Source organism: Panthera pardus, unplaced genomic scaffold (genome assembly GCF_024362965.1).
Source record: "Panthera pardus isolate Hobbes unplaced genomic scaffold, ASM2436296v1 HiC_scaffold_12, whole genome shotgun sequence".
In the NCBI taxonomy this organism is placed as follows: Eukaryota; Metazoa; Chordata; class Mammalia; order Carnivora; family Felidae; genus Panthera; species Panthera pardus.
The window spans coordinates 8,109,729-8,215,858 of record NW_026526677.1 but is presented as its reverse complement, the minus strand read 5'-3'; the positions used below and the strand labels follow the sequence as shown (position 1 = coordinate 8,215,858).

Genomic DNA, 106,130 nt, shown 5'->3' with positions numbered 1-106,130 from the left:
CTAGCAACTGCTGCTTGTGTTTAAATTAATACTGTATTTATTAAACTTATAAATTAAAAAAAGAACTCGTTTTTCTTAAACAGCCAAGTGCAACTTGCAAATCTAGTTTTCTATTTATAAATCTACTAATTTTTGTATAAAAATAAGAACAATTACTTTCACTTATTCTTTGATGAATATTTAATTAACTCATAGGTTCAACAGATTAATTTCTAAAAATGCACACCAATTACAAACTTAGGTAATTAAATTCCCTAATAGATTTTAAACCACATTTTACAGAGATAAAACAGCTGATCTTCTCAAACTCAACAGAGGAGACCTACCCATCTAACAGGGATATATATAAGTATTTCAAACAAGGATGCTTTCTTTCTTTTTTGTTCTTTTTTCTTTAATGTTTATGTATCTATTTTGAGAGAGAGAGAGAGAGAGAGAGAGACAGAGAGAGAATCCCAAGCAGGCTCTGTGTTGTCAGCAAAGAGCCGGTCTCAGGGCTCAATCTCAGGAACCCTGGGATCATGAGCTGAGCTGAAATCAAGTGTCAGACACTTAACCAACTGAGCCACCCAGGTGCCCCTTTTGTTCTTTTTTCTTTACACACTGAGAGGGGCTGTGGGATGAGGGCACTCTGTCCCTCCCCGCACCTTACTCTGCCCTCCCCAGCCAAACATATTTTTTTCTAATCAGTTACACAGTTCCTATATACTAATAGATTACGCTTGTAAATATCATAAATCAATTATCTTAAATGTTCAAATGCTGTTTATAAACTTAGATCCTTTTGTACGGTGTCAGTTATCCATTGCTGTATAATAAACTAGTGAAAACTTACTGGCTTAAAATGATCGCCAGGGCGGGGTGCCTGGGTAGCTCAGTGGGTTGAGCGTCCGACTTCAGCTCAGGTCATGATCTCCCAGTCCCGTGAGTTCAAACCCCGTGTGAAGCTCTGTGCTGACAGCTCAGAGCCTGGAGCCTGCTTCGGATTCTGTGTCTCCCTCTGTCTCTGCCCCTCCCCCACTTGTGCTCCCTCTCAAAAATAAATAAGCATTAAAAAAATAAATAAATGTAAGCCGATTTGACAACAAATTATATTCATAAAAAAATAAAACGAATAAAGAAACTTAAAAAAATATGGAAATCCCCCCCACCAAATATATAAATTAATTAATAATAATAATAATAATAATAATAACAACCAGGGCATAGAGTCAGCAGTTTGGTCTGGGATAAGCTGGAAGGTTCATCTGCTGGACTTGCCTGGGTCACTCTTGTGGCTTCAGGCCTGTGACAACCTAACTGGGGCGGGGGGTCCTAGGATGGCCTCACTCCCATGCTGGCAGTTGGTGCTGGCTATCAGCCAGGCCCCTTGGTTCTGCCCCACAGGCCTCTTATCCTCCAATCGGCTACACAGGGGCAGCTTCACGGCATGCTGGTCTCAAGGACATGCTCCAAGAGGGTGACCACAGACGCTGCAATGCCTCTTAAGGCCTGACCGGGAAATCACACTACATCACTTCCACCACGTTCTCTTGTTTGATGTGGGTCACAAGCCCAGCCGAGATTCGAAGACATGAAAAAAGAGACACAATCTCTCTCTTTTTTTCATATTTGTTTATTTTCGAGAGAGAGAGAGACAGAGCACAAATGGGGGAGGGGCAGAGAGAGAGGGAGACGCAGAATCCAAAGCAGGCTCCGGGCTGTCAGCACAGCACCCGATGCAGGGCTCGAACCCACAGGCCACAAGATCATGACCTGAGCCAAAGTCAGATGCTTAACCGACCGAGCCACCCAGGAGCCCCGAGGCGTGACAGCTTAATTGGGAGGAACAGCTGAATCTCCTTGCAAAAGCAGGCGTACGGGGATGGGAGGAATTATTACGGCCATTTGATCTAATTAAAACCACAAATCAGGGGCACCTGGCTGGCTCAGTCGGTAGAGTATTCGACGCTCCATCTTGGGGTCATGAGTTCGAGCCCCACGTTGGGTGCAGAGAGTACTTAAAAAAAAAAAACACCTCACAAATCAAATGGGACCGATTGACTTAAGTGTCTCAAAACCTTAAATAAACACTCCGATATTGGCACGATGTAACCAAACTTATTCCTAAACTTATCCCTTGGTATTCCTGAATACCAAGATTCTGGGTTTGCTTTGCCGGCTTCCAGCCTCTCAGGGTTTGCTGAGCCACCAGAAGAACAGATTCCCCATGACAGCAGGGCTGAAGGCACAGGGGAATCCGGGACCGCAATATAGTGAGGGTTTCCTGCTACTAGTCTGAAATTTAAGAGCAGAGCAGGACCCAGGTCTAAAGGGACCCCCAAGCCCATTCCTCTCTCCAGGAGCTTACCTGTACAGCCCAGTGCGTCCCTCTTTCCTGACAGTCCCTCAGGTTTCAACTGGACCCCACTTTTACCAGGTTGCCTTCCTTCTTTTTACCGCTTCAACGCAGGTGGGGGAGCCCCTGTGCCTCCCAGGTCCCCCTAATATCTTCACTGTGTGATCCCAGTTTTGTGCCTCCCTCCATCCAGGTTGTAATGCTGTCTTCGTATTTTACTTTATCACCTGTCTATGTTCCATTGTACTGCCTGTGTCATTGGCCAGTATTGCACAGTCATTATAATGGGAGGCGTCAAAGGGAAGACTGGATTATGAGGTTCTAAGTGTCCGGCTTGGGTAACTATAAATCACGGGCCTGGACGGCAGAGGGCGCCCCTCCCCGATTCCTCTGGGGCGGGTCTGTCATCTGGAGAGGGTTGCAGGCTTTAGCTGTCCCCCACCCCCTCAGACTTCAGAGAAGGCCTGGGAAGAATGTGGATGCCGAGGGGACCCTTAGCTTGAAGTGTACAAAAACGTCGACTAGTAATGTGGGGCTCAAACCCACAACCTGGAGAGTCGCAGGCTCCACCATGGACTGAGTCGGCCAGGCGCCCCAACTGTAACAAATTTAAACAACACAATGGAAAGCAAAGGCCCCATGGGGCGCCTGGGTGGCTCAGTGGGTTAAGTGGCTGACTTCGGCTCAGGGGTTCACAAGTTTGAGCCCAGCATCAGGCTCTGTGCTGACAGCTCAGAGTCTGGAGCCTGCTTCAGATTCTGTGTCTCTCGCTCTCTCTCAAAAATAAATTTAAAAATGTTAAAACATTTTTATTTAAAATTTTTTAATGTTTATTTTTGAGAGAGAGAGAGAGAGAGCGAGCATGAGCGGGGGAGGGGCAGAGAGCGAGGGAGACCCAGAATCAGAAGCGGGTTCCAGGCTCCGAGCCGTCAGCACAGAGCCCGACGCGGGGCTCGAACTCACAGACCGTGAGATCATGACCTGAGCCGAAGCCGGACGCTCAACCGTCTGAGCCACCCAGGCGCCCCAAAACGTTTTTAGAAACAAAAATCAGGCTGTTAGGGTGAGCCGTAACCCAATCTGAGTAGTGTCCTTGTAAGAAGGGGGAAGTTGGACACGTGGAGACACACGGAGGAAAGACCATGTGAGGTCACAGTGAGAAGGCAGCCATCTGCAAGCCAAGGAGAGAGGCCTCAGAGGAAACCAGATCTGCCAACACCTTGATCTCAGACTTCCAGAACTGTGAGAAAATAAATTTCTGTTGTTGAAGCCCCCAAAAGCTGTGGTATTTATTTACGACAGCCCTGGCCGACTAAATACAGCCCCCTCTCCCCATCCCAATCCACAGAGGTATGTATCAATTTTGGTAGCTAGGTAACCTTCTAGTCTCTTTCCACACATTTATAATCGCATGGGAAGATATATACGCACAAATTTCTTTCTTTTCTACTTCTTTTTCTTTCTTTCTTTCTTTCTTTCTTTCTTTCTTTCTTTCTTTCTTTTTTTCTTTTTTTTTTTTTTTACAAAAATAGGATTTGGCCACACACACTGTTCCACAACTAACTTTCTTCATTCCACAGTACATCATGGGCATGTTTCCATATCAGTAGCTCCGCAAGCATTCTCTTTTAAAATGTTTATTTATGTTTTGAGAGAGAGAGACACAGAGCACAAGTGGGGTAGGTGCAGAGGGAGAGGGGGACACAGAATCCGAAGCAGGCTCCAGGCTCTGAGCTGTCAGCACAGAGGCCGACGTGGGGCTCGAACTCACAGACTGCAAGATCATGACCCGAGCTGAAGTCACATGCTTAACGGACTGAGCCATCTAGGCGCCCCCGAGCATTCTTTTTAATGCTCACAAATATTCCATTCTCTGGGGCAGCATCCTGTTTTCTTTCTCTTTCTTCTTTCTTTCTCTTTCTCTCTCTCTTTCTTCCTTTCTTTCTCTTCCTTCTTTCTTTCCTTTCCTTTCCTTCTCCCTCTCCCTCTCCCTCTCCCGTTCCTTCTCCTTCTCTTTCTCCTTAGCTCAAACAACAGAGGTTTCTTTTCTCACAGTCGTGGAGGCTGAGAATCCTCGAGTAGGGTGCCAGCATGGCTCAGGTTCTGGTGAGGACACTCCACATGGCTTACAGATGGCGGCCTTCTTGCTTGGCCTGCTGGCTTGTCCTTACATGGCAGAGACACAGAAAAGAAGCCCTCCAGGGTTTCGTGTTATGAAGGCACGAATCCCATCACGAGGGCCACCTTCCAAAGCCTCTGCCTCCAGGATCATGACAGTGAGGGGTGAGGGTTTCCGCATAGGAATCTGGGGCACACAATTCCGTCCCGAGCAAGAGGCAGCATCCCAGCATCCTCCACGGATGCACATGGTTTCCATCCCTTTGGCTGTCACAAACGGGGCTGTGATATACACCCTTGTGCCACCAGGCTGGGCTTACCTGTGGGATAAATTCCTAAGGGTGGAATTGCCTTTTTATTTTGAACTGATGTTGCTAAGTGTACCTTCCCACCGGCCGGATACGAGCGGGCCCGTTTCCCCACACTGGCTATCTCCACCACTTGGTAGCTCTCGAGAAACTGGTGGTGGAAAGGAGACGGTGAGCTTGTGACATCTGGTTCTGCGGGGAACCAACCATTTGGTCCAGAGGATAAGCAGAATCGGGAGTGAAGAAGTCCAGGGGGAAGAAAAAAAAAAAAACATCAGAGAGCCCCTCTCGGAAAGGCCAAGGGACCCACAGTGGGAGCCAAAGGGTGACAGGTTTCGTTCGCTCATTTGCCACGTGCTTACCAGTGTGCACAACGTCCCAGGCCCCAGCTTCGCCCAGCAGCGAACAGATCACCGGCCCTGCCCTCCTGGAAGCAACGTCTAGTGCAGGAGACACAAAGTAACCGAGTCAGCTAGTACAAGTCATTTCAGGCAGCGCTTGGAGCTGCCGAGAGAGAAACAGAGAGAGAGAGAGACAGTTCAAAGAGCGGAAAAGGGCCAGAGAGGCCGGAGCCTGTGGAGGTGAGGGGAAAGGGGGAGGACCGAGTGCCACGTGGGGTGTAGGTTCCACACACTGGGACACCTCTGGAGGGTGTATTGGTCAAGGTTGAGGACCAGCTGACTTTTTTTAATTAAAAACATTTTTTTTAATGTTTATTTTTGAGAGACAGAGAGACTGAGCATGAGCTGGGGAGGAGGAGAGAGGGAGAGGGAGACACAGAATCCGAGGCAGGCTCCAGGCTCTGAGCTGTCAGCACACAGCCCGATGCGGGGCTCGAACTCACGGACCGTGAGATCATGACCTGAGCCGAAGTCGGACGCCCAACCGACTGAGCCACCCAGCGTCCCCAGGACCAGCTGCTTTTTAAGGGTGCCCCTCGGCAGCCTGAGAGACAATGGCACTGGGACAAGGAGTTGGGACAGAGCTGGAGAGAAGTGCGCGGAACAGGCACGGCTCTGTATCAGCAGGATTTCTAGCATCAGCAGAAAAGAAGGAAGCAGAGAAACAGCCCTTGGGGGGCGGGGGGGACCCTTCTGGTTATGTATTGTTGTGTGACAAACTACCTTAAGCTACTCTGGTTTGACGGCGGGAAACAACAGCCATTTGATTGAATCTCGTGATCTGTGGGTTAGGGCTCAGCTAGGGGATTCTTCTGTTCCAAGCGGCCTCGCTGGGGACACTGTGTGGTACTCAGCAGGAGATGCCGCCGGGCTGGAGGGTCCCATATGGCTTCCCTCTCATACCTGGGCTGGGATGGCTGAACAGCTGGGGCCTTCCGTGTGGCTAGCTTGGGGTCCCTTAGCCAATCAACCATGGCAGCCTTGGGGCAGTCAGACTTCTGACATGGGCAGCACAGGGGCTCCAAGAGGGAGTGTCCCAAAAGACAGGAGGAGGAAGCTGGCAGTTTTATAAGGCTTGGAACCCGCCGCAGTGACACTTCCGGTGTATTCTATCGGTCAAAGTGATTGCAGAGGCCACCGAATTCAAGGGACATGGACCCCCTTTCAACGGAGGGAGGTATCCGTGAACTTGCACTGTCCTTATGTCCCAGGATGCTCCTTCACAGCCTTCTCTTAGTGTTGCCTGTCATATTATGTGCCCTGATCGATTTATTATTAATTAATTTTTTGAGAGACAGAGAGCAAACAGAGGAGGGGCAGAGAGGGAGAGAGACAGACAGACAGAGAGACAGAGAATCCAAAGCAGGCTCTGCACCATCACCACGGAGCCCGACGTGGGGCCTGAACTCACGAACCGCGAGATCATGACCTGAGTTGAAATCAAGAGTCAGACGCTTAACCCCCTGAGCCACCCAGGCGCCCCACCCCCTGATCAATTTACATCTGCTTGCCGTGTAGCAGGCTTCACTCTCGAGTTTCAACCAAGCTCAGTCGTGCAAGAAATATGTCTTGTGTTTCCTTGGGTAAGACTTTCTCAGCCTCAGTTCACTCGGGACCACGTAGTTGCAGGGAGCCGGCCTGTGCACGGTAGGATGTTCGGCAGCATCCCTGGCCTCCACGTTGCGACAATCACAAATGTCTCCAGGGATACCTGGGTGGCTCAGTGGGTTAAGCATCTGACTCTTAACTTTGGTTCAGGTCACGATCGCGGGGTTTGTGAGTTCGAGCCCCGTGCTGGGCTCTGTGCTGACAGCATGGAACCTGCTTAGGATTCTCTCTCTCTCCCTCTCTCTCTGCCCCTCCCCTGCTTGCACGCGCTTTCTCTCTAAATAAATAAATAAACTTAAAAAAAAATTTTTTTTTTTTTTAAATGTCTCCAGACATTGCCAAATGTCCTCTGGGGGCAAAATCGGCCAGGTTGAGAACCTGAACCTTGGGACCAACCCATTCTGACTCCAGCTCCCTACCCAGCCCCCTCCCTACCCAGCTTGTGAGGAAACATTACCCCAGTTACCACAAGGATTCTCGTCCGGGGGATCTCGGGTTGCGGGGGCAGAGTGTGTGGCACCCTAACCCTTAGGAAGAGCTCCAGTCCACTACCACGGCTGTTGTCAGTGTCCTCATTGGGCTCACCTCCGTGGTTCCCTGAATCCAAAGAAGCTCTCCTCCCACCCCCCAACCCAACCCTGTACCTCGCAGAGGATACGGCCTGTGAGCACAGGCCCTCTCACATGACGTCCTGCAAAGCTGTCCCCTCTGACTCTGGTCACCCGCCGGCTCAAAGTTCCCCAATCAAAGCTAGAAGATGGCTGGAGAGTCTGTGGGTCTACGCCCAGCTGACGGAGTTTGCTGACAGACCGGACGTGGTTGTGGAAGACAGGGGTGAAGGACACCTCCAGAGTTTTCAGCGTGAACCAGTCCAAGAATAAGGAGGACATTGATGGGAAGGAAGTCAAGGGAGGAACGATTTGGGGGGAGAATATCGGGAGCTCCGATTTGAACACGTCGGGAAGTCCATTAGCCACCAAGTGGAGACATTAAGGAGACAGCGGGGTGGACAAGCCTAGAACTTGGGAGCAAGATCTGGGCTGAAGATAGACTCGTGGGAGCCATCTGAGATGGGATTTCTAGCTACAAGACTGACTGAGATTACCCTGGGAGGGAACGTCAGTGGTGAGGTCCCAGGCTCGGCTCTGGGGCTCTCATACGAATAATTATCAGATAATAATTACCATCATTTTATTCTTTGAAGCATCTGGCACGCTGCCTGGCTCCGTAGACAAGTTCACTGAATGCAACAGAATGCTGTGGCACGTTACTTCCCCCCCCCACACTTTCCCTGCTCCTCGGGATCTAGATTCTACCTCAGCGGGAGAGCAGGGAGTTAGAATCGCTCGGTTAAGTGCGCATGAAAATATTCTTTAGGCATTTTTCAGAATCCAGAATGGAACTCTGCTCTCGCTTGCTTGCAGAAGGAAAATCAGGCTGTCTTAAATTCCCACTCCAAAGTGGAAGTTCTTACCAAAACAAAATTCCACGTTCCACAGACCCCGAGAGTTCTGAGCTGCAACGATTCCCTAACCCACATGCTCTGGGGTTTGCTGGGCTCCAGCTCGTTTTCCTTCTTCTGATAGAGGGAGAATTTTTAATTTGGGGGGGGGGGGGGCGGCGGTGCTGTTCTGCAGAGAATTTGGTCACGCACGTTTACTCCTTCGGTCTCTCATTCGCTCCAGGATCTACGACCTCAGAATCGACTCCAAAGACAGGCTTCGGCATCTTGCTCCCCACCCTGGAGAGCAGAAAGCACCAAAATAGCAGCATGAATCACTCGGAAACTGTCATGTAATGCACGGGCCAGGACACCTTCTGCGGCACAGCTTCTGCTTGTGTGCCAGGAATCTGGGGAAGGGGACCCTGGCGGGCTGCATCACCGCCTCCCCGTCCCACTTGAGAGCGCTCTGAATCTACAAAGAGATTTGAAGAAGCCCAGGTCGGTAAAAAATGTTAAGAGCTGACATTTTTTAACATTCAGGAGTGACTCTACCATGACCTGGGATCAACTTAAGCTTTAGGGTCCTCTCTTCACGGCCCTTCCGATCTGTATTTTTGTCTTCTCAAAGGCGGCTTTCAAAATTTTGTTTTGGGTCTGACAAGACTTGAGTGTGGATTATTTTGTCCTGTCCTCGGAGTAACCTTAGGAAGTCCTCGGAACTTCATCATCTCCATTTACAGGCAAGGACACTAGAGCATAGAAAAAGCCTTCTTTGGGTCCCTTGAAAATTTCAAACTTGTTTTAACCTCAGGGCCTTTGCACCTGCTGTTGTCCTGTCTGGAACTCTGTTCCTGGCTGGCTTCTCATCACTCCAGGTCCAAGGGGCCTTCACTACTAACCACCTGCCTCTAGGAGCTCCTTCCTTCCCTGCTTCCCTGGTTACTCTCTATCCCTTATCTTTTGCTATTTTTATAGCACTCGTCACTCTTCAGTTATCTTCATTTCTACATTTGTTCGTAACAAATGCATATAGTGCTTGCTCTTTAGGCAGGCAACGTTCTAAGTGCTTTACAAATATCAAACAATTTGGGCGCCTGGGTAGCTCAGTGGGTTGGGCATCGGGCTCTTGATTTCGGCTGACGTCACGATTCCCTGGTTCGTGGGTTCAAGCCCTGCATCAGGCTCCACCGCTCCCACCGTCAGATTCTCTCTCTGCGCCTACCCCACTTGCACGCGCAGGTTCTCTCTCAAAATAAACATTTTTTTAAAAAAATCAAACAACTTGATCTTCACAACTCTGACGTTAAAACTTTTTCGGGGCTTCCAGGCGTGCATTCGACTCTTGATTTGGGCTAAGGTCGTGATCCCAGAATCATGGGACCAAGCCCCGTGTCGGGCTCCGCACTGAGCGTGGAGCCTGCTTAAGATTCTCTCTCTCTCAAAAACAAAACACTTTTTCATCCGTATTTTAAAATAGAAGCAACGGAAACACAGGGAGGCTAAGCAGGATGCTTGAAGTCACGCAGATGAGTTGACTAGCAGCTCTCTCTCCGGCTAGAAGACACCACCCACCCCAACAGAAGCCGCGTCTGTGAGGCCCTGCCTCCGGAGTAGCGTGCCGCCCGTAACAGGACCATGGAGACGTCAGTGGTGACGAGACCGGGTTATGCAGAGGGAGGAATGGGAAAGAAGCCTGGAGAACAGCTGTGGGGGGAGGCAGCAGTGGGCTCAGCAAGAGTGCGGTGGTCTGCAGACATTGCCAAGGACCAGTGAAAGATCTCGTGGACGGGGGTAGTTAGCAGACGAGTTAAGAGAGGCCCAAAGCCTCGGAATCACCTGCCTCCTTCATGCCCCGCGTCCGAGGCACGAACAGATCCTGTTGGCTCCTCCAGAAGTTGGATTCCCAACTTTTCCCACCCCTCCTCCGCTCCCACTGTGGCCCACGGCACCGTCGCCGCTCCCCTGGAATACCGCAGTGGTCTCCTAAGAGGTCACCTACGCTGCAGCCAGAGTCCCGATCCGTCAGATCACGTCACTTTTCTGTTGGAAACGTGCTGGCATGAACACAATGGCCTCTCACCCTGGCAGGACCCGGCCCTTGCTTCCTCTTGCCCCAGCTCTCCCACTTCCTCCCTGCTCCCACCATTCTGGCCACCTCAGTACAGCTTCCATCCCAGGGCCTTTGCATGTGTTGTTGCCTCGGACTGCAAGGTTCTTCTTCAGATTTTCCATTAGACTCACTCCCTTACTTCCTCAGGCCTTTTCTCAAATATGACCTTCTCACTGAGGCTTGTGTCCTGGCCAGGTTTTTAAGAATGTAACACCGTCACCCTCACCTAACACTCCTTAACCCATTCCCTGCTTCATTTTTGTCCACTACACTTAAGCAGATATGCCCTAGAAACTTTTTAGGTGCATCTCCCTCACCAGAATGAGTGCCACAGGGGGTGCCTGGGTGGCTCAGTGGGCTAAGCGTCTGACCGGCTCCGGGCACGATCTCACAGCTTGTGGGTTTGAGCCCCGCGTCGGGCTCTGTGCTGACAGCTCAGACAGAGCTTGGAGGCTTCTTTGGATTCTGTCTCTCTCTCCACCCCTCTCCTGCTCTCTCTCAAAAAGAAATGAAGACATTAAAAACAATTCTGGAAGGAGTGCCACAAGAACAGCGATTTTTGTCAGCTTTCTTTACCGCATTTTCTCCAGCGGACCATCGCACCTGACACATTCAAGGATATTCGATGGGTTGATGAACACCTACTATGTACCAGACCCTGTGCAAAAACGGACACACGTATGGTCCACAGTGAAAGCGAGTGAGAGTGGGCAGAAATTAGTCTACTTGTTGGAGGCGGACTGTTAAGGAACCTTGACAGCCCATCTCGGCCCTGCAGGGCGCGGGAATCAACCCGGCAGAGTTGGTGGAAGGGGGAACCCAGCAGAGGGAACCGTTTGCAGGCAGGCTCGGAGTGAAGGAGCCCACCTAGTCTAACCAACGGAGATGTCAGGGGGCCGGAGTCTGGTGCTGAAAATGGGAGGGCAGGGAAGGAGGCGGCCAAAGCAGGCCTGCCAGGTCACACAGGCCCTGAGCCCCAGTCTAAAGCCTCCAAGAGTTTCAAGCCAGGGGTGTGGATCTGCAGTGACCTTGGCTGCAAGGTTAAGAACGGACCAGAGACAGCTGGGATGAAAGAGGAAGCTGTGGAGACAAGCCATTGCCATAGAGGGGACACTTGAAACCCTGGGCAGGGACGGCGCTGGGGACGGAAGGGGGGATACAAGGACACAGCAGGCCCCAAGACCTTCATCCAAGCCTTCTGCAGACCTGTCGTGCGGCTTCTTTGTTCCGTGAAGCACACGCCGGCCCAGGAGGAAAAACCAGCTTCTCTCCTCCACGCTCTAAACCCTTTGGCTGCCCCGGGTGCTCTCGCACGTTGCCCTGCCTCTCGGCTGCAAAAGGCCCTCCCGGGGCCGCCACCGCCCGCCAGTAGGTGACCGAGCGCGTCACTGACGTCATTGGTCCCTCCCCTCCACCCCCCATCCTCAAATAATGGCTCCCTTCACCGAGCGGTAAAGAAATTACTGCATGAACGGGACACCTCCCACGGCCCCGCACTGTCCGACCCGTTAACACGAGGGGATCCAGCGAGTCCCCCCGGCCTCCCCAGGGTGAGACCCCGGGTCCGTCCCACCCAAGTCCCAGCTCCTTCGGTGTTTTCGACCCTTCGGCTACTAACGGCGGGATCTGGGCACGGCCCGGGAGCTCTCCCGAGGTCGACCCAGACGTCGCCCCCACCGGCCGGGACCCGGGGGCTCTGCGTCGCCGGGGAGCAGCGGGTCGCCTGGGCCGGACTCGCAGTCCACGGAGCCGGGAAGCGGCGCGGAGACCACCCCCGCTCCCCCCAGGCCGCCAGAGCCACCGCGGCAGAGAACCGCGGGGTCCTGAGATTCCCATAAACCCCTGCAGAGGTGAAACCCCGCCTTTTGAAGGGAAGCCGTTTAAGCCTATCACCGCAGAGTGTCGGCAACTCTCCGCCCAATCGACTTTTTTTTTTTTTTTTAACCTGAAGGAGGTTCCCTCACGGAGTCCGTCAGCCCAATGGGAGAGGTGGAAATTTCCAGAAAGAACAGGACCAATGGGCGCGGCCAGCGCGGCCACGATTGGCGGGCCAAGCGACCAATCCCCGTCGCAGAAGGGCGCCCCTCCCTCCAATCGTGGAGCCTGGGGTGGGCGGGGCTTGTCGGGAAGAGTCCAATCCGGAGGCGCGGGGGAGGCAGGGCTGAGGGCTTACTCTCAGGCGTCCAATGATAGAGAAGCAAAGATGATGGGCCAGACTTCAAGCCAATAGTAGGGAAGGATAGAAAGCCCCCTCGGGGAGCGCGACCAGTGAGCAGGCGAGGAAGGGGCGGGATCCGGGGGTCCCGGCAGCTTCTAGTAGGTTCCAGAAGGCGGCGCGTGCGGTTGGGAACGCGGAGCGGACGGAGTCGATTCAACGGGGTTCCGGGCCGGGCTATGGAGCAGGTGAAGGGGGAGGGGCGGGCCGAGGCCCCGGGGCCACTCGGGGACAGGCCGAGGCCGGGCCGCGAGTGGAGGAGCGGCGGCGGGGCGGGCGCTAATCGAGGCGGTCGGGGCGGCGGCCTGGGGCCGGGCGAGCAGCTGGGGAGGCGAGGGCGTGAGGGCCGCGGCCCACCGGGCGGGAGGTGAGCAGTGTAGCCAGGCCCGGGCCGCAGGGGACGCGGGGTCCACTCAGCGCCCGTCGCCTGCCGGCTCGGCGAGGAGGACCGGGGGACGGCGACAGTCCGGCTCTAAGTCGGGCCCGCGGCGGGAAGAGAGGCCGTGGCTGGGCCCCGGAGGCCTCCCGGGAGGTGGCCCTGGACTGAGCCGGCGGCGGAGTGGGGGGGGTGGGGGGGTGGGTAGGGCGGCGCTGGGAGGGATGGAGGTGGGCGGGGGGCTTCGGAACCGGCGGGAGGGACCGGGTCCACACCAGGGAATGCGCCACCCGGGAGAGCGGGGATTGCCGACGGAGAAGCCACCCGGACTTGGTCACAGTTAACTTGGAGGGATGCAGGGAGCGGGGACGGAAATACACTGGAAGTAGCCAGGTAGCACATCCTACTTTCCTGCATCTGGAAAGGCCGGGATGGAAGAGCGTTGATGGAAGGTTTGAAGAGTAAGCGGGCCGATTTATCTGCCTGGTGCAGGAAAGGGACGGTGCGGCGAAAGTCCGTAGAACCAGTCCAGGTCTAGCAGCGTCTTGCAGAGAGATATGAGGCTCCTCCCGTTCTTTTTTTTTCTGTTTTGGGGTGTGTGTGTGATTCGAGAGTAGCTGAAGGCTGATCTTTCTGGAGAGTTGGTTTCTGGTTACCCAAGGAGGAATTGGTCGCTGTAGAAAATGTCGTGTAGTAGGCTGTGTAGATTAAGCAGCCAGAAGTAAGTTATTTGTCTCGGCTCATTTTTAGGGGACCGAGTTTGCAACCGCTGCTGGTTGCTTGTCGGTGGCTTAATTGTATCCTCCGCAGCCCGCAGGTTGTGAAAAGCCTGGAGAGATTTTTATTCAGTCGGAAACTTTGTCAGTGGAAGCGTAACGATGAACCAGATCTGGAGCCTGTTTGGTAAATTAAGAAAGAGTGGAAGTGGAGGGGTTAAAAAGTTTTTGCTCACTTGGGATAGTAAAGTTGCACCTGGGATTAAACAGACTGAGGTACGGACAAGAAAATGAGTTCTGGAATGAGAAGCACATCGCTCTTCAATGGAAGGGGTTTGTCCCTCAGTTATCAAAATAGGAAAAAAAAAAAAAACTTTTTAAAATCGCACCACCCGTTGTAGATAGAGTAGATGGAGCTAAAACACATACGTGGGGGCAGACAGTGAATGAACGAGTGAAGTCGGGACGGCAACTTGGTGATTGTGGTGCAGGCAGCCTGGCGGTTTACCTCTGTGTGTCAGGACCTGCTCTCCTGGGCCGGTTGGACATGCGACGCCTCTGCCTTTGGTTTTCATCTCCAGCTTGGAGATCTGAATTTCAGTTTTAGGAAATAATCCAAGGTGGAGGGATTGGAGTGTCCAGTTTTTCATGTTTTGATGTTTTAAGCTTCGCGCTTTTCAGATAAATCCCAGGGTAATTAATACACCTTTTACCCGAGACCCAGTGTAGACCTGCAACCGTGTAGCGCGTTTATTTAGCATGATGGCATTTGCCATCATGTGCCTGGTGTGCTGGTATTTTCTATCCTACTTGATCTTTTAAAGTGCTGGTCACCACCTGCAGGCTTGATTTCCTGACCTACTGCTGGTCAGCGCTCCGTGTGGAAACGGGGGTTTTGTGGGAGAGACAAGAAGTCCACGGCGCCGTTCTCAGCTGCCGCTTGTTCTCAGCTGCCGCTTGATACTAGTTTTTTAAGTTTTTGCTTTCTGGTCTCCTTCCCGGGTTCGAAGGTTTTTATCCCTTGCTAGATTTGGCCCTGTTTGCCGGGCTTTTTCTTTTTCAAGGCCGCCTCTCCCACATCCCTGGTTGATGGAGGGAAGTTCCCAACTGGTTTGCCCCGAGGCTCCAGAAGTGTTTCCCTTAACACTTCTTTCTTGCATCAGTCCGTGCCGGCTCCCAGCTGGATGATCGATCTGGAGAGAGAATGGTGTTAGGAGAAGCCCTATAATCAGGACCACGTTCTGAACGTTGGAGAGGGTAGGGGATTAAACCACAAGTAGGTTGTTATTATCTTGCGTATCTTTTATAGTAATAATTACACGCGGCAAAGACTGACCTGGGGAGTTAGCTCTACCACGTTGTGATGGGTGACCCCACCTGGGCACGGAAATAGATTCTTCCTGATTGCGGGTAAGCATCTTGAGGCTCCCAAGAAGCCATCGCGAAGCCTTCAGGTCGCTCGCTGGGGGGCCTGTGTCCCTGCCCACTCCTGCTCCTCCCTTCGCCGTGGTCTCTTCCGCGAGGAGTGACCGACTAGGCCACTAGGCCTGTGTTCGGTTTACCGTTTGGGCTCCTTGGCGTTCTCGTGGCCAGTGAATTTCTTTTTCCACGAAAGGAGCTCTTGAGTGTGTTCTAGAGTGGCTTCGTCAGCCCCAGGTGGAGGCTTGGAGAAAACAGTGGCTGCCGCGCGTTCCTCCGAACTGGAGCCAGCGGAGAGCGAGGTGTCAGCCTGCTTTTCCTGGTTACTTACTTTTCTTGTTGGCCCCACCCGAAGGTGTGGGAGATGGCAAATGAATTCACGCACGCTTTCTTTCTCTCGGTGTGTAAAGTAACTTTTTTGTTGACAACCGAAGTATGAGTGTCGCTTAAAAAATTGGGACCGGATGGGGCGCCTGGGTGGCTCAGTCGGTTGAGCGTCCGACTTCAGCTCGGGTCACGATCTCGCGGTCCGTGAGTTCGAGCCCCGCATCGGGCTCTGGGCTGACGGCTCGGAGCCTGGAGCCTGCTTCCGGTTCTGTGTCTCCCTCTTTCTCTGCCCCTCCCCCGTTCATGCTATGTCTCTCTCTGTCTCAAAAATAAACAAACATTAAAAAAATTTTAAAAAAAAAAATTGGGACCGGTGCACCTGGGTGGCTCAGTCGGTTGAGGGTCCGACTTCGGCTCAAGTCATGATCTTGCAGTCCGTGAGTTCAAGCCCCACATCGGGCTCACTGCTGTCAGCATGGAGCCTGCTTCGGGTCCTCTGCCCCTCTCCCGCTTGCGCACGCACGTTGTCTCAAGAACTAGGAAAAACGTGGAAAAACAGCGCGTTACGGAAGAAACTACATGGGTTCCTTTTTTTCCTCAGGTGAACGAGCTGAAAGAGAAGGGCAATAAGGCCCTGAGTGCCGGCAACATCGATGATGCGTTGCGGTGCTACTCTGAGGCCATCAAGTTGGATCCCCAGAACCACGTGCTCTACAGCAATCGCTCAGCGGCCTACGCCAAGAAAGGTGACTACCAGAAGGCTTATGAGGATGGGTGCAGAACCGTGGACCTGAAGCCCGACTGGGGCAAGGTAAGCCGTGGGCGGACTGGGGCTCTTGACGCTTCCCAGGAATGCCTCCTTGCCGTGCCGTTTTCGAATACTGGGCCCTCCCGACCCGGCTGGCCGCCCGTCCCGGTAGGCTGCGTGGCGTATCGCCCCTCCGCTGTCCTCCCGGTCGGAGGATGCTCCTCGGAGTCGTGGCACTTGTCGCGTCCGAGGTGCCGTCGGTTGTGAAGGCAGGGCTGATCTCTGGCGCTGCTGAGAAAGAAAATGCCACCGGAGGAGCGGACGACCCCGGGTCGGAAGATGAATCGAGGTGGGGCGGGTGAGCGTCTTTGAGAGGTGGCCGGATCCTTACGGTTTTCAGTCTTGGCGTCACGTGCTTCTCCTCCTGTTTTCCTTCGGCCTTCACGTGAATATCCATTTTGTCCCAGGGAGCGTAAAATAGCTTCTTTGGAGTTCGTCTTCTGGACTTCCAGGTGTTCTTTATTTTGTCGTGTTCTTTCTTTTTGGTTTAAGGGCTATTCGCGAAAAGCAGCAGCTCTTGAGTTCTTAAACCGATTTGAAGAAGCCAAGAGGACCTATGAAGAGGGTTTAAAACATGAAGCAAATAATCCTCAGCTCAAAGAGGGCTTACAGAATATGGAGGCCCGGTTGGCAGGTAGGCCCCAGTACACTGTTGGTTTCTTTCTTTCTTTCTTTTTGTCTGTCTTTCTTTCTGTCTTTCTTTGTTTCTTTCTTTCTTTGTTTCTTTCTTTCTTTCAATGGGACTAACTTCAGGGCACCTGGGCGGCCCAGTTAAACGTCTGACTCTCAGGGGCGCCTGGGTGGCTCAGTTGAGTTGTCCGACTTCGGCTTGGGTCATGATCTTGAGGTTTGTGGTTCAAGCCCCGTGGCAGGCCCTGTGCTGACAGCTCGGAGCCTGGAGCCTGCTTTGGATTCTGTGTCTCCTCTGTGTGTGTGTGTGTCTCTCTCTCTCTCTCTCTCTCTCTCTCTCTCTCTCTCTCATGTTCATGCTCTCTCTCTGTCTCTCGATTATAAGTAAATGCTAAAAAAAAAAAAAAAAGTCCAACTCTTGATCTCCACTCAGGTCGTGGTCTCACGGTTTGTAGGTTTGAGCCCGGTGTTGGGTTTCTGCATGGGCAGCATGGAGCCTGCTGGGGATATTCATTCATTCTCTCTCTCCCTCTCTCCCCCTCCCTCCCTCTCTCCCCCTCCCTCCCTCTCTCCCCCCTCTCTCTCCCCCTCTCTCTCCCCCTCTCTCTCCCCCCCTCTCTCTCTCCCCCTCTCTCTCTCCCCCTCTCTCTCTCCCCCTCTCTCTCTCCCCCTCTCTCTCTCCCCCTCTCTCTCTCCCCCTCTCTCTCTCCCCCTCTCTCTCTCCCCCTCTCTCTCTCCCCCTCTCTCTCTCCCCCTCTCTCTCTCCCCCTCTCTCTCTCCCCCTCTCTCTCTCCCCCTCTCTCTCTCCCCCTCTCTCTCTCCCCCTCTCTCTCTCCCCCTCTCCCTCTCCCCCTCTCCCTCTCTCTCTCCCCCTCTCTCTCCCCCCTCCCCCCTCCCCCCTCTCCCCTCCCCCCTCTCCCCCCCTCCCCCCCTCCCCCCTCTCCCCCCTCTCCCCCCTCTCCCCCCTCTCCCCCCTCTCTCCCTCTCTCCCTCTCTCCCTCTCTCCCTCTCCCTCCCCCAGCTCGCTCTCTGTCTCAGAAACAAAACACACCTTTTTTTTTTTTTTTTTTCCCTTCATGTTTACTTTTTGAGAGAGAGGGAGACACAGAATCCAAAGCAGGCTCCAGGTTCTGAGCTGTCAGCACAGAGCCCAATGTGGGGCTCAAACCCACGAACCGTGGGATCGCAACCTGAGCCGAAGCTGGATGCTTAACCGACCGAGCCACCCAGGCGCCCCAAAACACACCTTGAAATTTTTTTAATGGGATTAACTTTGAGGCTCCCTCCAAATGTCTGGTGGGCTAGGGGGCATAAAACTCAAGCGAACTGACTTCTCATCATGTGCTTTCCTTTGTTCGGAACAGAGAGGAAGTTCATGAACCCTTTCAACATGCCCAATCTGTACCAGAAGTTGGAGAGCGACCCCAGGACGAGGACACTGCTCGCTGATCCTACCTACCGGGAACTGATAGAACAACTGAGAAGCAAACCGTCCGACCTGGGCACGTAAGTTGGGGCAGCACCGTTGTCTCTGGAAATGGGTGTGAACGTGGTACTTCTTTTCTGGGATCCTGTGTGTGTGTGTGTGTAGAGGTGTTCCTCAGACAGCAGGGTTTCTGCCTTCGTTTTTCTCCAGTGAGCGGTAGGTATTTGTTGGTTTGTCTTTCTGGAAAGGGTTAAAGAGGACACGTGTCGGAATAATTTGGAATCTTCATTCCTAACCTTCAAGTGCCTCTCTGCTGCTCTCCCATAATTCTGATCTGGCGCCAAGTCTATCCTTTCCATACATATCAGACGCTGTCTCCTGGGATGTCGCAGTGAAGGTCATGGTGGAAGAGTGTGTCAGGCGTAAAGACGCGTCTCTTAGTCATCCTGGTATTCGTGACTCTGAATCTCTGAGTCCCGAGATCCCGTCCCTCTTTGTGTCTCCTGGCTTCGAGAAGTAAATTTGACATCTGTTAGCTCATCGGGAATGGATTTTTGAAGGGTCGAGTATTCCCCGGTGGTACCTCATGGCTGGTGCAGAATCTTGCAGTTTTTTCTGTGGGTGAACAGCTCTCTGACACGGTAATCTGAGGTTTAGTGGCAAATGTGGGTTTAAGCTCCGTTGTGGACAGGGCTGCCTGGGTGACTCAGTCAGGCGTCTGACTTGACTCCAGCTCAGGTACGTGATCCCGGCATTGTGCTTCGAGCCCCGCCTCGGGCTCTGTGCTGAAGGGCGCGGAGCCTGCTTGGGTTTTTCTCTCCCTGTGTGTCTCTCCCTGCACACACCCGTGCGCCTTCTGTCTCTCTCTTTCGAATAAACTTAAAAAGAAAATCACTTTCCAAAGGAGTGATGAGAGTTATTCCACTGAATTCTTATTTGAAAACCTAATACTAAAATCAGTTGTGAGGAGAAATAATAAATCATCGTGCTTTGCTTTTCTTTTCTCTTTTTTTTTAAACCACTGCTAGGAAACTGCAGGATCCCCGGATCATGACGACGCTCAGCGTCCTGCTGGGGGTCGACCTGGGCAGCATGGATGAGGACGAGGAAGTGGCCGCGCCGCCTCCGCCGCCGCCTCCCAAGAAGGACACCAAGCCAGAGCCGATGGAAGAAGATCTTCCAGAGAATAAGAAGCAGGTCTCGTTTTTCCTCCTTCCTCTCGCACGTTTCGGACAGCGTTGTCCGCAGGACGTCCGGGACGCGGGGGCGGCTGTCGTCGTTGAGCGCTGGGTCGCTGTTTTCCGTCGGAGCGGTCGGCGTGTGAAACGCTTCCTTTTCCGAGCGATTTCACAAGAACGGCGCGCGTGGGACCTGTGGCTGCGCGAGCTGCCCTTCCGAGGTCCCCGGAGCTGCGCCCTTGCCACCAGCGTGGGTGTGGGTCAGGGCAAGCCGGGCAGGTTCTGGGTGACCCTTGTCCTTGCCGTGACCCAGAAGGATGTCGTCTACCGCGCGTCCTCAGGCATCTGTTTTCTGGTTGGACGTGGCGTGTAGTTGAAAGTTGTCTACTTAGCGACACTGGCTTCCAGAGCGGGAGGCGTGTGCTTCGGTGACTTTATTTCCTTTCTCATCAGGAACAACAGATTGTTGCCAAATTAAGCGCTTTCACATGAGTAAGCGTCGGTTGTTCGGGGTGTCTCGAAGTTGGAAGCTGGCCCTGTGGTGTGGGCGGTGAAGCGCCGTGCTGAGACTCGTGCCCTGGGGACAGACCCTTGTCAGCATCCCCGACCCCTCCCTCTGCCGCTCTGACCACAGAGCCCCCGAGGTGGCCGCCTCACAGAAACCGGACTTGCCACGGCCTCCCGTGGTCAAACCGGGTAGAAAACTGCTGTTCTCTCCCAACTTGCTTCAGGTCGGAGGGATTTTCTCTCCCCTGAAAAAGCCCTTTATTTTCTGACCAAGTCCAGGAGAGTAGATAGAAAAGGGGGAGTTTTCGAGGAGGCAGAGGTGAGACCTTAGCATCCCATTCTTTTTCTTTTTTTTTTTTTTAACGTTTATTATTGAGAGACAGGGAGACACAGAATCCGAAGCAGGCTCCAGGCTCTGAGCTGTCAGCACAGAGCCCCACGCGGGGCTCGAACTCACAAACTGCGAGATCATGACCTGAGCCACCCAAGCACCCCATTAGCGTCCCGTTCTAACAGCCCTCTGCCTTTAATCCTGCAGCTGGCTGAGAAGTGGCCGCAGCGCGGGGACCGTGCTCCCGCACGCAAGGCTAGTCGTGCGCGCTGCTCGGCCCGTGACGGGTCGCAAGCTCTTTGCCGCCTCCGTTCGGTTTGCTCAGTGCTCCTTCCACACCTCATCTAGGCGCTGAAAGAAAAAGAGTTGGGGAACGAGGCCTACAAGAAGAAAGACTTTGACACGGCCTTGAAGCACTACGATAGAGCCAAGGACCTGGACCCCACCAACATGACTTACATGACCAATCAAGCAGGTGAGGCCCAGGCCGTGGGGTGACTTCGTTGTCCTCGGGCGGTCCCGGGGAGGGACACGGGTTGACTCTTCGTTAACCATCCTGCCCGGCAGCCGTGTACTTCGAGAAGGGCGACTACAGTAAATGCCGGGAGCTCTGTGAGAAGGCCATCGAAGTGGGGCGAGAAAACCGAGAAGACTATCGACAGATTGCCAAGTACGCGCGACCTTCGGCGGTACCTCGAGTGGGGTGGAGGGGTCGATGTCCAAGACCTAAGTTTTCCTGCGTGGGGAGGAGGGTGGCTGGCCACACAGCCTGCTCTGTAAGCCGTGGGCTGGACAGGAGGCCACGGGCGTCCAGACAAGAGGTGTTTGGAGGGTGTGGTGTCCGAGCGGGGTGGGGGCGGGGGGGCTTCTCTCCAGGAGCTGCCCTTGTCTCTGCTTTGCTCTCAGCACATTCCTTTTCTGCTTGTTTCGTTAGAGCTTATGCTCGAATTGGCAACTCGTACTTCAAAGAGGAAAAGTATAAGGACGCCATCCATTTCTACAACAAGTCTTTGGCAGAGCACCGAACCCCGGATGTGCTCAAGAAATGCCAACAGGTGGGTAGGGAAAGAATACGTGTCCTGGTGTTTCTTAACTTATCCACTGTAGCATTACGTTTAATAATGAACCGTTAAGATTTTTTTTTAAGTCGCGTCTTTGGTCATTTTATACCTCGTCCTTATCACTTGACAACATGTAAGGAATAACCGCGATTTTTTTGCTCTCCTTTTTGTCGGCCAAGATCGTAACCTTTTACTGGAGGTCAGTGCAGTTAGGGTTATTATTGTGACTTAGGATTTATTTTTTATTTTACACAACCAAAGCGCCGTGTTATCATGCCAGTTGTCCTAAATTATGGAGTGGGGTCGATTTTTATTCACAGAAAGACGGGTCAGAAAGTGAATTGTGCTGTTAACACATGCCTCATATTCACATCCTCGTATTCACGCTTAATCTTGTACCAAGCATATGTCAGTACTGCTCATCGGTTCACTGTGTGTTTTCATGATGAGGAAGGTGTAATTCTTTTGTTTTTAAGTAAGTAAGCTCTTTACCTAACCTGGGCTCGGACTCCCAGCCCCAAGATGATGAAGAGTTGCGTGCTCTGAACAAAAACTAAAATGTTGCTGACAGTACTTTCTGAAAATCAAAATCTGAATCAGACCCTTATTTTAGTCCAATGTTTAGGTTTACAACAGTGTAAATGATTACTCCGAGGATTATTTTTTCTTAGGCGGAGAAAATTCTGAAGGAGCAAGAGCGGCTGGCCTACATAAACCCCGACCTGGCCTTGGAGGAAAAGAACAAAGGCAACGAATGTTTTCAGAAAGGTATGTTACAGGGGCGCCTGAGTGACTCAGTCGGTTAAGCGTCCCACTTTGGCTTAGGTCATGATCTCACAGTCCATGAGTTCAAGCCCCGCGTCAGGCTCTCTGCCCCTTCCCACTGGCGCTCTGTCACTGTGCAAAAATAAACAATAAAGGTACATTCCAGCTCAGGTGACAGAGCTTCTGGATGAGTGATGAGTGATGCAGACGTGTTCTCTGTGCCTTGGCGGGCTGCAAGCTAAATGCCCTCGGTGGGGGAGGAGGGTGGCTTTTTGCTTTCTAAAAAAAGTTTCTTCTTTCCTTACCCAGGGGATTATCCCCAGGCCATGAAGCATTACACGGAAGCCATCAAACGGAACCCAAAAGATGCCAAATTGTACAGCAATCGAGCCGCCTGCTACACCAAACTCCTGGAGTTTCAGCTGGCGCTCAAGGTGGGCACATCGGGGAGTGTGCAGTGCCTGTTACGGCAGCGAATCTGTGCGTGAGGAACGTTGTTTTTTCTCTTTTCGCGTCGTCAACGTCTTTTTGATGTTCTTACTTTGATCTTAGAGTCAGAGGGATGGTGCCGTGCGTGTGAGGTTTGTAAAATGCAGGACGTATGCTGGCTCAGTCCTGGCCCATCAGTAGTTAGTGTGGTTGGGAATATTTGGAAACGTGGATCCGTTTCCGTCTTCGCCGACGATGGATTCTTTTTCTTCCCCATCGCTTCCCCTCCCCCCTCTCCCCCCCCTTTTTTTTTTTTTTTTAACACTTTACATGTTCAGTTCATTGGGGTCAAGTTCATTCCCATTGTTGTGCACCCATCACCGCCTTCCTCATCGAGAACCTTTCCATCTTCCCAAACTGAAAGTGCACCCTTTGAACACTAACTCCCACTCCCCCGACCCCTGGCGGCTACCGTTCCGCTCTCTGGCTCTCTGAACGTGACCCCTCTAGGGACCTCCTGTAAGTAGAACCATCCAGTATTTGTTCTTTCGTGTGTGGCTCATTTCCCTGAGCGTCGTGCTGTAGCAGGTGTCCGTGTTTCCTTCCTCCTGAAGGCTGAGTACTGTTACCTCGCACAGGTACCCCGCTTTCTGATCTTCTAGGCATCCTCTCCCAGCGGTGGTGCTGCATCCTGGGGCAGCACAGTGTCTGTCTGCCTGTAACTATGTGTGCGTTTATACTGAAGAACCGTGGCATCGTTTCCCGCAGAAGCTTCGCCATGTTTGGTCCTTTTTTGATTAGCTCCCTTAGCAGCTCTGCTGTTCTCGGGCATATTGAGTATGGTCTCGCGTGATCATGTCGACGCTGGGAAGGAAATCTTCGTGGCTCTCTTGAACATGACCTGCTCTGTGCCTCTGTTAGCGATTTCTAAACTGTTCTCTAGATGCCTTTGAATGTTTTTTGTGTTTATTTTTGCAAGAGACGGTGCGCGAGCAGGGGAGGGGCAGAGAGAAAAGAGACACAGAATCCGAAGTGGGCCCCAAGCTCCGAGCTGTGAGCACAGAGCCCGACGCGGGGCTTGAACTCACAGACCGCGAGATCATGACCTCTGAGCCAACTAAGGAGGCCCAACCAACGGAGCCACCCAGGCCCCCTCCTCCTTTTTTTTTAAGTGTTTATTTTTGAGAGAGACGAGTGTGAGTGGGGGAGGGGCAGAGAGAGGGAGGCTGGACGATTTTTAAAGTGTGGTCCATCCCCGGACCATCTGGGAAGGTGACAAAACGTGACCCATCTAGAGACACACGGGTTTTGTTTTTTGAGGCCACTAACTTCTGGGCCTGTGCCTGGCTTCGAAAGGTCACCCGTGTGGGTACAAGGGCAACGTCAAAAACAGGTTGGTTTGCGAAGTGCAGAACCTCGGCGGTTGCCTGTGAGGAAGAGCACGTCCTCCCCCAGCTACACAAAGGGGAGCAGTGAACGGAACCATTTCTGATCTAGCTTTTGGCTGGAATAGTTGCAAGCGGGCCGGGGTGTTGAAACTCTACCGCATTGCATTCTTTTCGCTGGGATTTTCCACCTTGTGGGTACTTCAGACAGAAATAGCCAGACCGTCTGTGTGCCCTCCACCTCTTTTGGCAAGAAGTAGGGATGCGTTTTTGTGGAACCATCTGCGAAAAGAAGTAGGCTAGGTTTTGGCACTCTGCGCTCCTGAGTGCTTTTCCTGAAAGGATTCTTCCCTTCCAGTCACAGTGTCAGTCGCACCGCCTGGTCGTGGAATGGAGGCCCGAGGGCCATCTGCTGCGGTCCTCTGCTCAGATTTCCCCCCAAATCCCCTTGAAAGCTGCCCGTGTCCAGGTTGTGTGTTTCCTCTGGTCGTCACGTCCTTTTCAGTTCCTCAAACGAGAACTTTGCCCACTTTTTGCATTATTTCCCATAACCTCAGCCTTTTGAAGAGTCTAGGCCACTCGCCTTAGGTGGGGTCGGCGGTCCATAGTGTGGAATGGCCGTCCCTCGTGGTTCTGCTTGACTTGCTCTCCCGGCCGCCTCGGCCGGGCCGTCTGTGGAACGGCCCAGGCGCCCGGGTTAACAGAAGTGCCGGATGCGAAAGAACACTGTGGTGGGGCCAGGCGAAGAGTTCTGTTGATCGTTCTGCTTTCGAGTCGTTTATCTGAAGGAATGAGCCTAATTGTCTCCTTTCCTCTCCTGCCCAGGACTGTGAGGAATGCATCCAGCTAGAGCCGACCTTCAGTAAGTGCTTTCCCGCTCCCTCTCCGTCCCTGGACGTGGCCCAGAGAGCGAGAGAGGGGCCGAGAGAGGGGCCTGCGGCAGGAGCTAGCGGCGCCAGCGGGGTGGGGGGAAGGAGGTTGGTGTTCGCGCGACAGGGTGGGAGCGGTGCCCCTTGGAGCCGCGTTCCGGAAAACGCCTCACCGCTCCCGTCTCTGTCCGCAGTCAAGGGGTACACGCGGAAAGCGGCTGCCCTGGAAGCGATGAAGGACTACACGAAAGCCATGGACGTCTACCAGAAGGCCTTAGATCTGGACTCCAACTGTAAGGTGAGGCTGCCTCTGGCCTCCGGGGGTCGGGGGGAGTCTCTCCCCTGCCTCCGGTCCTCCTCCGGGTCGTCTCGGTGCTTCTTCGCCGACTCTTTCCTCTTGCCCGCTTCTCTCTGACTTCCCACTTCTCCGTTCCCTGTGTTTGGGCCGAAACGGTGACCCGGTTAGTGCTAACGCCCTCCCCTGTTGGCTTTGCTGGGATGCAGGAGGCGGCAGACGGGTACCAGCGCTGTATGATGGCCCAGTACAACCGGCACGACAGCCCCGAGGACGTGAAGCGACGGGCCATGGCCGACCCCGAGGTGCAGCAGATCATGAGTGACCCGGCCATGCGGCTCATCCTGGAACAGATGCAGAAGGACCCCCAGGCGCTCAGCGAGTAAGTAGAGGGGGGCGGAGGTGGCCCCGGGGGACGAGGTGGAGAGAGGTGCGGCCGCACAAGGTGGGTAGGGATGTGATCGGTCCGGGCGAGCGGCCGCCGTGTGTTCTCTTCCGTCGAGAAGGCGGCGGGGCCGTTGGCAGGGAGCCCAAAGGGCCTCCTTGCTGCGTCGGCCGCGGTAGCTGGAGCCGCCTGGCGGGAAGACGGGGCGGCCTCGGCTGAAAGCTGTGTCCGTGGGCTCCTGCCGGGCGGGGCCCGGGCCTTCACAGAACGGTGCTCTCCGGAGACCCTTCACCCGCCTCCTGTCGGCGCCTTTCGGGGGGGTCGCGTGGGGGTGGCTTCGAGAGCAGAAAGCCCTTTTCAGGTCAAGTCTCATTTCACCTAACTTGGCTTTTTTTTCCCCATCAGACACTTAAAGAATCCTGTAATAGCACAGAAGATCCAGAAGCTGATGGATGTGGGTCTGATCGCAATTCGGTGATGACTTCCTCATCATCCCCTTCCCTTCGCCCTCGTGTGGAAAGAGGAGCCGGGACCGCGGCCAGCCGCGCCGAGCAGAGGGGAGAGCAGGGGAGAGCGAACGACTTCTGTCTCTATATTTATATAGACCCACGTGGAAGACACAGAGACTCGTACTCAAGTTACTCGCACCGCCGCTGCCTCTGGGCCCTCCCAGCACACGCATGGTCTCTTCTGCCGCCCTCGGGTTCCGTGTTCCCTTCCCCGCCCTCAGTCGCTGTCTCGGCTGCTCTCCCATAGTTGGTTATTTTTTATTTGGGGCAGTGGGCACGTACGGGGAGGGGAGGGTGTTCTTCCCGACCTCAGCTCCCAACTGTCTTCACGTTGTTAACTCCACGTGCCCTTCTCCAATAAAACAAGCCAGTCGGGCGTGGTTATACGTTGTTATGTCCTTGTAATTTTGTTTTGCTAAATGACTTTGAGGCCGAGGTCCCGCAGGGTTCCCACCTGGAGTGCGGGAGAGGTGGGAGTGTGAGTTGACTGGGGACCAGAGCCTCTTTGTAATGGGGCTGCCCTGGGTGACCTCCGTGCTTCGGTCACTAGGTGGCGCTGTCGCCCCACGCCAGCTGAAAGGGTTGGGGGGTGGGGTGCTTCCCTATCCAGAAGGGCACCAAACTCCAGAGGTTCGGGTAATTTCCTGTGCTGTTTGGCTCTTCACCCTCTAATCTCCGCCAGAAACCAGCTGGATGGAGAGAACACCGGCTCCCGGGCAAGAGCAAAAAATGTTTCCCGGTATGAGAGTCTTTGGACCACCTTCTTGGGAGACCCAATCTGTCAGCTGCTCTGTGTTTGCGTTTTGAGAGAACTCCCCGCTCTCGCTTCTGGCTCTTTGCTCAGAGGAGGCCCCCGTGCACCTTTCTCCAGATCGGGTTTCATCCCGCACCAGCCACTTCCGCCGTGCTGCCTCAAGTTCAACCCCAGTGAGATCAAAATCCTCCCGATGTGCCCGCTGGGGATACCGCATCCACCCCGGCCTGCTGTCAGTTGGCCCCGCTGTCACGAAAAACAGCGATGACGTTGCTGAGGCAGCCAGTGATTGGAAGGGCCTGAGGAGGACAGTAAAACTGTTGGGGACAGGCCCCTGATCCAGGGCGTACCTTCTGCCGCTGCCCTGATCAGAGCCCCCAGGGAACTGCCAGGAGACCAGGAAGACCTGAAGCATAGTCAGAATACTCACTTTCAATGAGCTTGTCAACAGTGCCCAGCATACGGCACCAGCCTTTACCTAGAGAACTCAATGGAACCGTTGAGATCCTGGAGACTGCCCCGTGGGAGCGGCCATGTCGAGGGCCTCGTGACACCATAGATGACGTCAGCAGGGGTGGGATGCCCAGCTAGTTGAGAACTACGAAGGAAGATCCTTCAATAAAGGATCATTTGGCAACCACACACACAAAAAAGACCTCACTGCTCTCAACCAAACTTCGAGTAGGCTTTTCATTCCACTTGAACGTGATTGCAGCAAACTCTAAAACCTTGGACTAGGGTGGGAGTGAAACTTCCTCATTTGCTCCAACGGAGCAGCTTTCTGAGCTAGGAAGCTGCTGAGGCCAGCAGCCGGCTGCACTTCCTGCTGCCTTGACTTTGCATACACTGGCCTTCCCCTGGGAATCTCCGGCAGGCCCCCTCCTCCATCTGGGTGGCAAGTTCAGAAGGGCCTCCTCTCCGCGGGCGCCCTGCTGCACTCCGGCGCTACTGACCAGAGGCTCTGTTCCCTCCGGCCCCAAACCCATTCTCTCCAGAAAGGCTCCATTCCTGCCAGGAGCCAGCAGTGAGCACAAGGCCTAAAGCTTACATCCCGTGTCCGACTTTGGCTCAGGTCGTGATCTCGCGGTTCGTGGGTTCGAGCCCCGCGTCGGGCTGTGTGCTGACAGCTCAGAGCCTAGAGCCTGCTTCGGATTCTGTGTCTCCTCCTCTCTCTCTTCCTCCCCTACTCACGCTCTGTCTCTCAAAAATAAAGATTAAAAAAGAGAAAAAAGCTTACATCCCAGTGCAGATGATGGGACCCTCCAAGGTCACATCTGAGTAGGGGCCTGACAGGAGGGACCCTTGGGGGTTACTGATCAAGCGCGTCACATGTGGAGGGACAGAGTGGAGGTGGGGTGGGGAGGTGGTGAATGACCAGGGACCAGTTTCTCTTCAGCCATTCCCCTGCACAGCTCTGAGGTTTACATGTTTAAAAACAGGCTCTTAGGGGGGGCCCAGAAAAGAAAGTTGTTTCCCCCCTCGGGGTCTTCTTCAAGGGTCTGTGGTGATAAGGGACCTCTAGGGCTTGAACTTGCTTGACCTCCCAGGTTCCTAAATAACCCGGATCCGATCCTTTCAATGGCATGACTTTCTCTCTTGACAGCCCGGTGGTGTTTCATGGCCCAAAGGCCGCCACTTTGTGACAGGCTGGAGATGGGAGATGGCTTCCTACAGGGGACGGTTCGTGCAGGAAGCAGGAGTTGGTGGCTTTTCTGGTTTGAACCGAGCTTCCCTCCAGATGAGGGACACTTCGCGGTGGCGGGGGGGGGGGGGGGGCAGGGGGCACGGGCCCATTCCTTCCTTGCTTCCTGTGCACACTGGGAACAAAGGTGGGGCCCCAACTGGAACCCTCCGCATGTTGGCAACTCGCTTCCTGCACCCAGCGCCAGCCCGCCCTGGGGAGGGGCTGAGCCCGCCCCACTCCTGATAAGGAGGTGCAAGGGGCTGCCCTCTGAAGGAAGCTCCAGAGAGAGAGAAGAGGGGGAAGGAAGCACTCACTGATCTGCAGGTGTTTAGACTGAGGCCGGGAGTGGGCGGTACTCCAGCCCCCACACCTGCAGCCCCCAAACCCTAACAGGCAAGGTAAGTGGGGCGGCGGCTGAAGGCCCAGGGACCCTTTCCTTCACCCTCCTATGGCCCCTCTGCCCACATGCCTCTCTCCACGGGGCACTCTGGACTTTCCACCACCCTAAAGAGGCCGTGGCTGGTTTGGGTTGTTTGGATCTGAGCTTTGGGCCAGGATTGGACGTATCTCCCGACCTGGGTCCACAACTCTCTCCAGGGTGGGCAGCTGCCACCCCTCCAGGGTGGGCTTGGGGGGCAAAATGGGAGCCGGGGAAGCAGAGAGGGGTTGTGCCGGGCGCTGGCTTCAAGCTGAGTGATCTTGGGTGAGCCCCCTTCTTACTTTTACCCGGACTCAGTCTTCCCATCTGGAAGGTGGGAGCGGGTCGGACAACACCAATTCAGTTAAACCACCGGTAATGGCGAGGGGGCCTGAGGCTTGCCTGCAACAAATTGGCACCCGTGTCTTCGACCCGTGATGCTGCCATGACATACTGGCCGCCTGTCCAGGTCACCACGGGGCCCCCCGGACTTGAACACGGGCAGCCTAGCAGGCCCCGGCACCCTGCCCACGTTGCCTCCTTCCCACCCTCTGTAGAGTCGCCGCAGCCATGGCGGGAATGAAGACGGCCACCGGCGACTACATCGACTCATCCTGGGAGCTGCGGGTGTTTGTGGGAGAGGAGGACCCGGAGGCCGAGTCGGTCACCCTCCGGGTCACGGGGGAGTCGCACATCGGCGGGGTGCTCCTGAAGATCGTGGAGGAGATTAGTGAGTGAACCGCTGCCCCCGCTGCTGACCTCAGCACCATGGGGCGGCTATAACTGGGTCCCTGGGCACTTCCGGGCCATCTGACTGTGCAGCTCTCGATAACCCTGCCGCAGTGACTCAGGCACCACCTTAATCATCTGGTTCCAAAAAAGACATTTCCCCAACTTCCCCTCCCTCCCGCGGTCTCCCTCCCTTCCTCCCACCCTAGCTGGTTCTGCTAAGTCCCCAGGGAGCAGACCTGGCCCCAGTCCGTTCGCCCACTCCTAGGGGCAAGAGGGGCCTTGCCCGGGCCGAGGCAGAGGTGCCATTCAGGGTCTGAGGGGAGACCAGGCCCGCTCTCATACCCTCTCTGCAGGGCGGAAGCCCTCAGCAGGCTGGTGACAGGCCTGGCCTGGGTGGGAAGGCCCTGCCCCCACAGGAAGTTACAGCACAGCAGCCTGTGGTACCAGGCAGGCGTGGAGAGGAGCGGGGCTAGTGACATGGGGGCTTCTCGTCCCCTTCCCCTGTTGGGGAGAGGGGCTGCCCCTTCCTGGGCGGGCAGCAGGCACACCCCCAAAAGGCAGAGCGGGAAGGCAGGCCCATGATCGTTTCAGCCAGGAGGCCTCTGGGGCCTGGGCCACCTGCGGGTAGTAGCGGGGGGAGCAGGCAGGCTTCCTCAGACCCAGCCACCCCATCACGTGCAGCCTGGGAGGCAGATTAGTTGGCTTGTGGACGGACGGGCCCCCCGCCCCGGGGACAGCCTGGCCACAAGGCTGAGGTAGCGGGGGGCTTCCAACAGGCAGCACCCAGGAGGCTGTGAAAGCAGAAGTGGGGAACAGAGGGTCCCTCAGGAGACTGGGTGTCAGACCAAGAGGCCGCCGGGCCCAGGCTGAGCCAAAGCAGAGGGGGCGAAGAGACGGGGCCCCAAGGGAAGACCTGGTCGGCTTCCTGGCGGGGCACGCGAGCATTGCAAGAGGCCTAAACGAGTCAGTCAGACAGACGGACAGGCAGACCTGATCCCTCCACCCACTGCTGGGCCCACCGGGGAAAATCCCTTCGGCTCCTGTCCCCCGCAACGGGGACATTGTCCCCACCCCTCCTAATCCTGCTCATTCCTTAGTGTATCAATGTCTTACTGGGGCTCAGTCCAGCCAAACCCCGTGCCACCTGGAGTGTGGCCCGGCAGGTGAGACGGACCCCACAGCCGCCAGGACGGGGAGAGACAGACGGCACAGGGGCTGGAGCCAGGACAGGAAGACTCCCCAGGAGAGTCCCGACAGGGGGCCCATCACCGGGAGGGCAAGGAGTGATGTTGGAGCGTGGGGGTGTTCCGAACTGGGGCCTCCAGGCCAGGGAGGACGCCCGGAGCGTGACCAGAAGAGACTGGGGTGGTCGCCGGTAGGAGTTTGGACTACCCCGGAGGTGGAAAGTGGCCACCGAAGGGCCTTTCAGTGGCTAAGGCTCACACGTGGACAGGCCCCTCAGGTAGGGGGTGGGCTGGAGGCAGGGAGACAAGGCCTCTTACCGTGGGCAGTGAGCACGGGCAGGAGGGTGAGACTGGCATCGATTAAATGCGGAGGCTAAAAGTGAAAGAGACAGAGCTGAGGCCTGGCAGGGAGGTCCTGTCACCCGTGCTGAGAAGTCAGCAAGCGGGGAGAAGAGCCTCTGTCCAGCTTCAGGCAGAGTGAGTTTCACCCACCACGAGTGCTTCGGAGTCGCCGCATTTCTGCCCCAGAGGCAGGCGCATGGCCTGGTGAACAAGTTTCTGGAGGGGCCGAAGCCGGTGGGCGTGTGGGTTTCTGGCCTGGGGCGCGGGGCAGGGCCTGACCCCGAGGTGCCGTGCGTTTGGGGATCGGAGCAGGAAGACGAAGCTGTGGACTAGACGAGCCCTGGGAAGAGGCCGTGGTCGGGGAAGGACGGGGACCTGGAGCAGGGAAGGACGGGGGGGCAGGCCGGGATAAAAGGGCCAAGGAGGACAAAACACGAACCAAAGGCAAGAGGAGATGGGGGAGTGGGTGCCACAAAGCCAAGAACAGAGCGAGAGCAGAGGCTCAAGCGTCTTGAGAGGTGGGCCAGATGGAGCCAGAGAATCTCTTGCATTTAAGCAGCTCTGTGACACTAAGGAGGGAACTGGAGGGAGGGCAGGGGCCAGCACGGGTGGAGAGGGAGACCTGCGCCGCTGGTGAGGAAGGACTGGGCACGTTCTAGAGGGCTGGGCCCATCCCCTGTGGTCACCACACCTCAGCTCGCCGTCCTGGAGGGAGACGCGTCCCCTGTCACCAGCAGCAGCGCGAGAGAAGTCTTCACATTTCTGACCGTATCCTCCCTCGTCGGCATTCACGTGCCTGCGTCAAACGTCACAGACGCCGCGCAGACGTCATTCGGTGCCCACATCTCACGAACTAGAAAACTGCGGCCCAGAGAGGTTAAGGCCTCGGCCAAGGTCACAGAGCTCGTAACCAAGAAATGTTTCCGGAGTGCCCGCTGCCGCGTGCCGGGCACGGTCCCAGGCTCCCAACAGGGCCTCTGCCTCCTGGGTTCCCAGGAAGGCCGGGGAGGTGCTGGATGGGGGGTGGGGGAGCCCAGTGGGCTGGAGGCACTAAGATCGGGGCACCTGGATCTGGGTTGGGGGGCTTCCCCTGGGAAGTGAGGTCGCGACTGAGCCCGGAGAAATGAGCAGGGTCAGCCAGCAAAGAGCTATTCCGCTGTGACCTCAGTCCCAGGCCCGCCCTTGCCTTGGGCCGGGGAGGGACCGCGCTTGTGCTCGGCGCCCGGCGCCTCCGTGGCTGATGCACGTCCCCTTCCCCCGTGCCACCACAGAGCGCAAGCAGGACTGGTCAGACCACGCCATTTGGTGGGAACAGAAAAAACAGTGGCTGCTGCAGACCCACTGGACGCTGGACAAGTACGGTATCCTGGCTGATGCCCGCCTCTTCTTCGGACCCCAGCACCAGCCCATCATCCTGCGGCTGCCCAATCGCCGCGCCGTGCGCCTCCGGGCCAGCTTCTCCCAGCCCCTCTTCCAGGCGGTGGCTGCCATCTGCCGCCTCCTCAGTGAGTCCCCTGCTGCTTCCCCACCCCCCACCCCCATCCTCCACCCTGCAAGGTCCCGCGAGGGGCCAGGTCTCCCTGCTTTACAAGGCCCAGTCACTGTCACCTTGTCCTTACGGTCCTGTTCCCTATCCCGCCTGCAGGGCCGTGACCTGCCCCAAAGTACCCAGGAGAGGAGCGGGAGGTCACGGGGCAGGTCCCGGGCCCCTGCTGAGGTCCCAGCTCCCCTCAGGTATCCGGCATCCTGAGGAACTGTCTCTGCTCCGGGCTCCTGAGAAGAAGGAGAAGAAGAAGAAGGAGAAGGAGCCGGAAGAGGAGTTGTATGACCTGACCAAGGTCGTCCTGGCTGGGGGTGAGCACAGACAGGCGGGGCAGGCGGGGGGCTGGGCACCGGCGCCGGGGCCCCTGAGGCCTGTTTGACCCCGACCTGCCCTCCAGGCGTGGCACCTGCGTTGTTCCGGGGGATGCCAGCCCACTTCTCAGACAGTGCGCAGACCGAGGCCTGCTATCACATGCTGAGCCGGCCGCAGCCACCGCCGGACCCCCTCGTGCTGCAGCGCCTGCCTCGGCCCAGCTCCCTGTTGGACAAGACCCAGCTCCACAGCAGGTGCACGGCTGGCCGGGTCTGCGCCCCGGAGCCATGTCCCCTTGTGTCCGGGCTCCCACCTCCAGGTCCATGCCCTCCCCTGTATCCTTACCCCAAATCCATACCTCCTGTCTCCGGGCCTTTCTTATATGCGTGCTTGCCCCCAAGCCCCCTGCCCAGCCCCCACCACGCCCCGGAACCTTTCCTGTCTCAGCCCTGACCTCTGCCCTGTGCTGTGGGCCAGGTGGCTGGACTCGTCGCGGTGCCTCATGCAGCAGGGTGTCAAGGCGGGGGACATGCTCTGGCTTCGCTTTAAGTACTACAGCTTTTTCGACCTGGATCCCAAGGTGAGCTGGGTCTGGGGGTGGGGGGGCTGGGTCGATGAGACATGCGGATTTAGGGTCGGGGGTCTGGGCTCGGGGAACGCGAGAGACTCCGAGGGCGTCTGCTGATCCACACTCCTGTTTATTAGTTCCGCCGACAAGGTGCTGAGCCGGGACCGACGTCAGGCCTGTCTCTCAGGGGGCTGTCAGGCAGGTAGTGACCGCAGAGCAGTGTAGACAGCGGCGAGTGCCCCCAGCAGCCTGCTCCGGTGGCAGATACCTGGCACCTGGACTCAGAGAAGGCTTCCTGGCAGCGGTGACGCTGTAGGTTTGGGTGGGCAGGGGCGAGGCTTGGCGGGCAGGGGCTGCGTGTGTCTCCCCCTCCCTGCCCGCCGTCCCCACCGGCGATCGACGGGCTCCATGCGTCCCTCTCAAAAACTGCCAGGCCCCCACACGTGCTCCCTTACCTGTGACCCCTTCTCTTGCCCCCCCCCGCCCTTTACTGCCCAACTTCTAAATGCTGTTTTCAGTGTCCTTGCTCCCCGGACTCCTGCCTCCTGGTTCCAAGTCTTTCCTATGGGTGCTCCTGGACTCCCTCTCTCTCCTCAGCCAAATCTGTCCTAGCGTCTTCTGTCCCCATCCACACAGTGGAAGCACACCTGCTGTTTGTCCGCTGCTCACTGAGAGCTGGGGCGAGGCGAGCGGGGGGGTGGGGGGGTGTCTCCAGATATCCTGTCCGGGTTCCCCCGGTCTCCTCCTGTCCCCGCAGCCTCTGGGGGTCAGCAAGCCCAGAAACTCACTCCTCAGCCATCCTTAACCCCCTTTGCCCATTACAGCTCACAAGTGCGTCATGTCCAGCATAGACATTGTCCCCTGAGCTCTAGACTCAAGTGTCCAGGCGGCCCTGCTCTGCTCACAGACCTGCCTGAACAAAGTCCTGATTCCCAGCCTGCCCGGGACATCCTCCCACCTTTCATGGAGTCGTTACGCAAGGCCGCACTTACACCATTCTGGATCCTTCCCTTTCCCTCCCTCCCACCTCATCCATCTTTGCGTCCCCGTTCACCAGTCCCTTGAATGAAAACCCCAAACCACCTACTTTTCGTCTGTGTCACGTGGGTTGGCGCACTCCCCACCCTCCGCACCGCACCTAGAATGAGCATACCCTAGGGGTCAACTCACTCCTATGGCCGCTTACTGCCCCCCCCGCTGCCCAGCCCCCAGGCCATTGCCTGATCTGGTCCCTGCGCACCTATCTGTCCCCCTTCCTCCCCTCTACACTCAGCCCCTCCCTCTCCTGGGGATTTGTTGTTGTTTCCTTCTGTTTCTCCTGCCTTCCTTTCCTTGAGTGGTTTCCATGATTCCATTTTATCTCCTTTATATTAGTTTATTTAGCTATACTTAAAAACTTTTTTTTTTTTAAGTTTATTTATTTTGAGAGACAGATAGAGAGTGAGCAGGAAAGGGCAGGGAGAGAGAAAGAGAGAGAATCCCAAGGAGGCTCCATGCTGTCAGTGTGGAGCCTGACCCTGGGCTCGAACTCACAAACCGTGAGATCATGACCTGAGCCGAAACCAAGAGTCGGACGCTTAACTGACTGAGCCACGCAGGCGCCGCCCCACCCCCGCCAAAAATTTTTTGAGTGGTTGCTTTAGGGGTTATAGTACACATACACTATTACCATCCAATAATATTCTACCACTTCTGCACGGGAACCTGACAACAGGACGGTTGTATGTCCCCTCCCAGCCTCTATATTCTCGTTATCACATTCTTGGATTCTGCTTGTGTCAAAGCCTGCAAGACATTGCCATTCTTGTCGTTGCTGTCATTATGACGGCTGTGTCGAGAAATAATCCACATACCATATCATTGGTCCATTCAGAGTGTATAACCCAATGGTTTCTGGTACATTCACAGAGCTGGGCAGCCATCAGCACATTTTGTAACATTTTCATCACCTCCTCCAAAATCATCCCCATCAGCAGTCCCTCCCGTTTATTCCTCAAGCCCCAGGCAACTCCTAGTCTCCCTTCTGTGTCTCTAGATTTGCCCTTTGCGGACGTTTCGTATAAATAAGATCTCACAGTGTGTGGCTTTTTGTGACTGGCTTCTTTCCGTTGGCATCGTGGTTTCATGTTTTAGCGTGTTTCGCTGTTTTATTCCTTTTTATTGCAAAATGGTATTTAAAAAAAAAACAACAACTGTAGTGTTCATTTTTGAGAGAGAGAGAGAGAGAGCGCACATGAGCAGGGAGGGGCAGAGAGAGAGGGAGACACAGAATCCGAAGCAGGCTCCAGGCTCCGAGCTGTCAGCACAGAGCCCGACGCGGGGCTCAGACTCACGAGCTGTGAGATCGTGACCTGCGCTGAGGTCAGAGGCTTAAGCGACAGAGCCACCCAGGCGCCCCGCAAAATGGCATTTCGTTGCGTGGGTGTGCCACATTTTATTTATCCATTCAGCAATCACAAGATGTTTCATTTCCCCCCGCCCACATGTTGGCTATTAACAAATGATGCTTCCGTGAATATCCACGTACAGGTTTTTTTGAGCGGTCGTATCTCTTCATTTCTCTTGGGTGTACATCTAGGAGTAGAACGGTTGAGTGGCCATCACTATTATTTTTTACTTTAACCAGTCAGTCCTTTTTTGTGAAACTTTGTGTTTTGTGATAGCTGGAGATCCCCCCAGGCAGGTTGGGAGAAATGATACACAGAGGGGCGCCTGCCTGGCTCAGCTGGTGGGGCGTGTGATTCGTGATCTCGGGGTTGTGAGTTCGCACCCCCCCCCGTTGGATGTAGAGGTTACTGAAAAAGAAAATATTAGGGGTGCCTGGGTGGCTCAGTTGGTTGGGCATCCAACTCTTGATATCGGCTCTCTCAAAAGAAATACACTTTTGAACATAAATAAATAAAATAAAATAAAATCTTAAAACAAAAAAAAACAAAAAAGAATCCCCGAGATCCTAGATACCTAGGTACCCTTTCCCCAGTGTCTACGGACAGTATCAAAACCGGGATGTTGACATCAGAATAATCAAGATTCATTTCCGTCAGCCAACTGTCCTGTAAAGACATTTTTAAAAATATAACAGTCTTTTATTTCTGCCCCCACATTCACCGTTCCCTGTCTCTTTATTCCTGTGCATAGATACAGATTTCCAGCTGGTATCATTTTCTGTCCGCCCGAAGGACTTCCTTGAACATTTCTTGTGGTGCTTGATCTAGTGGTGATGATTCTTTCTCAGCTTTTGTATGTCTGAATAACTCGTTATTTTGCCTTTGATTGTGAGAGCTCGGTGTAGAGTCCTTGGTTGACAGTTTTGTTACTTAACGGCACTCTGAAGAAATGTCCCCACACCGTCCTGTGGCTTGCGTGGCTCCCAGCAGGGTCCCCTGTCATTCTTTATTCATGTGTATGTAATGTGTCTTTTCTCCTGACTACTTTTATGATTTCTGAATCACTGCCTTAAAACAACGTGATTATCATGTGCCTTGGTTCCCTTCAGGTTTCTCATGCGTGGGGTTCAGTGAGCTTCTTGTATCTGTGAGTTGACAGTTTGTGTCAAATTTGAAAAATTATATATATATATATATATATATATATATTTTTTTTTTAAACATTTATTCATCTTTGAGAGACAGAGAGAGACAGAGCATCAGCAGGGGAGGGGCAGAGAGAGGGAGACATAGAATCGGAAGCAGGCTCCAGGCTCCGAGCTGTCAGCACAGAGCCCGACGCGGGGCTCGAACTCACAAACTGTGAGATCATGACCTCAGCCGAAGTCGGATGCTCAACTGACTGAGCCACCCAGGCACCCCAAATTTGAAAAATTTTGCAGAGATTTCTTCCTGCCCCCTCTCTTGATGAGATTCTAACTATATAAACTATTGGACTACTTAGGATTGTTCCACAGCCCACTGATGCCCTGTTCGTTTTTTTTTTAGATGTCTCTTCAAGTCTTATTTTTTAAAAAAAATTTTAATGTTTCTTTATTTTTGAGAGAGAGAGACAGAGAGAGAGAGACAGAGCACAAGCAGGGGAGGGGCAGAGAGAGAGGGAGACACAGAATCCGAAGCAGGCTCCAGGCTCCGAGCTGTCAGCACAGAGCCCGATGTGGGGCTCAAACTCACGAATCATGAGATCGTGACCTGAGTCGAAGTCGGACGCTTATGGGACTGAGCCACACAGGCACCCCGCCCCCCCAGCCTTACTTTTCTGTGCTGCATTTTGTGTAGGTCTCTTGCTCTTTTTTTTTTTTTTTAATGTTTATTTATTTATTTTGAGAGAGCGAGAGAGGCAGAGAGAGAGGGAAAGGGAAAATCCCAAGCAGACTCCACTCTGTCAGAGCAGAGCCCGATGTGGGGCTTGAACTCATGAACTGTGAGATCATGACCTGAGCAGAAATCGAGTTGGCCACTTAACCAACTGAGACACTCAAGCACCCTCTTGCTATATGTTCAAGTTTACTAATCTTTTCTTCTGCCACATCTAATCTGCCGTGGATTTCATGCCTAGAAGTTTAATTGTGACCTTATTTTAATAGTTTCCGTGTCTCTCCTTAACATGCTCCTGTTTTTCTCTACCTCCTTCAACACACGTGATATATTTATAATAACTTTTCCTGATTGTTACCTACTCATTCTATCATCTGTCTCATTTCTGGATCTGTTTCTATGGACTCCTCATTATGAGTTGTATTTTTCCGCTTGTTTTCATCCCTGGTCATTTTTTTTTTTTTAATGTTTATTTATTTTGGAGAGAGAGAGAGAGAGAGAGAGAGTGAGGAGAGGAGGGGCAGAGAGAGAGAGAGAGACCCAGAATCCTTAGCAGGCTCCAGGCTCTGAACCGTCAGCACAGAGCCCCGATGCGGGGCTTGAACTCACAAACCGCGAGATCGTGACCTGAGCCGAAGTCGGCTGCTTAACCGACGGAGCCACCCAGGCGCCCCGCCTGGTCATTTTTTATTTGATGCCAGACAATGCAATCTTTTTATGTTCTTGGGTGCTAGATTTTTTTTTTTTTTTTGTAGTCCTTTAACTATTTTTAAACTTTGTTTAGGGATGAAGTTAAACTACTTGGAGACAGTTCAATCCTTCCAAGGCTTGCTTTGAATATTAATTAGACAGGACAAAAGCAGCCGCTCATCTAGGGCTAATTTACCCCATTACTGAGACAATTGCCTTCTGAGAACTCTTCCCAATGTGCCATGCATCATGAGGTTTCTCTAATCTGGCTTTTGGGGAGCGTGAACCGTTTCCCCCCGTAGGTTACTGCTGGCAAATGTTCCACCTGGCTCCTTTCAAATGTTTCTTTTCCCATCAGCTTTGGGTAATTTCCTTCCACACATACGTCGATCAGTGCTTAGCTGAAGACTCAGGAGGAGCCCTCTGCTGCTCTCCGGAGCTTTCTCTCTGGGCAGCTCTCTCCTCTCCAGTCCTCTGTCCTGTGAAATCCAGCTGCCGTGAACTCACCAAATGCTCAACTCCATTTCTTCAGCTCGGGAAATAGGCTGGGCTCTCTCTGGGCAGTAAGCAATCTGGGGCAATCTTAGGATTCGCTGTGTTTGTTTCCCTTCCGTCAGGACCACTGTTCTGTGTGGTCTCTTGTCCAACATCTAAAATCCAGCGACGGGTCTTTGTTGTTCTCTTTGTTTTTATTTTTTTCGAGACTGTATTTGTAAGTAATCTCCACATGCCTCGCGGGGCTTGAACTCACAACCCCGAGATCAAGAGTCATATGCTTTGCCAATGAGCCAGCCAGGCGCCCCTGTTCTCGTTTGTTTTTAAAACAAAAGTTTAAAAACAACATTTTCTTATAGTGCACAATTGTTATATTTTATTTTCTTATTTTTCTATTAATTGTGCACAGTTAGAAGAGAGACCCCCTCCCCACATGGCTCTCTGGATATTCTCTACGTGGCTGTGGCTTCTCCTTTGGGGTGGATCACGTTAGGTAATCAGTCAGCGTCATTGTTCCCTTGGAACCGTAGAGTGGGATCCTTGCACAGCTGCTGTCCTTGGACTGCCCTTGTCTATTTCCTGGGAATTCCTCTACTGGACTTCTTGGTTCCTGAATCTTCTGTGTTCCTCTGTTGACTCGTTCCTTCATTTTTTTTTTTTAATGTTTTATTTATTGTTGAGAGAGACAGAGACAGAGACACAGAATCCAAAGCAGGCTCCAGGCTCTGAACTGTCAGCACAGAGCCCGACGTGGGGCTCGAACTCACGAACCACGAGATCATGACCTGAGCTAAGGTCGGATGCTTAACCGACGGAGCCACCCAGGCGCCCCTCACTCATCATTCTGAATGAAACATATGTTTCAGCAGCTTCCCCTAACCTGATAAAGGCATTGAAATCCTGCATGTCTGAAAAGTTCACTACTCTGCCCTCACGTGCGTGATAGTTTAGCCAGGTGTAGAATTCTAGGTTGGAAACATTCCTCTGCCACATCTGAAGCCACCTTCCCCTCGTCCTTCTGGTTCTCGGTGTTACTATTGTGGAGTCTAGTGCCATTTTTATTTTTAGTCCTTTCGTATGAGACCTTTTTATTTTTTCTTGGACGGGGAGGGGAGGTACCAGAAGCTTTTAGATCTTCTCTTTATCTCATGATGCTTTGAAATCTCTCAATACTATGTCCTAGTAAGGATCTATCTTTGTTGACTGACCTGCACACTTGTGGAGCCCTTTCAAGTCAGAAACCTGAGTCTTTCAGTTCTGGAGAAATACCCTAAATAATCTCAATCATTTCCTCCCCGCCAGTTTTCTGTTCCTTTCTGCTGGAACTCAGTCGATATTAGACCCCCTGGATTGATTCTTCAAAGAAAACAACGTAGACATTTATCGTGTCTTTCTCATTTTTTAAGGTTCTTTCTTTCTTTCTTTCTTTCTTTCTTTCTTTCTTTCTTTCTTTCTTAAATGTTTATTTTTGAGAGAGAAAGAGACAAAGCATGAGCGGGGGAGAGACAGAGAGAGAGAGAGAGAGAGGGAGTCATAGAATCTGAAGCAGGCTCCAGGCTCTGAGCTGTCAGCACAGAGCCCGACACGGGGCTTGAACCCACGAACCGTGAGATCCTGACCCAAGCCAAAGTCAAATGCTTAACCGACCGAGCCACCCAGGTGCCCCTAAGATTTTTTATTTTTAAGTAATCTCTACACCCACTGTGGGGCTCAAGCTCACAATCCCGAGATCAAGAGTCGCACACTCTACCAACTGAGCCTGTCAGGCGCCCCTTGTTCTTTTTTTTTTTTTTTTCAATGTTTATTTATTTTTGGGACAGAGAGAGACAGAGCATGAACGGGGGAGGGACAGAGAGAGAGGGAGACACAGAATCGGAAACAGGCTCCAGGCTCTGAGCCATCAGCCCAGAGCCCGACACGGGGCTCGAACTCACGGACCGCGAGATCGTGACCTGGCCGAAGTCAGACGCTTAACCGACTGCGCCACCCAGGCGCCCCAGTTGTTCTTTGTCATTTCTAAGTTTGTTGCCTTTTTGTTTTACTTTCTGGACAGTGCTTTGACTTATCTTTCAAATGATGTGTTGAATTTTTAATTTCTGCAACTACCCTTTTACGTTCTAAGAGCTCTTGTCTTCTGAGTGTTCCTTTGTAAAGTTTTTTTGTTTTTGTTTTAGTATAACATGCTTTTAGAGCAATGTACAAATGTATCCAACACATCAAGCAACAGGACTTTACCAGCCCCCAGAAGCCTCCTTCCTACCACTTCCAGGCAGTATCTTCCATGGCTGGGGCGGCACTAAGATTAATCCTAACACGATAGATGGTTTTGACTGTGTTGAAATCTACATCAATGAAATCACGCAGTTGTCTGGCTGTTGCCACTCAGCATTATGTTTGTATGATTCACATGCTTGTATGTTACACATAGTTGTAGCCTATTCTCTCTCATTGGTGTGCGACGTTCCTTTATGTCAATATACCCCAATTCACTGTCCGTTCTACTGCTGATGGGCATTGCACAATCTCCAGATTGAGACGATTACGAATAAGGATGCTACGAACATTCCTGTAATGTCTTCCGGTGAACATGGGCACACATTTCTGCACACATTTCTCAGCAGGTGCATGAGAATGTCCCTTGTTCCACAACCTTACTGGCACTTGGTATTTCCTCTCTTTTTTTTGTGGTAACCATTCTGGTAGGTGTGTAATGGCCCCTTGTATGGTTTTTTTGCTTATTTGTTGTTGTTTTTTTAACAGCTTTACTTAGCTGTAACTTACATGCCAACAAAATCACTCAGTGTAAGCATGCAGTTCGATTTATCTTTAGCAAATTTACACAGTTGTGCAGCCATCACCACAATCAAGTTCTGAGGGAGGTATTTCATCACCCCAGAAATTTCTCTAGTGCTATTTGTAGTAACTGCCCCTCCCACACCCAACCCCAGACAACCACTATGTGCTTACTATGTGACTTTAATTCACATTTCCCTGATGACTAATCAGGTGGAGCCCTTTTTCATATGGCTACTAGCCATTTGGATATCCTCTTTTGTCAAGTTTCTGTTCAACTTTTCTTTTTTTTTTGGACAACTTAAGAAAATTTTTTTTTTTATGTTTATTTATTTTTGAGACAGAGAGAAACAGAGCATGAATGGGGGAGGGGCAGAGAGAGAGGGAGACACAGAATCGGAAGCAGGCTCCAGGCTCTGAGCTGTCAGCACAGAGCCCGACGTGGGGCTCGAACTCACAAACCGTGAGATCATAACCTGAGCCGAGGTCGGATGCTTAACAGACTGAGCCACCCAGGCGCCCTTTTTTGACAACTTTTAATATTGAATTGCTTATCTTTCCTATTGCTTTATAGGAGGTCTTTATATATTCTGTACATGAGTAATACTTTGTCAGATAAGTATATTGTGACTGTGTCTTCCCACCCCGTGCTTTGCCTTTTCATTCTCTTGATGGTTTATTTTGATAAAAAGACCTTCCTAATTTTAATATAATCTGCCTTCTATTTTCAAATATTTTTTTTTTCTTTTATGATTGATATCTTTTGTGTCCTGTTTAAGAAATCTTTTTTGGGGGGGGGGGCAGTGTGCCTGGGTGGCTCAGTCGGTTGAGCGACCGACTTCGGCTCAGGTCATGATCTTACGGTTTGTGAGATCTCTCTCTCTGCCCCTCCCCTACTCATGCTCTGTCTCTTTCTGTCTCAAAAATAAATAAACATTAAAAAAAAAGAATATATATTTTTTTAATTCCAAGATCACAAAGATGTAGTCCTATTTTTCTCTAAAAGCTTTATTGGGTTTGTTTTGTTTTGTTTTGTTTTGTTTTTTTAATGTTTATTTATTTTTGAGACAGAGAGAGACAGAGCATGAACGGGGGAGGGGCAGAGAGAGAGGGAGACACAGAATCGGAAGCAGGCTCCAGGCTCTGAGCCATCAGCCCAGAGCCTGACGCGGGGCTCGAACCCACAGACCGCGAGATCGTGACCTGAGCTGAAGTCGGACGCTCAACCGACTGAGCCACCCAGGCGCCCCAAAGCTTTATTGTTTTAACTTTAGTATTTAGATCTGCAGTCCAGCTGGAGAGACAAATTGACCAATGGAACCACAGAGAGTCAGAGAGAGACCCATATGTTTATATTCCCCTGACTTAGAACAAAGGGGACCCCAGGGTCACTGGGAACGGATAAATGAATCAATAAATGATACTGGGTCCATTGGATACCTATATATGTATTTTTAATGTTTATTTATTTTAAGAGGGAGTGAGGGAGTGAGCATGAGCAGGGGTGGGGCAGAGAGAGAGAGAAAGAGAATCTCAAGCAGGCTCCACATCCAATGCTGAGCCCAACACAGGTCTCGATCTCATGACCACTAGATCACGACCTGAGCTGAAATCTAGAGTCAGATGCTTAACCGACTGAGTCACCCAGGCGCCCCAGGGTACCCATGTTAAAAACAAACAAACAAACAAACAAACAAACAAACATCCACATACAAATACCAATTCCAGCTGGATTGCAGTCTGAATTACTAAACCTTTATAATTATGCTCCTTTTAAACACAGCATCCTGTCCTTGTTTTAGGAGCGCAGCATTTTGTCTTTCTAAGGATTTGGACTGGTTGAAGTTTTCTTCTGCTCCCTACTGATTTCATTTCCTCTAAGCTCTTTCTCTGCTGTTCATCTTGGTCCCTGTGGTTGACGTCAGCAGCTTCCCTTACACGCGGGTGATCCCTGCCTGCCCTTTCGTGGTGAGAGGCAAGGCTCCGGGAAGCCCCTGAAAACCCTGAGCCGGTGAATAGAGCTTGGCACTCTGGGGGCTTCCTGGGGGCGCTGGGGTAAGGATGCCGTTTTTTGTAAGGGGTTTCTCTTTGGCTCGTCAGTTTCTCAGCCGTGAACCCTCTGATCTCCCGACTGGGAACAGAAGGCTCACTGCCAATGTCTTAGGCGACCGTGGGACTTGGGGGAGTCTCACCTTTCAGAACGTCAACTTTCTTCATCTGTTTCGAGCACAGTGCCGTCCCTCGCCCAGCTGTGCCTAGACTGTCTCTGGCTCACCATCGCCAGAGCGTAAATCTCTCCTCTGCCAGGTGCCTGGCTGTCACTGGGCTGCAGGGAGTGGGGGCACTGGCTCCTTTGAGACCCCTTCTGCCGTCCTCACGGCAGCCCACCCTCACCTCTCGGCCGGAGGATCCCGGTGGGGAACCTGCCAGGGGCCGCCACGTGCCCTGGATGCCTCTGTCCGGATCTGTGTTCTTTTTGCTGTTTGTTTTCTGCCTATTTTCAGAACTCATTAGTGCCTCCACCGCAGAACAGGAGAGGGGAGACGGGTTAGCAATCCCGGCTCTCTCTCTCCCCGTAACTCAGTTCCCGTTCCCGTTTCTGCTTTCCATCTTCCAAAATGTCATCCGCGTGCCTCACCTGCAAGGATTCCCGCTCCCTTCGTCCCTTTGGGTTGACCCTTTTTACGCTCTTGCTGTCAGTTGTGCGGGTTGCAGGGGGACCATGGGCTTGGTCTTCTGACCCGTGAGCTTTGCAGTCCCTGTTCCTTCTTTCTGGAGGGTTCTTCCTATCACTATTCCCGTCAGTGGCCCGTGGCCATCCTTCAGGCCGCAGGGCAGTCCGACATCTCCTCAAGGACAACTCCCCTGAATGCTTCCTCACGAGGAGCTCCATGCATCCCAGTTCCATCCTCTGTCATCGCCATCGTCCTCGTGGTGCCCCTTGTCCAAGGGCACGAGTGAAAGGCCCCACGGAAGCTACTTCCTTGATTGCTTTTATCGAAGTCTTGAATCACCTTACTCATTCATTGATTGGTTTACTCGGTCCCCCTTCTGCCCCCACAGGCACGCAGTAGACACGCAGTCGACGTTGGTCCGGGAAGCTTTTTTTTTTTTTTAATTTTTTTTAAATGTTTATTTATTTTTGAGACAGAGAGAGACAGAGCATGAACGGGAGAGGGTCAGAGAGAGAGGGAGACACAGAATCTGAAGCAGGCCCCAGGCTCCGAGCTGTCAGCACAGAGCCCCGACGCGGGGCTCGAACTCACGGACCGTGAGATCATGACCTGAGCCGAAGTCGGACGCTTAACCGACTGAGCCACCCAGGCGCCCCTGGTCCGGGAAGCTTTACAGAGAGATCGGTGCCCACTTGCCCGGGCAGGCCATACGGCTGGAGTTGGGGGTCTGCTGCCCGTGTGGGGCTGCTAGGCGAACTTGGCACTGTGCAGGGGGCAGGGCTGGAGGCTGAGGCTCAAGGGGTCGGGGCGCACAGGGTGCCGGGGGCACTTGGCACCTGACCAACCCAGCCTCCCCCACCCCTGCCGCAGACGGACCCGGTGCGGCTGACCCAGCTGTACGAGCAGGCGCGGTGGGACCTGCTGTTGGAGGAGACCGACTGCACCGAGGAGGAGATGATGGTGTTTGCAGCCCTGCAGGTGCCCGGCGGGCCAGGGGACCTGGGGGGCCGGGGCGCGGGCCAGACCCAGGGCAGGGAGGGTCTTCCGGGGTGGGGCCCCGTCTTCGGGACGCCCCGCTTAGGGCCCTGCGGGCTCCTGGGCTGCCCACCCAGCCCCTCCCTGGCCATGTGCCCCACCCAGTACCACATCAACAAGCTGTCCCAGAGTGGGGAGGCGGGCGAACCCGCCGCCGCAGACCCCGGGCTGGACGACCTGGACGCGGCCCTGAACAACCTGGAGGTGAAGCTGGAGGGGTCGGCGCCCACAGACGTGCTGGTGAGGAGGAGCCCGGGTCGGGCTGGGCGTCGGGGTCAGGGTCGCGTGCGGAGACCTGGCCCTCCTCTGACTCCTCGTCCCCCCCCCAGGACAACCTCACCACCATCCCAGAGCTCAAGGACCATCTCCGGATCTTCCGGTGAGTTCGGGCCCAGGGTCGGCAGCGCCGCTGGAGGGGGCCCAGTGTGGAGACGGAGCACACAGCCTGTCACACACCTGCCTCACCCTCAGGCCCCGGAAGCTGACCCTAAAAGGGTACCAGCCAGCACTGGGTGGTGTTCAAGGAGACCACGCTGTCCTACTACAAGAGCCAGGAGGAGGCCCCGGGGGACCCCATTCAGCAGCTCAACCTCAAGGGTGAGTGAGGGGCCGCCGGGCCAGGACGGGGACAAGGGCAGGAGCTGGCTGGGGGCCCACCTGGCCCACCTCAGTTTCCCCCTCGGGGTAGAGGGAAGATACCTCTGTCCTGAGGCACTGTGCTGGGCCGGCATTCTCCCAGGGACCTCTCAGGCAGGGCCCCCCCCCAACCCAGCCTCCTACCCACCCCTTCGTCTCCCTCTAGGCTGTGAGGTAGTCCCCGATGTCAATGTCTCCGGCCAGAAGTTCTGCATCAAACTCCTAGTACCCTCCCCCGAGGGCATGAGTGAGATCCACGTGAGGTGCCAGGATGTAAGTGAGGGCCGGGCAGGGGTCAGCGCTGGGCCGAAGCCGGAGTGGGGCCAGGGACAGGGCCGGGGTGGGGGTGGGGGGGCCGAACCAGAGCCCGGCGAGCCCCTCACCACCCTCCCCTGTTCCTCGCACCCCAGGAGAAGCAGTACGCCCACTGGATGGCCGGCTGCCGACTGGCCTCTAAGGGTCGCACCATGGCAGACAGCAGCTACGCCAGCGAGGTGCAGGCCATTCTGGCCTTCCTCAGCCTGCAGCGGACGGGTGGCGGGGGCTCAGGCAACCACCCCCAGGGCCCTGACGCCTCTGCCGAGGGCCTCAACCCCTACGGGCCTTGTTGCCCCACGCTTCCAGCGGAAGTTCAAGGCCAAGCAGGTGCCAAAGGAAGTGGGTGGGGGGAATGACCACGGCTTTTACCTGGCCACCCTTGGCCCCTGGATCTCCACACAGCCTTCCTCTAGAAAGCCACGTGCTCACTCGTTCCTTCTCCTACCCTTGTCCTTGAGACGGAGCATGCTGGTCCCCACCCCCTGGGAGGGGTCACGGCCCGGCTGCCCGAGTCCACCTCAGGGCCTGGCTCAGCAACCGTCTGCTGAGTGGTGCGAGGGCGCCCAGTGGAGGCCCCGCGCTGGGCCCCGCCCCTGCTCAGGCTCAGCATCCGATCTCCCTGATGGGGACAGGCGGGGGGTCTCAGGGACTTCGGGGCCGCCCCTCACCAACGTGGTCCCGCAGCTCACCCCACGGATCCTGGAAGCCCACCAGAACGTGGCCCAACTTTCGCTGTCCGAGGCCCAGCTGCGCTTCATCCAGGCCTGGCAGTCCCTGCCTGACTTTGGCATCTCCTATGTCGTGGTCAGGTACGGGCCCCGCCCCAGCCCCCCTCTGCCCTCCCCTCCTGCCTGGAGAGGGGCACCCCCGAAGCCTCCCTTCCTGCTCTGTGCGGGCGCCCCCGCAGCAGACACCAGAGCAAGAGACCAGGCCAGGAGGGCAGGAGTCCCAGCTCCTGTCCCAGCTCTGCCGCAGCCCGGTCCCTCTCGAGGCCGCGGTCCGCTGCTATGACACGGAGTGCCCTCTGCCCGCTTTCCCAGCCTGCAGAGACAGCCAGGCAACAGATGACGACGGTACCCACAAAAGTCGTTACCGAAAGGCCTGGACACTTTGCCTGATGCCGCCAAGAATGCTAGTGTAACGATTAGATCAGTTAACCCTCGTCTTCCAGAAGAGGAACTCGAGGCTCAGAGAACCTAAATGACAGGAGCACAGCGTGCTCCGGAGCACGGCACCGGGCTATCTGGGGGGGCCCTGGGGCCCGTGCAGGGCAGGGCTCTTGCTCACACTCTGTCCTCCCCGGGGAACTAGGTTCAAGGGCAGCAGGAAGGATGAGATCCTGGGCATCGCCAACAACAGACTGATCCGCATCGACTTGGCCGTGGGCGACGTGGTCAAGACCTGGCGCTTCAGCAACATGCGCCAGTGGAACGTCAACTGGGACATCCGGCAGGTGGGCCAGGAGTGAGGACGGGGCGGAAGCAGGGCGCGGCCAGGGTGGGGCCAGACCGCAGCGGCCAGGCCAGACCCAGCCAGGGCAGGACCGGGGCTGCTCTCTTATCCCACCCCCACCAGCCCCTCTGACCGCTCACTCTGCAGGTCGCCATCGAGTTTGACGAGCACATCAACGTGGCTTTCAGCTGCGTGTCTGCCAGCTGCCGCATTGTGCACGAGTACATCGGGGGCTACATTTTCCTGTCGACAAGGGAGCGGGCCCGCGGGGAAGAACTGGACGAGGACCTCTTCCTGCAGCTCACAGGAGGCCACGAGGCCTTCTGAGGCCTGTCTTATTGTCCCCACTTTGCTCACTACCTGCTCTGGCCACTCCTAAGCCCACACCCTCTCCAGACAGGCACTGAGCTGGGCACGCTCCCCTGCTGTCAGCTGGCTTCGTGCAGACCGGGGACCTAACTGGACCAGACTCTGCCATCCCCCGGGGGCTAGAGAGAGGGTGGGCTATGAGCTCGTACGATGCCCACCCTCTCCTTGTCCGAGTGGCCGAGACCGACACCCCCGACCTAGCTGTAGTCCTGAGCACATCAAGAAGCCCGGCTGTAGCTACAGGATAATTCATGGTTTCCAACTGGAATTTCTGTTTTGTCATCTTTCTACATTCCCTTTTTTTTTTTTTTTTTTAAATAAATATTTTATTGTTGGGTCATCCTTTTTCCTCTGGCGCTGTGCTTGGGGCCACGCTGACGCTCGGTCTCTTCATCACCAGCCAAGGACAGGGACTTTCCTGAGAGAGACAAGAGTTGGTGAGGGAAAGGGAGACCTCAGTCAGCCTGGGGCTGGGAGCTGGCAAAGAGGAGAGGGCAGAGGGCACAGGAGGGCGTAGAGGTGGTGGTTCTCACGGGTAGGGCGTAGCTGCAGGGCCTCCTTGAAGTACTTGGGAAGCAGGAAGCCATCGGCGTTCCCCGGAGTCAGGATCACTCCGTTGGCAGAGAGGAAGAAGGGGACCCCGTCTGCAGACAAGGCCGGAGATGTGACTCATGCCTTCTCTGAAGTCCTAGGGCAGTCCCTGCTGGGTCAAGACTCACCTGCCAGGGCCAGGGGCCCATCGATGAACACGGCCACTTCGCAATTTGGCCGAATGCCTGTGGAGACAACTGGAGCTGGGACCTGGGGCGCTCGGGGTGGCAGTCTCCAAACTTGGGCAGGCTCAGTGGGAGGTCCCGGGCTCGGTAAGGGGAAGGGGCTACTGCACCATGCAGAGTATATAGTGGCCTCGGACAAGAGGAGCTATGCCTGGAGGTAGCTTGATCCTTGGGAGAGGGACCCGATGGGAGAAAGGTGGGTGGGAGTAGCTGGGGAGGGGCACTGACCACTGATGACACCGGGGTCCCCAGGCAGTCCTGGGGCCAGGTGGATATGTGTCCTTCCCCGGCAGGACAGGCCCTTGAGCAGGATGGAAGGCCAGTGCCGCCAGAATGTGCCATGGACGAGCGTCAGGGGCAGGGCCTGGGGGGTCTCCAGGGGCATCAGCTCCAACTCAGGTACCTGGGACGAGTCGGGGAATAGACAGCAGTGAGACCCCCTCACAGGCAGGGGTCCCACCTGGCTCTCCCACGTGTCCCCTTAGCCCCCACCTGCAGGGAGTGACCCTGATTGGCCCGGATGAGAGGGCCAGTGCTGGGGTCCCCTGGCTGCAGGGCGAACCGCTGCTTCTGGTTCGTGTCCACCACGCGCCGAACATCCTCAGCTGAGAAGCCGCAGAACTGGGGCAGCTGGAGGAGGGCATCCAGGGGCACGAAGCCATCTGCAGACAGGCAGGGTGCTCAGGCCTGGGTCAAAGTTAAGAGGGGGAACTCCAGGCAACCAGAACAGAGCCTGGGCCTGGGGGGGTGGTCCACAGGGGCTCATCCATGTGACCTTCTGGCGCAGATAGGGAAACTGAGGCCCGGCCAGCAAGATTTGCCCAAGGTCACACTGTGTCCGCCACGGGGAAAAGGAGCCGCCGCGCTCCAGGTTCGCGGGTCTGCCCCGCAAAGCGGGCCTGAGGAGGGGGCCGGGCGTTCAGGCTAACGGGGCGGAAGCTTCTGAGCAGGCCAAGACAGAGCTGGGAGGAGGAAGACAGAGACTAGCAGGCTCACCAACTCCGGTGGTGGCCCAGCAGCCGACCCTGAGGGCCCCGGAGCAGGGAGCGGCCAATGAGAAGCCGAGGACGAAGGGGGCAGGCGCTTCCGCTTCAGGCGAAGGGGCGGCCCTTTCTGGGCCTCAGTTTCCTCCACTTACATGGGAATGGGATCTGCCTCATGGAGGGTCACAAAGATAAAGTGACCCTTTTTAGCATAGTACCCTTCCCAGAGTGGGTACTCAATAAACACCAGTTACTTCAATACCCCCCAGTGCCCACTCCTGGGGTAAGTGTTTATTGGGCCACTGCACCACAGGTATCACCCAGGCATGGCCTGGACAGAGGGTCCTCTCCCAGTTTGCTCCAGACATGATATTGGGCTCTGGGCCTCGGGGTTCCCTGAAAATGGAGAGGATGTGCCCTCTGTACCGTCCCCATAGGGCCATGGGGTAGGACAGCCACAGATAGGCTCATACCGCTCCCTCCCTCCAACCACTCCTCACCCCAGTCTTTAAGACTCTCACTTACCAGCCCTCATGGGAAGCCCCAGCTTCAGGGCCCCGTGACGCAGAGCGTAGGACAAAGCCTTGGACAGTTGCACATCTCGGTCCTGTAAGAGCCCAGAGGTGGCCCCTGGTCCCTGTAGTGCTCCTGCCCTGCTGCCCACCCTGAACTCTGAGTGACCCGCTGCAGAGGGAGACCAGAGGGAGAGGAATCCCTGTGCTCTCTGGGAAGAGTATGACCCATCAGCGCTCACTCCCATCCCCCCAGCATATTCCAAGGAGCCAGGGCTGAGTCCCTCCTCCTTTACCCTCCCACCAAGAAAGGGGGCGGGGTGGGGTGGTGAGGGTGGAGGGGGGCGCACCTGTTCCCGGGGTCTGTGAGCCCTTCTACCCCTGGGTCCTGCAGCTTCCTGCCTCCTTCCTCCAGGGGAGTTCATGGCTAAGACCTGCTGGGTACAGTGATAATGTGGGGACTGTGTTAAGGACCCTTTCATGTCCCCACCCTGCCCAGCAAGTCACAAAGCCTCAGGATGTGAGAGCTGGGACGGGGACATTCAGCTCATTAAATTCACTTCCCCACCCCCAACTCCCTCCTGCAAATAGGGAAACTGAGGCCCGGCAAGCAAGATTTGCCCAAGGTCACACTGTGTCCGCCAAGGATCCCGGGGGGAAAGGAGCCGCCGCGCTCCAGGTTCGCGGGTCTGCCCCGCAAAGCGGGCCTGAGGAGGGGGCCGGGCGTTCAGGCTAACGGGGCGGAAGCTTCTGAGCAGGCCAAGACAGAGCTGGGAGGAGGAAGACAGAGACTAGCAGCCTCACCAACTCCGGTGGTGGCCGAGCTGTCGACCCCGAGAGCCCCGGGCGCAGGGAGCGGCCAATGAGAAGCCGAGGAAGAAGGGGGCGGGCACTTCCGCTTCAGGCGAAGGGGAGGAGCCTGCGGGCCGCGTCGGCCGGTGAGTGCCGGCTGGACGTTTGAGCTTCCGGACCCCGGAAGGGGGTCCCGGCGCATCAGAGATTGAAGGCAGGATCCTGGGTTTGGGAGAAATGGGCATAAAGGGGTGGCTGGACCCAGGACCTCGGGGTGGTTGTGATGCGCGTGAGTCCCAGGGATGTCTGGCTGCAGGGACCTCCGGGCTCTTAGGATAAGACACTTTACTGCCCAGGGAGTGGTCAAGGGGGTACAGAAGGGCTGGGGGTACACCTCGGGAGGTCTGTGGCAGAGGGGGCCAGCTGCCGGGGCCAAGGGTCTCTGTGGGGCTCTCAGGGTGACAAGCCCGGCTGTGTCCTCCCCCCAGAGCTGCCCCGTCCGGGACTATGGACCCTGAAGTGTCCCCTGCTGCTGCAGTGCCCCCCAGGTGGGCTGCCGGAGGAGCAGGTGCAGGCTGAGCTGAGCCCAGACTATGACCGTCGCCCACTACCAGGAGGGGACAAGGCCATCGCTGCCATCTGGGAGAGCCGGCTGCAGGCTCAGCCCTGGCTCTTTGACGCCCCCAAGTTCCGCCTGCACTCAGCCATCCTGGCACCCACTGGCTCACAGGGACCACAGCTGCTCCTGCGCCTGGGCCTTACTTCCTACCGAGACTTCCTGGGCACCAACTGGGCCAGCTCAGCTGCCTGGCTGCGACAGCAGGGGGCCACTGACTGGGGTGACAAGCAGGCCTACCTGGCAGACCCGCTGGGGGTTGGCGCCACACTGGCCACTGCAGATAACTTCCTGGTCTTCCTGCGTCGCTCTCGGCAGGTGGCCGAGGCACCTGGACTGGTGGACGTGCCTGGTGGGCACGCTGAGCCTCAGGTGAGATGCCAGCCTGGGTGCAAAGGCACAAAGACTCAGTTCACCTTTGTTTTCTTCATCCCTTAACTAGTGCTTCTCTGAAAGTCTGCTCAGGGCAGCACCTCAGCCTCCCCACTGACCCTTATCCCAGGCCTGTGGGAAGCTAGGGAATGATGGGGAGGGGTGGGGGCTGGGGGGCAGAGGACCTAGCTGGATTTCTGGTTTTCCATCTGGAAAAGGTGGCCCGAGTCGGGGGTCACCAAGACTCCAACTCTGTGCCTAACCAGCGCCCTCAGGGCCAGCAATATGTGGGGAGGCAGGCTGGGAAGAGATGGGGATAGGGGCTGAGCCTGACCTCTCCCAGGCCCTGTGCCCTGGTGACAGCCCCCTGCACAAAGACCTCCCTGGGGAGCTGGTGGTGCACGAACTCTTCTCCAGTGGTTCTCCAGGAGATCTGTGATGAGGTGAGTGAGGAGGGGTGGCCCCGGCAGGTGGGCAAGAAGGGAGGGGGTAGAACATACCAGAATTCCACAGGTGTGGCTGGCGGGAGGGTCTGCAGGCATCTGGCATTGAAGGAAAGAGCTTGGCTTTGCAGCTAGACACAAGTGGAGTGGAATTCTAGCCCTCGTTTCTGCGTGCCTCAGAGCTCTTCCCCTTTACAAGGAGAACAACGATAAATGTCTTGCCCTATTTCCACCCACCACCCCGTTTGTTGAAGGAGAGGAGTAAATGAGAGTCCCGGTCACAATGAACTTGCCTTGGGTGGCCTTGAGCGGTTGGTTGTTCAATATCTCAGGTTCTGCTTTCCCATCTGTAACATGAACATGCCCGGCCTCTGACATTCTGTGATTCTGGGCACTTGAACTGCAAGCTGTAAAATGCTGTGCAAGGGTAACGTTCTCCCTTGAGAGGGGCAGGATGGGGACACTGGGCACTGACTGGTGGACCCCCCTGCCCCAGGGTGAATGTGCCCGCTGCACACCCTGAGCCAGCCACGGCTATTGGGCATTGCCCGCAATGAGACCAGTGCCGGCCGTGCCAGTGCCGAGTTCTACGTCCAGTGAGTGAGCTCTGGGGTGCAGGGTCCTGGGTCCTGGGGTAGGTGGGTGGCTGAGGGGAATGGCTGAGGCACGCTGGGGTTCCACAAGGACCCGCCGGGGTCTGGGCACTCCCCAAGCCACTCTCATGTCCTTGTGCAGGTGCAGCCTGACTTCTGAGCAGGTGAAGAAACACTATGTAAGTGGGGGAGCTGAGGCCCACGAATCTACAGGAGTCATCTTTGTGGAAACACAGGTGTGAAGGAGCAAGATGTATCTTGCTTGGACAAGCTGCTGGTGTTGGGGCTTGTGTAGGCCTGGTGATCCATGGCTGTCTCCCCCCGGGGGCTGGGTCAGATGAAGCCGCCAAATCTTAGAGCTTTCCTCCAGGGCCACAAGACTTCACTGGGGATGCCCTCAGCCCAAGAGAGGTCCAGGAACGTCTTCAGCCTCCTTATCGTGTCCTCCCTAGGGACGGTGAAGTGCAGAGGGTTCTGAGGCTCAGGGAACACTGGGCACGGCCCCTGCAAGAGACCGGAGGGCTGGACGTAAGGGGCGTCTTACTTTCTCCCCACAGAGCGTGCGGAGGTTGCAGGAGACCGAAATGTGGGCTGAGCTCTGCCCCTCGGCCAAAGGCGCTATTTTCCTCTACAACCAGGTCCAGGAAGTCCCACCTGAGTCGCCCTAGTCCCCAGCCCTATCACAACTTGAAAGACAATAAAGGACTTTATTCTTGATCCCATCGGCATCTGCTGTTTTCATGAGACAGGGAAGGGGCGCTGGGAGAGATCTGGGTGTGCGAGAGAGACGGGGCGAGTGTCCTGGGGGGGAAAACAAAAACAAAGAAACCCAGCCTCAGTTTTTGCCGTCTGCGAAACTGCGATGAGGGCCATGCCTCCTTGCCCAAGGCTGTGGTGAGGGTCCGGGTCTGCTATAGCTGCTTTATAAAGGACACCTCGCTGCAGAGCAGAGTAACAGGTATGTTCCCGGGGCGAAGCCACAAAAGCGGGGCGGACAGCCTCACTGAGGACCGCAACGCCGGCGTCTTTCCGCGGGGTCCGCGGGCCTCGACCTCGTTGGGTGGGCCCGAGGCGCCAAAGGCCAATGGGCGTGCGGGGGTGGGGCCTTCCGAAGCAGTCCGGGCCTTCCGGCTTGGTGGGCGTGGCCCTGGTGTCTAGGCCAATGAGAACGTGGAGGTGGAGCCTGAATAGGCGCAGAGACGGCCGTGGCCGCGAAATCCGTGAGCGCAGCGGAGGCGGGGCTTGGCGTGGCCCCTCCTTCACCTCCTCCCGCCAGGGTGGTGGGGAGGAGGGGCTTCCGCGTCCGGGACTGCTTGTCCCGGACGCCGAGACCAGTGTGGGGGAGGGCCCAGGACGCGCCGGTCAGAAGCAGGGACAGATTCAGGACACTGGGTCTGGTCCTGAGTAAAGGAGGCCCCACTGCCCCTGGGTCTCCCAAGCCTGCTTCAGTTTGCCTTCGCAAGTAAACGGGCTGGGACCCTCCACTTTGGCCCCGGGAGTACTTGACGTCTGGTCCCATCCTGGTCTCAATGCACTGCTCTTTGTGGCCCTCGTTTCACCAGCCGTCTGCCTGTCGCCATGCTGTCCCTGTGCCTGTGCCGGTTATGGCCCCGCAGCCCTCCCACCCGCTCTTCTCAGCGGCCACCGGGCAGCGGTGAGTCGGGGGCCGGGGGGCATGGCCCCCGTCACCCAGTGGGTTGAGGAAGGCCTGCCCAGTTCTAGGCTTGGACCTGGGTACTACGATAGTTGTGATCTCTCTACTTGCTGTCAGGTGCTGTACGGGCTTGTTTCAGGTAACTTTCACCTTCACTACTGAGGACACAAGATCAAAGATTAAGGGACAATCCCTCAGATCATACAGCGAGTTAAGTGGCAAAAAGTGGAATTTGAGTCCCAGCCAGGCTCAGTGCTCTTTTCACAACTCTAGTGGTCAAGCATCACTGGGCATAACTCACTTGGGGGCTTGGGGGCGGGGATGGGGGCGTTTTACAAAAATACAGATTTCTGGGCCCTGTTCTGGGGATTCTGATCTGCAGGAATTAAGTGGAGGCTGAAGGATCTGTTTTTTGTGTGTTTTTTTTTTAATATATTGTTTTTAACAGTTTATTCCCCTTTTGAGAGTCAGAGTGCAAGCAGAGCAGGGGCAGAGAGAGAGGGAGACACAGAATCCGAAACAGGCTCCAGGCTCTGAGCTGTCAGCACAGACCCCGACGCGGGGCTCGAACTCACGAACCATGAGATCATGACCTGAGCCGAAGTCGGACGCTCAACTGACGAAGCCATCCAGGCGCCCCTGGAATCTGTTTTTTTTAAACAGGCTTTCTGGGTGGTTCTGAGCCAAGGGATCTGAGGGCTACCCTATGAGATGTTCTGATCTGCACCATGCCTGAAGTGTTCAAAAAGGGAGGGATGATTTGGAGATAGATCTCCCTTGGCAGCAGCCTCAGCTTTCTCACCTCCTGGTTACTGACTTGAAGAGTGTGGCCCAGTAGGGCTGAGAGGCGGAGGAGAGGAATATTCTCTGTGTTTCCACAGCCCCTGCAGTTTTTGGCCTATCTCCACAGGTCTGGCCCCAGGAACTACTATGAACTGTTAGGGGTGCATCCCAGTGCCAGCACTGAAGAAGTTAAACGAGCTTTCTTCTCCAAGTCCAAAGAGGTACCAGTGGCCCTAGGTGGGGAGGAGGGGGTATAAGTCTGAGCCAGATAGGGTACACTTCACATTCCCAGGAATGGTGCTGAGTGGCTCACTCTGGATGGTGCCACGTTCCCTTGGCATGTATAGAGAGCGAGAGATGCCCCAAGGGCAGAGGTTAGGCCCGTTGGGAGGAAAGGTTGGGGGTAGGAGCCAGGGGTTGTGTGTGATGGGCTGGGCTTGTTTCTTTTGACCTGCCTGCTCTAGAGAAAGCTTGGACCAGGGAATATTGCTAGAGCCAGGCAGCTGGGGGGGGAGGGCTTGAACAAGGGGAGGGGGCAGGAGTCTGTGCTTCCTGACTCTCTGGCCTTCTGGACGGGTGGGCAGCCCTGAGAGTGAGGGTTACTGTCCAGGCAGGGCCTCTGGGAATGATCTGAGCCTTTGTGGGTGGACATGGTGGGGACGGGTTCTGTGAAGGGACGTGGAAAAAGACCTGAAGGGAGTCCTGCCCCACCCCAGCTGCACCCTGACCGGGACCCCGGGAACCCGGCCCTGCATAGCCGCTTTGTGGAGCTGAGCGAAGCATACCGAGTGCTCAGCCGGGAGGAGAGCCGCCTCAGCTATGATCGCCAGCTCTGCTCAGCCACTTCTCCAAAGTCTCCAGGAAGAACAGCCCGTCCTGGGTCTGCTCAAGCACACAGGTACAGTCGTCCTGCCCCTGGCCTCGTCCCCCACCCCCCGCCCCCCCCCGTCTCCCAGGGAGCCTCATCCCCACCTTGTCCTTTCTTCTCCCTCCCAGCAGCTCCTGGGAATCCCCCAATGCCCAATACTGGGCCCAGTTTCACAGTGTGAGGCCTCAGCGACCGGAGTCGAGGCAGCAGCAGCACAAACACAACCAGCGGGTGCTGGGGTACTGCCTCCTGATCATGTTGGCGGGCATGGGCCTGCACTATGCTGCTTTCAGGTGCATCCCTGCCTTCTCCCTGGGGTGATGGGCAGAGGGCGGAGGGCCGGGGAAGCCCAGTGTGGTCAGCCACGCAAGCCCCCCACCCCCGTGGCCTGCACTTCTGTGCCTCTCCAGCTAAGAATTGCCCGAGACAGGTCTCCGGGGCCTCTCCTTACTTGGCAAAGGCAGCTCTACGCTCGCTGAAGGCGAACGTTGTCATTTTCAGAGTTTTGTGATTTGAATGTAAATCTTTGATGCCGGCTGCCAGGGTGTGCTGGGGCCAACCAAAATCGTGCACCCGAAGGAAATGCATTGGAACGGGGCCTCACCAGCCACTGTCCTCCCTTGTGTGGCAATCGGCTGTCTCCCTGCCACTTTTATGCATGGCACGGACACTGAGGTTCTACGACCAAGATACCTAAAGGCTGGTGCCCACTGCCTAGTTCAGTGATGGGAGTTAGGTGTAACGCTCTTTCTAGTCTCCTGTGAGGAACACCCTGGTGTTTGGAGCTGCTGTCACCACCTTCAACAGGACAGCCAGGGACCTGGGTCACCAGTGGTCCCTGGATAAGCCCCGGCCCTTCGGTGCCCCTCTCCCCGCCTAGCACAGGCAGTTAGGCAGAGGTCCTCACAGATGGAAAACTTTGAGACCCTAGAGTGGCGTGGCGGGTGTGGGGGTGGGGTGGGTCTCGGGGACAGCAGGGATTGGGAAACCCAGGGTTAATTGCAACCCCCTTGCAGGAAGCTGGAGCAGATCCACCGCAGCTTCATGGATGAAAAGGATCGGATCATCACAGCCATCTACAATGACACACGGGCCCGGGCCAGGTCCGTCCCTGCTCTGTCCTGCCTTCTCTTTATTGTCCTGCCCTCACCCTCCGGGATCCTCTGTCCTGACCACCCAGGTGCTCTCTCCCGCAGGGCCAACAGAGCCAAGCTCCAGGAGCGAGTGCAGAGGCAGCAGCTGCAGCCCCGACCTGGAGGCCCAGAGATCCCAGAGATCGTGCCTCCGGGCACAGGCCCCGGCCCCGGAGCGGCCCGCTAGGACGGGGCCTGCTCTGTGTTGTTACCTCCTTGCTACCCCGGGGGACTCCCACTCCCCAAAACGCGTGCAATAAAATGATTCTCAAAGCTCATGTCCAGCTCCTTGCTTCAGGCCCAGCGCCCCCATCCCGGGCCTCGCCGGGTGGGAGGGGGGGGGGGAAAGGAGGGGTGGACAGCACCCCGCCCTCCGGGTCCTGGCGGCTGCGACCCGGGAGCCCGGCCCCCTGGGCGGCGCGTCCCCTTTCCCCTGCTGTGGCGGGAGGGGGGGGGGGGGGGTGTGGAGGGGGCGGGCCCCGGCGGCGGCCTCGCCCCCCCCCGCCCCCGCCCCGCCCCCGCCCCGCGGCCGGGTGGGGAGCGCGTGTCTGGGTCACATGAGCCGCCCGCCCGCCAGCCCGGGCCCGGCCCCCCGCCGCCCCCGCCGTCCCCGCCGCCGCCCGCCACCACCGGCCGCCCGCCCGCCCGGCTCCTCCGGCCTCCGCTGCTGCGCTGCGCTGCGCTGCCTGCGCTCAGGGCTCGGGAGGGGGCCGCGGAGGAGCCGCCCCCCGCGCCCGGCCCCCGCCCGCCGCGCCCGGGCCCGCGCCATGGGGCTCTGGCTGCCGCCGCCCCCTGCGCCGCCGGGCTAGGGCGATGCGGGCGCCCCCGGCGCGCGGCCCCCGCGGGCACCATGAGCCCCCTGCTCCGCCGCCTGCTGCTCGCCGCGCTCCTGCAGCTGGCCCCCGCCCAGGTACGTGCGTCCCCGACATCCCGCCCGCCCGCCCGCCGTGCCCTCTCTCAAGGTTGGCGGAAGTGGGGAGACGCGGAGCGGCCTCGGCCTCGGGGATCCGCGGGGTCGGGCTGAGGACCGGGGCGTGGCGGGAATCTGGCCAGGGCATCCCCCGGGAGGAGTCCCTGCCCGCCAGCCCGCCAGCCCGCCAGCCCAGCCCCGGGCCACTCCCCTGCCCCACCCCGTCCCCGGGCTCGACCGGGGGCGGAGCCGCTCGGTCCCCGCAGGACTCGGTTGGGCGCCCACTGTGCCCCCTCCTGACCTGAGGCCTCCGAATCCGTCGGGCCCCAGGCTTGGAGATTCGACGTCGCCGCCGCCACCGGCAGAGTGCGCCTGGCGGGTCGTGGCCAGGGCAGGTCCCAGGTGGCCAGGAGAGGGACAGGTAAAGCTAGAGTGACCCCAGGAGCAGAGCAATCGGGGAAAAATGTCCTAGAGGAGTTGAAGCCTTTAGACTGCAAGGGCAGACCCCTGGGAACAGCGACAGGGCTAGCCCTTCCTAGAGAGCACTTTTGAGTTCAGTTCTCTTCTCTCCTACAGGGCCCTGTGTCCCAGCCTGATACCCCCGGCCACCAGAAGAAAGGTAATGGCAACAATAACCGCGCTAGCCATCATCAACAGGGTTTGCTCATCATCTTGTGTAATCACGGCCACGCTCTAAGATGCAAACTTTTTTATTCTGCCCATTTTACAGAAGAGAAAATTGAGGCAGTGGGGTTCCTGGGTTCCTGGGCAGGGGAAGACAGGTTTTGAGGGCAGAGAGGGAGCTAGTGGAGGGTGGCTGGGACGAAGGAATCAGGGAGAACAGCTGCAGGGTACAGGAGATAGGGGAACCCGGGAGCGGCTACAGGAAACCCAGTGGGGGCTTAACACTTACGCTTCTGCCCCCAGTGGTGTCATGGATAGACGTGTATGCCCGTGCCACCTGCCAGCCCCGGGAGGTGGTGGTGCCCCTGACCGTGGAGCTCATGGGCACCGTGGCCAAGCAGCTGGTGCCCAGCTGTGTGACCGTGCAGCGCTGTGGTGGCTGCTGCCCTGACGACGGCCTGGAGTGCGTGCCCACAGGGCAGCACCAAGTCCGAATGCAGGTACTGGGGCCGGTGGGGCGTGCCCAGCTGGGGTGGATGCTGGGGCTCCGGGGGGTGGTGGTGGGAGGAATGGCCAGAGCCTTGGCTGGGCAAGCTGTTCCTCCAGCCCACGGAGCATTCCCTTCCTCTGTATCTCTCATGATCTCTCACACCGTGCGTCCCCTATCTCTGGAGTACAGATACTCATGATCCGTTACCCGAGCAGTCAGCTGGGCGAGATGTCCCTGGAAGAACACAGCCAGTGTGAATGCAGGTGCCAGCCGGGCCCCGCTTCTGAGCTCCCAGAGACCAGGCTTGGGGGGTGCTGGGCATGGGGGTACACCACAGTGGAGGCCAGGTTTCCAAGACCGGAACTGGGTTAGGCCTGGGATCTGGGGTAAGAGCAGGATGCTCGGCTCTTCTGATTCTCTTCCTCTTCCTCGTCTCTGTCTGTCCCTCTTACTTTTCAGACCAAAAAAGAGGGAGAGTGCTGTGAAGCCAGACAGGTGAGTCTCACGGGCTCTTGCCGAGGTGGGGTTGGAGCCCAAACCCCACACCCAGGATGTAACGTGTGGATGGGGCAGGGGGTGTATGAGTGTGCCGGGAGGCTGCAGTCCCGCCCCCTCTTTCTCCCCCCACTGTGTCCCCCTCTCCCCTTTTCCTCTGCTCCCCGAGTCTGTGTGCTCCGATCCAACCCCAGCTCCCGGGAAGACTTTTCCTTCCCGCCCCAGACATGTTGCTTCTCCTCCTAGGGCTTCCACTCCCCACCACCGTCCCCAGCCCCGCTCTGTTCCGGGCTGGGACTCTGCCCCCGGAGCACCCTCCCCAGCTGACATCACCCATCCCACTCCAGCCCCAGGCCCCTCTGCCCACGCTGCACCCAGCGCCGCCAGCGCCCTGACCCCCGGACCTGCCGCTGCCGCTGCCGACGCCGCAGCTTCCTCCGTTGCCAAGGGCGGGGCTTAGAGCTCAACCCAGACACCTGCAGGTGAGGACTGGTGGGGTCGTGTTTGTTTGGGGAGGCATCAAGGCCCTTGGAGCAGGTCCAAGGTGAGCCTGCCAGTGGGAGAAGAGCCAGGGGAGAGGAAACTATTGAGTGTGTTGAACAAATATTGACCAAGGCTCACGTTCTAAATGTGGGAGTCAGACGTCAGGATTTGTGACGCCAGCAGAGGAGGTCAAGGGCTGAGGTAAGGGGCACCTGACGCGGAGTTTGAGCGGTCAGAGATGCCCTGGAGGAGGTCACATCTGCAGTCAAAGTGGGAGGGATCGCCTTCCAATTTGCAAAGCTCTGGGCCTTGCTCAAAGCCCCCGTGGTAGACATGTGTGCCCTCCTCGTGGGCTCTGAGAGGCCAGGGGACAGAGTGGAACCCTTGTCCACCCTTGTCTGAGACGCTGCTCACCACTCCTCCCTTCCGCAGCTAGGCCACGGGGTGACCTCGTGTGGGCTTGCCAGGAGTGTTAGGAGAGAATGGGGTTCACAGAAGGTAACAGGAGGGTGGACCTAGGGAGCAGGGGCTGAGCTGTGCCCGCACGAACAGAACCCTTCCTCCCTTCCTCAGGTGCCGGAAGCTGCGAAGGTGACACGTTGCCTTTCAGACTCAGCAGGGCCACTTGCCTCACAGGCCACGTCCCACAGGAGGACAACAGGGCAACGTGTTTAAGAAGTGCCCAGTCCCCAGACCTCAGTGTGGGCAGAAAGCGCTCCCCGGACCTGGGCCTCTCAGAGGACTTTCCAGCCGTCCCTGGTCTCTCCCAAGGCCACCCTCCAACAGGGTGGGCAGCCGGACGAGGAGACGTGTCGGCAGCACCAGGGGTCATGGACTAACTCGGGAGAGAAGGGGTCCCGTCTCGATTTTCAACCACCACGTGCAAGCGAGCGTCTTCACAGCTGGCCCCACTGTCCCCTCCCCGAGGCGCCAATCCTCTGCAGATACTGGGGACTTGGGCTGCGGTGTTAAGAACTGTGACCCCCAACCCTGATAAAAGAGATGGACGGATCTGTCTGTCCCTGCCTGTGTCCTTGTTTGCCACTGTCCAGGCTGGGCGATTCAGGCACTCTGTATCGCGCTACGTCCTAGACCCCCGAGCCTGTCTTACTCCCTCGTTGTGTAGATGGAGGCCGTGAGGCCCCAGGTCCCCCATCAGGTAGAGCCAGAACTGTGCAGTCTTCCCAATCCTGTTACATCCAGGCCCTGCCCCTCCCCTGCTCATCACAAAAGCTCCTTTCTGGAAGGAGACGGTCTGTTATGGCCAGTGACCTTGAGGTGGGACCCAGATCCGCTGAATGATCTTGGCTGTCGCTGCCCCCCTCTTTCTGCGCCTCAGTTTCCACAGGCGCCTATGGAGGGAACGGACGACTGCTATGGTCCCAGCCCTTGGGCTCCAGGAATGTGTCTTCACTTGATAGAAAAACCCGTCTTCTCTGCCAGGCGGCTCTCTGTTTTTGTTGCTCTGTATTTAAGCTACTTCCTTCAGCTTCACTCTAAAGCCACGCACCTGCCCTGTCCCCACCTCCTTGAAAGGGAACTACCAAAGGGCTGTGGCTGGTGGGCTTGGTGTGGGAGACACGTTCCCTCACCCCAACCAGTTTCCCCCCACCCTCAGCAGCCCCTGCTTGGGATTCTCCTGACCTTTGTCTGACCCAGCCTAAGCTCAGTGCCCAGCCTTCTCCCCGCAGCCTCCAGGGCCCCTGGGGTGGGCCACAGGCCATCTTTGGGTATCCATGCTTTGCCTTGCTGAGGCAGGACATTCGAGGACAGAGGTTCACCCGAGGCAGAACGCAGCTACCCAAACGGAGGCCTTCTCGGAGGTGTTAGATTGGAGGGCACGGTAGTGATCTTGCTGGGCCCTGGGCAGGGGTGGGGTTAAACCAGAAGAGACCATTCCTGACGGTGATTACCAATTTCCAATCATTCTTCTCAGCTGTGCTGTCGCTGACCATGCCATTGCTCCATTCAAGTGAGACAGATGAGGGTCAGGGGACACCAGAACTCCCACCCCTCCCCCGGCCCACTTAAGTGCTGGGCACACACAAGCCTTCGCGCGCACCCCTCGCTTGGTCCTTCATTCTAAGGTCAGCGCTGCTAATGATCTTTCTCTTTCAATTAAGGAAATAGGCTCAGAAAGGCTGATTGACCTGGAGATCTGACCCCCAAGTCTATCTCTAACCCTCAAGTTTACCTCCCAACTACAAGTTCGTTACTTCCACTGACAGATGTTTTCGGCGCGCTGCTGAGTGCCGGGGCACCTGAAAATACCAGTGTGGGTGGGGAATGGGCCCAGCCGGACCACTGCCGTCAGGACTCGGGGGTCAACGTGCGGCAGGCAGAGGCAGGCCCGGATGCTGGCGCGGCGAAAAGGGCGCGCATCGGCTGTGGGCCAGGGCCTGGTGGAGCACGTCACGGCGCACTCCTACAGTGGCCCTGCCACGTGGGTGTTGACAAGCCCACCTTACAGGGCCTTCCAGATCCTACCAGGCCACAGCTCAAGGTCACACTGCCAACGAAGCGCACAGCCCAAACTCAAACTCAAGTCTGAGGCCCAGGCTCTTCCCACTGGAGCCCGTGGACCCTGAGGAGGCCCAGGGTCAAGCGAGAGCCTGGGGGCGAGATAAAATGGCGTCTCGAGACCCCCTCCGGGAACCCGCGTTGGCCTGACCTTAATTTCACCTCGGCCGGAAGTGCCGAAAGCACTTTAGGAAGTCACTTTCACCTAACCTTACCGGCTACAGAGCCACCGGAAGTAGCGCGTGGTCACGTGTCGGCGCGGGGGCGGAGCAGGGGGAAAGGCCGCTCCGCCCCGCGCGCGGCAGCGGGCTTCGCACAGTCCAATGAGGGCGGGCGGCGTGGCCCGGCCTGGTGGCGACGATGACGCGCCTGCGCACAGGCGGCAGCACGACTGGGGTTGACTCCGGGGGCGCGGCGAGGAGGTGAGCGGGGGCCACAGCCCGGGCTGGGGGGAGCCGGGGTGCACGGGGGCAGGCTGGATCAGGCCGGGCAGGAGCGGGCCGGGGCTGCGAGTGTCAACGAGGGATAGGTCAGGGGGAAATTGGGGGGTGGGGTCGGAGCTGTCTGGGGATGCCGCAGGGGGAGGGTTTTCACGCCGCACGGGGCGGAGCCCCGGGAGTCGGGGCGGGACGTGGGACGGAGACGGGTGGAACCTCTGAGCTGGTGCCAGTAGAAGGCAGGGCTCCGGGACTGGGGACGGAGCTAGGACAGGTGGGGGGCGGAGCCTGGTCCCTGGAGGAGGAGCTGGAACAGGCGGAAGGCGGAGCCTCGGGTTTGGAGACCGAAGGGGACGGAGCCCAGGCACTGGGGGCGGGCCTTCAGTCGGTGAGTGGCGTGGCTACAGTTCAGGAAAGAGGGTCTAGTTCTATCGAGGGCGGGGCTCCAGGGCAAGGGGCGGAACTACGTCCGCTAAAGGGTGGGGTCAAGGAGCAAAGCGAAGGCGTAGGCCCAGGTAATGGCCCGGGGCGTCCACGCGGGGGCGGTCTCCGCGGGGGCCGGGCCTGGGGACGCGGTAGGCCGAGAACTCCCCCGGGAGAGGTGGTGTGGGTGGAGCGGGCTCGGCGGCCACCAGACACGGGGCCGGTCTGGGTACCCCGCAGGCCCCCGAGGGCTCAGAGCTGGGGCGGCGCCCCGGGCGGAGGCACAGGCCCGGCCTGGGGGGTGCCTCCGGAGGATCGGGGCTCCCCGGAGCCACCCAGCGGCGATGTGTGGGTGCCTCGGGGCAGGCCCCCTGCAGCGGCCTCAGAGGTGTGGGTGTGCTGGGCGGGGGGCAACTGGGTGTGGCGTGAATGGGATCGCTCCGTCGAGGCAACTGCTGGGCAGCCAGATAAGGTCTGGACTTTGCGTAAAGGGACGGGCGGGAATTGAAGAGTGGAGCTGGGGACCGGGAGGGAAGGAAGGGCTGGGGGTGAGCAAAGGGGCGGGGCCCTGGCTGCTGTGGCCTCCCCTGACCCCCTCCCCCCGCTGCTGGGGTCCTCGGGCAAGCCCCCTTCTCACTGGACTGGTAAGTGTGTCTGCGGAGCCCGGGGGAGGGGGTGGTGACCCGGGACAAGGGGATCCCCGTGGGCAGGCAAGGTACGGTGGGGGTGGAATCCTCCTGGTACCTGCCCATATTCCATGCCCTCCCTGCCCTCCCCCCCGGTCGGTTGGTCGGGGTCTGTCCCCGCAGAGACATGAGGCTGAGCTGGGTCCTGACAGTATTGTCCATCTGCCTGAGTGCCCTGGCCACTGCCGCGGGGGCCGAGGGCAAACGGAAGCTGCAGATCGGGGTCAAGAAGCGGGTAGACCACTGTCCCATCAAGTCGCGCAAGGGGGACGTCCTGCACATGCACTACACGGTGGGTGAGGGAGTGGAACATTGGGGTGGGTGGGGCTTCTGGGGACCTGAAAGGACTTGGAAGCCAGATTGCTCAGCCAAGGAGGTGGGTGACCGTGGGCAAGTCCTGTCTCCTTTTTACATTAGTTTCTATAGCTCTTCTCTGCTGTTGACTGTCTGATCCCCAGCTTGGCACCAGCAAGCAGTGACGATGTACTGCGAGCTGCCCAAGGTTCTGTCCCCTTCTAGGATTATGGCTGCCAATGGGGAGCCAGCTTGGGGATAGCTGCTGGGTGGGGAGGTGTGTCCGAGTGGAGCCTCCTCTTCACTGGCCTTCCCATGGTCCCACAGGGGAAGCTGGAAGATGGGACGGAATTTGACAGCAGCCTGCCCCAGAACCAGCCCTTTGTCTTCTCCCTGGGCACAGGCCAGGTCATCAAGGGCTGGGACCAGGGGCTGCTGGGGTGAGTCAGGGGGCCATGGCTGTGGTTGAGGAGGTTGATTGTGGGAGGCAAGCCCCAGGGATGGGGTGGGGGGCAGGGGGCCTGGGTGCTTGCCATGCGCTGAACAGGTGTTGTCCTGCAGGATGTGTGAGGGAGAAAAACGGAAGCTGGTGATCCCATCAGAGTTGGGTAAGAGGCCTTTTCCTGAGCCTGGATAGGGGAGTTGGGGGGGTGTGTCTGGGGAAGGGTGAAGACTGGTTTGCCGCTGCATTGGTCTCTGTCCCGTCCGCTCATTATGCGTCTTCCAAGTCTAGCTGTATCCGGTAGTGAGAACCGGGCAAGACCCTTAGGGCACTTGGTTCTGGCACCCGCCCTCTGCCCTCTACTGGGCCTTTTGTAGCCCCTTGCTGTCTCCATTTCTGGCTTTCTTGTTGCGATGGGCAGAGGCCTGGCTTCAGCCTGAATGTCTGCAGAACACCTCTGTCTCTCTCTCTCTGCCCGGTCACAGCTCACTTTTTCTTTCTGCATCTTTGACAGGGTATGGAGAGCGGGGAGCTCCCCCAAAGATTCCAGGTAAGATGCCTTCCTGCCCCCATCTCCTGCCCACCATCTCTTCTTCCTGTGGCCCTGGTTCTCACTCTGTCCTCATTTCTCCCCTGCAGGTGGTGCAACCCTCGTGTTTGAGGTGGAGCTGCTCAAAATCGAGCGACGTTCAGAACTGTAGCCAAACTGGGGAGGGGCAGTGGAGAGGCCCCCATCAGGGACCAGACTGTTGAAAGAAAGAAAGAAAGAAAAAAAAAAAAATCCCTTAAAGCCCATGAAGTGAGCCTGTGTTTGTTTGTGGGCCCAGAGAGACTTAGAAGCCACATCTTCAACTTCAGCCTACCCTCTCCCTTGGTACCCCCCCACGCCTCTTCTTTATTGGCTGCAGGACCTGGGTGTAGACTCAGTGGCGGGGGGATCGTGAGGGCCAGGCCCTAGGTGGGACGGTGGTCCTTGCCCAGAGGGAAAAGGAGTGTTCCTAACTGCCAGCAGCGACACCGCTCCCCCCACTCCAGCTCCCCAGCCACTTGGAGCTCATGGTGTGGGAGCCGGCACTGGGCTATCGTCATGGCTACGTGGCCCTCAGGAAGGCCTGCAGTCACCTGGGGAGAAGCTGCACCGACAGCAGTTGTAGAGGAGTGTGTCCCCCCTAAAAGAGACCAGCTGAGCCCGTTAGCTGCACCAAAGGCATATCCTAGCTTTATTAAAGGGCCGCGCCGCAGAATCAATATAAAAACACAAAAAGTCCCATCAGTTTAATAACAATAAAAAACCCCAAAATGGAAAACTGAGGGGGCAGGGAAGAGGCCCCTGGGCCAGGGGCACGGGGAGCCCTGCTCATGGCGCCAGGCCTGGCCGCAGGGCCCCCCGGTATTGCTGTTGCTACGAGGTCGGGGGGCAGCGATTGTCCTGTGGGAGCCACCATTCATGTGGGTCGAGGACCCTTACTTCTTCTGGGGTGTGCTCAGCTTCTGCATGCCCCGGATCTTGTCCAGCAGGCCAGAGATGAAGGCCTGGACAGGAGGGAAGACATCAGGGAGGCCAGACCCCAAGATGACAGAAGCCCAGGCTCCTCTCACCCCAGCCTCTGGGACAGCCACGTACTTACCTCGGTGGGTTTGTAACAGTCAACCAGCAGCTCCTGGGAGGGCATGGGGGGACAAGTATAGCTGTGAGTTCTAAGGAACAGGGGCCTAGAGCTCACCTGTACCTATTTCCAAGGGACTGGGGCCACCCCCGAGGCACAGGCGATACCACAGCGACTCAACAGCTAGACGAGCACCATTAGCCCCATTTGACGGAAGCAGAAGCTGAGGCCCAACATCTCAAGGGCTGGCTGACTAAAACCAAAGAAGGCCTAAATTTAGAGCTTCGCTTACCCAAGGGGCCATGCGTCCAGGCAGCTCTCTATTCCCTGATCTCCCTACTCGGCCCTGATGCCTCCCGGCCCCTCTCTCACCTTGACCCTGGCAGCCCGGGTATCATCACTTTCCATGTCCAGGAGTTCATCCACATCAATCTCCAACTCTGGTATTTCCTCTTCCTGGGGTGGGGGTGGGGGAGGAGGGAGAGACAAGGGCCTGAGTCGGGAGAGAGGGTGTGAGAGGGGCTCCGGCTGAGGCCCCTGCCTTACCGCAGAATGAGCCAGGCTTCTTTGCCCAGCAGACAGCAGCAGCTGTCTGAGGAAGAAAACAGATCAGGCCTGTGCCAAGGCAAAATGCCCGATGGCGGGGGGGAGCTTCCTGTCCCTGCCAGTTGGGCACCCTGGGTGCCAAACAGGGCCAGACAGCAAAGGCTTGGGGACCCTGGGCTGAGAACCCTGCAGCTGTGTTGTCCCAACTTCCGGGCTCCATCTCAATCAGTGCACAGGTGGGGCCATCTGTCCCAACTCATCACAGCCCCTTCCCCTCCCCCAAACACCTGTCACAGCTTCCCAGGAGTGGGGAGGAAGTAAAGGGTGAGGGGTCATGGGGAAGGACCCAGGGCTGGTAATGGGGAAACAAAGAGCCCATACTTTGCTGAGGGAGGGGGTGCCTGCCACCCCTCCCCCCACCCAGGAAGCGTCTACCCAGTCTGGAGCCAGCTGCATTCCAGGGCTGGTCTAGGGTAGGCAGCACAGGGCAAGCCCACTCCTCCACCCTGCCCCCCAGGGGCCTGAGTCACCATTTGAGCAAGGAAGGAGTCATGGGGTGGAGAACCAAAACCCAGAGGACAGGCTAGCCTGCCCCTACACCAAAATGGAGCTGCAGGCTAGCCCATTAGAACAGCCCAGACCCTTTACAACCCCACCAGGCTTGCGCCTTTTAACCAGTTTAGGCTACGAAGCACTAGGTAGATCACCTTACCACCACCGCCAGCCCAGACTAGCCTCTTGCCTCCTGCCCATGGCCCAGGCTATCCCTTGAGGCTTCTTGAGGACCCCAAGCTTGACCAGAGTAGTGACATGAGGGAGTCATGAGGGAAAAGATAGGAGTGACCTAAGGTCAGACAAGAAAGAGCATACACTGGGGGCGGGGAGTATAGAAAGGGAGGGGAGCGCGCGGAAGCGGAGCGCCCATTGACTCCGGGTGACAGGCAGGCGCAAGGCGGGGTTCCCAAGCAGTCCGACTAGGGAACGATTTTAGGGTGTCGGCGCAGAGTAAGGGACACACCTGGCAGTCGTAGAGGCGAGTGAGCTGCTCCAAGATCCACTCCTCCAGGTTGAGGCGCTTCCGTAGCTCCTTGCGGTCGTACTTGACCGTGACCTTCCCTTGGCGCCTCACTGGGCCCTCGTCGTCCGCGCCGCCTGGGCCCTCGCCTGCAGCCCCAGGGGGGCTCTGAAAGTAGACGCGGGGCCCTGGGCCACCACTGCCCGGCCCAGGGGCCGGGGCTGCCAACGCCGCGCCCCCCGCGGGGCCGCTGTCCGCCATGGCGGCCGCCGGGGCCACGTGCGCGCGTCGGGCCCCTCCCTGCGCCGCCGCCTCCGGGACGCCCGCCGGCTGGCTCCGGGCCGCTGGCTCGGGTTAACTCGCGGGCTGGGCTCCGCGCTGCTCCGCGGCTAGGGCGGCGGCGGGGGCGCCCGGGGGCAGCTGCAGCATGCGGAGCCCCCGGGCCTGGCCTGGCCGCGCCCCGCCCCCTCCCCGCCGATCCGCCCGCCCTTTGTCCCCCGCGGCCGCCGCCCGAGCCGCCGCCGCCGCCGCAGCCGCCGCCGCCGCCGAAGCCGCTTTCTCTGTCTCACTCGCTTCCCCGCCCCCCGACCACACCCCCTTAAAGGGCCAGTCCCGCTGCAGGCCCCTCACTCCCACCCCGCCCCCGGGCAGGGGCTAGGGGAGGGTCTAGTCGTCAGGGGTTTGGGCCTGGCTGTCCGCTATCCCTTTTAACCTTTCTGCCTCAAACCCAGGCGTTCTAAGTGCCCGGTACCAGGATTTGCGCTCCCGCCGGGACCCTAGTGTTCTGTCCTCACTGACGCAAAAACAGGGGCCATCTGGGAATGGAGGGGAGTGGGCACAATGCGCAGGGCGGGGGTCTGGAGAGGAGACGTGGGAGCCCCCGTCGTCTAGGTCCTCAGGTCCTTGGCCAGCGGAAGGCAAGCAACGTTCTCCGCGTAGACCGACACGTGGCCCAGGCTCGCAGGAGTGGAGGGGTGGAGAAGGCGGACAGGAGCTGCCCAGGTCCCCGGACACCCTACTCGGCGAGGTCCCGCACCACCCATGGTGGAGGCCCAGATTAGGGGTGAACGGAGCCGGCTCAACTGCCTGAAGGGCTAGACCCTAGGCTGCCACCGCCCACCGGCCAAGATGGCGGTGGGGAACGGGATTATGGGAAATGTAGTTCTCAGGGCCTGGCCGTGCCTGACCGCCCCTCCCCCTCGGCGGAGCCAGGGAGGGGAAGCGCAGAACTTGTTTGGGGCGCCCTCGTTCGGCGGCTCCGACAGGGCGCGGCCCTTCGCACCCCGCAACCTCCATGTGTACAAAGAGGAAACGCAGGAGTAAAGGGCTGGGAAATAGGGGAGCCGGCACTCCCGATAATAAAGATAAGAATGACGACCCATAAAAAGCGTTCCTCACAGTCGGTTCCACACAGTCGGTTCCAGCCAGAGTCGGTTCCGCCTCATTCTCCCTCCCACAGATCCTCCGCCCTGCCGCTCTTCTGTCCTTCAGATCTCACAGGCGCCTTAGCTGGCCTACCTCTCTCAAACAGATGGTGTATCTCATGCCGGCACCCTTTGAGTTCTGTATCTTTGAATAGTCTTTCTCTTATGTGATCGCTGTCTCCCATGGGGCCAAGCTCTGTGTGGCCCTTGTTTACTGTTGATGCCCAAAGCACAGGGACCGGCTGGGCTTCAGAATCACGCAGATGGGGCAAATGACCCGATTCTTGCTGAGCTCCCGGTGACAGAGCCAGACTTGTAACTATTGGCTGAATAAATGACCGAGTGAAAGAATGAATGGCTTCCTCTGTATCTAGCATTTCCTCAGAAGGTTAAGCTTATTTATTTTGAGAGAGAGCGCGTGAGCAGGGGAGGGGCAGAGAGAGAGAGAGACACAGACAGACACACACACACACACACACACACACACACACACACACACACACACGGAGAGAGGGAGACAGAGAATCTCAAGCAGGCTCCATGTCGTTAGTGTGGAGCCCGAGGTGGGGTTTGATCCCAAGACTGTGAGATCACAACCTGAGCCGATGTCAAGATGCTTAACTGGCTGAGCCACCCAGGTGCTCCGTCAGAAGGTTAACTAAGAAAATATGTGGAAGTTTCAATGACTGTATCACAGAGGTTGACCAACACAGCTAGAGAGGGAGCTCAGGCCCCCTGTCACAAGGTCTCTACTTATCCCCCTACCCCCAGATACCACTCAGCAAGGTTGTACAGCTCCTCCGAGATGCTTCCATTGATAGCAGGCTCGCCCTTCGCAGTCCCAGACTGAGTCTCAGGATCTGGGGGGCAGTCAGTGTTTCTGTCCCAGCCTCTCACAGACACTTTCTCTCTGGATGCCACAGAAGCCCTCTGTAGCAGGCAGGGTTCAGAGAAGCTGAGAGTGGCCCGGGGTCACACAGCCGGTGCTGCAGCCAAACTCAAGCCCAGAACGTTGTTAGGCTTACCGTGTAGTTGAGAAAAAGAGACAATGAACCCAGAGGCTGGGGATGGTGTGTGTGTGTGTGTGTGTGTGTGTGTGTGTGTGTGTGTGTGTGTGTGTGTGCTGGGGGGAATAGCAAGGTGGGCTTCTCCTTGAGGGCCCTGGGTTTGAGGGCAGGCTCACAGGGCTCATTCCAGGGCAGGTAGAATGGGCTCACCTCCCTCCCCAGCCCTTGTCCTGGCCTTATCCTCCCTTCATCCAGCCTGGAGAGCTGGCGGAGGGCTAACCCTTACCCTTGCAGATTAGGCAGGACCCAGCCTTTCCACCAGGAGCCCCATCCCTGGCCCGGCCTCTGGCTCTGAGCCAATTTACCCAAGTCCAAGTTCCCCACCACACCCCACCTCACCCTACCAGGGCCGGTCTGCTCTTTCTGAACTAGAGCATTGATTCAGGCCTTAGGGGTGCTCAGAGTTACGAGTGGGGATATGCGGACCATAACTTGCTGTGGCAGTGGAGCCTACAGTCCATAAAGATCTGGGTACCAGCCCCAGCTCTGCCTCCTAGAGGCTGTGACCCTGAGTGATGACTCTCCTATCCCTCCTCCCCTGAGGGAGGCCTCCTGTCATGTCCAAATTTCACGGTACCCCTGGGGGTTCTCTGGGCAGGGTGGGGAGGAGCTGACAATGCTCTTCCCAACTCTCCCTCTCTCTACTTTCTTTTTTTTTTTTTTTCCCTCTCTCTACTTTCTATGACATATCTACCATGTTCAGTCCTTCCCCATGGCCACCTATCCTGAGAACGGTCAGTGCAGAGGTGGAAGCTGGGCTGCCCTGCACAGAACCTGGCAGTGGAAGAAGCGGGTTCAAATCTGCGCTCTGCCCAGCACGCTGAGAGGCCACGGGCAAGTAAGTCACTTACCGGCTCTGAGCCTCTTCAAGGGGGCTGATTCTACCAACCTCCGGTGGTTGGGGGCTGAGAGCTCAGCGCTGAAGGCCCACATCTCAGCCCTTGCTCTCCTGCCTGAATCCTCCCGGGACTGGAGTATGCTGCTCCTCCTTATCCTGCCAGCCTCAGACTGTGGCCTCCCCAGCCCCCACCCCCCCCCTCCGGCCACCAGAGTGCAGCTAAGGCTCCTTCAGTGCCTCCTTGGACCAGAAGCCCTGGAGAGGGTCCCGTGGGCCACAACCGCTCCCTTAATCGAGGGTAGAGGCGGAAAGACTGCCTTCCTTCCGCCATTACTGCTTGCCGAGAAACCCTATTACCATCACCAGGACTGGAAGAAAGTGTCCAGGAGGAAGGAGTCCTTTAATGGGGCTGCCCTAGCCTCGGGAGACATGACGGTGGTGGGGGGAGAGAGGAGAGGCTCAGGCCTGGGAAACAGGTTCCCATCCTGTTTTCCAAGGAGCCGCTGCCCAGCATTTCTCCGAAGTATCCCTGCCCAAGGCCTAGGACCCACAGCTCGGGCCCCTACGCTCAGGGCCTGCCTTTAGGCCCTGCTAGCCCTGCCATTGGCCGGCAGGCCCCCTGCCCCAGGGCTGATCTGTGCCCTCTCCTCTTCCTCCCTGATGCCCCCACGGTCTGCTAGCCACTCCTCAGATGTCCAGCGGCCTGTGGCTCGGGGTCATTTTGTACCCATTTGCTTATTCATCCTCTGACAACCTCCAGCTTCTGGGCAAGGTGACCGAGGCACAGAAGGGCTGAGTTTTGTTGGTAGACTTGAACCTAAGCCTGTGGGAACAAAGGCCACTCTCCACCCTGCAGGGCTCTGTCCAGTGAGAGCCAGTGATCTCCGGATCTCTGAAGGGTATGACCCTGCTGCTCTTGTGAGAGAGGACAAGAGGATCACAAGTCCTGTCCTCCTTTCTTGGTCTCCTGAAGGGCAAGGAGTGGAAGCAGGATGAGCCAGCCTTCAAGTCAGAGGGCTCAAATCCTCCTACAAAGCTGTGTGACCTTGGGCAAGTCTCTTCCCCTCTCTGGGCCTCAAATGGAGATAATAATCACACCCCACAGGGCCTCTACCAAAGGCAGGGAGATTCGTTAGGTTAGAGTTGGTGTCCAACAAGGTGGGGATTTGGGGAATGGCCAGTGCCAGGCAGGGCTCCCCTTGGAGGCCTGAGAGCCTGGGGCGAAGGGGCCTGCAGGGCCCGCTCCTCCTTGACTGCCCCCTCCTCCCCTAGAACCAGCTCCAGTCTCTTTCTGGGTTTCTAGGTGACTTGGCTGGCCCCTCTGGATGAGTTCTACTTTAAACCTACTGCTGCTACTGCCTCTGTATTGGGGGGGCTCCCACAGGGGCCCCCAGGCAGGAGCCCCCCCAGCCAAGCCCTGCGGGAGGGGCTGCAGCCCCCACCTATCCTGGTGCCCATGCGCCTTCCCCCCTCCCATCTCTGGAGCGCAGATTTCAGGGCACCTGCTGTAGGCCAGGCACTGCGGAGCCCCTCCTCAACCCCCCTTGTTCGTGGACACCCACGAGGCTTCTGAACCCTTTGGGCAAGCGACCAGTTGTCTCCTTCACAGTGTTCCGTAGGAAGTCCAACGGGCTCCAGGTTCCGTCATGGGGGTCTGCAGAACGAAGGCGCTATTCTAGGGCTCACTCTGGAAGGCCGGGATGCTTAGGTCCTTAAAGGAGGCGGCAGGCGCCCGGCCTCCCCGGGCTAGGGACGGGGGAGGGGCGCCAGCCGGCAGGAGGCCCATTAGCTGGCTAAGTGCTCCCAGGGAGGGGGAGACCAAGCTGCAGCAGGGGTGGGGGGGGGGGGGGGGTGAGGCGAAGTGAGGGCAGAGGGGGTGGGGTGGGAGTGGCTTTTCCTGCATTCAGCTAAGTGCTGCTGGAGTGTGATGGGGGCAAGGCGCCCCAGGCCCAAGTCTGGCCCTCCAGTAGTACCCTCGTCCCCGCCCCTCCGAAACCTTAGCGGGCTGAACCCTCTCGGTCTTCAGTACCGCCCTCTACACCCAGTCTCTCTGGCTGTACCCCTAACAATCGCCCCGGCGCCAAGCGCTCTCCTCCAACCCCAAGCAAGTCCAGAAGAGCACCCCCGGCGAAGTGCCGGGGTCCAGGTATGTCCCTGCCCCATCCCCCCTGGCTGCAGTCGCCGCCCCGACCGCCAGGGGGAGCCGCGGACGCGGGGCGGGCGGGCCCGACGCGACAGGGAGGGGCGGGGCCAAAGCGGCCCCGCCCCCGCCCCGCCCCACCCGGGCCCCGCCGATTCTCTGGTCTGTCCGGGACAGACTGGCGGGCGGGCGGGCGCTGACGCCGCGGGGCCGGAGCGGGCCGTGCGGGAGCGCGCGGACGGAGCAGCGGCGCCGTCGGTCCCCGTCGGGGCTCCGTGGGTCCCCGACTCGCCCCCGGCCGGGCCATGGCGGGCGCCAGGCCCGGCGTCCACGCGCTGCAGCTGGAGCCGCCCACCGTGGTAGAGACCCTGCGGCGCGGGAGTAAGTTCATCAAATGGGACGAGGTAAGCGCGGGGGCCCCCTGTTCCACCCAGATCCTGGGACTCCCTCGCTGAAACTCAGTCAGATGCCGGGGACCCCCCACCCGAGCCTGGGCTGGCCACGGTGCCCCCCCCCCCCTCCCAAGCCAGTCTCGCTTGTGCTCCGGAAACTTGAGTCCCCAGTCGTGCCCGTAATGAAGACTTTGGCCCCCAACCCCACCCCCAATCCCTTCAGCTGTGGAAAATTTGGATTTCCACTCCTTGGTCCGGAGACCTTGAACCCCAATGAATCCCGGACCCCCCCTTTTCACTCGCTCTTTCCACCCCTCCCTCCCGGTCTAATTCTGGTTCCCCCAACCCCGGCCTGGTCCCCAGACCATTGCCCAGCACTAGACTCTGGCTGGAGGACCCTGGCCCCCAATCTGGCTCAGCGCACCCCCATTCTTCCTAGTACCCTAGCCTGAACATTGCTCTCCATTCATCACTTTTTCACCCTATTCTTGCTGCACCCTTTTGCCCTGCTTCAGGAGCCCATCCCGGCTCAAGGCTCAGGAGAGAGCACCGAGTCACCCGCTAGTGGAGTCTTTGCCCCCCAAGTTCCTCCACTCCTGGGGAACTTTGCTCTCCACTTCTTAGCATCAGGGACTTTGAAACCCAATAAATCCTGGCCCCCCTTTCTATCGCCCCTGCCCCTGGTGCTTCCTAGATGCCCCGGCCCCCACCTGCAGCTCCCCGCCCCTTCCTGCGCCCCACCCTCGTTTTTACACCGCCCCCTCCTCTGCCCCCTGGGCCCCTCCTTCCCCAGGGCCTCCACCCCGCCTGTCTGAGCCTCCCCGCTGCTCCTTCCCAGTCAGGCCAGAGGCCTGGAAGACTCTGAGCTCCTTTCCGGCTGGGTGGGGCGGGTAGGCGTGGGAGCTGGGGGGAGGGGCTGGGGGCGTGGCCTGAGGCAGCAGGTGTGCCTTAGAGGGGTGCCTGGGAACTCCAGGGACCAGAGGAGACCCCTCCCCCCAGTCTCGCGCAAGGGAAAAGTTTCTCCTTTTCCTTCCAGTGTGATAAACCCAAATAAGGAAGTGGGAACTGGGAGAGGGCCCTGGGGGTGGGGTGGGGGTTGCTGACTGAGACTTGGGGCTAAAGAGCAGGGGGCCTGGGCTGTTTTTGAAGGCCAGACACCAGGGAAGGGGCAGGGGAAGGCCCTGGGGTCGGTACCCACAGAACTCCCCTCTCCTCACACTACTGGGGGACCTGAGCCCCAGGGCAGGGTTGGGAACCCCAGAGAGGGGCTGAGGATGGGCGTCAGCACAGTGAGGCGGGGAGGTCCCCACATCCCTAAAGTTCCAAGGCCTCCTGCCCTTTGTAAGAAAAGAGATGGGCGGGGCTGGTTGCAGATCCATTCTCCAGGAAAGGAAACTGAGTCTGGAAAGTAGAGACTAACTCCAGTCCCCATAATGGGGTGGCAGCTAAGGCCACGAGCTGAGAGCCTAGCAGGAGTCCTGCTTCCTTGCTGCCCAGGCCATGGGACTCTGGAGCCATACTGCCTGCGAGCAGGTCCTAGCACCTCCTTTTGACCTTAAGCCAGCACCTAGCCTCCCTGTGCCTCGGAATCCTCATCTGTTAAATGGGAAGTAGGATAGCACGGACTTCATAAGGTTGTTAGGAGGACTGAGTGAGCTCATAGAGGGCCACTTGGTCTGGATGACCCTCCCCCCAGCTCTGGCGGCTCGTCCTGAGTCGCACAAGGGTGGCCCTGGGAGTGTGCCAGGGACCAGATCCTCCTCAGAAAATGGAGCTGGCATACCCTTCCTTGTCCTTCTGCCAGCCGCAGGGCTGTTTGAGGGAAGGGAAGACAGAATTCACCGTCTAGTCCCAAGGGCAGGGTGAGTCCCCTTCTGGGGGGACTCAGTCTGTGTTCTGTAAGGTTGGGGATAGCCACAAGACTGTGAGACTCCAGTTGGGTGCAGGGTGGGGGGGGGGGTCATGGGCTTTGAGGCAGATGTAAGGGCTGACTGGTTGTCATGAGGCCCTGGGGGACACAAAAGCTGTGGAAGTCAGACTTCCAAACCCTCTGCTTTCATTCCGTAAATATTCTGCAGGGGGCTCCAGGGGCCTCCGACCACTAGGGAGCTGTCAGACCCTCTGAGGAAATTGAGCCCAGGGTTGGGGTCTGGGGAGGGGGGGTCAGATTTCATGGGTAGAGAAGGAAGGAGAGGATATCCTAGCAGAGGAGCAACAGTGGAAAAGCTGGAGGAGGGGAAAGGGAGTCAGTGGTCCCTGTGACTGAGTCTTAGAGTAGGATACAGGTGAGGGCGGGAGGGGCATTGGGACCCCAAATGTCACGCCGGGGACAATCGCGTGAGCTTTATCCAAGAACCGTAGGGAACCACAAAGGACCTGTGGGCTGGATGAGGCTTCGTTTTCACTCAGTGGCAGGAGCACTGGGGTGGATGGCCGGAGGGAGTCCAGGGATCAAGCCTCGGCCACAGCCCTCATTCACTGACCCCTGCCTTCCCGTCCCGTCCCCAGGAGGCTTCCAGTCGGAACCTGGTGACCCTGCGTGTGGACCCCAATGGCTTCTTCCTGTACTGGACAGGACCCAACATGGTGAGGGTGGGCACTGGTACAACTTGCTCAGGTCTAGGACCCCTGGCCCCGAACCCTTGAATCCCTCCTACCCACCCAGGAGGGTGGGGCCCAGCTGCTGGCTGACCTCTCCCACGGCTCCCTGGACAGGAAGTGCTAAGGGCGGGGGCTGAGGCTGGGGCTACAGCAGGGGGTAGCCACTCCCTGGCCCAGGGGGCAGATCTTGGGGGCCCCTGGCTCCCGCCCCATAGCCTCTCAGACCTACTCTGGCATCTGGTTTCCCCAGGAGGTGGACACCCTGGACATCAGTTCCATCAGGGACACGCGGACGGGACGTTATGCCCGCCTGCCCAAGGTGAGTGATGGGGTCCCGGACCGAGGGTGGGAGCGAGGCCTTGGGGGGACCCCTCTTTACCCTTGGCTTTCAACTACTCAGGACCCCAAGATCCGAGAGGTGCTGGGCTTTGGAGGCCCTGACACCCGGCTGGAGGAGAAGTTGATGACAGTGGTGGCCGGGCCAGACCCGGTGAATACAACATTCTTGAACTTCATGGCCGTGCAGGATGACACAGCCAAGGTGGGCTGGGGCCAAAGGGTCGGCCCTGGGGAGCCTCACTGCTGAGTCAGCCGTCACTTAGTGAGCATCCATTGTGTCCGAGGCTGTCCTCTACCCCTATTTCTAATCAGCCTCTGACAAGGCAGTATTTAAGCACTTAACTATGGACGTACCTGGTTCTGGGTGTGGGCTGGGGCTGGGCCAACCCCTCTGTTTCCCGTTCACTCACCCCCCCCACCCTGTCTCCTGACCCCTCAGGTCTGGACCGAGGAGCTGTTCAAGCTGGCTATGAACATCCTGGCTCAGAACGCCTCCCGGAACACCTTTCTGAGAAAAGCGTGAGTCCCGGGCCTGCCTGGGGGGTGTCGGGGGTTCAGGTGGCCACGCCCAAGGCGTGACCCTTCTGCCTGCCTCCCCAGATACACCAAGCTGAAGCTGCAGGTGAACCAGGATGGACGGATCCCAGTGAAGAAGTGAGTACCCCTTGCCTCAGCACCTTCTCTCCTGCCCCCACCTTAGTGACCTTTGCCCCCACTGACCCTGACCCCTCTCACCTGCTCAGCATCCTGAAGATGTTCTCAGCAGATAAGAAGCGCGTCGAGACTGCGCTGGAATCCTGTGGCCTCAATTTCAACCGGGTGAGGAGGCCGGGACAGGAGCAACGGAGGGTGTCACGGAGGGTGTCTGGTCTCTTGGGGCTCGCTGTCTCTTGGGTTCTCACCCCACGCTTCTGGTCCCCAGAGTGAGTCCATCCGGCCCGACGAGTTCTCCTTGGAAATCTTCGAGCGGTTCCTGAATAAGCTGTGTCTGCGGCCAGACATTGACAAGATCCTGCTGGAGATGTGAGCAGGGCTGGGCCCACCTCTCAGCCCCCAGAGCGCTGTGTCTGGCCTCTGCCGGCATTCCTTCTTTCCGGCACAGCCAGGGGAAGCGGCACGGCCGGGGGTCCCCGTGCGCCAGGGCTGGGGCCGAGGCTGTGCCGTGAACTGCTCTGTGCTGATCCTTGGCTGGGGTTACTTTCATCAGCCTGTGCCCGAGGCTGGGGACCGAGGGGCTTCGATGTGCTGTGGGACTTTGCCTGAGCTCACACGGCGAGTGAAGACTGGGGCTGAAGGTGGGAAGCAGGCATAGCAGGCCAAACACTCTGTGGCCTCCAAAGCCCTCGCTAATGTCAATGCCGGCACCTGGTGGTTAGGAGGGTGGATGGGAAAACTGAGGCCCACGGGGCACAGCCGTTTGCCCAAGTCCCAATCAGCAGGTGCTAGAGCCAGGCCCAGAACTTTCCTCTTCTCCCGGGGCGAGGGCCTGGAGCAGGGGCTGGGGAGGCTCTAGCCTGACTCAGCTTCCTACCCCCTTTAGAGGCGCCAAGGGCAAGCCATACCTGACGCTGGAGCAGCTCATGGACTTCATCAACCAGAAGCAACGGGACCCGAGGCTCAACGAAGTGCTGTACCCACCCCTGCGGCCCTCCCAGGCCCGGCTGCTCATTGAGAAGTATGAGCCCAACCAGCAGTTCCTGGAACGAGGTGAGCCGGAGGGGAGCCAGTCGGAGTTGGGGGCTGGCAGCAGGAGGCGCCCCAACTGACCCGGCTGAGCCCACCCGTCCCCCAGACCAGATGTCCATGGAGGGCTTCAGCCGCTACCTGGGGGGTGAGGAGAATGGAATCCTGCCCTTGGAGGCCCTGGATCTGAGCGCAGACATGACCCAGCCGCTAAGCGCCTACTTCATCAACTCCTCACACAACACCTATCTCACAGGTGAGTGAGCCACCCTCGGGCAGCTGGAGCGGTGGCATCCATGACCTCTGCCCTCTGCCCCTCACGTCACCTCCCTCGTTTGGGGGTGACCCGTCCTAGGGATGCAGGCAGGGAACAGGCAGCCTACCCCAGGGGAGCGGGGCTTCCCGGCATGGGCACATTTCCCAGATGGCCCAGAAGCCTTTGCTGGGGAAGGGCTGGCCTGCGAAGGGACACTGAGGCTGGGCGCAGGTCACCGTGTGGTGGGCTTCGGCAGGAAGGAGGCCGGAGGCGGGATGGCTGCTGGGGCAGGTAGAGGTGAGAGGGAGTGAGAGAAGGAGGCAGGGCTAGACCAGGGCACCGGAGGCATTTGGATTTATCGTAAGTGGGCGGGAAGGGCTTTTCGGAGGGTGTTATTCAGGGGAGGCGATGAGGCCCAATAAAGGGAGCAGGTGCTCTGCAGAGATTGCATGGGAGGCAGCGAGGGGCCTCCCCGGGCAGGAGGTGATGGAGGCTATTTCAGGGCGGCGGCAGGCAGTGAAAGGAGGAAAGGGAAATGAAGGGCCGTGGGGGTGTTGGGGACAGCTCTCCACTTGAGGCCAGTAGATAGGAGGGGGATGTTTATCTGAGAGAGGATGAGCCCCGGCGAAGGAACCCGCCATCAGCCAGCTCTGCTCGATGCTGACTCTGCCCGGTTTGGATGGATGCCAGGGGCTGGGTGGCAGGACGTGGGCCCCGCCCTGGGGGATTTTAGGAGAGATGATGCTGGTTCCACAGTGAATTAAGGAGTGATGGAGGGCTGGCCAGACAGCGTGCCAGGGCCGGGCCGGGCCGGGCCGCCGCGGGGGCCTCTGCGTCTCCAGCCTGGCTGGTTGAGGGGCCGTGGCGGGCCTGGGGAGGAGGGTGAGGACCCCGGCTGGCCGGGCGGCTGTGGTGATGGAGCCTGGCCGCCAGCGGGGCAGCTGGCTGGGACGTCGTCGGTGGAGATGTACCGGCAGGCACTGCTCTGGGGCTGCCGCTGCGTGGAGCTGGACGTGTGGAAAGGGCGGCCCCCGGAGGAGGAGCCCTTTATCACCCACGGCTTCACCATGACCACCGAGGTGCCGCTGCGAGACGTGCTCGAGGCCATTGCGGAAACCGCCTTCAAGACCTCGCCCTACCCTGTCATCCTCTCCTTCGAGAACCACGTGGACTCGTGAGTGGGCCCCTGCCCCGGGGATCCCCCCGATCGGCCCAAGACAGCCATCCCACCAGGGCACTCTTTGTTCCTGTGACCCTCCGACCCCGAGGGCCTTTGGTCTCCCCTGGGGACTGAAGTCAGCTTCACCCCACCCCGTCCAGGATCTTCTGACCTTTGACCTTGGCCCCACAGGGCAAAGCAGCAGGCCAAGATGGCCGAGTACTGTCGTTCGATCTTCGGGGACGCGCTGCTCATCGACCCACTGGACAAGTACCCGGTATGAGGGCTTGGCACTGGGGCAGGGCGTGGGGAGTGAGGGTGCCCCTGCAGGCCCTGACCTGTCTGTGCCCGCCAGCTGGCCCCGGGCGTCCCCCTGCCCAGCCCCCAGGACCTGATGGGCCGCATCCTGGTGAAGAACAAGAAGCGACACCAGCCCAGCACTGGTGTCCCCAACAGCTCCATTCGCAAGCGGCCGCTGGAGCAGAGCAACTCGGCCCTGAGCGAGAGCTCTGCCGCCACCGAGCCCTCCTCACCTCAGCTCGGTATGGCCCCTGCCCGGCCTTCACCCCCGATCCTGACCCTGAACTCTTAACCTCACTGAGTTCCACCTCCCCAGTGACGCTCCTGCGGCTCCCGGCCTGACCTCCCTCCCCGCGGGGTCTCTTACTGCCACGCAGCTGATGATGGGACCTCTGACCCCTGTCCCCGGGCACTGACTTCACTGAACTATAGCCCAGCTGGATGTGGTTCCATCCGATTTCTGACCCCTCAACCTCAGTTTCCCACCTCGCAGAGCCCTCCTGTTAACCAGATTATGACCCTGAATTCTGACCTCTGGCCTCTGACCTCCATGAACTACCTCTTCATGCTTCGGGTGTGGCCCTCAGACCTCCAACCCCTCTTCTGTGACCCCCACTGAGTCCGTCCACCCCTTGGTTATGATTTTAGCTAACCCTTGACCTCTCACTTTATCGAAGTCCCCTGGGCACGTGACCCCGACCGCTCACCTCACTGAGCCACCTCGTTGGGTATGGCTCTGATTGACGCCTCACTTGGGAATCCCACTGTGTCATCCTTTACCCCCACTGCCAAGGCACCTGTATCTCAGTTCCTGGCTTCTCACCCTTCTGAGCCACGCTACCTACCTCTCTGATGGATAGGACTCTGGACCCTGACCTTTGACCCGTGACCCCTATGCACTACTCTTGGCTTCTGCTCCTACCCCCAGCCACGCTGCCCTGAGATCACCCCCTGAGTCGCCTCCACACACAGCCCCTCGTGGCTCCTGAGTGTCTATGTTTGAGGACCCCTGTGGCCCTGTTTTCTGCAGGGTCCCCCAGCTCTGACAGCTGCCTGGGCCTGAGCAATGGGGAAGAGCTGGGCCTTGAGAAGCCCAGCCTGGAGCCTCGGAAGTCTCTGGGCGAGGAGGGGCTACAGCGGGGCCCTGATGCTCTTGGATCTGCCGACCGTGAGGATGAGGAGGAAGACGAGGAAGAGGAGGAACAGGCAGATCCCAAAAAGCCGACCTCAGATGAGGTCAGTCCCGCGGGCGGGAAGAGGCAGACGCAGCGTGTTTTAATTCCCCAAGCGTTTGCTGAACACCTACTGTGTGCCAGACACAGCACTGTGTACTGGGTCTGACCATGATCAGATGTTATTCCTGTTCTCTTGGAGTTCCCAGGGTGTGTGGGGGGATGGGGGGAGGAGGGGGTCATAGGTACATAGGCACGGAAGTAAGTGTGAAGTTATGCTCATGACTGGGCCGGGGGAGGCTGAGTTAGGGGGCAGAACTGGGGGGAAGGAGAGACCAACCTGGGCGGGGAGGTTAGGCGATTAGACCTGAGGAAGAGGAACATCACGTACGTACGCGTGTGTACAAAGGCCCTGTGGCAGGACTGGAGAGTGCAGGAAGGGGCAGTGTAAGACAAGGGAGTGTTGAGTTGAGGAGCGGCGGTGACAGGAAAGGTGGATCCTGAGGTCAGATTTGGGAGGGGACCAGACTGGGGAAGGGTGTGTGCGGGTGTGTGCAGGCGTGGCCAAGCTCAGCATTGAGGGTGTCAAGTTCAAGGCTCTTGGTGGGTCACCCGAGAGGAGACGGCAAGATGGTAATTGGAAATAATAGCTCGTCTGCACGTGAATAACCGAGTCCCTGGGGTTGGGTGACGAGTGCCAGCTTCCAAGGATCAGGGAGGCAGGAGGCAGAGGAGGAAGGTGGGGCCCAGGGCACGTCGCCAAGGCTCCAGAGAGAAGCCTGTGGGGCAGATGGGACCAGGACTGATGGTCCACGGAGCGGCTGGGGCCCAATTGCAGAGGCGGGCAGAGGGTCAGCACCTCCCTCCTGGCAGGGGGCAGATGAGGCAACTTCCAGCTGATGGCTGGGGGGCATGGCCCTGCCGACCCTGTCTTTGGCGGCCACAGGGCACTGCCAGCAGCGAAGTCAATGCCACTGAGGAGATGTCAACACTCGTCAACTACATCGAGCCTGTCAAGTTCAAGTCCTTTGAGGCTGCTCGAAGTGAGTGGGGTGGGAGATGGTGGGAGCAGGAGCCAGCCCAGCCTCTCCAGACCTGACCCCCCTCCCCCGCTCCCCGCCCCCCCCCTCCCCCAGAGAGGAACAAATGCTTCGAGATGTCATCCTTCGTGGAAACCAAGGCCATGGAGCAACTGACCAAGAGCCCCATGGAGTTTGTGGAGTATCCTTCCGCATTGCCGGGGCTGGCAGACCAGGGTGGGGGTGCTCACAGGCGGGCTCGGACGTTCTGATCCCACTTGTGCCACCTGCGCAGGGTCCTCACCCTCGAGCACCTTGGCCTGGGCTTGGGGCTAGCCTGGGAGGCTGCGTGGGGGCTAGGCCGGGAGGCAGGGGGGCCGGAGGGGCAGAGGCCGGGAAGGGGGTTCACAGGAGCGCAGCGTGGGCCTGGGGCGGGGCCCGGTAAAGAGCATGGCCCCTGACTGCCCACCTCAGATACAATAAACAACAGCTCAGCCGCATCTACCCCAAGGGCACCCGCGTGGACTCCTCCAACTACATGCCCCAGCTCTTCTGGAACGTGGGCTGCCAGCTTGTGGCCCTCAACTTTCAGACCCTGGGTGAGCACCAGCCTGCCTCGACCCCCCGGCTTCCAACCTCGCCAGTTTCTGCTCTGCGACCCTGCTGACCTTGTCCGAAAGGACTTCTGACTGCCTGATCCCAGATCTCCAGACCAAACCAAGACCTTGGCTCACCTCAACTCCTGACCTTGGCTGACCTTTCCCCCTGATCCCACTTGATCTGACCCTCCCGGTCCCTGGTCCTCCCTCTGCATTGAACTGTCCTTCCCGACTCCTGACCCCAGGGGGCTGGCTGACCCTTGCCGTCCCCACGTCACCCCCAGATGTGGCGATGCAGCTCAACGCGGGTGTGTTTGAGTACAACGGGCGCAGCGGCTACCTGCTCAAGCCCGAGTTCATGCGGCGGCCGGACAAGTCCTTCGACCCCTTCACCGAAGTCATCGTGGACGGCATCGTGGCCAATGCCTTGCGGGTCAAGGTGGGGCCAGGGGAGGGCCCTGGCAGGGTGTCCTGGGGGCGGGACTCTTCGCAGCCACCTCACCCTCCTGGCCCCCTCAGGTGATCTCGGGGCAGTTCCTGTCCGACAGGAAGGTGGGCATCTACGTGGAGGTGGACATGTTTGGCCTCCCCGTTGACACACGGCGCAAATACCGCACTCGGACGTCTCAGGGGAACTCATTCAATCCTGTGTGGGATGAGGAACCCTTTGACTTCCCCAAGGTGAGCCCGGGGCCTGCGCCTGCCCTGCCGGGCCCTCGGGGCAGCAGGAAGCAGGTGCATGGGTTGGTGGTCACGAGTCGGAAGGCGGGTGCGCCTGTCACCTCCAGGCCCCGCGTGTGACAGGGTCAGGCCTGGGCTCCTTGCCCTCTGCAGCCTTTGAGAAGAGCACAGGAAGGTGAGACAGCAGGAGGGCCTGCAGCGCCCCCCACGAGGAGCGGGGGCAGCCCACCCCCTCGCTCAGGCAGGAAGGACCTGTCTGAGATCACAGCCGCAGGCTCACGCCAGCTCTGCCCCGCCTCCCGGATGGACTGGACCTCGGTGCGCCGCTGGGGTGGGTGTGGCTCCGTCCCGGACTCAAGGCTCACTGTACAGTTTCTAACCTGGCAATGACCGGGACCGTCCCATGAGAGCGGTGCCTGGAGGGGTCTGCCTGTTCTCTCCGCTGCTCGCCATCTGTTTGGCCAGGCCGTGGAGGCCGCCACTGGTTCAGTGGCGACGGTGACCGATGGTCAGTAATTGGGTCAGCTCGTCTGAGGGTCCACTCGGAGCGCTGGCCTTGGTGGCTGTGGTCAGCTGTGGCTCTGTGGACGCGGGGGCCGTGGGTCAGCTCCCTGGCTCAGCACCGGTGTGGGCCCTCAGGTGGTGCTCCCCACGCTGGCTTCGCTGCGCATCGCGGCCTTTGAGGAAGGCGGCAAGTTTGTGGGGCATCGGATTCTGCCCGTCTCTGCCATCCGTTCAGGTGAGGCCAGCTGGGCTCTGGGAAGCACAGGGGCGGTGTGTGCGGGTACCCAGTGGGGCCCAGCCACCTTGCCGTCCCCCCCTCCCAGGGTACCACTACATTTGCCTGCGGAATGAGGCCAACCAGCCGCTCTGCCTGCCGGCCCTGCTCATATACACCGAAGCCTCCGACTATATTCCTGATGACCACCAGGGTGAGCAGGGGCGGGGGGTGGGGGGCTGGCTAGGCAGGGTGGGGGACAGGCGTGCCGGTGGGGTCTGGCAGTGGCTGAGCCAGGTGGCCCCAGCTGAGGGTGGTGAACAGCCCTGAGGGCGGGTTTGGGTTCCGTGGTCCTTCCGTGAAACCAGAGCAGTGGGGAAGGTGTGGCCCCGGGGGTTCTGTCTCTGAGACCCTTGCCCTCTGCTCCCCACCCAGACTACGCAGAGGCCCTGATCAACCCCATCAAGCATGTCAGCCTGATGGACCAGAGGGCCAAGCAGTTGGCCGCCCTCATCGGGGAGAGCGAGGTGAGCCAGGGCAGGTCAGGGGCGAGCGGGAGACAGCAGGCTCCGGGTGACTTGGACCCTTGGGGCTGCTGGGGGTGTGGGTGGGGCGGGGCGGTGAGGGCTGATCTCTGGACCCCGTCTTCTCCACGCTCCCCTGCCCGCACTGCCCTATCCCAGTGCCAGCTGGTGGTCTGGCTCCTCTCCCCGAGTGGAGCTGTTCACTGCCTTACTGTCGACGCCAGCCCGGTGACATTCGCCCACACCCTCTGCCTGCGGGGCCGGTTCCCCTTTTGGCTCCTCTCGTCCAGACTAGACAATAGAGCCAAGGGTATGCTGAGCGTCAGATCTGTGCCTGGCCCGGTGTGAGCTCTTTTCACCGACTCGACTCCTAGAATCCTCCCCCCCGCCCCCTGTCACCTGAGTCGGGTCCTGCCACCCCAGTGTAGAGATGGGGACACCGAGGCTCTCCAACCGGGCCTCCAACGCCGGCCATTCTGCCATGCCGCCTGGTGTGGGGCCTCTGGCCTTTCAGACTCAGTAGGCTCAGCTGCCTCGGGTGACTGTCCACGTCGGAAGGAGGTGGAAACTACCCCTTTTGCGCGCAGGAGGCTTTCAGGACAGACCCGGGCTGGAATCTCTCCAGCTGAAGGGCAGGGTTCGGCTGCCTCACCAAAGCGGTTGGAAGCCACAGAAGCTTTTAAACCCTGGGGTCCTGGGGGCCAGGAGATGGGCAGTGGCTTCTGTGGGGAGGGGTCAGGAGCAGAGGCTTGCCCGCACAGCGAGAGCCGGTCCCCCGGGGCCTGTGGCAGGCAGAGAAATGAGGCTGCCTGGAGCTGTCAGCGGGAGAGGCTGGTGCCCACTCTGCGGTCACTTCCTTCATTGATTTAATCAGGAGCTAAGCAACGAGGAAGATGAGCAGCTGTGGGTGAGGGTGGAGGGGGACTGGGAAAGGGGGAGGAAGCTTGGGGTGGGGCCAAGGTTTTCCTGAACAATCTGGAAGTTCCTGAGCACATGCACGGGGGCCCGGCATCCTAGGGACGTGACCTCACGTTCTCTGCCCCACACCCTGCGTGGAACAGGGGTTCTAGAAATGCTTACCTTATTACCTCTTACTTCTCTTGTGGGTGTTCAACAGCCCCATATTCTAGACGGGGAGTCCAGGCCAGACGGGCCGAGGGAAGCGGACCAGGGGCATCGGGGAGCCCCGGGAGGTGGCGAAGGACAGAAGGGCCTGGAGAGAACGGCATTTCTGGAAAGAGCATTCTGCTTTCTCCCCCTCAGGCTCAGGTTGGCCCAGAAACCTGCCAGGAGACTCCATCTCAGCAGCCGGTGACCCCAAACCCCACACCCAGCACACTGGACATCTCCCCGCGCCGGCCCCCGGGCCCCGCCACGTCCCCTACCAGCCCCTCCCTCAGCAGCCCAGGTAAGGGGCAGCCTGGGCCCAGGGTGGGCTGAGGGGGCAGCTCCGCTCTGCCGTCCGCCAGCCTCTCACGGCCCTGCCTCCGCTCTCCAGGGCAGCGCGACGACCTCATCGCCAGCCTCCTCTCAGGTGCGGGGCAGGGGCTGTTCTGGAGGGGGTGAGGCGCCCCTGCGGGGTTGGCCTGCCCCGGCCCGGCCCCGCCCACCTTTGCCCCGTCGCTCGCAGAGGTGGCCCCGGCCCCGCTGGACGAGCTCCGAGGCCACAAGGCTCTGGTGAAACTCCGGAGCCGGCAAGAGCGAGAGCTTCGGGAGCTGCGCAAGAAGCATCAGCGGAAGGCGGTTGCCCTCACTCGCCGATTGCTCGACGGCTTGGCCCAGGCCCGGGCTGAGCGCAGGTGCCGGCAGCGGCCGGGTGTCCTGTGAGTGTCCAGACCACGTGCACGCGAGTGTGTGCCGTGCGCGGTGACGGGAACGTGCGGGGGTGCGCGCGCGTGGGGTTCTTCACGACGTGAGCTCCTTGACGCCCAGGGAGGAGGGTCCGGTGCCAGGGAGATAGAGTCTTCCCACGTTGGGTCTCGCCCTCCCTGCCGGGGAACTAGATCGCTCTAGAAGCCCCCCCCCGCCCCCCCCCCCCCACGAGGAGCACGTATTTCCAGCAACCGGTGCCCACACAGGCTCCCGTCATTCGGATGGAACTGATGGGCCTCGTTGTTGGCATAACAGACACCGCCCTCCCAGCCCGAGTCCCTGTGACAACCTGAGTGTCACCCAGAGGGGTTCTTCCTGCAGAGGCGGGGAGGACGAGAAGGCGGAGGAGGAAGAGGTGAAGCGGTATCGAGAGTTCCAGAAGAGACAGGTGCAGAGTCTGCTGGAGCTGCGGGAGGCCCAGGCGGATACAGAGGCCGAGCGGAGGCTGGAGCATCTGCGACAGGTGAGGTGGGCGTGGGGCAGCCAGCGGGGTGGGGGCCCGTCTCTCGGACAGACCCGGCCTCAGCCTGTGTCACCTGGTGGCCGCCCGTGTCCGCAGGCTCAGCAGCGGCTCAGGGAGATCGTCCTGGATGCTCACGCGACCCAGTTCAAGCGGCTGAAGGAGACAAACGAGAGGTGAAGGCCAAGGATCCTGTGTGGGTGGGGCAGGGGGCTCCCCGGTGTTGTCAGGAGGAGGGGAGAGCCCCCAGACCTGCCCTCCACCCTTCCTCCTCCCCGCCACCGGCTCGTCCAGGGAGAAGAAGGAGCTGCAGAAGATTCTGGACAGGAAGCGCCACAACAGTATCTCAGAAGCCAAGACAAGGGAGAAACATAAGAAGGAGGCGTAAGGGCACCGGGGCCAGGGGGGCTGGGGGCTGGGAGCCTGGGGGGCTGGGCACCGAGCCCACTCTGTCTTGCTCCCTGCAGGGAACTGACAGAGATTAACCGTCGGCACATCACCGAGTCCGTCAACTCCATCCGTCGGGTGAGTGAGGCTCAGGTCCCGCCGCAGCCCCCTCCTGTTCCTTCCTTCATTAGAAACCCATCTCAGTGCCCGGCCTATTGCTATATTATCCTAGAGGGACTTCTAGAACCTTTTCCCTCTGGGCCCCACAGCCCTCTCTTGCCCCCTGACATCCTATCTGGAGCCAACTGCCTGTAACAGTGTCCCATGGCTTTGGAGTCTCTGTCTGGAATGTTTGCTGGGTCACGTCAGAATCCTGGCCCCGCAGCTCTGGGGGGGGGGCTTGCACCTGCCTGACTTCTTCCGTAGCCAGAGCCCTAGGGCCCTGACCCCTCCCATAGGGACCCGTGGCTGAGCCTCCCCCCTGCCAACTGCCCCCCCCCCCCCCCCCCCGCAGCTGGAGGAGGCCCAGAAGCAGCGGCACGAACGCCTTGTGGCCGGGCAGCAGCAGGTGCTGCAGCAGCTGGCCGAAGAGGAGCCCAAGGTGAGGCCTTGGATGAGGCGGGCGGGAGGCAGGCAGGGCGCTGGGCGGCCCGGCCTCGCCTGTGATACTCCCCCTCCTCCCCCCGCAGCTGCTGGCCCAACTGGCCCAGGAGTGTCAGGAACAGCGGGCAAGGCTGCCCCAGGAGGCCTGCCGGAGCCTGCTGGGCGAGACGCCGGAGGGGCTGGGGGACGGGCATCTGGTGGCCTGTGCCAGCAATGGTCACGCACCTGGGAGCGGCGGGCACCTGTCTGGCGCCGACTCAGAGAGCCAAGAGGAGAATACGAAGCTCTGAACTGGCTGAGCGAGAGGTGGCCACAGGATGGGTGCTGGGAGGGCAGGAAGCTAAGACACTAAGGCTCTTTTTTTTGTTTTTGTTTTTTTTTTTAACTTTTTATCTTTAGAAATTTTATTTTTTTAAACCGGGGCAAGCAACCCCACACTAACCCCCTTACTTCACCCTCCTGGGGCCCCATTAGTCCCCAGCCCCTCCTTCCTGCCTTCAGTCCTAAGGAAGGTGCTGGGTCACTGTGGGCCGGGAGGTTTTTGCGCTCCCTTGGTGCCCACACCCCAGAGTGGGGGTTGTCTCCCTCACTTCCCCCCTGGAACACTGGCGGAGACTTTGAGCTCTGGGAAGTAGGGTCACCTTCTTGCTCTCTTCTTTGGGAATTTTTTTTTTTTTTTTTACATGAATAAAAGTGGATTTCAGGGACCCTGTGTGCAGTGTGGTCTGGGGTGGGGCAGTTCTGGAGAGGGCCCTGGGCCCTGGGTCTGGCTCTACGGGCTTCAGTTTCCTCATCTATAAAAAGGGTTTGTGGGGTTGAGGTCAGGCCCTCGGTGAAGGGTTGCTGGGTTTTAACCTTGAGACCTCCTTGCTGGGGGCCTGCAGATCTCCCCGATGACCTGACATTAGAGGTCCTGTGGCCTCCCCCCACATTTCCCGCCTTTATGTCCTCTGTCTCGGGCCTATCACTTCTTCCCCCCCCCCCCCCACCTCTCATTACTTTTCTCCCTCCTGGGCCCTTCTTGTCCTTCCTTCACAAAGGCTTAGGCCTCTGCTTCAGGAAGCCTTCCCTGCCCCCCCTTCCTGTTGCCTGATATGACCCAAGCACCCAGCATCTTCCGACGAGGCGGTTCTGGGCCCCTCGCAGGCAGTTGACTCTAACTGGGGACGGACCTTGTCAGCTCAGAACCTGCCCGACATCAGGGGACCGGACCTGGGCTCTCGATGATACGCTAGGTGTGGAATGGGTGGACCTAGTAGTGACCCTTCTCCCGAGGGACTCTTGGGAGAAGGGAAGCTGACAGTCACAGATGCATACAGGGACTGGGAGCCCCAGCATCCCCCTCATCCCTGTGAGGGAGATGTTATGCCTGTTTTACAGATGAGGAAACTGAGGCCCAGAGCAGAAGTCCCGTGTGCCAGGCCACAGCTAAGTCAAGATGTCCTGACCTGGAGGCAGGGCGGGCCTGGACCTTCTATGGCAGACTGTCTTCCGGCCAGGTTGGAGGACCTGCTCCATGCTGCTCTCTCCTGCCTCTGGACAGCGTGGAGTGGCAGAGACCCCGCAGCGAGGGTGCGGCTAGGTTCTGCTGCAGGGTCAGGCTGGCACTTCTTCAAGGCCTCTCCCGGCTTCCTGGCTTCCTGGGCCGACTGCCTCCCTCCTCCAGAGGAAGGCAGCCTCTTATCTGGGCTTATCTCCTGCCAATTGAGTGTTTTCTTTCTTTGTTTTTGCTGCAGCCTCAGGCAAACAGGGCGGGGAGGCCAGAGAGAAAAGGCTGCCAGAGCAAGGCCCTTCCCAGGGCTGGGGGCCTCTCCCCTTTGCCCTGCTCCCTCAGGGTTAATACCGTTATTGTCCAGACCTTCCCGGCTTCTGGGGTCAGGCCTTGTCCTGTCCCCAGATTGGCCTACCGTATTCCATGACCAAGTCCTATCTTCCCGATTTGGCTCACCACTACCTTACAGAAGAAACACTCCATGTTAGTCCCCGGATCCTCAAAGGCCAGGCTAAACTCCAAACTCCCGGGTATGACATTCCAGACCCCCAGAATCCTGGCCTCTGCTGCTCCCCCATATCCTTTCATGGGTCCACTCTTTTCTCCGCTGGGAATGACAGCTTCCTTCCCCATCTCCCTTTTTAAGTAAGTCCCAGCTCTAACTCACCTCTGCCCTGGCCCTCACCCCGGTACCAGTCCCTGTTAACAGCACTCAGCTGGCGGTAACTCCACTCTGAAAGGCTGGCTCACCTCTGCCAGGAAGCTTCTGACGGCGGGCTGTTGTGGCCTAATTCATCTTTGTATACTCATTACAAAGCGCTGGCTGGTCTATAGGGGGCGCCAATAAATCTTTCTGGAATTGAGCTCGGAGCCCTGCTCCCAGGTCCTGGTGAAGCTTTTCGGTTCCCTAGTGATCAGTCCATTCACAGCTCTGGAACCAGCCTTCTTCCATGGTCCCCTCCCCCGCTTTGTGCGTCCGGCCAGTTCCCTGAACAGAGCTGGCCCCAGGCCGACCACACAGTAGCTGTTTGAAAGGACTGACCCAAATAGGAACAACTGACCCTCCCCAGGGGACGGCGACACGGTTTGCAGGGTGCGGAATTCCGGCGGCCGGCCGGCTTGCAGTTCCCAATGACCGTATTAGAGATAAGGACCTGGAGGTCCCCGAGGCCAGGCAGCCCTGGCTCTGGTCGCAGCATGGACCCCTTCCTGGACTCGGTTCCAGGATGTCACTCAAAAAGAGCTTCCTTTTCCCTTATGTGTAAGACGGCGGCATCTTTCGAAACTGTCCGTGCTAGCGTTTCCCCTGCCTGCGAAGCCCCAAGCGACGGAGAGGGGAGACTCGGCGGCACAAACACGGGCTTTATTAGCACGCTTCGTTGCGAGCGATGGCCCGCACCGATACCGCGGAGGAGAGGGTTCTGGTGAAGTTGGGGTTTCCCGGGCTTGTAACTTGGCGCTGGCGCGCGCCGGGGGCGGGGTCACGGGGCCACTTCCGGCGGCTAAGGGCGGCTAAACTTCAAAACTTCCGACGGAGCCCAAACCCTCCATGCTCCTCGCACACACCGGAAGAGAATCAGGTTTGGGTCAGATCGCCTCCTTCGAAAAGGAAAGGACCGATCTTTTTTGCAGAAGTCTTGCCAAAACGACTTCCGCCCACACCCAAGATGGCCGCCGCCGGCGCCGGGAGCGGGGAGTTTCGGGCCGTGGGACGGGTCACTGGGAGGGGGCGGAGCCTCCTCTCCCCAAGTTCCGATCCCACCAGGACTGGATGAAGCGCGTCCAGCTGGGGCTTTGCCGCATCTGCGTCGCTGTGCCCGCGCTCTTCGGGCGTGGAAGTCCCTTCGGGGTGGGAGGAGGAAAGGGTTACATGAGTTAGCTTCTCCTGGCATCCCGAGTCGGAGCCCTCCACCTCCGGAATCCCACCGCTGAGAAGCGGCGGACCTAAAGACCGTAGATTCCAGCATGCCGTGTACCGAGGGGGCCTCCTGACCACTTTAGGAAGCTCGAAGGATCGCTTGGGCTCTTAGGAATGAGACTGGTTAGATCCCAGACACTATGCCAGGGGTGCGGGGAGAGGACGCCTAGGACCCTGTAAGCGCCAGAGTCGGAGACTTAGCATCTAGAAGACTGGAGGGCAGTTCAAAAAAAAGTAATTCTTTAGTTGAGGCCTAAGAACCCGGATATCCGAAAGGGGCCGACCGGGAGCACAAATACCAGCATGCCTCGTGCCCCAAGGATTCGGGGAACCCAGGAGCCTTAGCTTTCTGAAGCACGACCTGGACTACAGATACCGGCATGCCACGGGACTCAGGAAGGGTCCGACTAGAGGGGGGGAAGAGGCGTTCCGGAACTACAGATCCCGACATGCTTTCGGGCCGGCGCTCACCTTGAAGGAGCCCTGGAACTCGTCGCTCATCCTCCGGAGCTCGCGGCCGTAGCGCAGGGCGGCCCAGAGGTTGGGGGGCGCTGAGCGCGAGCGACCCCGGAAAGGGCTGGGCTCTTCCTCCTCCGTCCCTTCATCCTCCTCGGTCCCGGCGGGGTACGAGCTGTGGCGACTCCGGGTCTCCACAGCCCCAGCGCCTGCACAGGGGGCGGGGGCGATGTGAATCTCAACTCCTCTGCGCCCCCAGCCTTGCCGAAGCCCTCGGCACCAGCTCCCCGCCCGCGGATGTCACAGTACGCGTCGTCGGAGCCCCCGTTGAGTTCCTTCGTATGTAAATCAAGGGAAGCTCATGGGGCTTTTGTGAAGATTCAAATTAACTTCTCGTGAATCCCACAAATCTTAATTGAGCCCCAATAATGGGCCCAGGCCCTTAGTGTATTAAATGGCCTTCCTCTGTGTCTAGCACAGAATAAGGAAATCAGTAGTATAGTTTTCAGCGCAAGACCATGGGGCCTCTCGGCCCTTCTGGGGACCAGTCCCCTGGATGAGGAGTCAGGGCTGAACTCCCAGTTCTGCAAGTGATCGGCAGGTGCCCATTTGTCTCACTGTCTTGGCCTAGGGAGACCTAGAGTATGAAAGTGTAAGCCGAAGTCATTCGCAGCTACCTCCCCGTGTTGAGTTTGTCTGGCCTGTGTTCTGTGTACCGTCCCCCCACTCCTGCCAACCCCACCCCCATATCCAGACCAACAGAGACCTAGAACCACTCCCAGGAGCAAAACCCCAGAGCTACGTTAATAGAGTGCCAGACAGCACGGAGCAAATGCAGGGGGACATGCTTGGCGTCCACAGCAAGGCACATCTGTCAGGGAAGGCATTTTGGAGGAAATAAAGTTTAGGCCAGGCTTTGAGGCCAGGGGATAACCGTATCTCATCCTCTCGCCAAGAACCTAACACAAAGCCCTGTGGGTCACTTTCGGGGGCTGCAGGGCCCCCATGGGGCCCAGCTCCAGACACATGGCTAAGAAAACCGAGAAGGGAAGAAAATGCCGGATCCAGAACGGCCTAGGCTAAGAGGAGGGGTCAGAGCTCCTGGCTGTTCTGAGCTTCACCACGGTCCAGGCCTGGAGGGCAGGTGGGAACTCCAAGGTAGACGGGAACAGGAAGCTAAATCGGAAATCGGCATCGGGGATAGAGTCTGGACGAGTCAGGAATAGAAAGACCCCTGATGAGAACAGGCCCATCGGAGGGGCACTGTCCGGTTCTGTGGGGAGCAGGCAGAGGCAAGGGTCCGTAGCTAGACGGGCCCCGGCTCCGCCAGATTCCTGCTTTGTGAGCTTGGGCCCTGTCCTAACCTGTTGGGGCCTCACTGCCCTTCCTCCGTGACATGGGGGCAGTCCCCGTCTCCGAGGACCACCCCGACAACGGATGAGACCAGCAGAGCACCATATTCTGCCCCTGTTATATCCCGAAGCCTCCCAGCTTCCCAGTGAGGCAGACATTAAGTCCTCCCTATATGACAGACGGAGAAAAGGAGTCACCTAGAGGTGAGGAACTGGCCGGAGGTCACACAGCCAGCCGACCGCTTAAGCGCTCAAGGAACACCCGCTGTTCTTTGCTGGCTTTTAAAAAACGCCCGGGATCATCACGTGACAGATACAAGGTCCAAGACTCGGAAAGCGAATGGCTTGCAGGGGGGCACTTGGTCTGGGCACTGCCCCCTCGCCCAGGAACCAGAACAAGCGGAAGTGTTCCCTGTGTGTCAATTCATTACATCCCCAGCACACTCTGTGAGGAAGGTTCCTCACTGTCCCCATTTTACAGGGGAGAAAACCAAGGCACAGAGAGGGTAGGTAACTTCCCCAATGTCACACAGCTAGTAGGTGGCAGAGCTGGGATCCAAACCCAACCAGTCTGGCTCCAGGGCGTAAAGCCCCCACGTTTAATGCTCGTGCCCCAGGTTCCCAACAGCGCACCGTGGGCCACCCTGGGGGTCCAGTGTGGGGAGGACACCTCTGGGCCTTCTGTGAGTGCCAGCTCTACCGGGAGCCCATCCTAGGGGTAGGGTTTTTTTGTTTTTTTTGTTTTTGTTTTTGTTTTTTTTTACCAGAGCCATGGGTTTAGTAATGCCAATCCAACCATTGTCAAATGGTGATCATTTGTATAAACAGCTTTTTTTTTTTTTTTTTTTTAACTAAGCTTTTAAAAGTCTCCTCTCTACTGGGAAAAAACCCAAAAAAACAACAACTGAAGAATTTTCTGTGAATTCCCTGGGGTCACTCTGAACCATCCCACCCTCAAATCAGTTCTCAGCCACACGCGATCCCTGGGCAGGGCAGAGGTGGCCTCTTCCCACTCTGGGGAAGTGAAGTGGGTGGGAGAGGGCGTGGCTTCTGCCTGGGGGTCTGGGGGTGAGCTCGGGTGGCTGCTGGGGCTCGTCCACTCACACCGTTTTCTCAGAGAGCCCGCCTGAGGCGGGGATGGGGGAGCGGGAGAGGCCTCTGGCTGGAGGGCCCAAGCCCCAGCAAAGCTTCAAGTTCTTTACCACGGGGCTCCAGGGTCAGCGCGTGGGGCTGGACACATCCACGTTCAGGCTTCTGAGAGCATCCTGACCCACTTAATTAAATTAAAATCGTGGTGTTCCCTGGGGCACCTGGGTGGCTCAGTCGGTTAAGGGTCCGGCTCTTGATTTCGGTTTCGATCATGATCTCACGGTTCATCAGTTCAAGGAGCCTGCTTGGGATTCTCTTTCTCTTTCTCTTTCTGCCCTTCCCCTGCTCACATGCACTCTCACACATGCGCTCTCTCTCTCTCTCTCTCTGACTCAAAATAAATAAAAACCGAAAAAACAGAAACCGTGGTTTCCAGGCAACGTGAGGCAGTGAAGCTTTCCCATTAGGCGGCGCTGGTTTGGATCCTGCCCCCTACTACGGGCTGGGGCTCATATACTGCTCACCCCGCCAGCAGGTAGCACGCCCGGCACCTGCAGGCCTCAGCCCAGACCCCCTGTCTACCCTAAAGTCATTTGGGGCACAAAAATCCCCTACTGGCCTGCAAAGAACACAACCCGTCTTGCTCAGAGCTGATGAGATCAGAAAACACTCTAAAGTAGGCGCTGGCAAATGTTTTTTTATAAAGGACCAGAAAGTAAGCATTCGGGGCACCGCAGGCCACACGGTCTCTGTTACAGCCATCCAGCTTTGGGGTCATTGCTCGGAAGAAGCTGTAAACAATATATAATTGGCGATGTTCGTGTATTCTACTAAAATTTCAAAAATATCAAAGCCATTCTTAGCTCATGGGCTGACCAAAAAAAAAAAAAAAAAAAAAAAGGGACTTAGCCTGTGGCTGTGGTTTGCCAGCCCCTGCTCTAAACTCAACTGTATCTGTCCTCTGCCTGGAGCCTTCAATGGCTCCCCACTGCCCAGGAGGTATAGTCCAAACTCCTCGGTGTGGCTTTCAAGGCCTATACATACATTCTCGTTCTAACTTCTACTCTTCTTGTCCACATACTGATTCAGCAGATCCCCGCTACAACCCGATGAGGGAGGACTAGTTCTCTTCTCATTTTACAGATGGGAAAACCGAGGCAGACAGACAGTTAACTAGCCTGCTCAAGCTCAACCTGCTAACAGAAGGCGGACTGACGTCTGAACCCTGCGGTCTGACCACTGGGCGTCCTTCCTTCCCTCTCTGCCATCCACACACCCACGGCTCGCCACCCACCTGCCTGTCCCGGGCACTGGGCTATGCGCTGAGGCTGTCACAGCCCCAGACGTGGCTGCATCCCTGCCCCGGAGACATTTCCAGTCCAGTCCCGCAGGGGCCAAGGGTCAGGGAATATGAAGAGTGACAGGACTCTGCCCGTCTGGAGGGTCCAGTGGCTGTGGCTCGGGCAGGCCATTCTTGCGGATCTTTTATGGGGAAATCACTTGCTTTTTATTTTTTATTTTATTTATTTACTTTTGAGAGAGAGAGAAGGAACAAGTGAGCAAGGAGCAGAGAGGGGAGGAAAGAGCGAGAGAGAGGGACAGAAAGAGAAGAGAAAATCCACGAGGGACAGAGAGAGAGAGAGAGAGAGAAGCAGGGCTCACCCGAAGCAGAGCTCAAACTCACCCAATGCGGGGCTCGAACTCCCGACCCGAGAGATCATGACCTGAGCTGAAATCAGCTGCTTAACCGACTGAGCCACCCAGGTGCCCCATATTTCATTTTATTTTGTAAAGTTTATTTATTTTGAGAGAGAAAGAGAGAGCATGCTCGCGATTGGGGGAGGGGCAGAGAGAGAGAGGGAGAGAGAGAGAGAATCCCAAGCAGGCTCTGCACTGTCAGTGCAGAGCCTGACGCGGGGCTCGAACTCCCGAACTTGAGCTCATGACCCGAGCCGAAGTCGGAGGCTTAACCGACTCAGCCACCCAGGCACCCCCATTTGCTTTTTAGATGTTGAGAACTAAGTCAAAAGTTTAAGAACTCCTGTGCAGCCCTCTCGTGCCATGGCTACCTTCTCCCCTGCTGCCCTCCTCACACGTCCCTCCGCTCCTTATTGCTGCTTCAGACTATTCCCACTCCCCGTTTCCCCATCTAGTTTCTCAGGTTGTGCCCCCTCTGCCACCCCCACCCCCGTCCTCATTCATCTGCGGGATCCAAGGCGTCCTTCCCCCTCACAGCCACCTGCTCCTTGCCCCTCCTTCTCCAGCCCTGCCCTCACTCTCAGCCCCATGGACAGGACCTTCAATAACTCCACCCCCAGCCTCCCACCTCCTTCCTGGCTGGCCCCCCACCTCGGTCGCCCACTCTGGCGATGCTAGAATTCCCGGGGCAAGCTTGCACCCCACACCGACCATTCTCGCCCTCGTAGACACCCTCAAGCACCCCTCCCTAGCCGGGCTGAGGCAGACACAGCTCTGGTGAAACTCCAGCTCCCCGCCTGCCCCCACGGACACCCACCAGCCGCCAGTGCGCCTGGAGGAGAGCACAGGCAGGCCACCTCCGCCGAAATTCGCGGCCGCAAAACCCAGTGGCGCCCTTGACGTTGCCCAGCACGCTTTCCATACTTCGCGCTTGGGGAGAGTCGATCACTTTAAACCTGATCCTCTCTCCTTCAACCCCCATCCTTACTCCTGGCTCAGGACTTGGCTTCCTTTCCTGGAGAAACTGGAAGCACCCACAAGAGACTTCTACTCGTTTTCACGAAGCATCTACCCACCACGACGCACGCACCCATGTCCGCTGCCCCGTGTTTGGTTGAGCCACCCCTCCCCGGGCACCGGACGCCCTCTCTCCTACTCAAGGACATCACTCCAGCTAGCCTGCCTTCTCTCCTGCAGCACCCAGTAGTCCCCTGGCTCCTGGATTACTCCCATCAGCTCCTAAACATGCTATTTTCTTTTCCCTTTCTAGAAAACAAAAAAAAAAAAGTAAACAAACCCTTCCTTGACCTTCGTTAGGCCTTCGGCTGCTGCCCACCTCTCTGCTCCCTTTCCTGGAGCACAGCTGTCCAAAGCGGGTTCTCCTTTCTGTCTCCACCGCTTCCTCCCGTTATCCCTCGCCGCTGAACTGAGGTCAGCCCTCCAGCCACCTCGCCACCCTAACTGCAAAGGCCCCACGTTGGCAACTCCAGCACGCTACTCCCAGGCCTCCTCGGGACAGAAGCACCCGCTTGCCGCGCAGGCCTTGCTTGCCCCTGGCTTCCCTCCCAGATGGCCGCCCGTTCCCGCTGCTCCTCGGCTGCTGCCCTCCGAAGACCCAAGCTCCAGGCCCGGCCCAGGCCCTTGCCTGTCTACACTCGCTCCCTGGGCCTCCCAGAACCCTACATCAGTGACGGACAACTCCCGCGCCTATAAATCCCGCCTTGGCCATACCCCTGCTGGAAACCTCCAGCTGGGTGCCCAAAAGGCACCTCTAACCTGACCTGGCCCAAACGAGGCTCCTGATTTTGGCTCAGCTCCGCCAGAGTTGGGAGCCACCCCGTCCTTCCGGGTGCCCGAGCCAGACTCCTGGCAGCCATCCCTGACTCCTCTCTTTCCCTCACGCCCCGCGTCCAGTTGGTCGGCAAACCTGCCAGTTCTACCTTCAGAATAAACCCAGAGTCCCGCTATTTCCAGGCCACCATCGTCCCTCGAAGGGGCTCTAGCGGCAGCCTCCCCTGGTGGCCCCACCGCTGCTTTACCCCACCGCGGATTAGTCTCAACACAAGGGCCCTGGTGGTGCTCTGGGTCCCAAATCAGATCGCCCTGCCTCGGATCCAGGTGAAAGCCGAGGTCATTACACTGGCCTTTGAGGCCCGGCCCCGCTGCCCCTCCCCGCCATCAATCCCTCACTGCCTCTCCAACTCCCCTCCCCTTCGGAGCCTAGACAGTGTCCTGCCCTCAGGGCCTCCGCATTTGTCCCTCCTTCCGCCAGATCTGTCTTTCCACAAATAGGGGCAGGGCGCACCCCTCACCACTTCCAACCTCTGCTCCACTGTGGCTTCTCACCGAGGCTGACCCTGACCACCGCAGTCAGAGTCACTCCCCCAGCCCCTGGAACCCTGGGTTCCAAAGAGAAAGGAATGACTGTTTCTTGCGCTGCCTCGCGGCCTCTCAACACATCATATCATGTGTTTGTTTGTTTGTTTATGGCTTGTCTCTCCCCCGCTCAACTAGAAGAAACTGAGCACTTGATCTAGGGGATGAGGAGGGACAGCGAGGTGGGGGCTGGAAAGCTGCAGCGAGCGGAGCAAACAGTGAGTGCAAAGATCTGGATGTTAAAGAAGTTAAAGAAAGTCTGTGGAGTTCAGCGTGACAAAGCGTGCGTTTGCAGGCTGGGCAGGAGGACTCAGGAAGCCTTCTTGTTCCTGGAAACGGGGATGGGGTCTTTTAGGCCCCAGCAGGTCAGGGATATGAGTTTTGTTTTCGGGTCTCTATGGTCCTCCCAGGCGCAAAACCTATGTTGGGCGCAGGGGAGGTGGGCACTACTGAGAAACGGCCACTGCTCTCCATCCTTCCATCTCAGCACTGGGTCCCCTTGGCCGGTGTGGGCAGACCTGCTGGTCCTGGAAGGGCTGTCTGTCTCTTGGGGTCACTTGCTCCTGGCAACTGGCAAGGATAGCCCCAGTGTGGGTGTGAGCCACAGGGCAGGAAAGAACATACCCCGGGGGGTCAGGCGCGATTTCAGGGAAGATGCAAAGCCAAGGGCAGGGCACCTTGGCGTCTTCCAGCCCTGCTTCCCACCAACAGCCAAATAAGTGTGACCTTAGGCAAGTCACTTCCCCTTTCTGGCTCACTGCCTGCCTCTAGGTGATTTCTGTCCTGGTCCTACGCTAACGACTACACTCTTTGACCGTGGACTATGCACTGGCACTATAATTAAGTGCTCCTATATATTTCTGCTAATCGACCCAACAGCCCTACAATGGTGGTGATCATTTGCTCTGTTTCACAGAAGAGGAAACTGAGGTGCAGAGGAGGTCAGGGACTTACTCACAGCCACCCAGTGAGTGTGGATATGGCTGGCATGCAGAGAGTCATTGGGCTGAGGGCAAGGCCAAGGCGGACAGGCAGGTGGCTGGGGGGTGAATACCTACCTCCATGGTGGTTGCTGCTGGCGGGCTGCCCCTGCTGGTGACCAGCTTCCCCGAGGAGGCCTGGGGCCGTCCGCTGGTGCTTGCCAGGGCCGCGGGGCCGGTCCCCTGTGGGGCTGGGGCCCAGGCCCCTATCCGTAGGGCTGGAGTCTTCCTGCTCACTGGGCTCAAACTCTGGGATCTGGAACATGCTCTGGGCTGTGGGGGCAAGATGGGAGGTAGTCAGGACACAGGGGGCATATGGTGTTCGGTGAAGGGAGGGGACAGCAGACACCTCTGGTTCTGTCTCCCACCTTAGAGCCCCAGGTCCACCCTGCCTCCCGGGCTCCAGTCTCTAGCTGGGCAGCTCGCTCGGCCTGTCCACCCACGACCTAAATCTCCTCCTTTGGAGCCTTGGTGCTGTGAAGTAGTCCCAGGCCCCTACCTAGGCCCCGGCCCAACCTGCCCTAGGTGACGGCCCACAAGTCTTACCCCAAGCCCGATCTCGAGGCCCCTGACCCGGGCCTGCCGCCTCCTTCCAGTACTGAGGGAGCCCGGCCCTAGTTGCCTGGGCAACGGGAACTGTCACCGACCCGGCCCAATCAGCTTTTGAAATGTCACTAGGGCTGGCCAGGGGGCGTGGCCGCTTCCGACCCAGTCTCCGCCCCCGCCGCGGGACTTGCTCCCAGCCTACCGCCTTCGTCCTGGGTCCCTTCCTCGCCTCCCGCTGCTCAGTTCCCGACATCCCTGTGCCTGGGACGTGTGTGGGAGCAGATAAGGGATTCTCTGGGGTCCCCATCTGAAACCCGGAGACCAGCTTCTGCTGACAAGCCCTTCAGCCCCCTGGACTTTAGTCTCCGCTCCTGTAAAATGGGGATAATGACACCTCCCTCAGGAGCCAGTGAACTTTGTAAACCGAGTGGTGACTACTGTGGGTGAAAACACTTTGCAAAGCTTTAGCCGAAGCTCAGCCGTCGGATGCATTCGTTGTTGCTGTGGTCACTGCTCTACCTGGATGCGATTGTTGTTGCCGTTGTCCCTGCTCCGAGCGGACTGGGTAGCCGGGTCGGGAAGTCCCGCTCCCTCTTCCCCCACCGTGGAAACCTCGCACCGCCCGCCTCGGGGGCACCACTCCCCGCGCCAGCTCTGGAGAGCTCGAGATAAGCGAGGGAGCCTCCTCCCCGGCAGGATGACTGCCCCGGCGCAGGAGAGGGGGCCCCGTTGTGGGTGACCGTAGGACCCGCGGGGGCTTCGCGCCGGGAGGGCAGCCGGCCAGGTGAGCGGGAACCGCGGCCGGCCAGGGCGTGGGGCGGGCGCGCCTCCGGGGGACTGCGGGGCCCTGCGGGTTAAGCCCGGGGGGGGGGGGGGGGAGGGGGCGGGGCCCGGGGGCCATCTTGGCTGTGGGCGGAAGTTTCCTTCCGAGAGCCGGTGAGGGGAAGTCGTTACCGCCCCCCCCCCCGCCGCCCCGGCCGGCTGGCGCGATCTCGATTTGAGGATGGGCAAGAGAAGCATGGGAACTGGCGGCCCCCCAAACAAACAAGGCCCTCCGTCCCTGGGCACGGCCCACCCGCGCGCCCGCCGGTTGCGCTTTCGCCCCAGCGTCTCGGCCTCCCGCTGCCTCTAGGAACCCCGGGCGCCCGCCGGCGGCGCAGCTCGCGCCAATTCTCGAACGGCTCCGCGCCGGGCGCGGCGCGACTCGGCGCGCAGCTGCGGAGCTGGTGGGGCCAGACCCTGCGCGATTAGCGTAGCCAACGGCGCCCGCGCAGGCGCAGGCGCAGGAGGGGGCGGAGCAGCGGGAGCCGGGGAGCTGGGGAGCCGGAGCCCCGGGTCCCAGCGACCAGAGCCGGCTCCCCCGGCGGCGTCCCGAGGACCCGGCGTCGGCCTCCTCCCGCCCCCCGAGGCTGGAGAGTGGATGCAGTGGGGGGTGGGGTGGGGGCAGCGTCGGAATTCCGAGGACAGAAGGCAGAGGCCGTCCCCAATCCGGATTATTGGAGGGGAGAGAGACCCCCCAGTTTGGGGAGGGGGAGAGCCGGGGGTTGAGCGCCCCACCCGCAGCGGCCGCTGCCCTCAGCCGAAGGGTATCTCTCGGCTCTCCCCCTCCTGCCGAGACGACTCGAACGACCAAGGCCAGGGACCCCTGTCCTTCAGCCTCTGCACCCCCTCACCCCGCTCTGGGGCTGGCCCAGGGAGGAGACCCTGCCCACCTCCCGCCTCTGCCCTCGCGAGGGACTGTCCTTCCACGCCCCAGAGTGAGGGGCCCAGGCCCCAGGCTGCCTGTGCCCCGCTGCAAGGGCAGGGTCCCTCTGTTGAGGAGGAAGGGCCTGGCCAGTCGCAGCTTCTTTCCTCCTGAGCTCCCCGTCTCTGTCGCTGCACCCTGCAACTCCCACCCCTCCATATTTATTTCCCTGGCCCCCTGCCAGCCCCTCCATCTCGTTCTCTGGGATTCAGGCCTCCCTTCCGGACATGGAGAGTAACCTGTCTGGCCTGGTGCCTGCCGCGGGGCTGGTGCCTGCGCTGCCTCCCGCCGTGACCCTGGGGCTGACTGCGGCCTACACCACCCTGTACGCCCTACTCTTTTTTTCCGTCTATGCCCAACTCTGGCTGGTGCTTCTATATGGGCACAAGCGTCTCAGCTATCAGACGGTGTTCCTGGCACTCTGTTTGCTCTGGGCTGCCTTGCGCACCACCCTCTTCTCCTTCTACTTCCGAGATACCCCCCGAGCCAACCGCCTGGGACCCCTGCCCTTTTGGCTTCTTTACTGCTGCCCTGTCTGCCTACAGTTCTTCACGCTGACGCTTATGAACCTCTACTTTGCCCAGGTAACCATGATAACGGGTGGGGAGGGGAGGGGGGCCGTGGGGTGGCCAGCCCCAAGGGCCCGAAGGAATGATGGGCATCTCTGCTCCCAGGTTGTGTTCAAGGCCAAGGCCAAGCGCCGGCCGGAGATGAGCCGAGGCTTGTAAGTACATGGGACACGTGGGCACACCCGCCAGGCCAGGGGTTAGGGACCAGGCTGGTGTCCATTTCTCGCCCCCCCTCCTGTGCAGTGCTGAGGCGAGGACAAGTTAGGAGGTGTTTGTGGAAGGGCTTGGAAAAGTTAGGCACCTGCGGCAGACGGCCCGGCAAAGGCATCGCACCCGTGAAGGGCAACCATCATGGAAATGGTGATGGCAGCGTGAGGGGAGAGGGGGTCCCAGTGTCTTCCGTGATGGAAGAAGGGCTGGAGGCTCCAGCCCTTGCAAGCCCCGGACTGCCACTTCTGGGTGACCTTGGCTGGCGGCGATAAGCCTGTCATTTGTATAACGTCTTACGGTTTAGGGAGAGCTTTCATAAACATTTTTTACGACCTACCCGCGAGGCTGTTATTATCCCCATCTGAGAGATGAGGGAACTGAGGCCCAGCAAGGTAAAGCCACACGTTCAAGGTCACAGGTGCGGCGGAAGGCAGAGTCAGGGCTTACATTCGACTCTCAGTCCCGTGCTCAGTCCACTGTGTCATAGCTGTCAGTCATACCTGACCTCACTGGGCCTCGGTTTCCCCTTCTGTAAAACCGGAGAGCCGGGGTGCAGACAGCGTCGGCCTGGATTGGTTCTGACCCTAGGGTCAACTAGGGTCTCCTGGGGCAGTTTGGGTGGTCAGTGAGCGCTAGGGACGGTTGCCTGGGGCTGACTGTGCTGTGGGCCGCAGGCTGGCCGTCCGGGGGGCCTTCGTGGGGGCCTCGCTGCTCTTTCTGCTGGTGAATGTGCTGTGTGCTGTGCTGTCCCGCCGGCGCCGGGCACAGCCCTGGGCCCTCCTGCTGGTGCGAGTCCTGGTGAGCGACTCCCTCTTTGTCATCTGCGCGCTGTCTCTTGCCGCCTGCCTCTGCCTCGTCGCCCGGCGGGCGCCCTCCACCAGCATCTACCTGGAGGCCAAGGTAGGGCCCCAAGCCCCGATACCCGGGTGCCCTTCGGGGTCTTCGTGCAGAGGTCTTCGGGGGGGGGGAGGAGACTGGAGCCTCCCTTCCCTGAGGGTCCCCTCTTGTCATCTGTGCCAGGGGACCAGCGTGTGCCAGGCGGCTGCGATGGGTGGCGCCATGGTCCTGCTCTACGCCAGCCGGGCCTGCTACAACCTGGCAGCCCTGGCCTTGGCCCCCCGGAGCCGGCTGGATGCCTTCGATTATGACTGGTACAACGTCTCTGACCAGGTGGGCGTTCGGCTCGTCTGCTGCCTCCTTAGTAGCCATGGCTCTCGGCCCCCCCACTGGCCTCGGCTCTGTCCGGGTGCCCCCGCCAGCACGACCGCGGATTGACACAACCCCCTGCCTTCCTAGGCGGACCTGGTGAACGACCTGGGGAACAAAGGCTACCTGGTGTTTGGCCTCATCCTCTTTGTGTGGGAGTTGCTGCCCACCACCCTGCTGGTGGGCTTCTTTCGGGTGCACCGGCCCCCGCAGGACCTGGTGAGGGCCAGTGGCGAGGGGTGGACACTGGGCATCCCTGGGCTGGGGTCTGGCGGGAAGCCAGTGGTGGGGCGGGAGAAAGCATGATGGCGGCTTCCTCCCCCCAGAGCACCAGCCGCATCCTCAATGGGCAGGTCTTTGGCTCCCGTTCCTACTTCTTCGACCGGGCCGGGCACTGCGAGGATGAGGGCTGCTCCTGGGAGCGTGGCCGGAGCGAGAGCACCAGGTAGGAGCCCCGGCCTGCCCGCCTGCCCTGCTGAACCGTGGGGACCTAGAGCCTGGTCTTGCCACTTTCCCCTTGACCCCACCCCCGCCATGGCCCCCATTTCCTGTCTGTACTAGGTAAGGTCCCCTCTGGCTTCCGCCTCCCACCCCGAGATGCAGCTTGCCGCAGTCCAGAGGGTTCGGGCCCTGGGCGCTGGAGAGCTGGGGCACCGGGCCCTGTTCTGAGCCTCTCTCCCTCCCCCAGCTGCTGTGAGTGTGGCCCCGGTCACTGCCTTGGGACTGACCCTTGTTTTTCTGCCTGCAGCATGTCAGGCAGCCTAGGCTCCGGCAGCTGGTATGGCGCCATCGGGCGGGAGCCAGCCTGGTGCGGGGGCAGCCAGACACGGACCACTCCTCTGCTCTTCTCCCAGGTGCTGGGACCAGGTGGCCACCACCACAGTCTCTACTCCACCCCGCAGACGTGATCCCCTTCTGTCCTCCCCCCCAGAACACCCAGACCCCGGTCCTCCCATCCCAGGCCCCGCCACCCCCCCGTGCCAAGTTCACCTGCCGCTTCTTGCCCAGGATCATGGGAGGCTGTGGCCGCCTCTTCCCCTGGCCAGCTCCTTGCTACTCTTGTCGTAGTGAGCTTGTGCTGTCCCCTAGGATGGGGGGCATGGCCCCGGCTGCCAGATGCCCTACAGCACCTTGGCATGACCTGCCGCCTCTGCTTCTACACTGGAGCCAGCTACCTCTCCTGCACCTGCCGCTCAATAAACAGAGTCTGTGCCCCTCATCCGTTCACGGTCTGTCAGTTGTCTGCTTTGTGTTCCTTGCACCATCGCGTCTTCGGTCGAAGGCTGATCGGACCCCGGCCCTCCGAGGGAGCGGCTGGGCTGGGCAGGGGTCACTTAACCACCTAGGCTGGTGGGCAGGGAGAGGCAGGAGCCTGCAGTCCAAGGGGAAAGGAGGCCCGGAGAGCGTGTTCCCTCTCCAGTCTCTTCCTCACTTGAACCATTTCTACCCTTTCCTCAAAACCTGCTTCAAATGTCATCTCCTTTATGAAGTCTTTCGTCTCCAGGTCAGGGAGCCATGTGCCCCCTCCTGGGTCCTGCGG

The 106,130-nt window shown here is 58.3% G+C and overlaps 11 protein-coding genes across 25 annotated transcripts; 8 read left to right on the top strand and 3 right to left on the bottom strand.

The window, feature by feature from the left end:
- The first annotated feature begins 12,605 nt into the window (after positions 1-12,605).
- Positions 12,606-26,344, top strand: STIP1 (stress induced phosphoprotein 1). The gene is made up of 14 exons (XM_019414785.2): positions 12,606-12,730; positions 15,982-16,191; positions 16,681-16,822; positions 18,183-18,324; positions 19,273-19,441; positions 20,609-20,735; positions 20,828-20,930; positions 21,195-21,315; positions 21,993-22,089; positions 22,396-22,520; positions 24,726-24,762; positions 24,964-25,067; positions 25,274-25,446; positions 25,855-26,344. The coding sequence occupies exons 1-14, from the start codon at positions 12,722-12,724 to the stop codon at positions 25,925-25,927; spliced, it is 1,632 nt and encodes a 543-aa protein (XP_019270330.1). The 5' UTR covers positions 12,606-12,721; the 3' UTR covers positions 25,928-26,344.
- Positions 26,345-28,657: 2,313 nt separating this feature from the next.
- On the top strand, positions 28,658-48,333 carry FERMT3 (FERM domain containing kindlin 3). Its single transcript, XM_053899555.1, is given in 17 exon segments — positions 28,658-28,794; positions 29,372-29,544; positions 32,344-32,577; positions 32,807-32,926; positions 33,013-33,181; positions 33,405-33,507; positions 45,284-45,391; positions 45,554-45,688; positions 45,778-45,827; positions 45,920-45,950; positions 45,952-46,045; positions 46,251-46,357; positions 46,495-46,683; positions 46,685-46,729; positions 47,087-47,211; positions 47,714-47,855; positions 48,002-48,333. Coding segments are annotated over 16 exon segments (1,992 nt in total). The 5' UTR covers positions 28,658-28,794; positions 29,372-29,384; the 3' UTR covers positions 48,182-48,333.
- A 197-nt stretch (positions 48,334-48,530) lies between these two features.
- Positions 48,531-51,496, bottom strand: TRPT1 (tRNA phosphotransferase 1). Of its 5 annotated transcripts, none has more exons than XM_019414799.2 (8): positions 51,299-51,391; positions 50,845-50,928; positions 50,508-50,589; positions 49,492-49,661; positions 49,228-49,402; positions 48,943-48,999; positions 48,757-48,867; positions 48,531-48,641 (listed from the first exon to the last, which is right to left on the bottom strand). In XM_019414799.2, exons 2-8 carry the CDS (start codon positions 50,917-50,919, stop codon positions 48,550-48,552), a joined length of 762 nt encoding a protein of 253 aa, XP_019270344.2. In that variant the 5' UTR covers positions 50,920-50,928; positions 51,299-51,391; the 3' UTR covers positions 48,531-48,549. The 5 variants fall into 5 exon arrangements, with proteins under 5 accessions (XP_019270344.2, XP_019270346.2, XP_019270342.2 ...); XM_019414801.2 differs by having other exon boundaries at positions 50,845-50,931; positions 51,299-51,372; XM_019414797.2 differs by lacking the exon at positions 50,845-50,928 and having other exon boundaries at positions 50,508-50,666; positions 51,299-51,496.
- Positions 51,439-54,027, top strand: NUDT22 (nudix hydrolase 22). Its single transcript, XM_053899564.1, is given in 7 exon segments — positions 51,439-51,811; positions 51,813-52,274; positions 52,618-52,692; positions 52,694-52,721; positions 53,214-53,313; positions 53,453-53,546; positions 53,868-54,027. Coding segments are annotated over 7 exon segments (888 nt in total). The 5' UTR covers positions 51,439-51,793; the 3' UTR covers positions 53,979-54,027.
- A 505-nt stretch (positions 54,028-54,532) lies between these two features.
- DNAJC4 (DnaJ heat shock protein family (Hsp40) member C4) lies at positions 54,533-58,026 on the top strand. The gene is given in 8 exon segments (XM_019414802.2): positions 54,533-54,857; positions 54,859-54,937; positions 54,940-54,964; positions 55,875-55,968; positions 56,464-56,645; positions 56,747-56,908; positions 57,632-57,718; positions 57,812-58,026. Coding segments are annotated over 8 exon segments (771 nt in total). The 5' UTR covers positions 54,533-54,839; the 3' UTR covers positions 57,936-58,026.
- A 323-nt stretch (positions 58,027-58,349) lies between these two features.
- VEGFB (vascular endothelial growth factor B) lies at positions 58,350-61,763 on the top strand. Of its 2 annotated transcripts, none has more exons than XM_053899557.1 (7): positions 58,350-58,658; positions 59,235-59,277; positions 59,586-59,782; positions 59,962-60,035; positions 60,232-60,267; positions 60,615-60,749; positions 61,324-61,763. In XM_053899557.1, the coding sequence occupies exons 1-7, from the start codon at positions 58,599-58,601 to the stop codon at positions 61,343-61,345; spliced, it is 567 nt and encodes a 188-aa protein (XP_053755532.1). In that variant the 5' UTR covers positions 58,350-58,598; the 3' UTR covers positions 61,346-61,763. The 2 variants fall into 2 exon arrangements, with proteins under 2 accessions (XP_053755532.1, XP_053755531.1); XM_053899556.1 differs by having other exon boundaries at positions 58,352-58,658; positions 60,514-60,749.
- A 1,797-nt stretch (positions 61,764-63,560) lies between these two features.
- On the top strand, positions 63,561-66,347 carry FKBP2 (FKBP prolyl isomerase 2). 6 transcript variants are annotated; one of them, XM_053899559.1, is made up of 6 exons: positions 63,561-63,692; positions 64,940-65,108; positions 65,438-65,550; positions 65,672-65,718; positions 66,067-66,102; positions 66,192-66,347. In XM_053899559.1, exons 1-6 carry the CDS (start codon positions 63,631-63,633, stop codon positions 66,251-66,253), a joined length of 489 nt encoding a protein of 162 aa, XP_053755534.1. In that variant the 5' UTR covers positions 63,561-63,630; the 3' UTR covers positions 66,254-66,347. The 6 variants fall into 6 exon arrangements, with proteins under 6 accessions (XP_053755534.1, XP_053755537.1, XP_053755536.1 ...); XM_053899562.1 differs by lacking the exon at positions 63,561-63,692 and adding an exon at positions 63,988-64,095; XM_053899561.1 differs by lacking the exon at positions 63,561-63,692 and adding an exon at positions 64,108-64,222.
- A 402-nt stretch (positions 66,348-66,749) lies between these two features.
- Positions 66,750-69,361, bottom strand: PPP1R14B (protein phosphatase 1 regulatory inhibitor subunit 14B). The gene is given in 6 exon segments (XM_019414814.2): positions 66,750-67,085; positions 67,181-67,213; positions 67,532-67,615; positions 68,724-69,005; positions 69,007-69,110; positions 69,113-69,361. Coding segments are annotated over 6 exon segments (609 nt in total). The 5' UTR covers positions 69,150-69,361; the 3' UTR covers positions 66,750-67,016.
- A 4,985-nt stretch (positions 69,362-74,346) lies between these two features.
- On the top strand, positions 74,347-91,309 carry PLCB3 (phospholipase C beta 3). 3 transcript variants are annotated; one of them, XM_053899554.1, is made up of 32 exons: positions 74,347-74,593; positions 77,090-77,167; positions 77,433-77,501; positions 77,583-77,723; positions 77,961-78,040; positions 78,122-78,175; positions 78,265-78,340; positions 78,444-78,544; positions 79,062-79,228; positions 79,314-79,460; positions 80,394-80,634; positions 80,812-80,896; positions 80,975-81,161; positions 81,950-82,155; positions 83,038-83,134; positions 83,228-83,312; positions 83,585-83,709; positions 83,994-84,148; positions 84,229-84,390; positions 85,030-85,129; positions 85,218-85,322; positions 85,544-85,635; positions 86,896-87,040; positions 87,131-87,166; positions 87,263-87,455; positions 87,760-87,967; positions 88,064-88,140; positions 88,259-88,348; positions 88,432-88,489; positions 88,866-88,952; positions 89,041-89,260; positions 90,335-91,309. In XM_053899554.1, exons 1-31 carry the CDS (start codon positions 74,495-74,497, stop codon positions 89,242-89,244), a joined length of 3,750 nt encoding a protein of 1,249 aa, XP_053755529.1. In that variant the 5' UTR covers positions 74,347-74,494; the 3' UTR covers positions 89,245-89,260; positions 90,335-91,309. The 3 variants fall into 3 exon arrangements, with proteins under 3 accessions (XP_053755529.1, XP_019270365.1, XP_053755528.1); XM_019414820.2 differs by lacking the exon at positions 90,335-91,309 and having other exon boundaries at positions 87,826-87,967; positions 89,041-89,661; XM_053899553.1 differs by lacking the exon at positions 90,335-91,309 and having other exon boundaries at positions 89,041-89,661.
- A 484-nt stretch (positions 91,310-91,793) lies between these two features.
- Positions 91,794-100,956, bottom strand: BAD (BCL2 associated agonist of cell death). The gene is made up of 4 exons (XM_019414824.2): positions 100,862-100,956; positions 100,394-100,588; positions 92,836-93,029; positions 91,794-92,288 (listed from the first exon to the last, which is right to left on the bottom strand). Exons 2-4 carry the CDS (start codon positions 100,578-100,580, stop codon positions 92,163-92,165), a joined length of 507 nt encoding a protein of 168 aa, XP_019270369.1. The 5' UTR covers positions 100,581-100,588; positions 100,862-100,956; the 3' UTR covers positions 91,794-92,162.
- A 79-nt stretch (positions 100,957-101,035) lies between these two features.
- GPR137 (G protein-coupled receptor 137) lies at positions 101,036-105,822 on the top strand. 3 transcript variants are annotated; one of them, XM_053899551.1, is made up of 8 exons: positions 101,036-101,645; positions 102,818-103,189; positions 103,280-103,329; positions 104,059-104,284; positions 104,405-104,554; positions 104,681-104,809; positions 104,917-105,035; positions 105,339-105,822. In XM_053899551.1, the coding sequence occupies exons 2-8, from the start codon at positions 102,833-102,835 to the stop codon at positions 105,496-105,498; spliced, it is 1,191 nt and encodes a 396-aa protein (XP_053755526.1). In that variant the 5' UTR covers positions 101,036-101,645; positions 102,818-102,832; the 3' UTR covers positions 105,499-105,822. The 3 variants fall into 3 exon arrangements, with proteins under 3 accessions (XP_053755526.1, XP_053755525.1, XP_053755527.1); XM_053899550.1 differs by having other exon boundaries at positions 102,790-103,189; XM_053899552.1 differs by lacking the exon at positions 101,036-101,645 and having other exon boundaries at positions 101,795-103,189; positions 104,944-105,035.
- Positions 105,823-106,130: the final 308 nt, after the last annotated feature.

What these genes read in the sequence shown, in the direction of transcription:
- STIP1 (XM_019414785.2), top strand. An exon ending in TTACATGACCAATCAAGCAG is followed by an intron (nt 20,736 to 20,827) that starts GTGAGGCCCAGG and finishes CCTGCCCGGCAG; the next exon opens with CCGTGTACTTCGAGAAGGGC. An exon ending in GACTATCGACAGATTGCCAA is followed by an intron (nt 20,931 to 21,194) that starts GTACGCGCGACC and finishes TTGTTTCGTTAG; the next exon opens with AGCTTATGCTCGAATTGGCA.
- TRPT1 (XM_019414797.2), bottom strand. Translation starts at nt 51,488, where the DNA reads ATGCGCCGGGACCCCCTTCCGGGGTCCGGAAGCTCAAACGTCCAGCCG. An exon ending in GGACCCCGGTGTCATCAGTG is followed by an intron (nt 49,000 to 49,227) that starts GTCAGTGCCCCT and finishes TTGTCTCCACAG; the next exon opens with GCATTCGGCCAAATTGCGAA. An exon ending in CCTGCAGCTACGCCCTACCC is followed by an intron (nt 48,642 to 48,756) that starts GTGAGAACCACC and finishes TGTCTCTCTCAG; the next exon opens with GAAAGTCCCTGTCCTTGGCT.
- VEGFB (XM_053899556.1), top strand. Translation starts at nt 58,599, where the DNA reads ATGAGCCCCCTGCTCCGCCGCCTGCTGCTCGCCGCGCTCCTGCAGCTG. An exon ending in CCCCGGCCACCAGAAGAAAG is followed by an intron (nt 59,278 to 59,585) that starts GTAATGGCAACA and finishes TTCTGCCCCCAG; the next exon opens with TGGTGTCATGGATAGACGTG. An exon ending in AGCACCAAGTCCGAATGCAG is followed by an intron (nt 59,783 to 59,961) that starts GTACTGGGGCCG and finishes TCTGGAGTACAG; the next exon opens with ATACTCATGATCCGTTACCC.
- FKBP2 (XM_053899558.1), top strand. Translation starts at nt 64,475, where the DNA reads ATGTGTGGGTGCCTCGGGGCAGGCCCCCTGCAGCGGCCTCAGAGGTGT. An exon ending in CTGCTGGGCAGCCAGATAAG is followed by an intron (nt 64,603 to 64,939) that starts GTCTGGACTTTG and finishes CTGTCCCCGCAG; the next exon opens with AGACATGAGGCTGAGCTGGG. An exon ending in GGTGATCCCATCAGAGTTGG is followed by an intron (nt 65,719 to 66,066) that starts GTAAGAGGCCTT and finishes CATCTTTGACAG; the next exon opens with GGTATGGAGAGCGGGGAGCT.
- PLCB3 (XM_053899554.1), top strand. Translation starts at nt 74,495, where the DNA reads ATGGCGGGCGCCAGGCCCGGCGTCCACGCGCTGCAGCTGGAGCCGCCC. An exon ending in CCAATGCCTTGCGGGTCAAG is followed by an intron (nt 84,149 to 84,228) that starts GTGGGGCCAGGG and finishes TGGCCCCCTCAG; the next exon opens with GTGATCTCGGGGCAGTTCCT. An exon ending in GAGAAACATAAGAAGGAGGC is followed by an intron (nt 88,349 to 88,431) that starts GTAAGGGCACCG and finishes TGCTCCCTGCAG; the next exon opens with GGAACTGACAGAGATTAACC.
- BAD (XM_019414824.2), bottom strand. Translation starts at nt 100,580, where the DNA reads ATGTTCCAGATCCCAGAGTTTGAGCCCAGTGAGCAGGAAGACTCCAGC. An exon ending in CAGCAGCAACCACCATGGAG is followed by an intron (nt 93,030 to 100,393) that starts GTAGGTATTCAC and finishes CCCCCTGTGCAG; the next exon opens with GCGCTGGGGCTGTGGAGACC. An exon ending in AGTTCCAGGGCTCCTTCAAG is followed by an intron (nt 92,289 to 92,835) that starts GTGAGCGCCGGC and finishes CCCACCCCGAAG; the next exon opens with GGACTTCCACGCCCGAAGAG.
- GPR137 (XM_053899551.1), top strand. Translation starts at nt 102,833, where the DNA reads ATGGAGAGTAACCTGTCTGGCCTGGTGCCTGCCGCGGGGCTGGTGCCT. An exon ending in TGAACCTCTACTTTGCCCAG is followed by an intron (nt 103,190 to 103,279) that starts GTAACCATGATA and finishes CTCTGCTCCCAG; the next exon opens with GTTGTGTTCAAGGCCAAGGC. An exon ending in GGTACAACGTCTCTGACCAG is followed by an intron (nt 104,555 to 104,680) that starts GTGGGCGTTCGG and finishes CTGCCTTCCTAG; the next exon opens with GCGGACCTGGTGAACGACCT.